Here is a 131,476-nt window from a genome sequence, read left to right on the forward strand (position 1 = left end):
TCCGGAAATGATGTGTGTGATAAGTCCGGGTCCAGAATGCAGGATATGACACAAACCACATGAGCTGGCAACCCCTCCCAAAACTGTCACACTTTACTTCTTAGATATTAATGTCATGTGACTGAGTCTTATATAAGTTTCATATGGGTTTCATATGAGTTTCACTATAACAGTGAGATTTTTAATGCTATATGACTGAGTTTCATATGGGTTTCATATGAGTTTCACATGAGTTTCACTATAGTAATGATACTTTCAATGCTATATGACTGAGTTTCATATGGGTTTCATATGAGTTTCACATGAGTTTCACTATAGTAATGATACTTTCAATGCTATATGACTGAGTTTCATATGAGTTTCACTATAGTAATGATACTTTCAATGCTATATGACTGGGTTTCACGTGAGTTTCACTATAGTAATGATACTTTTAATGCTATATGACTGAGTTTCATATGGGTTTCATATGAGTTTCACTATAGTAATGATACTTTTAATGCTATATGACTGAGTTTCATATGGGTTTCACATGAGTTTCACTATAGTAATGATACTCACACAAAGTGGATCGAAGGAAGTCATAGCATACCCCATAGTGTTTGCATTGTGGTTTAAATGCTATATGACTGAGTTTCATATGGGTTTCATATGGGTTTCACATGAGTTTCACTATAGTAATGATACTTTTAATGCTATATGACTGAGTTTCATATGGGTTTCATATGAGTTTCACTATAGTAATGATACTTTTAATGCTATATGACTGAGTTTCATATGGGTTTCACATGAGTTTCACTATAGTAATGATACTCACACAAAGTGGATCGAAGGAAGTCATAGCATACCCCATAGTGTTTGCATTGTGGTTTAAATGCTATATGACTGAGTTTCATATGGGTTTCATATGGGTTTCACATGAGGTTCACTATAGTAATGATACTTTTAATGCTATACGACTGAGTTTCATATGGGTTTCATATGGGTTTCACATGAGTTTTATATGGGTTTCACTATAGTAATGATACTTTTAATGTCATATGACTGAGTCTTATATAAGTTTCATATAGGTTTCATACAAGTTTTACTATAGCAGTGATATGTCATATGATTGAGTCTTATATGAGTTTCACAATATCATATGACTGAGTCATACAGGTCACTTCTTTTAGTTTCCTGGCCTCAGCTACATCCTAATAAGCATTGCAAAGATATATTGCATCCCTTATGCACATGCAAACCTTGCATCATAGGTGTTAAGACTGTGCACAGAGGATAGGACTAATTCTGAGAGGCTTGGCTTCAGCTCATGCACTGTGCCCCTTACCTGAGTATGTGCCCTTAATTTCAGAATGAAGTCCAGAGAAAGTCCAATGAAGTCCAAAGGACTTCCAGATGAGCATGGAAACTTTGGAAGGACTTTCTGGTCGAGTGTGAGAAACTTCCAAAGGAGTGCAGAAACGTTCTGGAGGAACTTCCAGAAATTTCAATGGAGTTTTGTCCTCTTGATAAGAATATGTATGAAGGCTATTCAGGACAAAATCCTGAGTAAAATAAAACTGAGGAAGGGCTACAGGGACAAGTCCAATTCACATTATGCACAACATCCTCTTGACATTGTTCACTCTGATATATGTGGGAAGGAAATTGAAATCATGTTCTGTGCAATATGAGGAATCGACCAAACTGACATATCTTCAGGTCCAGGTCAATTACACACTAGTGGATTCAATGGTACAAGGTTCTGCACACATGCCTTTTTTCTGTGCTTTCACATTACCTGGTTTTACTTGCAAAAACCATTGCACTTGAGAGTATCTTTTTATTCCCCAACTGTTCATAGTGGCAATACCCTCAGGATAGAAAATTCTTGCTTTAGCAAGTATAGCAGTTTGGCGTAGCACTGACCCAACAATACTTCAATGTACTTGTACTTGTACTTGATCATATATGGTCATACAAATATAGTGATATATGATAATAGTGGCTCCTCCACTTATACTTGATCATATATGGCCATACGAATATAGTAATATATGAGAATAGTGACTCCCCTTGTTGACCTTGACTATCTCCTTAGGAGGTACTCCGTGATACTTACAAATGGGGGGTAATTTTGCAACCAAAAACTGGAGAAATCCATAGGATAACATTGAGAAATGTGGTGAAACTCATATGGTTTGATAATCACAGCACATGTTGTATCCTATGACTTATGTGTAATGCCCTTATAAAATGTTATATAACACCCTGATAAAACCTATGTGAAACCTGTATGACTCAGTGATATGATATGAAAAGTATATGACATGAATCTGACTGCTATAGTGAAATTTAGATATGAAACCCATGTGAAACATATATGAAACTCATATGAAAGTCAGTCGTAAGATATGAGAAATATCACTGCTATAGTGAAACTCATATGAAACCTATATGAAACCTATATGAAACTCATATGAAAGTCAGTCATAAGACATGAGAAATATCACTGCTATAGTGAAACTCATATGAAACTCACGTGAAACCTATATGAAACCTATATGAAACCTAGATGAAACTCATATGAAAGTCAGTCATAAGACATAAGAAATATCACTGCTATAGTGAAACTCATATGAAACTCACGTGAAACCTATATGAAACTCATATGAAACTCAGTCATATGACATGAAAACAGTCACTGGAATACATGAAACCTAGATGAAACCTATGAACTACCCCCCCCCTAGGGTGGGCACGGAGAAACCTATATGAAACTCATATGAAAGTCAGTCATAAGACATGAGAAATATCACTGCTATAGTGAAACTCATATGAAACTCACGTGAAACCTATATGAAACCTATATGAAACCTAGATGAAACTCATATGAAAGTCAGTCATAAGACATAAGAAATATCACTGCTATAGTGAAACTCATATGAAACTCACGTGAAACCTATATGAAACTCATATGAAACTCAGTCATATGACATGAAAACAGTCACTGGAATACATGAAACCTAGATGAAACCTATGAACTACCCCCCCCCTAGGGTGGGCACGGATTCGGGTAAGATGGCAATGGGAGTCCCCTTCATGCATGTTCTGCGAGATAGTCAGTCCACATTGCTTGTGCGATTCCGTCCCTACAAGCATCTGCGCGTCTGCGCTCAGCAGCATCCACCGGTCCCTCTGAATGTGCGCCAGATCCAACACCATCATCCTCTGCATGATCATGCCTGTACTCGAGGGCAAGATCAAATATATCACCGTTGTTTCTTTGCATGAAGTTGTGAATGGCGCAAAGCGCCGCTGGGATCAATTAATAGACAGACAGACTAAAGAAAAAAGGAACTCACGCGAGATTAGCTTGACGCCATTCCTTCAGGTGGTAGCGGACACCTCGATAAGGCATGAGAAGTGTGTCGCAGGTCGCAGATAAACAAGCAGTTCTGCAATAAAAAGCCTTTCCTGTTGCGCAGGACAACATGGTCTTCAAGTGGGCAAAAACGTGGATGTGGGTGCCGTCAACAGCACTGATACAGTGGTCAAAGGATCGGAATCGAGGGTCAGCGTGAATTGCTGCAGAAAGTGGGGTGTTTTGGTCTGGGAAGCAGACGTTCGAGGTATAGAAGGGAGCCAATGAAAAGAACATGAGCAGGTGTTTAAAATATCTGCAGAAATCAGCACAACTTGAACAATAGTTATATCAAAAGTTAGGCACTTACCTTGTAATCGTATCAGGCGAGCACTGGAACCTTTCTCCAACATGGCGAGACAAAAGTCCAGTAACACACGTGTAGAGAAAAATACCGAGTTGCTCTGACACGCTTACCCCATTCCGGGACTGGACAAAGTTGTGTCGGTTAAGAACCACTAACAGCTCATCGAAAATTTGAAGGTTGACTCTGAAATTGTGTCTGATCCTGTCTGGAAGACCACTGATCAGTTCATATACCCATGCTTGCCCGGTAAGTATGGATGTGTGGTAAGGAATTCTTTCAGCGCGGGATAAGAATAAAAGATGGTATAGATGTGTGACCTGGGCGACCACAATGGTAATGATAATAACCACGATTTTGTGTCGTTGATCGTGTTGCATTTGCGCTTTAACATCCATGGCAGTGATGGATATGACACACATATATATGCTGATTATCTATCTATATACTTACATGGCATCTGGACCTATCACGTGCAATCATCATGTGCAGTTTGAATGAGAAATTTTGAACCCAGAGTCATTGTCCAAACTGGACCTAAGAGGATTTCAGTAACAGAGACATCTTTGGGTAGGAATTGACCGGACCTTTGGTGGAATATAGCAATGGGAAATAAAAGGAACTAGCGAGGCAGGAGTAGCGAAGGGAGACAGCTCAGATAGGACTGGGGAATGAGCAGACATAGGGAGGGATGAGAGGTTGAATTTTGTTGTGATATCAGTCACGAATAACTGGCTGATGAAAGTGTTGATAAGCACACAGTGGTACAGAGGAAAAGCAATATATAAAAAATAAACAAAGAACAAGATCCATGCATGTCACCTATGTAATCTGGGTTCTGATGCCAGCGAATAAAAATTATCAATGCAGCATACTAACATCTGCTGGCTGGATACCTTTCTTGTGCGACTTATGTCTCTCCAGCGTCCATCCTGTGGCAAAGATGGATTCAAGACCGACACGGCTATTGGGCATCATATGAGCTGGATGCAATAGTTAGGTGGATGAGTTGATTTGGCTGAGATCTCAGTTAGCACCCAGGCCCTTGAAAGATGACCCTATGGAGTTGAATGAAGAGGAAGATGATGTCCATTTTGGAGACATGTACGACAGTGTTTGGGATGAGATTCGTGTTGAAGAAGAAATGGCTGCTGAGTTCACTGACTACTTTCCAGGCACTGCAAAGACATATGGCATGGACTATACATTCCTGAGCCTGTTCAACACCGACGAAAATAGAGTCTACTGCAAAACAAACATGTACTATTTGTTTAGCTGTAAGCAAGAGTGGGAGATTGCATCATGGTTACTGGGTTCTGGTTTGAGTATGGGGAAGATAGATTTGTTCTTGTCAGTCGAGATGGTGAGGTATGCGAGTCAGCAAGTTTTGATCTCATGGCCTAACCAACATTCAGATTAGGGACCTTCCTTTGTCATTCTGCTGTGCCAAAGAGCTGCGAGGATGAGCAGAAATGTTAGCTAGTGGCCGATGTTGGATGTCATGAGTTCTTGATACATTGCATCCAATGAAATCACGTGTTATTCTGTACTGGTGTAATGCACTTGAGTGTATATCTGCCATTCTCAACCATCCTGTCTTCTATGATGAATTGGACTTCACACCTCGCAAGGTTTATTCTATGGTGCGAAAGCTCTGTTGTGCGTATACCGAATGGATAACAGGCGATGATGCATGGAACATGCATGTATGGCATCTTCAGGTAGTATATCTTTTACTGATTTTAAATAGTCACTGCTCCCCCAAGGGGCTACATTGCTCAGGACAATACTATGTTCAAACCAGACGAATATCTCAGTTCTGATGAGTGATCGCGTTGCACACCCACTCCTCATCAGCCTTGCAAATATTTACATGAACACCCAAGTTAAATCATCATCCAACTCTTTCATGCTCACTGCCCTACTGGCAGTTCGAAAGTTCCTTGATAAGAATAAGGGCTTGCATGGTGTATTGGGGGATTGCGTCATTCATCAATGGCTAGATATTGTGTTAAAAGCGCTTAAGGAGGCCACTGTACATGGCATAATGCTCTTGGATCCCATGAGACAGAGCGACTATTGTTTCACTCAACTTGCAAGTTATATTGTCGATACTCGCGAAGTGATGATGTTAGCCTGCGTTGGTGGAAAGACCTCTGCGGTCACCATGGGCATGTACAAACAATTTGGAGATTGCTTTCACTATGAATGTCGCACAGCATCAACCACTCTTGCACAAATATGTGTTGTTTGCACATGAGCTGATGCATGAGATCTACATGGGTTCTTTTGTGAAGCGCGAAAATTGCACTGGAACGGTGTCTTTGAGGCATTTTTGTGGGACTGGGTGGTTACAGATCCCTCACACCTGTTCAGACCTGAGACACTCCATGTGCTTGATAAGAAAATTTTGGATCACGACACAAAATGGGTAATGTTTGCTGTTGGGGAGTTGGAGATAGATTTACATTTTTCTGTTTTGCAAGCTGTCACGAGCTTTTGGGATTTTGCAGAAGGAATCTCAAAAGTCAAAGAGGTGACTGGTTGCTGTCAGCGAGACATCCAACATTCTATTGTTGCAGTTAGTGCAGATGCAGCACGGCATGGAGTTCTTGTTGAAAGATTGTGAAGGAGGCACTGTGATGGTATGGAGGACATTTTGATGGAGTATGACAAGAAGGAGGGAGAGTGATTGATGGGGCAGGGGTAGAGAGAAAGGTGAGGACTGGGGAAAATTTTTTTAGAGACATTGGGAGATGGAAAGGAGGATGTGGTGATGTGGAGACGAGTAGTTTGTTGTTCACTGGACAGAGTGGTAAGAGGTTGTGAGGAATTGAGGATATATGGGTGTTGTGTGGTTTGATACTGGTTATGAGATTTATGAAGAGAATTTAGTCAGTTTGATGATATATTGGTTTTGAAGTGGGGTGTTGTAATGCTTGCTAGGGTAAATAAAGATCATGATTGGCGATATTAGAAGTGTGTGCTCACTGAATTAGTAGTATATGAGTCTGTTGTGGCAAAGGTATGTATTGAGGTGGAATACAGACTCAGGGTGTGTAACTTGTATGTTTGTAGGTTAAAGGTCATTGGTCACTGTTGCCTCTTGATTGCCAACATTTTGTAAGTGCTGTTATTAACGACACCCTCCTTTCATACACGACATAGTGAACAACGCCTTCTTTGTATGATCCATGAAGATCTTCATCTCTGCTTCAAACATTACATGGACCTGCTACTACCATTGTTTAAAAAGAAATGATGACCTTAGCACCACTGAAACCATCAGGGCAAGATAAGAGTGTGTTATCAGACTTTGAGCCACTGGACATAACAGGGGTTGGTGGTTTAGGGGCTCAAATTGGTAATTGAAATAGTTATTGGAAGGAAAGGTTGAGGGATTTCAGAAAAAGAGTTGAATAGAATGATAAGAGTCCTCCAAAACAGGAGAATGCACCCTAGTATTTGATTTGAATGTGGTGAGGATGGAGGTGAAAACATTAGGAAATGGTCTCAGGTGGGTGAATGAGTACTGTGCTACTATCAGAGAGAGAAGTACTAAGGCAAGACAACAAACAACAACCACAATAACTATCAAAACAGATGGGCATAAGACTAAAGAAGAGAAAAGGAGAAACAAATCTGTGTGCTGATTCGTAGGAAACACCAAAAAGAAAACTTAAAACTTTGTGTATAACAATTTTGCATTAGGTATCAAAACTTTTGGAGAGATTGGAAGTGGCCCTTGAAAGCAGCAACTGTGTGCTCTACCTGCACACAGACCTAAGTATAGATATATATAAATAGATGAGGAAAAATAAAATAATACACATACTTTAGAAAAAGGGGTGTTAAATTCTTCTGGTCACTAGTTCAAGGAGGTTTCTTGAAAGGGGGTAAGCACTATCTGTCTAAATCCAATAGTTATTCCTAAGAAGTGTTATATGATTTTTGAAAATGTGAGTGTATTGGAATGCAAATGCATCATGTGCACTGTCAGTGTGGCCAATAGAATGATCTGCAATAATGAGTGTTAACAATTTTGAGTGGGCCCAAATAGCTGGTACTTTGTATATATGATTAGGCCTGGATCATGTATTTGCATGACCGGGTGGGCCCACATAGTGATCCGCCATGATGTGCGCCGGCAAGGGGATAACTATGAGACTATTTTTGCCAGAGATCATCACAGCTTACCAGGATTCCAACATGTCATGGCCAAATTTTCATTTTACCAGTTTATACCCCTATAAATGATTTACAGCTGAATGTTGATCAAAGTACTTAATAATAGTTGTCCAGCATGATGTGGACCAGCGCGGGCATAGCTATGAGACTACCCTCATCGGAGATCATCACCACCCACCATGATTCCAACATTTCATGGATAATTTGTCATTTTACCCCTATGAACAATGCCTAAGTAAATATTAATGTCTGTACTTAATCACAGGGTCTGGCATGCTGTGGAATGGCAAGGTGATAGCTATGAGACCATCCTCACCAGAGGTCATCACATTCCACCAGGAATCTAACATTTCATGGCTGATTTTGAGACTACCCTCGCCGGAGATCATCACCACCTGCTGGGATTCCAACATTTTATGGTTAATTTTTCATTTTACCCCTATGCACAATTCCGAAGCAAATATTGATGTCTGTACTTAATCACAGCAGTCCGGTGTGATGTGGACCAGCGAGGGCATAGCTATGAGAGTATTCTTGCCAGAGGTCATCACAGCTCGCCGGGATTCCAACATTTCATGGCTAATTTGTCATTTTACCAGTTTTACCATTATGAACAATTCCCAAGTAAATATTAATGTCTGTGCTCAATAACAGTGGTCCAGAGTGATGCGGACCAGCAAGGGGATAGCTATGAGACCATCCCCGCCAGAGGTCATCACATTCCACTGGGATTCTGACATCTCATGGCTGATTTTTCATTTTACTAGTTTTTCCCCCTATTGGTGATTTAGATTTACAGCTGAATATTGATGAATATGTCTCATAATAGTGGTCTGCTGTGATGTGGACCAATGAAGGGATAGCTGTGAGACTACCCTTGCCGGCGATCATCACCTCCCGCCATGATTCCAACATTTCATTGCTGATTGTTCATTTTACCAGTTTTCACCTCTATAAACAGTTACCCTCGCCTCGCCGGAGGTCATTACATTCTGCCGGGATTCTAACATTTCATGGCTGATTTTTCATTTTACCAGTTTTTACCCTTATGAGTGATTTACAGCTGAATGTTGATAAATGTATTTAATCATAGTGGTCCAACACAATGTCATCTGGTGAGAAGATAGCCAGGAGACCATCCACACTGGCGGTCACCACATTCACCTATGAATCCCATATTTCATGACCCTCATGAAGGAGTCCCTAGTCAATATTGATGTCTGTTTCTAGACACCAGGTTTGCTGGCTTGCCCAGAATCCTTACTTTATATATGCATACCTATCACTCATATGGTGTGGTAATTATAACTCTCGCACACATGATCCTTTGCTTCCTTTTTACTGATTATTCAATGTAAAGTACAAGAAATTGAGATATTCTCGGATACAAAGGAATATGTGATAACTAGTGGTGTGTCTGCTGACTCTGCTCTTCGACATAGTCCCTGGTTGGTATAGAACATGTTGAGCCAATATTACTTAGTAGATTCAATCCCATGCACAGTGTCTATCATGCAAGTTCAATGATACTTATTATATACATCAAAGGTTACCTTTGAATCAACCATTTGTATGTGGTCTAAATAGATAAAATGATATATCAGCCATGAAATGGTGGACAACCAGCATAATATGATAACCACTGGTGGGTCCTAGTTTCATAGTGATTCCCACAATATAGCAGTCCAATATGACTTACTGCTTGACTTGATATTCACCTATGGATAAAATATGATGGTAAAATGGAAAACCAGCCATAGAATGTTAGGATCATGACCTCCAGTGAGGATAATCTCCTGGCTATCTGAACAACTATGATCAAGTATAGACATCAATGTTGACTTGGGACTCAGTCATGAGGGTAAAAACTGGTAAAATGAAAATTAGCCATGAAATGTTTGCATTCCGGCAGAATGTGATGATCTCTGGCAAGGGTAGTCTCATAGCTAACCCCTTGCCGGTCCACATCATGCCAGACCACTGTTATTCAGTACAGACATTAATATTTACTTGAGAATCGTTCATAGGGGTAAAAGGAAAAATAAATGTTGAAATCATGGCGGAATGTGATGACCACCAGTGAGGATAGTCTCATAGCTATCCCCTTGCAAGTCCATAGCACACTGGACAACTATTATTAAGTACTTTGATCAACATTCAGCTGTAAATCATTCATAGGGGTATAAACTGGCGAAATGAAAAATTGGCCATGATATGTTGGAATCCCGGCGGAATGTGATGACCACCAGCGAGGGTAGTCACATAGCTATCCCCTTGCTGGTACACATCATGACAGACCACTATAATTAGGCATATTAATCAACATTCAGCTGTAAATCATCAATAGGGGTAAAAACCAGTAAAATAAAAAATCAGCCATGAAATGTTGGAATCCTGGCAGAATGTGATGACCTCCAGCAGGGACGGTCTCATATCTATCCCCTCGCCGGTTCACATCACACCAGATCACTATCATTAAGTACAGACATCAATATTGACGTGGGAATCATTCTTAGGGGTAAAACCGGTAAAATGACAAATTAGCCATAAAATGTTGGAATTCTGGTGAGCTGTGATGATCTCTGGTGAGGATAGTCTCATAGCTATCCCCTCGCTGGTCCACATCACACTAGACCACTATTATCAAGTGCATTCATCAAATTTCAGCTGTACATCACTCATAAGGGTAAAACCCAGTAAAATGACAAATTAGCCATAGAATGTTGGAATCCCGGTGAGCTGTGATGATCTCCGGCAAAACTAGTCTCATATTTATCTTCTTTCTGGCGCACATCATGGCGGATCACTATGTGGGCCCACCCAGTCATGCAAATACATGACCCAGGTCTAATCATATATACAAAGTACCAGCCATTTGGGCCCACTCAAAGTTGTTAACAAATACTTTGTTGCTGTTCCATAGGCCCACCTATACATACATTAGACTTCAACATAAGCTCTCTCCAAAGTTTGGAAGAATGTGTGCTGTGGGCCCACTCATAACCATTAGATACACACTGTATGCAGGCCCACCCAAAGGCATTGATATACAATGATAAAGTGGGCCCATGGTGGGCTGGCCCATGTCACATGGGAAAAATGTCAAGGTGGGGTGACCATGTTTACAGGGTTAGGTCACTGAAGGGGCTCATAATAATCATAAAATCTTGGACCTTGATAAAGTGTAATGGTAAATGTATTGGCCACCTGTTTTGAGAAATGCCAGAAATGTTCAAAACAAGGGGGGTGCATGTGCACATTTTGAGACATGGTGGAAATGTGTGAAACAAGGCAGGTGCATTTGCACATTTTGAGGCATGCCAAAAATATAGACAACAAGAGGGGTTGTCATATCCCATATTCCGGACCTACATCTGACAATATTCCCACGCCTCATCCGTTCCTCCATTCCCTATTCTGCTTCAGACTTTGTCCTTGCAGCCTTTCCTCTGTTTGCTTCTACTCAGGACTTGTCCTGAGTAGCCATTATACATATCTATATCAGGATGAAACCTCATTGTAATTTCTGGAAGTTCCTCCTGAACTTTCCTGCACTCGTCTGGAAGTTACTTGCACTTGTCCAGAAAGTCCTTCCAAAGTTTCCCGCGCTCTTCCGGAAGTCCTTCGGACTTCCTTGGACTTTACTTTCTCCGGACATCATTCTGAAATTAAGGGCACATACTTGGGTAAGGGGCGCAGCGCATAGCTGAAGCCAAGCCCCTTTGAATCAGTCCTACTCTTTGTGCACGGTCTTAACAGGGGTCCATTTTGCACATTTTGAGGAATGCCAGATATGTGCAAAATGGACCCCCTCATTTTGCACATTGTGAGGAATGCCAAAAATGTGCAAAAATGTGCAGAACAAAGGGGGTGCATTTGCGCATTTTGAGGCATGTCAACAATGTGTGAAACAAGGGGGTCCATTTTACGCATATCTGGCATATCTCAAAATGTGCAAAACAAGGGGATGTGTGACATGCACCCTACCAACTGTGCAAATGGACCCTCCTCATTTTGCACATTTTGAGGAATGGCGAAAATGTGCAAAACAAGGAAGGTGTATTGTGCACATTCTGAGGAATGCCAGAAATGTGCAAAATGGACCCCCTCATTTTGCACATTTTGAGAAATGCCAAAAATATGTAAAAATTGACCCCCTTGTTTCGCACATTTTGAGGAATACCAGAAATGTGTAAAATGGACCACCCTTGTGTTGCACATTTTGAGGAATGGCGAAAATGTGCAAAACAAGGGGGATACATTTGCACATTTTGAGGAATGCCAGAAATGTGCAAAATGTACCCTCCTTGTTTTGCACATTTTGAGAAATGCTAAAAATGTGTGAAACCAAGGGGGTCCATTATGTACATTTTGAGGAATGGCGAAAATGTGCAAAACAAGGGGGATACATTTGCACATTTTGAGAATTGCTCACATTGAGCTAGCCATAACCATGGTCTAACCATATCCCATATAACAAAATATGCTTAGAAATTTACTTCACTTGACACAACTTGCCCTTGACTTCTCCTTGACTGATTTCCTTCACTTTACACCACTCCCCCTTCCTTGACTTCTCCTTGACTGTCCTTCCCTTGCCTTCCCTTCACTCGTCCTTGACTTTACTTGACTTTGCCTTGTATCGTATCTTGTCCTTTTCCCCTTTTCTGCCTTTGACTTGTCTTTCTATATCTTTTCCGTCTACTTTGTTTCGCCCTCTATCCCTTGACTTCACTTGACTTGAAGCTTTCATTATCTCATCTATTGCTTCTCCGATCCCTTGACTTCCTGACTTTCGTCTCACCACCCCTTCCATCTTCCCTTGTTTCACTTGTCTTCTTTTCCTTGACTTCCCTTCTCTTGTCCCCCTTCCTTCGCTCTTGACTTTCCTTATCTTTTCCCTATCCGCTTTTCATTTCTTCCTTGTCATCTCTCTTGACTTTGACTTTCCTTCCTCCTCGTATCCTGACTTTTGCCCTTGACCTTTCCCTTCATTATTCAGATCTCTCTTGGATCCGTCCCTTGACTTTTCCTTACACTGTTGTTTCCTTCATTATCGTATGTCTTATGCTGTTGCCTTTGACTTATCTCTCCACTTTTTCCCTCTTTCTCTTGCCCTCGGTTCCTTGATTTGCCTCTCTCTTTCGCCTCTATTGACTTTTCCTCAGACCCTTGGCTTCAATCCTTATCTCCATCCCTTACGGTTGACTTGACTTTTCGCCTCACTGCCCTTTTCCCTCAAACTCGTCCATGATTTTCGCTCATTTCTTCCGTAGCTCCCTCAAATCTCGCATAGGGAGACATTTCCTTGGTACCACCATGATCCCATCATCTTTCTCTATGTTTTTTATTTTTTCCATTTTTGGCAAGATTTTCCCGCCCCCTAGGCAAGCATACGTCGGAGCTTGGCTGGCGCGCCATGACCTTTTGGTGGCGCGCCGTGGCTAAGGCTTAGCACGCTTGGCTGGCTCACCATGACTTAGGCTTAGCCCTTTGGCTGGCGCGCCATGACTTAGGCTTAGCCATTTGGCTGGCGCACCATGACTTTGGCTTAGCCGTGCAGCTTAGTTAAGCCCGTATCTCGACGAAACGAGGTCTTGGAAATGTCCTGAGACCACGGTCGCGATCGCAGAGAAGAGGTCCTTCAGAAAGGTGTTTGCTCCCCTATAAGGAAATTTCCCACGGTCGGGTCGAAGCTGAGTCATGGTCCCGAGTATCCCAGGATCATATTCCTTGGTGGGCGCGCCTTCCGAAAATGTTGTCTTCCTCCTGCGCGCCACGGCTGCGCGCTGCGCGCCATGGCTTTGGCCGGGAGTGGGCCCCATCCTCCGTGGGTCAGAATATTAGGGTCCACACACAGTGGGAGTCCGGGACTCCCACATCTGATGCATGGGGATATCTGGAAAATTGAACCGAAGGGGTCCATATACAGTGGGAGTCCTAGTAGGCCATATCTGATACATGAAATGTTTTGAAAGTGAAGCTGAAATCGACCCTAGGCTGACCCTAGGAACCCCCATAGCACGAATTTGTGCGAACGTGGCTGTGGTCGCGGAATGTCTTTATGTCGTGATCTGACGGAGATATGGGCAAAACAAGCGCAGCAGGGACTCTTTTATGTCATACATTTTCGCACTCAGCAGGGACTCCCTGTAAACCGGAATAGGGGCAGGGATTTCCTTTTTCGAGCAGGGACTCCCCATATATGGTTAGTAGCAGGGACAGGGACGGCTACAGGGGTGTAAACCGGGAAACAGATAGATAGTTTTACAGATGACATGACATTAAAACTCGATTTAAATGTCAAGCTTTGGCAAAACTTCAAGTTTTCTCCAAAGTTTTATGTAAGAATCAAACTTTAAATTGAAGCAGACATGGAAAATCTGATTATATTTATTATATTTGTTGACATATTGTCTGTGGGAATATGGTTGTGAATATTTGATATTTTGGATGACACACAAAACACCACCAAAATTTGAAGTCGTGCACCCATCTTTATGTTAGTTTAAATATCAAATATTGTTTTCACATTTTGTACAACATATAAACCTCTTTTAAATATCGTTCACCCCGATGTGAGGTTGAGTGGAGAAAGGTTTAGTTGGCGCCTTTCGTGTAGACAAATCATTGTGATGTTGGCAAGCGTCAGAAAGTTGTCCTATTCGTGGTCAAGATGTTCCTACTTTTATTGTGAATGCCGTGACTTAGCCTAGTTAGGCCGCTTTGTTGGCTCAGGATTTGAAGTCGTTTGAAAGGAACCGAGTGATAACAGGGTACCAGAAACTGCTGGACGACGAACTGGCACTACAGTAAGCTGAAGCATGGCAATGTCGTTCAATAGCCCACCACCTTCCCTTCGATCTTCTATCTCTGCCTCCAACAATATGCATGTCCACAAATACGTCACGAACAAAGCACCGACCACTTACGTGATCAATTTATCCATGTAGGCCTCAATATCACTGACGGCACAGGGAATCGAAATATGTCTTAATCGGAGAAAGCTGATATTACATGGTGGACTTCGTTGTAGAAGGCTCGCGGCCGCCTGGAGTGTGACGTGTTTCAGGTGTACCACGCTTTCCGAATCGTAGTACCGGTCAATTTGGAACTGTCGGATCAGAAGTCTCACACCGGCAAGCTGCAGATCGTCCTGATCACCGCATGTCGGTAGCGACAAAACTCAGCAGGCGTCAATTCGTGAGAATGGCCTCGTTCATCGGAGCGCCGCATCATCATATCTCATACACTGGTAGACCCTGGTGGTCCGTGGCGGTAGCCTCGTTTACGCCTTGATGTTGTCGACAACGAGACTACTGCATTTGAAGGTGGGGAAAGCAGCCTTGGGCTACTTCAAAAGACCAAACGCCGATACGAATGCAACATTTTCTGTCGTCATTCAATGGACACTGGTGCTTTCGTTCCTGACAAGAGCGTCCGTAGGGCCGCTTACTTTCAGTAGGGTTCACCTGCTTCCACGATGTCGCTACAGCTGATCGAGATACAGAAAATTAAATGACATGCGTTATCCTCAAGCAGCGGATGGCACATATCGACGGTAAGTGTCCACGTTCCGCATACCTGTGACACGTCTGAAATTGAGCATAGAGCTCGAAGTCTATCATCTCAGTCCCTTGCTGCACTGCATGCAAAGTTTACCCCGCCAAGTGCCCAGTCCACGCTCGATAGTGATGCAATTGGACTCTCTGACTCTTCTAGCGATAAGTCATCTGAGTAGTAAGTAGTTTGACCGGAGCTCTCCGGTGCTTGTGCTGAAAACTTGCTTAGATAATTGCAGCAAATCCTCGAAGTTCCAGCATCGTGGAAAAGGGAGCAAATGATGAGCGATCTCGATTCTGAACGGTATACCAAAAGGTCGCATCACGACAACGAGTTTTTGGAGCAATACGATGGTGACATGGATATCGTCTTGATCTTTGTAAGTCGTAAGCTCGTGTGTTAACAACATGGTAATGACTAGTCTTTAGCCTGGCCTATTTTCCGGAGTGAATACGGTGTTCATCGCCACTATGGGGCCTAGTGACGCTACTACCACAGATGCTTTATTGACGCAAATCATCACGTTGATGGTAATGAACAGCCATGGAAACCCTGTCATAGATACTTATCCGCTTCCCGTACCACCTGCATATTCCAGCGGGCAAATATGGTTCCAGACACCAGCTTATGCCAGCCTTTCATTCAGCCTTCTTGCAGCATTCGGCGCCATTTTGGGCAAACAGTGGCTCCGCATCTACAAGCTTAAACGGTTCGGCTGTGGATCCCTCGAGGAGCAGGGCAAAAACAGACAACACAAATTTGACAGCCTCAAAGCGTGGCATTTGGATGCTGTGCTGCAAACCTTTTGGAAATTTCTATTCGGCATCTCTCTCTCGCATGGTCATGACTAATCCTGGCACATGATGGCGTTGGTGGTGAAAAGAAGCTCATCGAGGACATTATGAAAGTCGGCGGTGGTGCCATGTTCATCGATAAGGCCTATCAGCTGGTTAGCGCACAGGGCGGGTCTGGTACCGATGATCTGGAGTTCCTGTTAGCAGAGATGGAGAACCGCGTTGGAAGCCTTATTTTCATCCTTGCCGGCTACAGCGGTCAGAACGAGAAATTCTATGTAAACTCTTCCTCAGGAAGGGTGGCTACAAACGAGTGCGTGATTTTTCATATCCCTTCTTTACACCACCTCATGTCAGTCTCTGAAGCTTGCGGAGCGCACTATTCAGTTCGCTGATACCCTTACATTCCTTGGACGGGCCGGTCAGTGCACGAGTCTACCTTAGATGACGCCGGCTTCGATCAGACCTGGTACTCTACATTTTCTTCGTCTTTTCATGTAACTACCGACGTCGTGCGTAGGTTCTGCTTAATACCACCTAAAATTCTGCCACCCGTGGAATTATTATTCAAGATGGTGGATTTCATATCCATCGCACACCTCAGTGCGTTTTCACCGCCTGGAACTAGATATACATGTCTGGTCAACTAGAGACCAAGACTGATACATAATTGTCTGATACATAGAACACTAAGTTAGTTAATATGATATAAAAAGCAACGAACACTACATTATGAAGCGTAGATTAGTATCCTGAAAAGGCGGTGTTAATCTGAATCCACCACACTACAAACTATAAGTGCTTACGATGTAGTGCGAGCTCGACAGTTGAGGTTTCTGTTGATAATGATGCTTCAAAATGGCCCTAACAGACTTGAGCAGTTCTTGGTAACTTTGTACTGGCTTCGTTGCTGTGCACTAAGTCAGTCTCACGCAACAAGACATAGAACTCCCGACCAACTTAAAGATGTAACGAATGCCTGTCCGTGTCTGTCAGCTACAAAGAGGCGGAGAGATTTGAGTGAAATGTCGCTCACGTAGCTCATAGCCCCAACAGCCATGCCACCCTGCGTTGTGTCAGCACTGGTTTGATCATCACGACAACCAGCAAATGATATCTAGATAGAAACAAGCGGCAGAAGCACACAGCACATAACGGCAGGACGTCACTTACCACGTCAGCCTTTGTGGCCTTCTCTGCTTGAGCCTGACGAGCGATGTGGTTTCCCTTGAGGCGCCCATTCGAATGATACTGCAAGATTGTCAGTCCCAATACTGACTGAAGCAAGTATCGTGCTCACGATGTATGGCAAATCTGGCAGCCATGGACTTTCAGTCAGCTTTTATCATTACGAAATAACGTACTTACCCAGTGCCGTTCCGGAGTGACAAGACTACGGGAATCAATGAGATTTGTCAGATGGGCCGGCACATTATGAAACGACCTCACGTCAAAAACAGCCTGGATGGATGGGGTTCTATTAGTTCCGAACAGCAAGGGTTAGTCATCACTCACAGTCAGACGGCAGCCTGTTGGTAACGATTTGACCTGTGGAATCTATCAGATCAGTGCGTTTCTCCTATCGTGCGACAAGTGTACCATGATGCGGTGCATTTCCTGCATTGGAGTTATAAGCATAAACAGGTTGAAAATATAAAGTCCTCACGTCATCAACAATCATTCCGGCTTTCTTGTAGTCGACAGGGTATATGACTGTGCATGATGAAATCTAACGATGTTCTAAAGAAAAAGGAATGACCCTTTACCTTCATCAAGTCCATCAACTTCGTCCCCATCCTTATCCGGAACCTGTCCTCCGTGACCCGAGTCTAGACGACAATGAGGATATTCGGAAATTATATCCGAAGGTTCGAAAAGATGACCTACAGTGGAAAAATAGCGCATCATGAGGATGAGCGTCATTCACAAGCCAACGCATCGCATCGAGAATGTTTTTCCTTGTTGGCATTTGCCTCGAATTATCGGTGTCATCGACCAACATTACAATATCGCCATCTTTGTAGCCCCAATTGGCTAGGGCAAGGTATGAGCATCGACGCCGCAACGGTCGACGAACAAACGTACATGTTAAAAACCGCTTTACATTGTGTGCATCGTTGATACAGCCCCGGAGCTCGCGTCGTTGACCTTTGTAGTTGATTCCGATCTAAAGAAAGACTCGACTCGGATTTTCAATTAGTACTGTATCTTCACTCACGCACAGTGCTTTCTTCCGCCCGGTACATTTCGAATATTGGAAATGAACATGACCGTTATGATGCACGACCTGTTGGTGAACATGTGGCTGCACCTGCTGCTGAGGATGAATTATAGGCTTATGTGCACTACTTGCCGAGTTTCCGCGCGATCGGTGACCATGGCCTGAAGGACCTGAGTGTGGCGTTGGCGGACGTAGATGTTGTGAAGAACGTGAGCGGTGCAAATTTTGCGTACTACTTGCGGATGAAGGCTGTGTGGGTGGTGCGAAACGGAGCTGCTGCGAGGTGGTGCGACGAATGGTCTGAGTTGCGGTAGAAGTCGGATGAGAATGTTGGTGATGTCCGTGCCTGTGAGATTGACCTTGAGTGTGAGTGTGAGTGCGAGTGTGAATATCAGTGTGGTTATTTCTGGATGACGGTTGGACATTTGATAACTTTGAAACAAATTGCGGAACGGGCATGGGTGGAGGAGGTGTCAAACGACGAGACATTAACGGGTGAGGTGGATGTAAAGACATATAGGGAGACGGGGGCGGTCGCGTTGCATGCGGGATTGGTGGTGGAGGTGGGCGCCCGCGAGAAGGATAGCCCTCATGAATAAGCGAAGGGAGATTCTCACGTGAATACATGCTGTGAACAATGAAGTAATAAAGCGGCAATTTGAAATAAATATGATATGAACAGGAAATCTGATTTGAAGCTTACCGGGGACTGTGGGGGAAAATAATGTGAACTCGTCAACACCGTCACTGCAGAGAAGCTGAAATTTTTTTACTTTGGTGACGCTGATCGCGGAACTTCGGGCAGACCGAGCGGTACGAATGGCTTGGGGAACGGATCATGGGATCGATGAAGTTCTCTGTGATAATCATTCTTTATCAGTAACGACTTGCTGTATCGTGTAGATCGTTGCGTACGTCACTGGCGGAATTCCAGGGCTATAGGATCACCCTTGTCTATTGAGATCGATGGAGAACAAGCGTATGATAACTCACGATGGGATTGGAAATCTAGGATTTGGAGAACGTCGCCGATCTTGGGCGGTGTCGTTGCCGCGCAGATCCCACATCATTGTGTTGACTTGGGTATACGACTTGAAGCGCGGGAAGAAGAGGAATGCAGGACAGCCTGGCATGGCAGAGATCACGGTGAGCACATTGCAGCACTAAGCTTATATAGTCTTCATGAATGCTTGGGGGACTTACGGTGAGGAGGAAACCCAAGAAGACCTGGAGAGGGAGGTTTGACAGGGAAAGGGCCAACTCGGACAAAAGAGCATCTCAGCAAGAATAGTGCCTTTATTTGACCGGACTAGGCCAGCTGCCTAACCCCGCCAAGGACATCTCGTTTTGGAAGTCGCTCGGAGGTGCGCTCAGGGGCTGTGAGACCTGCGCACTGACTCGGATGGGAGTCACTCAGAATGCACTACCAGTCACCGAAATCAACCCAGTGCTGGCACTGCTGAGTAATGCAAGTACTAATGTCCTTGTTTGAAGGGCATTGTCGTTCAACGGCGATCTATATGATGATGAGTCACATGTCAATGAGATGAAATCATCAAACTAACGCTGCTACGCAGGATGCTCAGAAAAGTTAACTGAGTGTGCTCCAGAGTACGCAAGCTCGAGTGTTGTCACGACCTTGACAGATATCTTATAGCTGTCTGCTGCAGATCGGTCAGACTGCGGAAGACTGCGGGATCAGAAAATGCACTCCGGCCCTAAATTATGGTTTCCCAGCGTCTTTCTTCTTTCTGCAATGTTCCGCGACCGGTTACCATAATATTTATCGGGTGTACCTCTGCTCCTACTATGGCATCTGTTTGGGCTGGATATTCCTGCCGTTGTTCGCGTCGACAATTTGTACTCGCAGTCTGCTCAATTGCGCTGTTGAGTCTCTGTGATCGGCATGGCCGGCCATGAATGATTTTTCCACCCTGCAGTAGCCATCGACTTGTGATCTCGTAGTATGCTATACCAACAGCTTCTATTATGCGATGCGGGCTTAGCTAGCCTTTGTTCTATTTTTGGGCCTTCGAGTTACAGACTGGGCTGATGATGCATATCGACGAGTACTGCAAGAACTACACGACGACCATCGTTGGCTGTATATACGACGTGTAGGCAGTACATCTAGCCCACCGAAAAAACTCTTAAATTGACCCAATGTAGCACATGATAATCTGCTGCCGCGGTGCTGCGGCTGATAAATTTAACGGATAGGTTTGCCTTCTTTTGGTTGGTTCGGGCATACATGAACCTTCTAGCTGATTATATGATGAACCACGATTTAGCCAATTTCCTCTTCCTTTCCGACTTCGTCTCCATTCGCCTCGGTTTACTGAGCGCCGGCTTCATTTCCCCCAGAAAATTCTGTTTTACGCATGTCCATAACGCCGAAGGCTGTTCTCCATGCTATCTGTCGCATCGTTCTCGCCGTTATTCGCATTCCTGGTCTTGTCTCGCTCTGCATTCTTATAACCCTTTACACCATAACTGAGCAACGGTTTTCTGACAAGTTTTTTGCAGAAAACTATACATGGCAACCTGCTTTTCCTTCAAGTTGGAGATTCATCCTCCTCCTCATCCTCGTCGTACCCACTTTTGCCTTCATCCAGATACTCCGTCTCTTGGCCTATCGATTTCTACTTCCCCTGTTAATCGGTCGATGGAATAAGACTTTTGGAGCCGGGGACCCTTCCGACGAAGGGTACATTATGTTCTATCGAGATAGCTCTATCGGCGGACGTGAACTTTTTAACCCCGAGGAAGAAATTGCGCTCATGGAAAGCTCGGAAGAAGGTGCTAGTGTGCGCTCATCCTCTAGACCAACGTCTCCTACTCCGCGTCTGGCGCCCCATCCCAAACTGTGGAAGATAAAGCTTTTCGCATATTTCGTCCTGCTTTGTGTGAGCACATGGGTCGGAGTCCATTACGAGCAGCCTGGCGATGTACGCTACAGAGATTCTATTCAGGAGGCTGTTGCACACCCTCGAAAACAAGGCTACGGAAAGCAAGGTGAGCTCCTCCAAACTCATAAAATCGAACGCAGCTTCAAGTTATCCCGCTCCAGAGAAAATCTTCATTGCTGCGATGTTCTACAATAACGAATATGTCATCCCATACTGGCACGATACCCTTATCAAAGTCATTCACTATCTTGGTCCAGATAACGTCTTCGTCTCTATCGTTGAGAGTCACAGTACCGATGAATCTCCGCAGCTCCTTGACGCACTAGATGCGGACCTGGCGCTTTTGGGTGTGTCACGGCGCATACTCACGAGAGATAAAGCAGTACCAAAGCCCGACGATATGCGCGGAAACAACCGCATTGAATTCCTAGCCGCTACACGTAATCGCGTAATCGAGCCCCTGATAGTAGGAGGGTATGATAGGGTTGTATTCTCAAATGACATATTTATCGAGCCCGAGAGCTTCGTCGAGTTGTTGGAAACGAACAGCGGGGATTACGACATGGCATGTGGCCTAGACATGGGACATTTTGGGTAAGTAACATCTCACTGCTACGACACATCCGTAATTCTAATCGTGGTAAAAGTGCATATGATATGTGGGTTCTTCGAGATCGACAGGCAAAACTAGCTAGTGCAATGTGAGTCGCGAATTCTATCTTCACTACGTCTAATTCAGTTTGTTTGACATCTAGCTGGCCATATTTCTTCGACGAAGCTGATTATAAAGCAATGCATACCGAGTCTCCTGTGCCCGTATTCACCTGCTGGAACGGCATCGTTGTCTTCACTGCAGATCCTCTTCTCCCAATAGCCTTGCGGTCCAACCGCACGCTTTCCAATGATCCTCTGCCATACGAATTACCAGCAACACACCCAGCAGCACACAATGCCTCGATGCAGGGTCCGAGTCCTGCTCTGACACCCCCAATACGATTCCGTGCATCTGCGCCAGAGGAATGTTTTTCGTCAGAAAGTTTCCTACTCCCATATGATATGAGACGACAGTTCAATCTGCAGAACATATATCTGAACCCAAGGGTAATCAACGCTTACGACTGGAGGTTTGTCGCATGCTACATTATCAGGATATTGGCTGATGTATCATGTCAGGTTTTATTTCTACTTCAAGTGGCTTATGCGCCACCCCGTGCTCCAATGGTGGATCGAAAAGGTGTATGATGGTGCATGGATGGCAAGATCTGTGCTTGTCGTGGGCGATGCAGATAAGGTTTCCTGGTGGGACGGTGGAGACTGTCATCCATGGTGGTAGGTGGACTCAGTCATGGGATTTTGAGATTTTAGGGCAACAAGTCATGGGACGATATGGGATTGCCCGTTTATGACTTCTATAATACCAAAGTATTCGCTCGTGCATAAATCAGCCAGGCAGGTACTACTACGATTATTTATATCTGTTTGCCCTTTAGATTCACGCATTATGTAATATACACGAGTCTTATATTCGACGACTGGTCTACATGGTTGCCTTGAAGGTCTAATCAAGACGGATCACGGTAACAACGCTGGGTATGTAAATTTTTGCAGCTCTACGCAATGCATCAGCGCTGTAAGTACGTACCATATCTATTGTGATGCGATTGCCAAGTTGACTGATAACTACGTGACAGTTCACAGGATCACTGTCGTTATGCCACCATTGTCAAAGGCTTGTAGTATTCGATAAGCGTCCGTTTCAAGTCCCTGGTCCCTAACTATGGTGGCCACTGGCCCTCGCGCAAATATGATGGCTCTAGTCGTGCACCTTGTACTTTGTATTGTTTACAACGACAAGCTCTTCGCCCACATTGCCGTTAGCCAACTCGTACGAGTGGGACGCTCCGTATCTATCGATCTTGACGTGAGAGCAAAATAGATCGCTTGCATCAAGTTATAAAGCTCGCAATGAAACCATCACTGATCCTGCATCGTCCAGTTACTCTTTTGATTCGTTCCAATTCCGCCATGCCACCCAAGACCGCCGAAACCGCTCCCCATCCCCTCCCTGCCGCGCGCGACCTTCGTCAGGATCACCGTGACCACATAATCACATGCAAACGTCGATGGATGTCTGTTTCATGGGAGCTGCAGAGGATCCAACAAGAAGAAAATACATTGGAGGGCCAGCTCTCGAGGTGCCCTCGATCTTCTGGAGCACCATATTTGAACCAGCACATCTCAGAAGCTTCTTTTTATATTCCGATATACGCACAACCTAGTCCACTATCTCCCGGGAGAAAGCGGGCATTATTGGTGAGTGATACATAGTAGATTTGTAAATCAACGATATCTCTAAAACTGTGTAAGATTGGAATTAATTACAAAGGTCAACGCTGTGAACTAAGAGGGTGCAACAATGACATCCATAATATCTTACCATGCCTTATTAGTACGTGCAGTTGTTGGCAATTCAACGATGACTCTTATGACTCCCTTTCAGATCAATGGGGATACCATCCCAGAGATATTGTACAATTAATTGATGATGGTTATCGCCCCCCACCAACTAGGCAAAATATCTTACTTGAAATGCATCGCTTGGCATCTTATTCAAGGGCCGGTGATTCCATGTTCTTTTATTGTACGTACTGTCCTTGATGGCGTTGTTGGTGAATTCTGAATCACGCGGTTGCTTACACAGTTTCGGGGCATGGAGGCCAAGTCCGCGACCTAGATGGCGACGAAGTTGATGGTTATGATGAATGTAAGATCAAAGCCTGATTATAAAAATTACGTTGACATTCGCAAAGTCATATGTCCAGTCGACTATCAACAGTCGGGTGTGATCAACGACGATGTCAGATGTTTACCCTCTTAATCAAAGGATAACGCTGATTAGCTCTTTAGGAAATACATGAAATCATGGTCAGTATCATGACGCAAAGAACACCTCATATTTCACATGGTATTTCAAATACGTCGCTGATAGAACGCACGCAGGTTAAGCCACTGGCAGCTGGCTCACGGTTGACGGTACGGAGAGTAATCGATGACGCGAAATCACTAAATAACTCAGCTTTACAGGCGCTTTTCGACGTAAGCAGGTTCCTTGATACCGTAACTCGAAGTACTGAGTGACTCCAGTCGTGCCATTCCGGCACGGTGCTTGGTGAGCTCTAGATCAACTTCATCGCTGCCGAATTCTGAATGATAGATAGATTTGCCTTATCTTGTGGGAGAAGCAGTTTCCTCTGTGATTTTGTCTGATCGTCTCCATAGTATGACTCTAGACAATGCACGTTCGTCGATGGCGTCACGCCAGGTGCTCGCATTAGGAAGCACTCCCAGGCACAAGTTGTGAGCATCGGTTTCTGCGAGTCGATCGTGCTTCTCAGGCAACATCGGACAGGTTTGTTTCTCGGGTTGTGAGGATTTCGAAGAGAGTGAAAGCATCACAATGCCTGGTCGACCTATTGGTGGACTCATGACCTTTGTGCGTAAAACTACCAAAACATCAGTTCCTTCTCATCTTCCCTTGAAGGCTTTCATACATGTTTTCTGTCCGTGTCAAACTTCCATTGCTCGCCCAACTGGCTGACATTTGAAATTTGCTCAGCTTGCACGCAGGCTCTTACTTTCCAAAACAGATTTGAACAAATACGCGCGTTCGTCCGTGAAATCTTACCGGACGCTAGACAACACCCTCAGTTTTCCTGCTCGAATCCTCTCGTTTGTCAACGTATTCTTATCCAGACTATAGCCACTGATATTGCACAGGATATAACGTTGCCTTTCTATATCTGAACGCTCGGAAATCGGATTGGGTTGTAATATATGTTAACATGATCGTGCGTATTTGATCTTGTTGACACCGTTCCGTTATGAGCCGCTCGTAAGTACGAAATGATTGGGTCCAATTGCTGAGGACAGTGCTCATCGATCAACAAAGAACCCGGGGTTGGTCTCCCCGAAGCCTGGATGCGGTTCACATGTCCTTCATCTAACATTTACACAGCGATGATTGGCCAGATTGGCACAAGTCACGCTACTTCTGTATCTTATCGCGCCTCTTCGGTCGCGAGAGTGATTATTGTCCGTTATTTCATCGCAAGCCCCATATAATCTCCGTACCGTTTTGCAAAGTCAGCGCTTCGCCTTCCTCCTATCCGTCTTTTTTGCGATGCACCTGTCAAACGAAGCTTGCCGAGACTGGTATATATCACCTAGTGATAGTGTGTTGTAGTCAAATTGACAGAATCATCTAGCGCTATGAGGGCGGGAGCTTGATAATCTTTACTCATAAAACGCAAGGGTAGATTCTCAAGGGTTTCACTAGCTACTTGCCCACGCACTCTGAAGCGTAGATAGTAGTCATAAATTACCCTCATCGATAAGCGCGTATGTCTGTCCCTCCTTCCAAGCTCGCTTCGTATGTTTACCTCCTGATCGTCATGTCCTCGCTAACGTAGTCCCATGGCTTAAACAGTCGCCGAAACAAGGGGTAATGTGACCGTCAATGCATGATGTGCCTGCCTAGTATTGACTCGTTTCAAAAGGCTAGACAGATCAAGGAGTTCATACACTTCGTCCATCCCTGCAGTCGTTCCTGTGAGGCGATCGCCATCTCCGAAGTAAGTAAGCTCATTCAACTTCACGTGATCAAGTCGTGTTAAGTTCACATCGTTTACCAGACCAGCGGCTACCAAAACGCGCCGAGCGCTAATACGCCAATATCCTCTCCCGACGTCCTCCAGTGCACATGCGCCCCTTCCTCCATCAGTGCCTTCCTATGGTTTGAAGTACAACGGGAGGATTACGCCAGATGCTCGGCCAGTACAACATGGTTCTGTGACTTCGCGGCTTCACCGCTCACGGACGCAATCGACTCAATCTCTTCAGCAGCAGACAGGAGAGAGTACAGAGCTATCGAGACAGCATATACACTCACCCTATAGTGCTGCGCGACGACCTGTCGTCGCAAAGTGCAACTGTGACCTGTGTGATCAACTTGAAATGGAGATTCCACAGACAATTAAAGTGTTACCTCCACGTGCGAGGAAGAAGAAGGCGTTATGCGTGAGTCCTTTCAAGTTTGTCCTTGCATGGCTTATCTTCGTGTAGATCGGCATAAACTACAAAAGCCAGGATAGAGAGCTTCGTGGCTGTGTGAATGATGCTTGGAACATTGCAGAGTTTCTAAAATGTCTGTCCATTTCCATTTCCATTTCCTCTTATTCACTCAGTATTGAGCGACACAACCATGTAACAGCCTTCTGGAATTACGCGAAAGAGGACATCATGGTACTCACAGATGAGCCATACAATCTGAAATACATGCCGACGAGACGGAACATCCTTAGCGCGTTGCGATGGTTAGTGAAAGACGCCCAGCCTGGAGATTGCTTATTCTTTCACTGTGAGTCACGTATCCGTAATTTGAACAAGCGATTGATGATGTATCTAGACTCTGGACATGGAGGACGAATCGTCGACTTGGATGGTCGCCGTGTGGATGGTCACCGTGTAGATGGTTTTGAAAAGGGTGACAAGTTGCGATAGTTTCAACTTTGAGAAATGCTGATCCGCAAGCAAGCTATCCACCCAATTGACTGGGAACGCGCTGGTGAGATTGTGAGCGAGGTGCGTTTGTATACTTGTTTACTTTGATTATATGCGATGTCAATCCTCAAACAGGACTTATACGACGTGATGGCAAGTACTGGGAACGCGAACTGTGAGGTTGATACTAACTTTGCACACAGGTCAAACCCCTACCCACTGGCTGCTGCCTTAATGTGAGTCTGTGAACGGCTTTGTGAATGGCTTTGTGTCAACCAATTTCAAAATTTTATCAACAGGCGTTGTTTGATGTAAGTTTAATTGCCAATCTTCAAGTTGAACAGATTGTATCATGATTACTAGTCATGTTATTCTGGATCCGTCCTTGGTATGAAGCTGTTATATTACTATGTTGTGATTCTTTGTTGATCTGTCTCGTGCAAAGATTTGCCATACATCGTCAGTCCAAAGATGCGAATTGATGTATTCGCGACTGTCTAATCAATTTGCTCAGTATCAACCCAGTGATCACCTAAGACAGCACGTTGCGAACTCTCGAGCTCTTACAAAGTACCCCCAAGCTCATGTGGTAAGTAAAATACGCTCCTCAACTCGAAGTCTGTTTGACGATCAGATATTAGGTATTATTTGCAAGCTGTAGCGACTTCCAAGGTAGCGGGGGCGTTATCATAAGGGGTGGAGAGTTTCTTGGAGCCATGTCCTCTGTGCGTAGTAATTAACAATTCGCTCGTATTATTCTGATCAAATAGTGACTATCAGGCCTTCATCTCGTCCCTTAGTGAGTACTATTCTAGTAATGACAGTCATGCGACTTACTGGCATTAGCGACCAACCCATCCCAGACATATCTGCAGGTACTTGCGTCTGTGCAGGTTATTTTACGTCGGACTCAGAGGCAGACGCCGCAGCTGTCGAGTTCGTATCCCATTGTACGTCAATCCCATACTTTCTCACATTCACTAACGCTGTGAAAACTTCATCAGGATTCCAGTCAACAATGCCTCTTCTAATTTAGTTTTTCCTTCTACGATTTGTACATACAACAGGGAAGTTCTGTGAGTAGAAACCTTGCCGTACCCCCATATCGAAGACCGCAACACAATCAGCAGAATTGACACCTTATTCAAATTCTACTGTACAGATGCGATCTATTAGTTGACACCACATAGATGATGTACTCACAGACTTCCTGACATACTGAGTCGCCCCATCCTGGTATGAGAGGATATAGTAGATTGACAGACGACAAATATTTAGAGTCCCGCTACTAGAAGAACTTATATCCGAACTTTATACTGCGAGAGAAGGAAACTTTGTTCCGGTCCACTAATCACAAATATACACATAGTGGTACGCCACGAAGTACCATGATCATCCTATTTGCATTTTCATTTCTTCGTAATCCCCTCAGAATGTGGCAAACATTTGGTTTAAATCTCGAGGTTCTCGCCACATCCTCATTTTTTCCCCAGTGAGTGGAGTAGTATTTGGGTCCCTTTACTCCTGGAAAATTGTACATGTAGTAAGTAACATGTAGCGCGACTCAATCACGATTGGGAAATTCCGTGAAATGAATACACGTATGTGGGCGAAACCACTGAGGACTTGGAGCTAAGACATTAAGACACAGAACAACCCCGGGCCAAATATGATAAATTTAAAGAGCCTTGCAACAAATCAGATTTTAAGACGCAAATGATGATCTAAAAATCTGTTTATGTAGAAATCAGGGTTCAGAACAGGCCCGCGTGGAGTTGTGGTGACTCTGTTTACTTTTCGTGAACGAACGAAGAGCAAGATATCATATAGTTGGAGACGTAGAATTTGGATTTACAAGGACTGCGCTTGTTATTGTTTTAGATGGAACGATCCAGTTAAGGATCGTCCCGGAGACTGCTGGAACAGCTTACCTTGCGCGTCTCAAATAGCAGACGTGTACGCCTGTTTATGATTCTATACTCGTTTGTTGAGATATGGGGATACTAGTTAATTGAATACCTGTGCATCAAGCACAAGAACCGAATGTTTGGTTATGAGTGAGCTGTCTGGTGTTACAAAGACTACATGCGTTGTGTCTGTAGTAGACGCCAGGTCACAGAATAAAATAGTCCAGGAGCAAATAGGGAAATTTGAATTTCCGAATTGCAAAGAGTGGAGCGCTGCGAAGAAATTAACCGAGAGACGGTTCAATTCATGCGACAGAACTCACACAACTCTGCCAGATCGAGAATCGTCCCCATAAGTGTGTGTGCAGGATATAAAAGCTGGTTTTCGTCCTACAGTGTTTCCGCATCCTCCGAAACATCATTTGAGATCTCTCTCAGAAGATTCCATATCATCTCGCACATAGATGCTTTCTCCCTCCTTGCTGTTGTTATCTCTTTGACAACATCTATGTTTGTTAGCGCATGTACGAGCGAGTGGGAACATTGCAAACGGACACCAGATTGCTGCGAGCCCTTGTATTGTGATGTTGGGGTGAGTATGGGCAGGTCACTGTGCAACCAGGATTCAATGACTCACCTGCTCGCCTTAGAGTATCTGCAGGTCAGGGGTGGCGGAGTGAAAATTGAGTCGGTAGCCCGAGCGGCATGTCACGTCAGTGGGTCATTTTCCTGCTTCCGCTTTGGTATCATGCTTGAGGGTGCAATATCTAGTTCGCAGTGACACAGTTAATCAGTACAATTGTTTTTGAACGAATTTTCGTGCTGCTCGAGCAATATTAATGTAGATGATCCAGATGAATTTTACGAACAAAAAATCTCAGAAGTAGGACAGACAGACAAGATGGTGAAAGGAAAGATAGATAGATAGATAGATAGATAGATATACTTACATAAATAATCTGACCACAAGGCAGAGCCTGCAATGGAGAGGAAATTTAAGATGCCCGAATGATGGTGGCATCATGCGTATGAGCTCAGCTTCTCGAACCTCCGCCTGGAACACGACAGCGCATTGCTCCGACACTCGGGGTTGATTATTTTGATGCAACGATTGTACCAGACGAAATTGCAGATGTCTTCGTAGCAGGAGCGAGCGCTGTATGTAGATATCGACATAAGACACATTATACAAGATAAATATACCGTGAATAAGAAAGACGGTATAACTTATGAGATGCAACAGTCCGCGACAAAGACTCGATGGGGCTTACAGAAAACTTCCACTGCGCCCACTACCAAAATGCTCTCCTTTGACATCCCGATCGACGAACAGTCAAACTTTCAAAGGACACGTACTGTGCGCTCCTGTGATGAAAAGAGCAGACCTTCAATATTCAATGTATGATAGTTCCCCGTCTGGTTGTCATGCGCTGAAGGCAAAGTGGCCATGATTTTGACCTACAAGAATTGCACAAAAATATTGTAACTCTATTCCTCCGCTCGTGTCTCGTTATTACGTAATAGAGTAAATTGTACTCGCTTGTACCGGTGCTCTCCGATTGAATCTGCTCGTGTTGGAGGTACCACTCAATCTTATAGCATTTGTTTCACTTGCTGAGTTCCCTCGTATTCTAGCCTATTACATCTTTGTTTCTCGCCTTAGCGAACAACATGCAGACACTCCACTCAGAATTCAATATCTCTGGCTCTGTTTCAGATATCATCGGTGCACTACAAACCAACGTAAGTGCCAAGTTTCTTGAATTAGAATTCATGTCCGCCGAGAATAACAATCATCCATTCCAGCTCGCACGCTCGCAAGTGATTGTACGTCTGCTCCTTGGTCTATTTCGACATATCACATGTCATTTTACTGACGATAACTAGATTCCAGTCTTTGAAACTCCATACTCCAGATTCCCCAATACAGACCACTCTACCGTCAAGCTCGAACGCCAGAGCGTTGTCAACATCATCGCTCAGCGCCAGCAGCAATTGGATACAGTTCTGTACGAGCTCTCGGCGCTGGAGGCCGTGATAGATAGCGTTGTCAGCATCATCGCTGAGCGCCGGCAGAAATTGGATGCAGTTCTGGACGAGATCTCAGCTCTGGAAGCCGTAATGGATAGCTTCAGAAATCTTTATCAGCAAGTCGTCGAAAAGAAGGAGAAGATTATGCAGTCGATGAATTTGCACAAGGGACTCCTATCGGTTCTCTGGCGCCTGCCAACGGAAGTCCTATCCCAAATATTTAACCACTGTCTCCCCGAAACTAAATTGTGGCCCCCATCAAACCTCAGAGCCCCCATGCTGTTAACAAGGATATGCCAACGATGGAGGGAGGTTGCTGTGGGTACACCTGATTTATGGTGCAGGTTGTATATGGAAGCCGACGACAGAGGCTGGGAGCAGGCAGCTTTCTGCTACGACTTGTGGCTCAAGCGTTCACGAGGACGTCCGCTCTCGTTAGAACTCGGGTACCACTACTCGACCAAACTACGAAGTCTTCTTCAGCCCCATATGAGTCGTATAAAATTTCTTCGAGTCTCTATCGATTACTTCCGGGATAGGCGCCCTCAGCTGTTTGCTACTGACCTCCCAGCACTTCAGGAGTTGACCATACTACGGATGACAAATCATGATATTCCAACTACTGCACAATCCATCTCGCGCCTACCGTCCACTATGCGCAGTCTCAAGTTCATTGACATGAGACCGTTTTTCGACATCGAGCCCTTGTCTTCTTTCGGACCCATATGGGCTTGCTTGACGGATGTCCAGATCGCCGTATGTCACCCGAACGCATTCCTCCATTTGCTTCAGCTATGTCCCAACCTCTCTTCCTTAAATGTCCACATAGGATTTGACCAAAGAGAACCCATGGAATCATTCATGCACACAAAATTACAATCCTTATGCATCCTTCATGACCCTTTGTTCACGCGCCCTTTATCTGACCTGTTCGATGCTCTATCACTCCCCAATTTGCGCGCGCTTGAAGCTCGCCGCAATGGCCGCATTGAATCTTATTGGTCTCATGAGGATGTGAAGGCATGGTTGGCACGGTTAAAGTGTCCCCTGGAGACCCTGACTATCGGCGGTCGAGTGACGAATCTGACGATAACAGATGCGCAGCGAGCGGACTATGTTTCCCTCATTCCTTCCCTCAAAGTAGTGAATCACGGTAGTATATACCTTTGATAATCTTGGGTAACCGCATCCATGAAGTACTATATTATTCACTGTGATGCCACTGTAATTCTTACACAAAAACATGTACTATGGTATGTCTTAATCATGAATTATGTCGACCTTGGTGGACGACGTAGACATCTAACATATATAAGCACAGAGTGTTTGATCCTGCAGAACTAATTCGTGTCTACCCTACGTGCGTGCTCTAGCTGAGCGCTACTTGCTTCACAATTGCTCCCAATCTTCGTATCTTCTTCTCCTTTTGAATCCCAGCCGCACATCTCTCTCCTAAGTTTTCTCCTATTCGTCTACCATCATGGCCTCTGTGTGCTCTTTTCACGGCATGGTAGCCTTGTATATGATAAAAAAAATGAATCATGTGCCAGACATACAAGTTAGGTATAATTTTGCACCTCATCTTCTCTTCCGATATTATCAGCAGGTAATGCCGCAGATTTGGATGGGAGAACCACATCCATCTCGCTGGCTTCAACGTAGATTTCTCCTTCAGTGTGTCCTCTCCTCCATTGGACACGACTGAGTTCCGCATGGTTGAGCAACCATGCCGGATCGACATGGTAAGTTGCAGCCAAGCACCGGATGCTTAGCATCGCGCGACAGATAGAGACAACCGTAGCTGCCATTGCTATTCTGGATGATATATGTTGCTCGTGAACTTTAGTAGACGACCATGAACGGAACAATCTTACTCTCCCATATCAGTTGAATCATGGTAAATCTAACAACGGTTACGAGTTTTTCGTGCAGCTTTGACCATAAAACTTACGTATATGTCCTCTGGTGTCATCAGAGAAAGACTGATGATTTCGTACAGTAGCGATCCTGTTATTTGCTTGAGCACCTGCTAAATGAAAGGAATCGAGATATATTCACCGGCTGCAAATGAATACAAGAACATTCCCCTAAGTAAATATTAGTCTTAGTAGTAGAACTTGTGATCGATGAGGGGCTCACTCTTTGACGAATCGGTGGATCATCCCGTGTTGCTGCAAGGTTCTGGGGGTAACGCGAAAGCGATACAGCGTAAGTAAGAACATAGTCGTATGGACGACCAAGGCTGGCACATAGATGATGAATGTAAATGTAAGGCGTGCCGAGCTTGACTTGCTGTTCATGTTCACGACACTCTTGAATGTGTTATACACGACGGCGCCAAATATTGCAGCTCCTACCAAGCAAACGATGAAAATAGTGACCACCAACCATCTGATGAAGCGACTCCGAGGGAATAGATGCCATACTCGCAATGTTATAACACCTGTATACCAGTCGATTCAGTGGGATCGATCAATGTGCAAGGGACAGACATTGGCATAGAATCATGACTGTTGCTTTAACAGCGTATTCAATTATAGCAAACCTACGTCAATCTGTAAGTTGGTCTGTTGCCTTGTCATATGAAACAGCTCACCCCTGTTAAACGATGCATGTAAGACCCCAATGACGATATGCGCAGCTCAAAAACTCACAAAATAGTTGTGAGCCTTGGCTACTTTTGTTTGTGTCAGAGCAGTAAAACTAAACAATATAATCATTTCTAGTGCATTTATTATTATTAAATGGAGTCACACACCAAACTTGCACGAGAGCCAAGTATCGGATCTGTCGAACCTAAAATTAGTCACTAAGAACAATATGATTCGTAACAGCATTACGATGAAATACAGTATTTTTGACGGTGACCATGAACTGGACCAAAAGAAAGTCACCTAAAATAAACGATGGCGGTGAATCAGGGTTAGACTGTCATCGACCGTGAAGACGAAAATACTTCTTGAGCGAATGTGATAGCATGATCGTACACCACAAGAGTGAATGATACAAAGGTAAGAGTCAATTGCTGAACAGCAACGCCCGCTGACTGCACCTGTATGGACATAACAAAGTATGGGCGCCCTCGAGTGTTGACAACGTTGAAATCTGAGGGCTCACAGTATCCTGTGGGTTGGATCAATAAAAGCTTATTAGTGTTATATACTATACATCCACCGTGATGAACAGGAGGCGAAGCTGATGGATGGCACTTACTAGTCACAGCTGTACTAGGGATGATGCATCAAGCCAGTTACAGATAATGGCATCATCAATCCTGTCCATTCATCATATCTCTGGCAGTTCTGTGCCGGAGTTCCTCTCTGCTTCTATTCGGTATGATGGTAGTGCCCTGTTCATCAGAAGGCGCCACTAAATATTGAAGACGAAGACATATTCCAAATAAGCCGAACACAGAGGGAGTAACAACGTCACGTGTGTTCGACGAGTGCAGTTTGAAGAAACGAATAGCCTTAGGCCGAGCGTTAGATAATCAGGACCTCAATTGATGAGGGGCCTACTCTTTTGAGAATCGATAAATAACCCCATATCCCTGCAAGGCTCCTGGGCTGACGTGAAAACGATACAGTTCGAGTAAGAACACGGTCGAATGGACGACCAAGGGTAGCAAGTACATGACGGGTATATATGCAGATGTCTACTTCGAGCTCTCAGCGGTCGCCAGGTCATACATGATGACACTCATGACATCAAGGGAGAGGCTGCCAGCCATCTCAGTTCCTGTCGTGCAAATGACAAGAACATTAATCGTGTGTGACAGCTCACTTCTGAAGAGCCGTGAGTGAGACCCAATCAAACGATCGCGCAGCTTGAGAAGTACGCACAGCAGCACCATGACTGAAAGTATGTCCTGGTATTGTAATTCAATCAGTCACCACAGCACGACAAAAATGTTCGAGCCGACTGACCATAAAAGATGAAACTAATCAGACTTGTTAACTAATGCGGGTTTAAAGAATGACGTCAAAACGCACCAAACTCGTCTCAGAGCGAAGTATCAGATCTATCAACCCCAAGGTGAAACCACTAACAATGTGATTTTATATAACGCAGAATTATAATTACCATAAGATACAAGGACTCTTGAGCTGACATGTCCCAGAAAGACCCTTTGCTGAATTGCATCGAGGAAGGGCGGATTGAAGTTATATACCACATATCCATCATAATGAAGGGGAGGAGAAGCTGATGGCATTGCATCCCAAACACGCCTGGCCTGCTCAGAAAAGAGACAGAAAAGATGACGTGAATCTTACATCGAATCATATATTGGCAGCATCGACTGATGGGTCTTTTGGGGTGCGTTATGTTAATTGCGGGGCCTTTACGTCGTAATGAAAAGTACAGGACATGTTCTGCATATATTGTCATGTAGTGGTACACTATAAGACTATGACTTTCTTACCAGTCCTCTGATGCACTGTGCTGAGTCACCACTGAATGTTCACCGCATCGATATGATCATCAACCAAAGGTCTAAGACAGAGGACCAAGATCTTTGAGAATCACTAATGCAGTAGCTGTGTCAGGAAACACAGGAGTCTGGCATATATGTACTAGTACACTCGCCTTGTCATCAACCATCTACTAATAGAAGCCATCAGTAGAAATCACTCGACATAGCACACTCCCACACTCGAACCGCAAGCTAAAAATGTAGTTAAAACTTCAAGTTGAAACAAGGAGTGAATCACGCACTAGGCCGCATAGCTTATCATGATGGTGATACGGCAACTCGCCGGTACTCATTTAGACCGGCGAAACGGTCTCCATCGCTTGAACTTTGCACGAATCCGGAGTTGCTGTGCAAGCAATAATAATCATGGGTGTTCTGCATTGTTGGCCCGATGTTCTAGCTCGACGCCAGTCCAGCCTTTGCGGCGATTTCCTTTGTTCCATGGGACCGGCTCATGATAACGCTTGCAAGTTAAGCTTCGATATCGTAAATGCATGTCAGCGGCAATCAGGAAGATAGAAAGGCAACGTGTGGACCAGTCCAACACGTATTAATCGATGACGCATGATACATGTCACCTGCCTTAAGTTGAGCCAATTAACACGCATCATGCGTCATCGATTAGTATCAGCTTCAATAACTTGAGCCTGAACCTCATCATGAGTCAGCATGCATGACGGATGCGACAACGCGGTCGACCTCGGTAGAGCGAAGGAATTGTATGTATATTTCATCCAGATTCCAGGTTGAGTATACAGCTGAAAAGTTTTTGAGACCAAGAATTCAAGGAAAAGGAATTTCTTTCGAGGTATTGGTGAAAGGCCGTTGAGACGGATAACACGGCAGTGCGCTGCAACTTGTTGAAATAGGGTTCCGAGACGCGTGCGCGATGGTGATGTTCTCATCTAACCTTGCGGCAGGCTTGACTCGGAACCTTACTGGATTGACACTGGATATAACGCGTGTGACAATCCTTGGGTTAGTCTCTCACACATTGTTGTCTACTACTCTAGCAAAAGTCATTTACTTGAGTCAACGACAATATTTTGTGTGGCGTTATCGTCTTCTGTTTGAGTAATTGCGAGTTACCTTCCAACCACCCATTCTTCAAATCCTTCTGCACCTCAACCCAGTGCAACAAGGGCAAGATAGAGGTACAGCTCATCCTCTGGGCTACTCACGCAAGCATGATTACTCGTCGATCCCGAATGGATATTTCACAAGTACGTCTACCAGCCTTGCTCACACACATCCGCTTCAACACCAGTACAAGTGCTAATCTGTAAATGAACCGTATATATGACGGACACTTGCAGCATGGTTTCATCTCTCATAGAAGTTTTCAAGTATCCGAGTCAATACCTTCCTAAGGCCCCAGTAATATCTATTTGATTTCTTCCTTGTGGAACTTTGCCGAAACCCTCAGGTCTAACTTAGAGTGTCACTGACAACACCTCAACTCCTCTGCAAATATCTTCACCCCGTCACCGCCGCTTTGCTACGCTATACATCTTGTCTGTCTACAGGTCTCTAACCATTGCAATTGTAGATGCCTGCGCTCCTATAAACGGCTGAACAGATAGATAGTGAGTCATCAGCCGTACGAGCCAGTAACAAGCCGACGACATTGGTGAAGAACGCGGCTCTACTGCCCCCTATATTTTAGAATGATGCTGGCCATTTATTGTTATATCAACAACCTCGATAGTGCCGTCGAGGGGACAAGTGACATGCGTATAGAGTTGTAGAGCGAATCTGACAGCCGTTCGGTGAGTGACTGCTTCTTACCATTCTGCCCTCGCGTTTTGTTTTTTATTTATTTTTGCACTCGATTTTTTTCTTCTAGCTACTCCTTGTATCTTCTTATTTCTGCTTGTCCTCTTGAGCTGCCTCGCGCACTTTCTTCTACCTGAGTCGAAATTTGACATCGCTGCTCAAGACTAAATGAAGGGACTGATAAGTAATTGCAGCATATTACATATTATATTCTTTGATATCATGGCGAACTGGCTAATCAAATCCAAGTAGTTCAACATCCAAGCGCGCCGCATCACACCGAATCCTTGTGACTCGCCAGCCAGCCAGCCTGTCAAAAATCATGTTCAGCGAATTGCCAGAATAAAGAACAATACGCTCACGTCAAAGATACTGTTGTGGTGCTGCCAGTCACATAGATGAACAGGACGATTCTTGTCCTCTACGTGCTCAGCAACAGCAGCCGACACCAGAGAAATTTCTATGGGAATAACTGTGCGAGAAGCGGCACAGTGTTGTGGTACCTGAGTCACATCCAGCCCTCCCTCAGCCCCGGCAAGCTCTGAGCCAGTAGCATCCACAAGCCTTCCAACGAACTCCCCCTTGATGTGAGCGAGGGTCTGGTCGAACGAAGATTCTCCACCTCGGTTTGATTTGATGATGCTCTCGATCAATTCGGGAGGAATTGGAATCATCCCGCGAACTACAGATCCCGCCTCACGACGCACAGCACACGCTTTACAAGGAGAATGGTCTGGTCGTGCAAAGACGGAAATGGTACCTACGAGCTGCGGACTCGAATGAGCATTCCCCTTATGGTGAAGTTGGAATGAATAGGAGCGGTTGTATGCATGCTCCAGAAGTTTCACATGTACAGCGAATGTGCGGTAGTGAGGAATAATGGAATGATTGCTTGGCACGGCAGGATCTTCCTTGTTTGGAACAGGTAAGTGTTTCCAAGCGTGCAAGCCCACCTGTTTCGCATTGGTTTGCGGACCAAAGCCATAGTAGGCTTGCACCCTTTTGCGCGCCAAGGCACGCTCTTGAAATGACGTGGCAGCTTGATCCACCTTAATTCCTTCAAACTCGGGAAACGAATAATCTATTCGGAGTAAATTTATGTCATCCAATACATAAGGTTGCTACGTACACTTGGGGTAGCTTTGCTCATGCAGAAATCGGGCCTGAGAAGAGGTCCAGTAGTCTCCTTGTTCCGTTCGGAATGGTTGGAGCGGCCCGTCTGAAAGGAGTTGTTCGTTGTAAACTTGCGCATACGTACCACGTGCCTAAAAGACAACCAATGAATATTTGTGCGTGAGCATCGGCCAACACATACCTGTGTCCAAGGGTACTGTTCCCCATCGCGTTCATATCCGCTTCCCATCCAGTATTCGGGGTAGCACCACTCCCATAGAGCAACTTTTGGAATTCAATATCAGGATAATCCCTTCAACGAAATCACACATACATAGTCTATCCACATTTGAATGGTGAACTGAAGGATGACACGTCAGTAATGCAGAAGGGTAATTTGCACCTGTTCACTCACGGAAAAAGATGGGATCGAAACCGGCCTATATAAAGATGAGCACCGAAATCATTGCAGAGGATCAGAAGGAATTGCTCACGTAGTCTGGGTAACTCTGCCAATTTGGTTAATATAGATCAACAAGCTTCACTCGCACGCAAGTAACTAACCATTTGTCCATTCCCGCCCTGACTCATCGCTGGAGTAAGCATACGTCAAAGTTGGAACAAATGTATTCCACCCACGAGCGATAAATGAACAGTGTCGTGCACACCTTCAAGCGACCCACGGTTGATGAAGTCTATATCTCTCTTCGATTCCGCAGTATGATTAGAGAACTCGTCCCAGCTGTCAGCATATTTATCATTATATATATAATACTAACAGAAACTTAGACGTACGCTATCGCGAAATTTTCGTCATCACTGAACGTAAAGAGTTGGGCGACTCTGCGTCTCAGATCATTTGCTCCGGCTTTGAATGTCCTTACAAATGCAAATTCAGCACCAGCCTCGCGCAACATGTCTCAGTAGATACTCACTTTTGCAACAAGTCTATGCGGCTACCCTCAGGATCTGGTGTACTAGAAGCGTGGCGGTATGTCCCCTGCCACCTGGAGAAATACGCCACTTGTCCTGTCTACAGACCACATTTCAGCAAGATCAGTGGTCCGGAAAGGAAAAGGTAACGTTACCGAGTCATCCTTCTCGTCGCTAAAGTCGAATGGAACTCCGCCGACATAGGAGAAAAATGAGAGCGGATTATTAACGATTTGCTTTTTACCTCCAGCGGCCATGATTTCGACTTTTTCTTCGTACAGAACAGGAGGAAGGCCATTCTCGGGTACATCCTTACCGGCCCAGTCCCAGTATCTAAATGCAATGTAAATGGCTATATCAGCGTCTGGAAGGACTTCGCACGTACGGAAAACGCAGTTCCTTTGCAGCTTTAATCCATATTCCATGTTCATTCGAGTTATCAGCTTCGATGTCGTGGGCCAATTTTTCAGCGATGTTCCCAATCGATTGCTGCAATCCAATATGACTGAATTGAACAACGCATCAGGCATGATCATCTAGTGAACATACCTCAATGAGCATAACATATGGGCGATGCCAGGTGGGAAACACAACAGCGCCATGGCTGAAGAACAGTTTCAAATCAAAGGAGCGAGAGAAATGTATGTCAATTTACTTGCAATAACCTGTCACACAATATCGTCAGGCTATGGGAAACAACGATAGAAACGACCGCCATACCTCCAAATCTGGAAGGAACAGGATTGGTATCTTTCTTGTCAGTGCCGCTATAGTCAGCTGAGATGTCATTGTTGCGGTCGCCAGCCCATTCGACATAGGGCTTGCCGTGAATTGACGCAATTTCCATGAAGGTAGCTGCAGGCTCTTCCACAACTTTGGGAGTATCGGAACGCTGCTGGATCGTATTAAAAGCAAGGATGAATAATGCGAACTGGTAGGGATGGTCCTTTCTCTAGCGTCTGGATAGGTAAGCGATCAAAGTATGCCACCAGTGCCCTTGCGGCCGATCACGGGATAGTGGTATTCAACAGAACTCATTGTTGGAGTAGATGAGAGAGCAGCGAGAGGTCAGGCGTGACCAGCTGCATTTATACATACAGCAGGCGCGCAGACAGTGCCACCTTGTGCGGAGCTGATCAGTGCAGTTGATGCGGAGAGCTACGTAGGCACCGGAAGTGTATGCTAATACCTACATTCCGCAAAGAATGAAGTCCAGTTTAATGTGGTAAGCGATGAAGAATGGATTGAGACCTACCGGTCCGAATCTGCTACGGAGCGCCCATAGAATCAAATTTTGAATAGCACGCATGTCCCGCATGCGGATTGGATAAGTGATCTCATCTATATAGAGGACCAGTGGATGTCGTGGCTAACAGACCTCCGACCCAAAAACCTGCGTACTAACGATCACACGCACGATGAAATAAAGGAACAAACGTCTCCTACTAGGGCAGTCTGCATGATATTGAGGCAATGATGTGATGTCCTTGATATTGGGCGTCAAACTAGAAGGGCATGAAACAACATGATGGACGCTGCCCCTTGACAGTCAACTAGTCACCTGTCATCCGAGTCATGTCGGTGATGTCTCATCCACATAAGTCCGCCTGCGTGCCCCTAGTACTGGTTATAGTATGCAATTAGATGCAAGCTCGAAACGGGCGATAGAACATTATATCATACCTAAACGAACTGGATTTCAAAGATCAACAAAGAATGCTCCTTCATAATAAGTGATGCAGCCGATTTGGTGCCAAAGTTTGTTCGCATAGCTTATATAATCGTGCCGTTGATTAAGAAATTGGCTTAGCTGACAGATTACCGCGGTGTGCGCTTCTTATTGTTTTAGATGAATTGATCCAATTAAGGATCGTCCCGGAGACTGCTGGAACAACTTCCGCGTCTCAAATAGCAGACATGTACGCCTATAACTATGATTTTATCGAGATGTGCGGATACCATTCGAGTACCTGATCATTAAGAACAAGAAACGAGTGTTTGGTTATGAGTGAGCTGTCTGGTGTTACGAAGCGGATGCCAAGTCACAGAACAAAATAGTCGTGGCAGCAAATAGAGAAATTTGATTTCCGAATTGAAGCGTTGCGACGAGATTTAGAGAACTAATCTAATTCTGCCAAATCAAAAATCGTGCCCATGAGTATATAAAAGCTAGTTGTCGTCCTGCAGTATTCTCCCATCCTCAGAGATCTCTTTCAGAAGATTACATATCACCTCACACAGAAAATGCGTCTCTCCCTCCTCGCTGTTGTTGTTGCTTCGACAGCATCTATGTTTGTCAGCGCATGCAATGAACAATTTGGACATTGTGAAACAGATCTAGATTGCTGCGACCCCTGGATATGTTGGTATCGTGGGGTGAGTATGAGCAGGTTGCTGTGCAATCAGAATTCAACCACATGATACACCTGCTCACCTTAGCCTCAGGATGATTTTACCACTAAGCTCTGTGTGGCAGGACTGGCAGAGTGAAACCTGAGCCGGAAGCCCGAGCGGCATATCGCGTCGGTGGGTCATACTTCTGCTTTCGCTTTGGTATCATGCTTGATGGTGCAATACCCAGGTCGCAGTGACACGGTCAATCAGTAGAGTTATTTTTGAACGAATTGTCGTGCTGCTCGAGCAGTATTCATGTAGATGATTCAGATGAATTTTACGAACACGAAATCACAGAAGTAAGACAGACAGACGAGACAGCGAAGGGAAAGACAGATAGATATACTTACATAAATACTCTGACCACAAGGCAGAGCCTGCGATGGAGAGGCAATTTGAGATGCCCGAATGATGGTGGCATCATGCGTCTGAGCTCAGCTTCTCGAACCCTCGTCTTGAACCCAACAGCGCATTGCTCCGACACTCGGGTTGATGATTTTGACGCAACGATTGTACCAGACGAGATTGCAGATGTCTTCATAGGAACAGCGAGCGCTGTATATAGATATCGACATAAGACATATCATACAAGAAGAATATACTGCGAATAAGACAGATGGTAGAACTTACGGTCCGCGACAAAGGCTCAATGGGGTTCCAGCGTCTTTGGCAGTGTCAGAAGCTTGCAGGAAACTTCCACTGCACCCACTAACGAAACGCTCTGCGAGTCTTTTGGCATCTCGAAGCATTTCTGCCTCTGTTTATCGTCCATAGGCCGTCCACCTAGAGACATCATTCCCAGGAAACGGAGGGTTCACTCTGCTTGTGCTTCTCTTCCTCCTTTCTCGCTCTAGATGTGACTCTACAATGGCTGAACTACGAGCCTTGCGCTAGCAAATCACGCGTCAAGTTCCATTTAAAATCGACGAACAGTCAAAAGACACGTACTGTGTGCTCCTCAACTCCTCTGCAAATATCTTCATCCCGTCGCCTTGCTGTGGCACGCGAGTCCTCTTATGGTGGTGTATTTGCTGCACGTCGTTTCCGTCCAGCAACTTCGTAGCAAGACGTTGCTGTCTTTCCGCTGGCGTCTCTGTCCAAAGGGAAGTGTCACACGATGGTGGAGCGCTACGTACGAACTGACGAGGCCTGGTTTTCGTCGGATCAAGTGCTGTATGACTTTGATAAGTATACAAGTTAGAGGACCGCATGTTGAATGAAACGTACATGCCAAATTCCAATAAGTCGCCACTTTTTGGAGGTACAAGGATCTACTCTTCCCGCTGAAGCTTTTCAGCCTCTTCCTGAAGTTTCCTTCTCCTTTCCTTCTATTTGTGAAACATTAGCTGCAGGAAGTGGGTGAGGACCAACATCTCAATCCGAGTCATCATCGTGAGGAGCTTGTGAGAGAGGTAATGATGGTCCTACATAGTGTCGTTTTGGAGACGGTGTATAGGTATTCGATTCGCTCTTTGAGGGCAACGAAGGCCCAGCTGCGTGGGAGGCAGTAAGGCCAGGTGGCAGAGGCGGTGTGTAATATTCGTCTTTGTCAGAATCTCCGGCTGATGCAACACTTGGAAGGAGGTGTGTAGGCCTGTGAATTCTCCTAGCTTATATAATGGTAATTTAAACGTGAACACAAAATTAAGAAAATTGGCCTAGCCGCCGACAGTACGGTACGCCTCTTATTTGTTAGATGGTTGGAGATCGTCCCGCAGACTTTTCGAACAGTATAAGGTCCTTGCACGTCTCAAATAGCAGACGTGTACTCCTATTTATAATTTTATACTCGTGGTTACCAATTGCATATCTGATCATCAAGAGCAAAGAACTGGGTGTTTGGTTATGCATTATGAGTGAGCTGTCTGGTGTCACGCAGCAATAATGAAGTAGCGGATGCCAGGTCACAGGATACAATTGTCTGGCAGCAAATATAACTTCCAAATTACAAAGAGTGGAGCATTACAAAGGGATTTAGAGCGAACTAACACAATTCTGCCAAATCGAAATTCGTGCCCATGAGTATATAAAAGCTGGTTGTCATCCTGCAGTGTTCTCCCACCCCCGGAGATATAATTCGAGATCTCTTTCAAAAGATTCCATATCACCTCACACACAAAATGCGTCTCTCCCTCCTTGCTGCTGCTGTTGCTTTGACAGCATCTATGTTTGTCAGTGCATGCAGTAACGAGTATGAAACTTGCAAAACAGATCAAGATTGCTGCATATTCTTGTATTGTGAGGTGAGTATGAGCAGGTTACTGTGCAACCAGGATTCGACCACATGACACACCTTTGCCTCAGCCTTCGACCAACCTCTGTATAGCAGGGTGACTGGCAGAGTGAAAATTGTGCCGGAAGCCCGAGCGGCATATCGCGTCGGTAGGTCATATCTCTATTTTCGCTTTGGTGACGGTGCAATACCTAATTTGCAGTGGCATAGTCGATCAGTACAGTTTTTGGACAAATATTCTGCTACTCGAGCAATGTAGACGTCTGAACTTATCTAAAAATGATTGACCCTGCCTAGTCTTGCTCATCGCCCACTAAGCCTGAGTTCAAGAGGCTGTCGAGATTAGCGATCCGAGTCATTGCTGTTGATGATCAACATTGGGAGGCCGTAAGAGGATGGAACGCACCGTGCGCGTGAAGCCCAAGGTCATACGGGAAAGCGCGTTGTGATGGAAGTGAAAAAAGGGGCGACAAAGATAAAGAGGATTCATATTACTGCCTGCACGATACTTTCAATCAAAGAGTAGCGTGGGGAACTCGGGAGTGATCCTCCTCATCGAGCAAATGTTGGATGAGGTGCAAGGGACACGGACACGGTGGAAGAGGAACTTTGAAGAACGTTGATACCATTATAGTAGCTTCGTCAACGAGTACTGTTCCTGGTCTCCGAGAGGCGAGGGAGTACAGGGTCGTCTGGGTATGCCACAGATGAACTCGATCGATATCGTCGTGAATGTCAGATGGAGAGCGAAACTTTAAAGAAAGCTGTGGTGGCGGATGATCACGAAGTACTAGGGATTTTGACCACATACTACTACACAAGAATGAGTATCATTTCTGTTGTCCCTGTGCAGCAGTTGCAGGGTCATGGCGAACTGAAGTTTTGAATCATGGAGAGAGATCGGAGTGAAAAACCAGGAGGTTCAAGCGAGCGTTCGAGTTGGAGGTTGTCGAGTCACAGAATGAAACAGTTGTTCTTCATCAACATCGGAAATATCGACGAGATTCACGAGAATGAGCAGCAACTTCTCCACTTGGTCGCTGCGCAGGGCCACTGCAGGTTCAAATGATGAAGCGATGGGTGAAAGATTGGGTTGTGATACAATAGTCATAATCAAGCGAACACATTCTTGCAGGTTCTGCCTACATTTCTGTCATCTGATAGCAATAACACTTCTGCCAAATCGATCAGAATCGTGCTCATAAGTATATGCAGGGTATAAAAGCTGATCATTGCCCTACAGTGTTCTCCTATCCTCAAAGACATCATTCCCCCCTCAGAAGATTCCATATCACCTCGCACAGAAAATGCGTTTCTCCTTCCTCCTCGTCGTCATCGTCGCTTTGGCGTCATCTATGTCTGTCAGTGCATGTGTGACCCAAGGTCAACCTTGCACCCCCGGGCAAGTTGACGAATGCTGCTTTATATTGGTTTGTGTGGATAATGGCGTAAGTATGAGCAGTTTGCTGTGCAACATAACTCACCTACGCACCTTAGTACAATAAAACGGTCTGCATGTCATAGCCGATTTGAAAATTGAGCCGGTAGCCTGGGCGGCACAGTGAGTCGTGTTCCTGGTTTTGCTTGGGTACCATGCTTGATGGTGCAATACATTACTTTTCCAAACTGGTGTAAGCGTCGACCGGTCGGTGTTCACAAACTTGTTCCTTGTTCTTTAGGCATCCCAGCCGTTGGAGGGTTGTGACGTGGATGTTGCCGAAGGAGGGAGCGGGTTCCAGAAGCAGAGTTCAGGCACACTATATATCCTGAGGTCACATGAGAATACTGAAGTGTAGTTTAGGTCAAGTTGAGGTACTCTGAAACCAGTTGTGGATTTCGACTTGTGATCGGCCTCGCGAGACTCGTATGAGCAATAATAATAATTCGAGAAAATTACATCAATCACTGTTCGCTACGTACTGCACAGGACACAATCACTAGGAACCGGCAATTGTGACAGACAAAATATACGAATAACGGTTGCAAGTCATTGTTTTCCATGAGCTTGATTGTATGAGAAAAGAAGAAAGGATATGGCATAGGTCAGTCATAGCATAGTGGAGTTAACGTAGGAGAACGACGACAGGTTTTCTAGCCCTGTCAAATACGGATGGGCCTCACCGAAGCGGGAGTGGGCCTTCCCCTAGGACGGGGTCGATTGAGTCTTAATGTTTCCGATGGCCTATAGAAACAGGTCAGCGGAATGTATATACATAGATGCGATATCATACTCACGTCATGCCCAAGCCTTGCGACATATTACCAGGTACAGCTGCCAGAGAAATGTTACCGATGCTAGCATTCTCCTTATTCTCTGAACCATTGCGGCCAGTGCTCCTCTTCACCCAACCCAAGGCAGCTCTTCGCGCGACCGAGCCCACGCGGGGACGGGGTGGGAGGCCGAACACGCGCTCGAGTTTACCAGGTGACATTGCTGCGTCCTTCATGAGTTCACCTGCCTTGGTGTTTTCGATCGCGGGTGACATAATGTTAGGGTTGACGGAAATTTGTTGCAGCGCCTTCGGTTGACCTTGGGAGCGCATATTGTCATTGGGAGCGTTTTCTGCGACGGCTGCAACAATGGCCGCCCTCACTTGCTCGGTGGCTGGAGAAGATGTGAAAGAGGTCTTGAACGTCCTGGGGTAGGGCGAAGGTCGAGAGTTGACGCGAGAACGCATGCGTCGAGGGCGCAACTCTGAAGGTAAAGGCCCGTAGTTCTGCATTGAATGTTCCAAGAGCGCTTGCATGCCGGAAGGATGACTAGGAGGATCAAATGCTGATAACGACGTTCATTACAGTACAGTGAACAGGTGATAAGTACTCACATTGAACTGCGAAGACGGAAAATGGTGTGTCAAGCCAGAGTCGCTGGCTCTCTGTCACTGTATCTTCAGCTTCGTCGCGAAGCGCATAGTACTTGCGTAGCGCCATGATTCCTCTCTCGTCATCCCACAACGACACCGAATCCATAGACGCAGTCTCAGCGGGATCAGGAATAAATACGGGAGCGCGACCAATTGTCTTTGTCGTTGAATCAGGAAGTTGGACATTATTTATCGCAGAACTTGGAAGCGACTGAAGGGATGAAGTCGGAGCAAGCGATGTTGTGAGTTCCTCCTCGATGGTCTCGTAAATGGACGTGCGTGATGCACGGGCCTGAGAGATACGTCGTTGGTGACCGTGGCCACGAGCGCGTGGTCGGACTCGGTCCAAGGTAGCGTTTGACAGAGGGTGAGTAACGTCAGAAAGCATGTAGTTGACATGTGAGAGGTCAATGCTGGACTGCGAGCCTTCCGAGAATGTGGAGTACCCATCCATTGAAAGTGGAGGTGTCTCAGCACCAGAACTCATAGACGTACAAGTGTTGGAGCGAGAACGACCTGCACAAGAAGGGCGGGTAAAGACAGGGATGCGGACTAAAACCCCAGTGAGCAAGACAAAGACATCCATTGCAAACGACCAACTCACAAGATGTTGACAGATCTTCCTCTCCTTCTGCGATCAACACCGTGTTCTCCAAACTCTGCCTCTCCAAAAGACCGTGCTTTGCTCTAATCATGCGCTCGTCACCGAACTTCACCGAATATGCAGTCGAAGCAATCGACGGCTTGGTCTCAAGAACTCGGCTCTTTGGAGATTCATAGTCATCAACCTTACGAAGGAAATTTGGCTGAGGAGTGTCAGATGCCATGTGTTTCCTTTTTTCAACTTGGCGACAAGGTGAGGCTTCGATCATGGATCCTACGGAGCGGCGTCGAACATGGCCACCACCAAGCATCTGCAAGAGAAAACGTAAATAACCAATTCACAAGCATGATTCCAGGAACTTACGCTGATCATGGTGTCATCTTCCTTCTGCGGACTATGAACACTAGCAATGCTGTAGCTTGATAACCGTTTGAATTGAGGCGGTGCATGCGAGGAGTCCACAGCAAAGAACGCAGAGTCAGACGAAGAAACGGATGTCCTATGGCAAGTTTTCTCAAAGAGCGAGTCTTCCATATTGGGCACTGGTTGATGTTCATGGTCCATGTCCATGATCGAATCATAGGACATGCGATTCACGTATTGGGCACTCCGGAACTGCTCGCTTCCGATGCTCCCGGCAGGGCTTTCAGGCGGCGATGCAGAAATAGCGGTCAGTGGCATTCCACGATCCAAAGCAGAGTCAAGCATCTTGTCTCCCAGTCCTGGCCTCCCCAGGTGAATCTCCGAGAAGTCACTGAGCATGGAATCCACAGAAAAGTCGGGGCGATGCCTAGCCCACGAGGCACGCCCGCCATGAACGTATGGTTGCGAAACGCTACTCGTGCTAGCGCTCGAGTCATTGCGGCGGCGGTATCCATAACTGCTGCGGTTGTGTCCATAGCTGTTGCGGTTATATAAGCTGATAGGTGGACCTAACGAAGAGACGGAGACTCCAGACGAGTGGCGACGATGAGCAGCAATACGATTATATGGGTGCAGCTGTGAGTGCATCGAGGTACGGAAGTAGAAGCTGGAGGTATCGCTATCAACGCGTCTCCTGCGAGGTTGTTTGTGGATGAAGGAGAATGTATCATCAAGAGAAGACATAGTGAAAGAGAACTCGTCCGAGGAAGGACGCTCCCGAAGGCTTGGGAGTGGTGATGCCCCATAATCGAAAGGATCTGTAGACCCGTGATTGATAACCTGTCCATATGACGAGACAGACGCAATGCTGAACATAGACTCGCGTTTGTTGTGGTCGCTACGCGAAGTGGCTCCTGGCGGAGGGTAGAAATTCGGACGATTGTCATGGAACTCGAATCCCCTTCTCACTTCTGCAAATGAGTCAAAGCCTGCAAAGCTCAGTTCTGAAGAGTGTCTGTAGTGACCTGGAACATTTGAAGTGCGACCAGCTGAACGTCCGATGCGCTTCGAGCTAGTGTCTGAATCGAGGCGAACGCGAGACGGAGGTGAGGGGATTTCGACAGCTTTTGCAAATATGGATTTGAGAACAGCCGAGTCATCAGCAGCTAACGAAGTTGCGGAGAGGGACTTGGCAACAGCCAAAGGAGGGATGATATCCGATAGTGTAAGTGGCTCCTCATTCTTTTCAGCAGAGGGTGCAGGCGATGGCTTACCGCCAAACTTGAAGTTCCTATTGAGCTGTCCATCTGATGGTCGTGATTTCATGGACCTCATGGACCTAGCGTTCCTCAAGAGTTGAGGCCGCTCTGCACAAAGGAAGTCCTCCTCCTCCTCCCTCTCCCAGTCGTTTGTCGTGGCAAAACTATCCGTTCCAGGAAGCAGCGACGGTTCAGTGTCCACATCCATCGGGAAGCCCTGAGGTAAGAACTCCTGCGACACATAGTCCATACTGAATGTGCTATCCCCCGCGCGTTCCAGTTCCGCCTGCAATGACGGGATCTTGGGCACAGGAGGTGCATCAAGTGGAAGGTCAAAATCATACCGCAAATCAATCTTGGCAGGTGTGCGAAACGCGTTCTCTAACTGCTCGACAAAGCTAAGCCTGTTAGATCCACCGCACTCGTTCAGCTTCTGCAGCTCGCCCGTGAAGTCAAAGGATTTCTTGGTATCGTCCTCAGATGACATTCCAGCCTCTTCAACATCAGCATGGTGGTCGTCCTCGTCGATGACTTTGGCACGGAACACAGGAGCTTCAGTAACGGAGCCTTTGGGCAAAGGGAGTGGCATCTCGGGCGGCAGCCCAGGCGAGGGCAGTGGTGGATGCGCGACTGCCAGATTGGGATTGAACGACAACGTGTCATCTGCTTCGTGATCCGAGTTGGACAAAATGATCTGCAATTCGTCAGGAATGTCAGAGTCAGGATCACTCGCGTCCAGCTCTTGTGCTCCTACGGAACCGCCCAACGTCCCTGCGAGACCAAGGTTTCGGCGTGCATCAGGGAGAATCAGTAAGCCCGGGCTATCAAGCGGTTTCGGAATATCATCGGTGGTGTCGCAGCGCAATTGCAAATGCGCATGCTCCATAGGCACAAGGGACGATGGTTTCCTCTCATGTCCTCTTGCCTTCTTGAACACAGGGCTTGTACCCAGTGACGCACGAGAGCTGGCCTTTGAATGTGCAGAGCCAAACGTACGTGATGATGGTGAACGATCCGCGTTGCCCGTGAATGGTAAGCTCATAGGTGCTGCAAAGACAGTGCGTCCCGAGACAGGCACCCTACTTTTCGCGGGGCGGAGTGCTTTGAAGACGGGCTCTGGTTCTGCCGCAGGCGCAGGACTCATTGTACGCTTGTGCGTGAACCTAAAGGTTGATGCTGGCGCGTGCGAGTCCCTCTGCGGGGATTTTGCAGGTGATATCCCAGCATTGAGCGTTGCCCACGGTGCGATATGCTGCCCGATGGACGGAACTACAGCGGTGGATATTGTCTTGGCGTATGGGCGGAGTGACGTGACGCTCGCGGCGCTTGCGCGGAGGCGTTTGACAGGGCTTTCTAGAGTCATGCGTTTTGTGGGGCTGCCAGCTTGGGAAGATGCCAACAAGGATGGCGAACGACCACTCAGAGGTGACATATCCGGCGTCGCTTGCAGATCAAGGCGGTTGATGAGCTGCGCGAGATCATTTGTTGCTGCGTCCAGGAGAGACATTACAGCGCAATCTGTGTGTCATAAATGAATCAGTACAACACGAATAGTCGACTGGCTGTACGCATGACTTGACGTACCGTTTTCGTCCTCGTACATAGCCTTGGGCCTGCTACGCCCCAAAGGCTGCTCACTTAGCGGCCTTAGACGTGTTCGCTTAACTGGTGTCTCGAGGTCGCTGTGTCCATCGACAGTTGCTTCTTCGATGGTTACGAGCGGCACAGTAGGTACCTCTTCCTCTTTCATTCCCTCACCTTCGTGGTCAGACAACTCCCCAGGGAAAACTGCCGAGAGTGGCGTCCTCTTCCTGCTATCTGAGCTCTTGCGGGTTCCTTTGGTCTTCTTTTCCTTGGTACTATCCTTCTCCTTCAATGCGCGTTCCTTCCTCCTGACCTCCTTCACGGTTTCTAACCCAACCTCATCCCACCTCACCGAGCAACCCCCAGAAGACCCTCCCGAAGATACAGAAACAGGCCTCACGCTGCCAGCGCTGCTCGCTGTCATGGTGGATCCCGTCCTTGCCCTGGCCAGAACACCACACCCTAACGTGGCAGCTGAATCTACCGACGGTTTATTCGAGCTCTGTGCTTGAGCAGCTACGATCGACGATGCCGTAGACCCACTGCGCATAGAGGGGAGACGCATCGTGGAGGGGAGGCCAAGCCCAAGGATGGACTTCTTCTTGCCAAGAGTCGCTCTGTTGGCGTTCTTTTCAGGGCTAGCGCTGAGCGCGCCTGCTTCGAAGCTGCTACCGGAGTAGCGAACAGTTGCAGCCTTGTCCTTCTCTTTCGCCTTTTCTTTCTCCTTGTTTTGGCTCTTGTCCTTTTTCTTCTTCTTTTTCTTAGGCTCGCTAATGACGGGAGGAGTAGGTTTAGGTGTGTCATCGGGCGCGGGGATGTTCTTGAGTTGTGCCCAAGACCCAATACGTGCGAGAGAGCGCACAGAGCGCATGGCTCGGAGAGCGACGCTATCTTTACCTGAGCCGAGGGGGGCAGTACTTGGTGGAGCAAGTGTAGCACCAGATGCGAACGTCGCAGATGGCGGCGTCGGTACACGCAGGTGCTGGCTCTCTGCAGGTGACTTGGAGTGCTCAGGGAACACTGGGCTGTGGAGTAAAATCCCCGAGTCGAGAGAGTTGAACCGTGCTCGGGACTCGGTTGGTTCACTTGTTGAGGGCGGTGCGGGCGCTATCAGATGAAATATGTTAATCGCGCGCAGGAGTGCGAATCATGAGCTTACATCTCGGTCTGTCTTTCTCCTTCGAATCCTTCTTCCCCTTCCCGATGGTCCACCATCCGGACTTCTCATCCACCTTTACCTTCGATGTATTCTCCTTGTCTTTCTTCTTCTCCTTCTTTTCTTTTTCCTTCACATGTGGAACGTTGGTCACTTCGCCAAGAGCGGGACCCCAACGCATGCCATCCAAAGCCATGCGGCTCTTCTTCTTCTTGACTACGACGATCTCCCCAATCTCGGGATCAAGCATCGGGTCAACATATATTTCGATGCCTGCGCTACCATTCTTATTCGAGTCGCGGGCACCAACTCGGCGCACCACGTCCGATAAATCGGTCTCTCGCGACGAAAGAAGACCAAGCTTTGATTTCTTGGGTACGAGACGCTTACGAGGCGTTACATCTGAGGACGAGGCTTTGGGTGCGAGAGCAAGTGGGGGCTGGGGTTCAGACCATGGAGCAATGCAGGAATCGGCTGATGAGGGCGTTGCAGCGATAAGGCGGATGGTGGGGATAGCAGGCTTGGTTGCAGGTGTTTCGAAGGGTGATGGTGAGCGGGTGCGAATGGTGTCAGTTGGTCGTGAAAGAAGTTGCAAAGGCATGTCGTCGTCTCGTGTGCAAGTAAAATTGATGATATGGAAAAACGGTCCTGAAAAACGTTATATGCAGTCGTAATCGTATTAAAACAAGTCGTCGAAATTCGAAATGATGAAGCAAGCAAAGTGGAAAACGAGAAGGCGTTATGAGTCGTCGTGAATCGTGATCAATATCGTTATGAGATCTATGTTGATTTAACTTGATTGATTGTTTGATGAGATCGTCGTGGTCTTGCGGTCCTGACGGTCGTCTGAGAGCAATTGAACTCGCCAATGCTTTGAATTAGTAGATGGAACGGAATCTCTAGCAGACATTAGCAGTCAGTTAAGCAAAAGGTTCCTTGTCGAGAGAATAGACACATACCCAAGCGACGAAAGATGACTTACGGTGACAAGCTCGCGCACAAGAGAGACAAGAGCCCCTTCTACCTTCACCGCCTTCCTGAAAGTCGAACTTATTTGGTTGTGTAGGTGTATAAAAACAACGCGTAAATAAGACGCGAACAAATAAATAACTCACGTGATCGCATCCGAGCCACTGCTGTCGACTCAGTTCCCGCTATCCATGTCATCACGTACGACGAGGGCCGACGACGCATACTTCCTCAACGTCTTGCAGTGCGCATCAAGTTATATCACCTGACTTCTACTTCCAACTGATATTGAATCCCAATTCAAATACCAAATAGCAGTAGAGAATGCTTGATGGCCCCACGTCTTTTGCCCGTTGTCTTCCTTCCCGGCTATGAAGGATACTGTGACGCCAAAAGATCAGGGAGAAATATATGTGCGGCATAAATGCAGAAGCCATAAATGACAATCTCGACGTACTCACAAGATCATGTTCCGTGGTTGATCTTCACCTCATCCGATTCCAATCGTGTCCCATGATGGCACCAACGTCGTAACCAGTTCCACCGGGGACATGCACAAGCACTTCATTTTGCAAGTGCCTATCACACTTGATCGGATTAGAAACTTATACACTAGAGTTGCAGCGAGAATCATCAAAGCGGCACTGCGGCACCACAACGCCGTTCTGAAACTTCCTATTGCGCTTTGACCGAGTTCAATCGAACGTTCGAACTCCGTACTGCTATGCCCAACCCCTGTCTCAAAAAGCTGCGTGGATGTTACCCGATGCCAGCGTGGGTGTTGGCATCCACTACGGTCTACCAACCATTGATTTTCTTCTTGCCGAGGAAAATACAACAACTTCCCTCCGGTATCCTTTGGTTTATCCGACATGCTGCCGATTTCATCGTCAGTGCGTCTACAGCCTCCCGCAATCACCTCAGCCATCAATACGCGTTCAGCTGATCGCGGGCATGAGGCATGGGGGGAATACCCTCCATAGCAGACCGTTTCAATTTTGTTCGTGCTATTCTTCTCTTTATGTTGCTGTTGATCGTTCTGAATATCCGTTTGGCTAGTTCAAAATTTCCATTTAATAAATAACGGCTGCCTGTATTACATCCTGTGATCCCTTTGTTTCCACAACCGACACAGAAAAAAACCAGGGTGATACTTCCGGTTGCATGCACGAGGCAAACTCGCGCTGTGACATGCACATGTTTGATGGAAAACAGTCGCCCACAAACCATTGATATTTTTTTTGCGTGTTCGATTGAACAGTGGCTCACGTTGCTGAGTTAGCCTATGTGGGGCCCTTGTTGGCCTATTCGCAAGATTCTAGGGTGATTCTTCCGGCTACATGCACGAGGCATCGCCTATCGCATACCTATGCAACTTTTGATTTCTCACAGCTTATCCACAGTTTTCGGAACAGCGGTTCCCTGTTGTCAAAGCTTTTGTTGCAACAAAGATTACCGCTCATGAATGATTGGAACATGTAGCCCCTAGCATTAAACGACGATTATCCTCCATCGGAGTTTGAAACTATTTGAACATCGGGATGCAACGTAATCGCCAGCGATGGCAGGTTTGTCCCTGCCTCGAGGCAGACCTTGTGCTAAAAAGGGCGGGGACGTCGTAAGGCTGTTCAGATTTCCTTACACTTGGCTGACATTGGGCGTGAGACGAAGGACCTACTGAATATATGTAGGCACCCATGACTCTTAGAGAAGCGTAGGCACATGCCATGATGCCATCCTACACGCTGTCTACTCCCGCCATCTTTGGTAAGCACCTGCCATATCCGTACACCGCACATCTTATTTTCAATTTCCGGATATTTACGCCAATCACGGGTAACCGGATTACGAAGCGCTGAACCTTTTAATAAATGGGTTACCTCTCCCCACGTCCAAACAGTTCCGACTGACCGTCAGGTTGACTGTCACATTATTTCGTGCCTCCCTCAAGGTCAGTACAACAATTCTGACATCGTCCACCTCAATCCATGATGACAGACTTTTGTTTCAGATGCCTTCTGTGACGTTGAACAGTGTGTCAGGTGACTCTTTCGTCAATGTTCGCAAATTAAATGCAGGACGCTATCTGCATGAAACCTCGACAATCGCAGCAATTCCGGACGAACTGTTATCTGCCATCTTTCATGTTGCAACACACGATTTTCATGACTGTTATGACGCTATATTTCACGCCACCACAATCTCACATGTTTGCCAACGCTGGAGAAACGTATCTCTTTCAACCTCATCATTATGGACCGTCATTGTTCTTACATTTCCCACTCGTCGCACTCAATTCTTTCGCACCGTCGACTGGCTCGCGCGTTCCCGCTCTCGCCCTTTGCATCTATACATGGATTTCCGAGATCCCGCATGGAATTGGGACGAAGCATCACATTACTTCGGCTGGCAAAATATGGAAAATGTTATGCGACTTATTCTGCCCTATGCGCACCGGTGGCAGAAGGTCGAACTTCTCACCGACACCTGGGCTCCTATTTTTACCTTCCTCTCTTATACCTCCCGCATAAAATCAGCTCCTATGTTACAGGATGTCCTTCTTTCCCGCTGTAACGCCTTCTTTGCTGCAAAGGGCGAGCTCTTCCGTCCTTCTGCAATGAGGCATCCAGTCTCCTGGTTCGGGGGAGGCTCTGCATTCCACAGCCTTCGTCGGGTCTCCCTTGCCGGTGTACACGTGAACTGGATAAACTCGGGATTGTCGGGTCTCTTGGAACTTGAACTCAAGTACCACGCGAGCGAGGTGATGCCGACATTGCACGAGTTCTGTGACATCATATCTGCATGTCCTGAACTCGAGCGATTGAGCATCTTGGGATGGGGTCCTCAGATAGACGTAAACGTTGCGCCCAAGCAGCGCACTCTATACCTTCCACATTTACGAGATTTCGCCTTCGGATTCATCGACGTCGAATATGCTATTGATCTCTTGTCGCTCTTTTACCTCCCCGCACTTGAAACGCTCTCGCTGGAAAACATTTCTTCTTCACTAGATCCGTCGCACCCTTGCGATTCGTCCCGTCTTTTGGAATACCTCACAGCAGCTCACCACTCGTGCACAACTTCGTTTCATCCATTCCCATGCGCAACGTGCGGACCATATCCCTTATCTTCACTTCGTTCTTTGGAACTTCACGGCCTTACATCATGCGGAGTTTCCTTGCGCTGCTTTTTGCAGGAAACCGCGACTCTCGACCATCTCGTACTATCCGGTCTGGACAAACTGAACTTACAAGCAATCATTCCAGACCTAATCGCCGCGGCGCTTTGTCCGAGTCTTCTTGACTTGAAATTCAACGATACAGGCCCGACGATCGCTGCGTTGTTAGCTTCTCTTCCAGTCGGTATCGTTCGCAATTCCAATTCTCCATCGATGCGTGTCATCGTAGTCGCGAATGCTGCCGACAGTGATGACGCAACGCACGAGCTCGTGCACCTATTGAGGGCCGCTGGTGTCGAGGCCATGATCTTAGGGAACGCCACTTGTTAAGAGGCTTGGCGAAGGAAGCCGCAGCATCATTTATCAATTTCACGCGGCGCTCATCAGTCACCCGTTCTTCCCTCCACGTTCCCCATTATCACCAACAATTTAACGCCCATCCTCCCTGCCTTGTACGTATGTAATGTCCTTCACGTCACACTATATAGTGTATCTTTATGCCCACGCATTCCCTCATTTCCGTCAAGATCGCATGTTAGTATATCCGTACGATAGAGCTGAATCACCTGTAGCATACACAATGTATAATAAACACTCGTTTTCATCGGACATAGATTAGCAAAATCATTATGAATCGGACTCGGATGTATTATGATCAAGCACTTTGTGGCGATAATCAAAGAACTTCCGGCTTCGACCATTTCTGTTACAAGGGCAACCTGTCGCATGGTTATAATTAACGTCGTAGATAATCAATACTGCAAAGTGCCGCGACCTATTCGCATCATGTGCCGACAAAGTACTCACAGGGCAACCCTCAAGGCCTCAGGACCAATCATGCAGTGGTAGATATGAAGGGTGTCAATGTATGAAATCGTGATATCAGTATTTGTTGCTCCAGACCATGATTGCAAAACGATAACGTGGAAGTTCATGTGTTAAAAATACAGCCTCCATCGAGCATCTGAACTGGGCTCATATTCCTTCTCCGATAAGTCGTTCAGGTGCCTCGACATATGCCCTCCAAGACTCCACAAATGCAGCCAACTCTGCACCTTCTAGCACACGATGATCCGCACTCCAGCTCACGCCAACCTTGAGCCTCCTCTCCCCACGGTCACTCTTACTGACGTCCCACACCCATCTTGCTCTGCCTATGGCCACGATCGCGACACCACCCCCAGGTACTAAAACAGGGTGTGCATACTCTCCGTCGCCGATTGCACCTATATTTGATATCGTGACCGTTGCACCACGTTTCGGCATCTCGTTCATCGTAAGTGCGCATGGTACTTGACGGCCGAGGAAAGAAAGATGCTTGAGTTGTGAAGATAGGCTGTAGATGCTGTGCGTATCTGCATGGGATATGACAGGTGTGTATAGACCCGTCGGGGTGCTCAGAGCAACAGCGATGTCCGCGTGCGGACGGATGGTAAGGGTAGGCTTGCCTCCCCCGTTTACGCTACCTGGCGTTATGGAGGAACGGAGCACGGGCCATGCCATCATGGCCTTTGCAAGCGTCTTTATGAGTATGGGGAGGTATGTGATACGGGTGAATTGGGCGCTTTCTGGCACGAGAGGAGGGGATGGTGCGGGATGCAGAGCGGAAGGGTTAATTGGGAGTGATGATGATTTGGAGGGATCAAAATGTTCAGGTATATGCGAATTGAGTGTTGGGAGAAGAGAATGGAGAGACGTGAGATCGAGGGAAGTCGAGTAGCTGATACAGATGATGAGTGATAGTGAATGATAATTGAACGGACGAAATCATACCCAAAGTGTGGAACCTCAAGACTCTGAGTCATAGCTTTCCACATGCCATAACGTGTCCGACCAAGCTCAACAATCACGTCTTGTTCGGTTTGTGCTCGTGGTGCAACTGAACTGAGGTCTACTGAGACAGAAGAGGCTTGCTGTGATATGAATGCATCAATATCCTTCTTCTCGATGCGTCCGTCACGTCCGCTGCCCGAGAGAAGTGCAAGGTCAACCTTGGACTGGCGAGCGTAATGACGGACTGAAGGCTTTGCGAGTACGTTCTCACGGTTAACATCGGGAGTAGAGGAAGGCAAGTAGTTTGGGTCCATGGGGTGTAGTCTTCTGGGTGCAGACGGTTCCTCGCGGATCTGTTCGGCCCGAGAGACAGCATCTTCCACAAACTTGGAGTTTGGAATTATTGGCGACGGCGCTGCTGCAGCCGATAAGGCAGGTTCTATCTGCTCTGCACTTGCGCTATCCGACAATTCCTCATCAACCTCGATCACACAGAGTCCTTGGCCAACCTTTGCAACTTCACCTTCCTTCACCAGAATCTCTTTCACTATACCATCGAACGGGCTTGTGATTTCGACGCTAGCTTTGTCGCTCTGGACCTCGCATAAAGGATCAAAGCTTTGTATGGCGCCAAGTTCCTTGACATTCCTGAGTTATGAGCTCAGTGGGGAGCATGATATTTGCAAGGTCCGGCCGACGCACCATTTGATGACTTCACACTCTGTGATACCCTCGCCAATATCAGCCAGCTTGAAATTCTGTAGAATTTTCCTCGAAGATAAGCATGGTGGAAATGTATGGAAGTGTGAGACTGCAGTTGGACGAGTGAGAAGGCGGCGGAGAGGGCGGATGAACATGGTAACTGTGCGGGGAAGATAGATGAACAAGCTCTGCTAGATCCGATCGGGCTAAAAATGGAATATATGTGATTACATAATCACGAGATAGCGTTGTCTGGTTCACTTTCTTTTCTGCAGAAGTTCCGGATGAGTCCCAAGTTGAATTTTTGTCAGGTGTATAGCCATGCGGCGCTTTGCCACACACAGGAAGTATTCGGTTACAACAGCACTGCGTTTCAGATGACAGCCTACCGTCACTACGTCCTACTACCGTGGCACAATGCTATAGGACCACTTAATTAATCTTGTTCCGTGCGTCATTTTCCATCATATTTGAGCTCAAGTTATCGTGATTCGCCCTCCAGATCCAAGTCCGCGACGTGATTGCGTTATGCACGGAGGTTGTCAACACAGGACGAGTTTCGACCTGTTACCATTTCATACCGATGTTGCAAGAGACCTGGCTGTCTGCGTTGGTTTGCTGCGGCACAGTTGCAGCTGCCATCAAGCTACAAGTCCCGCAATATGATCTTTGCGCATTGAACGTGCAACTAAGGTTTCGAATAGTTAAGCTTCACGCCAAGGTTGGATGCGCTGCCACATAATTATTTAGGACAAGACTCTTACTGTACTCAGGTACAAGGCCGTGACGTTTTTCTTTGACGGTCGGCAGAGCAGAATCGGTCTTCTCACATCTCGAGGAACGTGATTCATCAGTCAATGGCATCATGTTGTGGGTATGCTGTGACTTTGTTGCCATTGACCTAGACCGAGACCCGCCGTGATCTCAATCATTATGTATCCGAGTTTTGCGGCCCTGTCGAATGTAGTCTTTCAGGAATGCTGCTTTCTTTCTGCTCAGTTGACTGAGTCAGACTCTCGTACAGGCCTGGCCAGGGACAGCCTCTAAGCTTTGGTTAAAAAATAGCCTCTCATTGGCGCTTATTACATTGGATCCGCACGTCCATGTTTCGAGCACTTTATCTCCCCACCCCACATACTACATAGTCCTCAAGGATACGTTCTCGAAGCATGCCTCCAAATGGCTTCTTCAACATGAGTACAAGCATGGAAGTGAGTTTCTATAGGCATATGCAAATGAAATCTCTCTCATGGTTAGAAGGTCATCACAGCCATCGCCACCTCCGGCCATGATATCAACGCTGTCCGACAGGCAGTGATCATGTACATTGTGGCCAAAAAGAAAAAAGGTTATTCTGAACAATACATACACGAAAAATTAGAAAAGTTAGAGCTCAAGGTTTGTCTGTCTTGTGCTCGGCGTGTTGACAGACGTTGACAGCGAGTGTCAGTTCATGCACATAGAGGCATTACATCCCGCTTGGAGAGACGCTCGAGCGTTATTCCAGCTTCGCAAATCTGATTACATCCCCATGCCCATGTCCATTGTTCGCGAGCGTGAAAACGAGGAGCGTCGCCAATTGGAGAGGGAGTCGTCTTCAATGGCACTATCGAGTCCAGTTGCTTCTTCCGCATCAACTTACACGTCGTCTTCAGCATCCATGTACACGTCGTCTTCGGCATCCACTTATACATCGTCTTCGGCATCCACTTACACATCGTCTTCGGCATCCACTCACACGTTGTCTTCAGCATCAACTCGTCCTTCATCAGTGCCGTCTATTGCATCAGTAATATCGACTCCCAGCTCGCCACCACCTCTAAGCTGGGATGGTACAAGCAAACAAGATGAACCAGGACATCACTCCCCATCTCATGCTCATCCATCCCGCCGTGACACAGCATTGTCCTTACTCTCCGAGTATAGTGATGACTCAGAGCCCGACGAACAAGTGTTCATTCTGCCATCAGGTAACCCGCAGAATTAGCATGGGGTGTGTGGCACTGACGGCCTCTTTAACTTATCCCGTTGCGCGTGAAATCTGAATCTCCCGTATCCCTCTTCCTTTCGAAACCATACGATGTACTTCTATGTGTCCCAGAGCCTCATCATATACTCTTATCAGCCTCACTCTTCATCCTTATTCAGCGGCGCGAAGACGTCGTGATGTGGAATTCTTTGTTCGCGGAGCTGCGAACGTAACTTGACTGCGTGTACAGTCAACCGGTTTCGATAATCGATTTGTGACAACACTGCTTTAGACTCGTTTTGCGGGGTTCTAATATCAAAGGTGAAGAGACTCGGACTAGAGAAACTAAGGGCGAGAACAGAACTCAGTCTTGGTTCAAAAAGACTGTAGGGTAACTATGGACCATACCTAAGGGCGAGAACAGAACTAGTAGAGTAGTAGTTAGTAAGAGTAGAGTAGGGATGTCAATAAGATAGCTCACCTCAGTCTTGGTTCAAAAAGACTGAGGGAGATTGTTCGACGAGAGGAGGAATTAATACGTTTGATTGGGACGGAGAGTCAATAGGAAACGTGTATGACGCATGGTAGGAGGAGTGTTCGTGTATGTAAAATGAAAAGGCTAAGTACGTGTAAGGGTCATATCTTGATACTCCCACTCGAACGCAAAACGCTAGAGACGCGGGCGTGCTCATTCAACTGGGTCTTCGTTTGACGATGAACGAAGAGCAAGCGAGTGTCGATGGTTGCGGAAAAGTTTTCGTGGTAGGGATTTCGTGAAGATGTCGGCAATCATATCATGTGTGGGTACATAGGGAATGATGATGGTGCCGTCGCTGACCAGATCTCGAACGAAGTGATAGCGGACGCGAATGTGCTTGGCCCGGTCGTGGAATTGAGGGTTTTTCGTTAGTGCGCGACTTCCATTGTTATCACCATATAACGTGGTGGGGGTGATCAGCGAGAGGTCAAGACCAAAATCGCATAGCAGCTGGCTGAGATGGATCTGTTCGCGGGCCGCGTTAGAGAGTGAGATGTATTCAGCTTCAGTAGACGAAGTCGCAACGACGGATTGCTTTTGGGAACGCCAACTGATGGGGGAACCGAAAAGAAAGTAGACATAGCCCCCAATTGAGCGACTGTCGTCTTTATCAGACGCGAAGTCAGAATCCGAATAACCGATGAGTCCTTGGTTGGACAAACCAAACGTTAGGGAATGATGTGTGGATCCACGAAGGTAACGAAGGAGATGGTGAAGCTGGCGGTAGTGGTCTATGCCAGGGTTACTCAGATATTTTGACAGCGCCGATACTGCATATGCAATATCGGGACGACTAACGCGCATGGCGAAGTTGAGTTCCCCAACGACACGCGCGTATGGCATGTGCGCAAATTGTTGGATTTCGGCTTGAGTGAGGGGTGCAGATGACTTCGTCAAGGAGATCCCTGGAACCATGGGGGTAGATACTGGTCGACAATCTGACATCCGAGTTTCACTGAGAATCTGTTCGAGAAAGGAGGATTGGTTGACGGTAAGGTGCTTCTTAGAGCGATCTCGTGTAATGTGCATTCCTAAGAAATGACGCGCTTCACCAAGGTCCTTCATTTCAAAACGTTTGCTCATCTCCGATTTGAAACCGTTAAGGAAATCCCGACAGTTCGATGCGAGCAACATGTCATCGACGTAAACAAGGAGCCAGATGGTCTTGTCATCTTTTCGTAAAACATACAGACTATAGTCTGCTTCGCTACGAACAAAATTAAAACCTTCTTTTCGCAGGAAATCATCGAGTGTCTTGTTCCATTGACGACCGGCTTGCTTGAGTCCGTAGATGGCCTTGAGGAGTTTCCAGACCCAATCTGGATGCTCAGGGTCTTCGAAGCCTGGAGGTTGACGCATGTAGATTTCTTCGTCAAGCTCGCCATTGAGAAAGGCGGTCTTCACGTCCATTTGATCAAGTTCAAGATCAAACTTAGCGACCATGGAGAGTAGTGCACGTACGGTGTCGTATTTTGCAACAGGAGCAAAGGTGTCGGTGTAATCTAGTCCTTCGATCTGTGTGAAACCCTGCGCAACAAGGCGGGCCTTGTGGCGGGCAATCTGGCCATTTTCGTCATACTTGTGCGAGTACACCCACCGTGAGCCGACTGCTTTTCTCCCTGATGGGAGTGGTGTTAAGACACCCACTCCTTTTTCTCCCAACGAAGCTAACTCTTCATTCATTGCGCTTTCCCAATGACCCGAATCCATTGACAAGCGAGCGGCAGCTATCGTTTTGGGGGGAAGCTTCCGTCCATCAATCTTGTTGCTGTCCGCCAAGGATACATGCTTCGCGGAGTGCTCAATGGTGACATCGGGGGTAGCACTAATACTAAGATTTTCTTCTTCAACAACCTCCTCCTCAACAGTGACCGGTACATAAGTCCAACGCCGCTGTACTGGGACATGTTTTGTTGGGATGGCAACAGTTTTCGGGACTGCTGGTCGCGCGTCAATGCGTTGACGTGTCGAACGTCGTGGCTCAGGAGATGGTACCGTTTCTACCGGAACTTCAGCAGGGACAGGGAGAACATTGTCGTTCGACTGCGGGAATGGCTGTGGAGGTTCGGGGATGAGAGGAGCAGAAGTCGGAAGTACTCCCACTGAAACGGTACTGGGTCCTGGTAGTGTAATACCGGAATCATCTTCTCCAGGTCGTGTGGTTCTGAAGCCGTCTTCTGATATCGGCAAATCATGTGGCAATGCGAGGGTGGGCTGCTGCATTGCAATGCGCTGGTTGTGTAATTCAACGAGGGGCGAGAGAACTGAGTTGGGTGTGCCGTAGAAGAATTTTTCATCAAAAAGGACATTTCGAGAGCGCACCGTCTGTCGTGTCGCTGGATCCCATAGAAGATATCCCGCATCTTTGACGTGCCCCAGTAGGAAGCACCGTCTCGAAACAAAGTCGTACTTGTGGCGATTGTCGTCTGGGATGTGAGCATATGCGAGGCAGCCAAACGGACGTAGGTGCGAGACATTTGGTAGTTCACCATAGAAGAGTTCAAACGGCGTTCTGTTGTCAGTAGCTGACGACGGGAGGAAGTTCTTGATGTATACTGAGTTGAGGATGGCGTGGCCCCAGAACGAACGAGGAAAACCACTCTGGTGATGGGCACTTAATGCTCGGGTGGCAATGGTCTGGTGTCCACGTTCGGCAACACCATTCTGTTCGGCTGTATGAGGCATCGTAAGTTCGTGCTCAATTCCTTTACTACGCAGGAATTCAATAGTAGCGTGAGAGACGTATTCGCCACCGTTGTCACTGCGGAGGCGTTTAACTCGTTGCCCTGACTGGTTTTCAATCCAGGCGATATATCGCAGAAGGTGCGAGTGTACCTCACTCTTGTGCTTAATGAGGTAGATAGTGGAATAACGCGAAAAATCATCAGTGAAGGCAACAAAGTATGTTTCGCCGGACGGGGTTGCAGTGTTGACGGGTCCCCAAACGTCAGTGTGAACAAGTTCAGCGACGTGCGTTGCACGGTGTCGAGCATGAGACGGGAACGGCAATCGTTTTTGTTTGCCCATTAGGCACGACGGACAGTCAATGTGGTCACCAGGTCCTGTAGACTCGTCTAACAGGTTAAGTGACAGTCCTAATACAACCTTCTCAGCTTTGCGCAAGGTGGAGTTTGCGGCATGGCCCATGCGTGCATGCCATACAGCTAGTGGTAATGGCGTAGCCGAGGTGGACCTGGTGGCAAAGGCCGTATGGGTGTGCTTGGCTCGAAGGTAGTATAGACCGGCAGAGCATTCCACACGTGCGATCACAGTCTTATCAGCACGACGCATTTGTCCTCCTTCAGCATCCGTTTCGAAGAAAATTCCCTCCGACGCTAGAGCAGACACTGATATCAGTGTGCACCGTAGGTCTGGTACGTGGAGGAAAGGGAGTTCGATAGACTCATGTCTTCCGTCGAGCACTAGCGTGATGAATCCCCAACCTGGGGCAAGAACAGTATCGTCATTCGCAAGTTTCACGATTAATGGAGGGTTGTAAGTTCTGTAGCGAGTGAAGAGGGAGTGATTGGATTCCATATGTGCGGTGGCGGCAGAGTCTACGTGGAATTGAAAAGAAATAGTGCTCGTATTAGAGAAACTAGCAGAGTGTGTAGGAAGACGAAGAAACGATGGAATGCCGTCAGGTTGTCCTGGTAGGGGAACTGATATGTCAGTACCTTGTGAAGGTGAGGGGGGAATGCACGCTGACGTGTTTGATGAGTCGGATTTTGCTAGACGAGCACGGCAGTTGTTCCAGATATGGCCTGTGCGCTTGCAAGATCCGCACGTCGAGCGCCACGACAACTCCCATTTATCTCCCTTGGAGGCGTCAAAATCCTTCGGTTTGGCACGCTCAGTAGGTTTACCTGCTTTCGCCACCCTAGCAGCCATGGCTGTGTGGTGCGCATGTGGGTTTGCAGAGCCGAAACTTGCATAATATTGTTCCGAGTTCCTGATCTGGCTGATGACTCCTTCCAGCGTTAGCTTCCCGGTATTGGCGTCAGCACTATGGAGTATGAGCTGGGAAAGCGGCGCATAGAAGTCGGGAAGGGCACGCAGTAGCGCTTGGACAAGGGTATATTCGTTGCACTTCCATTCGATGGATTCAATGACCTTGAATTGGGCCTTGATGTCCGTGATCTCCTTAATGGTCTTGGTAAGAGAGTCGCTATCAGATGCTTTGGGAAGGTCAAAGATACGGCCCATGAGGCTCGTAAAGCGGATGCCAACAGACGCCTGATACTTGTCTTCTAGCGCTTTCCAGATGACGGCTGGATCAGTGACACCCATGAAGTGGATGAGGTCACTTGAGTGTACCGTCATACCAAGGAGTCCTTTGGTTATGCTTTGGCGTTCTCGGAAAGAAATGACGTCCGCGCTCGCATCATGTGCCGCGAGGCGTTTGTTGAAGTCAGCCTCAGTCTCAGTGGTGCTTCTGGTTGGGCGCGGAGGACCCTTCTCATCTCCTGAAAGGAGGTGCCAAAGGTTGAAGAGCGAGAGCCAAAGGTCCATGGTCGTTACCCACGAGGTGTAGTTGGAGCCATTGGCGTCCAGAGGAGGGTGAGGAAAAGATGTTGGAATCCGGATGTTGGACGACGATATGGTGGACATGACAGGTGTCGAACGATGTGTCGGCGATGGCGACAATAGAATGGGAAGATTCAATGGGTGTGGTAACGAGCGAGTTGGTACGACAGGCGTTAATGGCGGCGATGGCGGCAAGGGAATGGATAAGATCCGCAGGTCAAGCGGGGATAGAGGGCGACCTTGTTCCAGTTCGGAAAAGGTCGGAGAGGCTCAGATAAGGCGAGTGGAAGCGAGAAACGAATGTATGCCTAGTCTGAGCCAGGGCTCATAACCTATCAAAGGTGAAGAGACTCGGACTAGAGAAACTAAGGGCGAGAACAGAACTCAGTCTTGGTTCAAAAAGACTGTAGGGTAACTATGGACCATACCTAAGGGCGAGAACAGAACTAGTAGAGTAGTAGTTAGTAAGAGTAGAGTAGGGATGTCAATAAGATAGCTCACCTCAGTCTTGGTTCAAAAAGACTGAGGGAGATTGTTCGACGAGAGGAGGAATTAATACGTTTGATTGGGACGGAGAGTCAATAGGAAACGTGTATGACGCATGGTAGGAGGAGTGTTCGTGTATGTAAAATGAAAAGGCTAAGTACGTGTAAGGGTCATATCTTGATATCTAATTCACCTTCGACCAATCGTACAGATATGCCTTATTCTCCAATAACCATATTTCTCCCCCGCGTCACACGGAACGTTACGATCCTTATAGAAAACAGTACGTAGTTGAATTTGCCCAGCTTGGACGTCCAGGCCTCGGGTTTCGTTATTACTAATTTATCAGGCAGCTGTATTAATATTCCAAATTGCTCCTACGTTCTGTGCAGGGAAGCAAATAATACTCATCATTTAGTATTCGGTCTCGCCCTCCAGTGAAAGCGTCCATTCCCCCGCAGCGGATAAAACCGGGCGTTCTCCTGACTGACGAACGTGCGTTATACGTACAAATTCGTATCAAAGGACATCTTCTCGGTCAGAGGATTCCGTGGGCCGTGGCTTTATGGCCCTTGATGCGATCAACTACTCAGGGACACTGTGACACACGCCAGGCTCAGAGTTGGGTATGCAAAGGTGTATGTATATCTTGCAAGCTTGATATATAATTTCCCCACTTACCTATACAGCGTCTACCTCTATCGTGGACTGTTTAACGGTCGACTCAAATCTTGCACCATCTCAATCCATTGAAGAGGCTAGTAACGTATTTAGGACCGAAGGATGAACTCAGCCGGCTTCTTCAAAGGGGATACAATGATGGAAGTACGTATTCGTCACTCTGAATCATTGAAAACACCCTCATAAGCCATAGGTCCTCACAATTCTGGCCAATTCTGGAACAGACGTCAAGACAGTCCGGGACGCAGTGATATTATACATTGCGCGGAAAAAGCAAAAGGGTCGGTCTGAACGACATATTTAAGATAAATTGCTGCAACTAGAGGACAAGGTCACCTATATTTTTTATCCAACTCTTCAACGATTAACACCAGGTATTCCAGTTCAAGCATATCGAGATGTGGCATCCAGCATTCCGAGATGCGCGAGCATTATTCCAGCTTCCCAAGTCCAAACATATCCCACTTTCTAAGTCCGTTATCCGTAAACAACATGAATCCAAGCTGCATCCAATAGACATGGGATCGGTCCTTCTCTCTCAAGTCACCTGCGTCACCATCTCATGGCTCGCCGACCCCTAGTAGCTGGGATGGATCGCTGCCGAGATTACAAGACCTACCATGCGTATTACCTGCCTTTTGTTGAGAAGATGAGAGTCTGGAATCTCGTGTGCATATTCCTCCATCGTCCTCTGAGAAAATAATTTCGTCCGACGTGCTTTCATTGCTCTTCCAATATGGCGACTCCGAAGGAGACGACGAGATCACGGCGTTCCTATCCAAGGTTGAACAGAGCTAGTCAAAGTCATAGAATCGTATTGTGCTCGACTTTAGGCACGTCGCACCGCATGCTTCCTCCTGCCCCTTGTGCTTTCAGCCTCATACATACTCACCTACCTCTTGACAATCAATGACTTTTTGCAACGTTGGGGGATTGTTGTGCTTGTTCTGCGTGTCACGGTGTCACTGGCGGCTTGTTTGTCCACAATCCTCACATCATGTTGCTCTATCACGAATCATTTTACGGTTGCCTTGCGAATCACCGATAGAGGCGTCTTATGAATCATTACATATCGATGGAGTCGGTCGCTAGGCTCGAACACTTTGCGTTAATCGAGCCACCACTTACTGGTATTCTGACTTAAACCCGACGACATTCGCTGTATATCTACGCAAACACCGGTGGGAACCTCTTTTAAGTCACACAGCGATAGTTCAAGCGGGAGTAAGCCCCCCGCGAACAGGGCTATGTCCTACATAGGGTCTTCGACCCCGAAGGATAATAAAATTGATTTTTTAAAAATTAAAATAAAGTAACACAGCAAATGTGCAGATCTCCGGTGAAATTTTGCAGCAAAAATATCGGTTGTCGTTTACAGCAATTGCGCCCTGTTGTTGGACAGGCGATACCTTGAAACAAAGTAGGAATATCTATGACATTTGTTATACTAGTACTCTTTCAGACTCTATCTCCATAACATTAACCGCTCAGCAGCTAACCTTCATTCCAAACACCCCGTCACACCCTCAATCCCACCATGAACATATACTCGTAAGCATAAACTTTCACCGCCGCCCATTATTCGGGAGCCTACATTTCCAATATAAATGAATAACAATATCACAAAACGGACGGCGGGCATATGCTGGAAATATTAATATTCATGGGCAGCAGCCCAACTCGTAGGGACAAGAAGATGCCCTTCAGGTCCGTGAACGATCTCAGCGGACGCCAATTGGCACAATTCCGAGGATCTGATATGTGCACGGAGGACATAATGACGGCACTTCACGACTCCGCACACGGAGCAGCACACCTTTACTCCGAGATGAGTGAGGATGTGCCTGGCCATGCTCCCCTTCTTGAGCACTTTGGAACAGCCGCCCCATGAGCAACGTTTACTGGCACTGGCCGGACCCGTGATATCGTGTAGTCGGATGTGAGCAGAAATTGCACGGGTTGTTCCTTCCACAGACATGCCACAGAGGGCTCCCTGTAATTTGCACTCGTACACCACATCTGGTTGGCCACTTTGTTCGACTCGAAATAAGGTTTCGGGATCCACGTCAACAGGCATGTATCAGACAGTGGATCGTCACAGGACGGAAACTGTTAGATGAGCTTGCGAGAATGATCGATCGATATAAGTTATGCTGCTGATCAGCATCAATTATCGATTCACTCTTTGGAAACATGTACCCAACGCACCAGAGAAGTTTAGATCGCTTAAGAAGAGTGCTATCAGAGAACTCTAGAATGCTGCAAGTAGGGGGAGCTGGATCCTTTGAAACTTGAAAGTGAAGTGCTCATCCTCCAGTTATAAAGTTCCTCTGTCACAGCCTATTGTGAAATATGTACGCCAAGCGAAATCAGACATCTTAAAGTGAATATCGCTGACTTGCCACCTTGCGCAGGGTAGGGCCGGGTCCACCACTTGCGGTGCTCATAGCATAAGCGACTATCGGGCCGCTTACCCATCGTAACGTTGTCGATTACTGTGGTCCGATGAAAATGGATCAGGCGAAAACCTGCCTCGAAACAAAATTCTGAATCAGACTAGATTCATATCAGAATCATGGTCTTTTGGACGAACCGCCTTGCCTGAGAAATGAATGTGTGAGAAGGCATTCCCTTCTCACTGATCCACGAGACTACTAGAATCATGAGCGCTGGAAGATAAAGTTCGGGTTTCTTCCAGAGAATCCGCCAGTTTCCATAGGGTGCTTTACGTTGATTCTAGTGCTTCTCATCGGAATTCGACTTTATCGGCACATAAAAGAATATCAGCAGCCAGTCTGCCAGGGTGTATTTCCGACTACGACCAGATCGAGTACTGAGCACTTAACGCGACACTTTCGAGATTTATCAAGCTGCAACAGATAACTAAGTATCCACGTGAAGAGTCCATCAGAAACGCACAGCAAGACCGACCTAGCAATCCCGGACCCAAGACTTCGGGGACCTGAGCACCTCCATCATCTTTCCTTCGGCCGAACCACTTTCTTCAAACATATCTGACATATACTCCCATCTTGCCATTTCTGGCATTCCCATCAGCACGTTCTCCACATTGACTCCGGGTGCAGCTAATCCAAATTTAATTCCCCTCTCACAAACGAGGTTAAATTCAACATATCGCCCACGTCGGAGAAGCTGCCAACGGCGCATGCGTTCATCTGAAGGCATGATTTTCCGGCGATTGAGAATGCTCATATAGGAGGAGGTGAATACATCTCCAAGAGCACGTACGAATGCGAATATGTCATCTGCTGTGCGGGGGCGGGCTTCCCCGTCTACGGTGCCTAGAATAGTGTTCATCTCGTCGTTTAGGTCATCAAATCTGATCCCTCCAATACCACGATACTCCTTGCGATGGGGAATGAAGAAATGATCGTCGCAAGACTGTTTGAACTTGGGATACAGGGCTGTCCCATAGGCGTCGCAAACCGCCTTCAGCGTCTCATGGAACTCCTTCGCATCCTCCTCGAACAGGTATGATGGCGTGAGATCTGTGATGCCACCGAACCACCACCCAACAACCTTTGCATCCTTCTCTGTGGAATCCATTACCTCAAAGTACCTGTAGTTTGCGTGCGCACTTGGTGCGTTCGGATTGCGCGGATGTACGATTAAGCTGATGCCACCAGCAAAGAAGGGAAGGGCAGTCGTAGTATTGACATCCAGGGATGAATGTTCGCTGCTCATTTGCTTGATTGCAGCTGGGGGGAGTGTGCCGTGGATCATAGAGATATTGACGCCGGCTTTTTCGTAGGTGGCATCATCTCCGGAAGAGGCATATGTGCGCGAGATGCCACCACCGCCTTGCGGACGTGACCAGGCATCGCATTTGAACTGACACGGAGAGACTGAGGCCTCCTCAAGAGCACTGACGATGTCGTTCTGGAGTTGGGTGATGTAGTCGATGACGCGCTGCCGCATTGTGGTTGGGATAGACAACGACTCGGAATTCGACATCTTTTCTTTGCGTAGGTAACGATCAGTGTTTGTGTAGGAATCAAACTCGTGCATACCTTGCAGGTGGCCTACTAGTTATTCCCTAGTATGAAACCGCGGAAATAACTCACGTTTGGGATCTCTGAGCCTTGGGGTGCTCAAGGAGATACTTGATACCGTAGAGTGTTAGTATATGATAAGATTGAAAGACTGACTTAGTACATAATAGTACCAACGGCCGGGTCTGCAGTTGATCAAGTCCCCACGCGGGGCTGGAGCGCTTAGCGCTGGCCAGATGTAAAACTTCGTTGTCAAGTTGCGAGGGTTGGATTTACATAACCGATAGTTACATAAACCGAAATTTATCTCCAAATAAAGAATCTATGTATAAACTTTAATATTTAATATTAAAACACAAACACATGTAAAATTTGATATCCAATACCATTGCAGTACGAATGCTGCAGATATAACGCCAATCTGTCTGGCAGACCCTACCTCAATAAATAGTGACCACTGGACGATACAACGTGCAGTGAGGCTCGATTGTCATCGCATTGGAGCGGCGTTTAAGTTTACATTGTAGTAAACGGTGGGATTCTTCAGGTGACGAGTTCCCCGCCTCAGATCGCTCAGATTCGGCTTCGCAGTGGAGACATTCACGAACTTCTTTCTTCATGATCACACGAACTCCGAGTTAACACGAACTTTATATAATAGTTCTACCTTTTGAAGGCTGGTCGTGTCCAGGTATCAGTAAGTCTTTCACCACGGTGTTACGTTTCTGCTCATCCTCCAGTGAGGTTTACAACCGGCGTACTAGTTTTGCATGCTGCAACTTTCTCGTGCTCGGATTTATGCGATGTACGAGGATTTGAGACTATTTGAATTCTGCAGTCGTCATGGGCGGGCTCCGCTCTTCCATCAAAAATTCCTCAAGGAAACACACAACAGTTTTGGATTGCTTCCCCAGGCCTGCCCTCGCAGCCGGCCGCGGGCATATGGCTTGGGTGCGAGATTAACTTTTTTCCAAGTTCCCACTTACAAAATCTTTTTGATATGTTACTCAATTTAGTTTGGCAGTGTCCTTGGTGCCTGGGTCCCCTTATAAGCGAAGGGACTCACCAGATGTCACAGTCAGATGTCTATCATGTCAAGCAATACAACCACGACTTCCCCAGCTGTCATAGTGCCTCCGTCGCCTCCGCCTGGGACCAATTATATTGCAATAATACAGCCATCTCTGAACTCGATCATGATTGGACACACCTTCACTGTCATTCTGATTCCCCTGATTTTTGCGCTCTTTTATTTCTCCACTCCACTTTCTCGAAGAAGACCCATATTCATTCTCAATGTCATAGCCATCATTCTGGCATTCACTGCTGGGATCATGATCGACAGCCTTGCGGTCAGTATCACTATTGTCTCTTACATATGCATAACATTGATTCGATCGCAGATTCATTCAATGCTGTCCCCATTGGATGCATGGCCGCCATCAGTGCGACTTTCTCTCTCTTTCTCTGCCGCTTCTTACATTCTCATCCAGGTTAACATCGCTATTGGAATTATAGGCGCATTTCAATCGATCCTTGTTGACCTTATCCTTCTGCTACGTCTTGCACTGATATACCCTTACACCATTGTGGGTCCGAAACGTTTCGCCCTTATCACCACACTTCCTGTACTCTTGAAACTTGCGCGCCTCGTCAACATGTTCGTGTTCATTAAAGTTCTTGCGGATGCTGCGCGTGGCCCAATGGGAAGCGAAAACATCGCAGTGGTGTGGGCCACTACACCCTACCTCAAGATTGAGTGGTCAGCGCAGCTCGTCGATAATGCGTGGGTGTTTCAGCTTTGAGAGTAGGTCAGATGGTTGAAAGATTGCAGCTATGCCTCCATAGCCTTCCTCTGGGCAATCCGTCTTCGAAGAAAATATAGATCAAGTGTTGAGAGTGAAATTAGCCCACGGAGAAGTATGTTGCCAATTTTTGTATGGGTCAAGTTTGCGTTGACACGGATACCTAGCGACGTTTGGGCAACGCATGCGCACTCTTTTCTACATATCGGTCTCTAACTTCGTCTTTCCTTCTCTCTTGTCCCTCGCACAGCTGGTTGTCGTATACAAAAACGTATATGTCCTCACAGTCAACGAGATCGTGCTCGTCAACACCATGGTTGCTGTCATTGGGGTCGTGTTCGCGACCGTATGGGCCGGCTCTGTAAATTACCAAGACGAGAAAACGGAGCCTGACGGCGTGTTTGAAAAAGCGCAAGCTGCGTCGTTTGATGGACCAGGAACGTGGAAAGTCGCCACAGTCCAGCCTAGTTTGACAATGGGATCGACTGCTATTACTGAACGGATGCGCACCACAGGTGGGGAGGCGATCAGGCTCGTTGACACGAATCACACTTCAGGTGAGTAATTAGCAAGTCCTTCCGGAATGATTAGTTTTAACCCTATATTTTTAGATATCTTTTCGAAATCCTCTGCAGGAGATTTACGAGGACAAGGCGCTTTCTAATTAGCTTTAGTCCACAGGCGTCTACATACATTGTATGCGATCGTGGCAAGCGAAGTGGGTGTTATGCTATACAGATAATTTATTGGTCAAAGCGTCAACGCCTTTTATGGTGCGCGAACACGCGAAACGATACAAGAAACAATAAAAATTGATGGAATGAGAGGGAGAATTAGGTTACAGTATCACATCTACTTGATTTCGGTGCCTATTAAATTGAAGCATGAGGACTTGGACGACATACCATCTCGTAGGCGAGGATACTGTTTAACCTATCATGGTGCAATGAGACCATCTTATTAGGTCCTTGGAATTGCAGGAAGGGTGGAAAGCCACTCTGAGCTGGGCAGGTAAGCTCGAGCTATCATTTTTACCAACCCAAGACGAGCCACAGCACCAAGGATGAGCTGTGCGTGATCAAAAACGGGTCTGCAGGGGAAACCTAGTTATGGTTTTCAAATACTCGCATACTTTTTACTATTTCGCAGTCTTCTACTGTCTTCATATAAGAAGATATCACCCTACAGCGTGAAAGACGATTATTTACAGTACACATAGGGCGGATACTCGGCGGTGATATGCACATGCCACACGCAATCATTCGTCGATGTTCACCGAGTACTGGGTAGCGGTTACCATCAGATAAGTTTGAACGGCCGCTTAGGCATCATGCATCATGCATCACCCCTGAAGGCAACCTCCGCTCTGGACGGTGTTTCACATCGGAGGCAAAAGCATGAGCGAAGCAAGACACTGCCCTATAGGTTAGGTTAGAGTTGATATACCAATTTAAGCCATCTTCGTGTCGCTGTGTGCCGCTTTAGCTATTCAGCCATCTATCGCGGGTGTATGTGTCCGAAACTCAAACTCCTTTAAGCTTTCGGATTAGCATTACACAACCGAACAAATACGTACTCATCACCAGACCGGTCGTGCGCGTGATCTACCCTTTCTCAACCACTGTACTGTATTCCAGGGTCCTTATGTGTCCTTGCGCTCGGCTTCGTTCTCGTTTGTTTTACCTTCGATTTGAAACCCTGCCTGAAACCGAGATTTAGGTAGCACGTGGTCGGCAACGTGCTGAGGTCTGTGGGCACCGAGGAATCACGCGAAGGGGTATGAACACCGTTCTACAGCAGTCAAAATGATCTCGGAAGGTCATGTGCATAGAAGCAAGCCTCTATCTGCGAGTAACGTGTTGATTAGAGCATATACTTGAAACAACAAGTCACTCGAAAAAGTAAGTGTCTAGAACGACAATGACGGTTATTTACAGACGACCAAACCCGAAGATAAAGAGTTCAAGATCGTCCCTAGAGCTGAGGCTTGAATTGGGCTTGAACGCATGGGTCTTGAGAACAGTCCTTATTTCTGTCCGTTGAGAGATAGACTGAAACAATGGTTTCTCTGACAGATCAGCAGTGGTCATTCTAATAATCAGTAGGTCAGAAAGTACTTGCCAAATAACCTTCTTGCTGGTAGTCATTCAGGGAACCAATCCTGCTGTGTGAATGTTACCAGTCTGATGTACATAAAAATTGGAAGTCGCAATGGCAATTGCAAGCAAAATCATGGCGAACTGGATTCCGGTGTCATATGTCGACTGCACTTTTCAAAGCACATCGATATGAATATCGTTGACAAAATACATCGATGATGGATGTGATTTGAGCGAGATGCAGGACTCCGAGTCCACGTGCCACAATGCCCGATATGAAGAGTTGCAGCTTTCCTTGCACCAAATGTAGGTGGCCATGCCTTGACACTTGCACTTATGGGCCCGGGGTTTTATTCATTGGCTTGGGTTACAGTGATGTTCCATTGCACCATAATTCAAGCAGAAGACGGTACATGCAGCGTGGCATGACTTGGTTGGCTCGAAAATTTATCGTTCCTATGAGGTCTATATATAACCTCCACCGCCACATTTATGTGAGGATATTCATGTTGTGAATATAACACATGGTACAGTCCACTATTAATATGTTCATTAGTTCGTTACGCTGTACTTGAAGGCTGAAAGATATTGAAACGGTCAGTACTGGTCAATGCCTGGCCCACTGACTGGAACACACCTGCTAGTGGACGAGTTTGGGACGAACTTCTACCCATAAGATACGATCTGCTCGCACAATTTGAGTCAGGAGCCTGATACACACCGTCTAGAAGCCAACACGTTCGGAGTTGCAACGTTGGAGATCAAAATCCTCGGACCCGTATTGGGTAGATGCGCAAGGCTGCAGCTCCATCGAGTAAAGAGTTCCAATCTGTATGAACACCGCGACTATTTTTGCCTGAAAACGAGACGGTTCAACCGATTAAATAAATGCAATGCAAGGACAAGCTCTCCGTCGAGAGAGAAAACGCGGAGATGAAGGTGTTCTCAGCGTCCTCGTTGTAGACTCGGTCAACTGACCGAAAAAGAAGCGTTCTCGTAAGTAATTTTGTATAGCCACATGCAAACAGCTGCTCAGTAACCATTTTGCTTTTCTACCACTTAACCACCGCTCCGTTCATTCGTTTACTCCCTCCCTCTCCTTTTACAATGCCAGGTTCAATGGCCTTCTCTCTTTTTTTCTCGTTCTTTCTTGGTATTTTTTCGGTTATTGGAGTTGGTGCAGAGACACATACCATAAAGTTTATCAACCAGTATGTCACATATGAAGGAATTACGCCGCAATTCTGACACAAATCACAGATGTGGTTACGGAACCGTGAGCTCCACCGGTGGCCTCAATCTGTCTGGGAAATAATTAGCTCATACTTTCTCTAGCCGTGCTTGGTTGAGAATGGTCGCAACGTATCTACTGGACAGGACTATGTCGTCGATAGCATGTTTTCCGGAATTGCGTGAGTTCTACTCCTTTATTTTTTTGTGGTGTTCGCTCAGCCGTATGTCATCAGATACTTACAGACCGGTAAGTAAAGCGCTCGTGTACAAATTGTACCAAATGAAACATCTATCTACACAGGACAATGTGACACAAATGGCGAAGGTTGCACGTTGCTCGAGATGAATTTGGTCAACCCCACCTGTCCGGGGTGTGGTTCCAGCGTCGATATCTCACTCATTGACCCGTGAGTTTCTTGCTTGTGAATATAGATCTACCCTCACCACGTCTGCTCAGTCATCGTTTCAATGTGGAAGCTTCTTTTGCGTGAGTATGCATATTTCCACATATGTCATCATCCTGACGACCAGATAGGTATTACAACGGATGCGACGGATTTGGAGCCGATTGTGAGTATTGTCTGGTATGGAATCCATGTTTACGCTTACAATTTGCTTCAAGGCAACAGCCCCAACTGCGCCGTAGCTTTCTATGCCCCAGAAGACTGGTATGCCCAACGTCAATGTGAAACTAATGATGTATGTAGTTTTGAAATATTGGTTTCACCGACTAATCAGTCGTGACACAGGTGGACCTCCTCATTGCATTTTGTGCCAACGCATCCGAGCTTGTACCGGGCGCGAGTGTTCCTTCTTCAGCCCCTTCGAGCTCCACCGTCCTGAGCACTTATTTGCCACAAACCACTGCGACATCGACAGGGACATCTCTATCAATCCCTGCTACGTCGCAGAAGGATTTACCTACCTCCATCAAAGTTATCAGTACACCATCTTCCACTGGTAGCAGCGACCCAGCATCCACACCGAAAAAATGTCGGAGGAAGTCAAGTAGCGCTGCCACTGTTGCAAAGCGCGAACCCACAGGACTCGTGTCGAGGATACACCGCCAGCGTCGGTCCTTCTGAGGATGAACTCTGTTCATCCTCTAGTTTTTTTTACAGTTATTGATTAACTACAAGCGGGATTGCTGTTTTTGCTATGTGCTTTTTGCAGAATGCCTTGACATTCTGATATTTTGTATATCCAGTCTTACTCCGCATTCACGCATGCGTGAATCATATTCATAGGGTGGACGCCCAGGTGGCATTCCAGATGTTGCTTTATTCTCGATCATGCAGCCGGTCTTAGCTTCCCCAGTACCATAGATGTATTGTCCTCACGTTTTCTTGCTGACCTGACGCAAAGTCGGCAGAGCCTTGCTGTCTTTTATTGAAATGTTATGATACGATGTATCAACATGCGTCTTACACGTTCCCTGAATGCGATTCGTATTTGATCAATCCAACAACGCCTCTCGGACATACACCCGCCCCTCATACTCCCTTAGAGTAACCTTCTCCTCAAGTCCGATCGCCTCATTCTCATAGTTGCCCAAGACAAACGTGTATCCCGCTACTCCGACGACCTCCCCAAGGTCAATCTCAACCTTCCCTTCCTTGAAATTAAGCAACACCAACGCAGACGTAGACCCATAGTTCCTCGTGTACGCGAAGACCTGTTCATGTGCTTCAAGAAGCATCACAAAGTCGCCGTAGATCTTGGCATGGGCATGCGTCAGTATTAGAGGAATGGAAGGGGTAGATGCGGAAATACAGATGGAAATGAAAGGCGGTAGTGTAAGTCCAGTTAAAACGAAATGCGTGTAGGAGAACATATCTCGAACGACTTACGAGAACATCGTGCGTCTTCTGCACCTTCAGCGCGCGCCTCCAGAATGCGTGCACGCTGGTGCCATCGCCGATCTGTTGTTCAGCGTTCCACTCTCGGTAATCGTCATTCACGCGCATCCACGGTGTTCCTGTCGTGAAGCCTGCATGTGGACTCGCATTCCACTTTAACTATAAATGAGATGATGGAAGGAAGTGATAAATTTGTTCTTACCTGCATCGGGGTTCTTGCGTGATCGCGCGCCTTTTGTGCGAAACTGTTGAGAAGATCAGACATTTCAACATCCTCCTTCCCTTGCGCTTTCTGTCTGCTCTTTAATCCTATCGTATCCTTAGCACTTATTCCCACGATATAGACAAAGAATAGAAAAATGCAACGCACAGATTCCAATAATTCTGACTTGCTACGTCTTTGTATTCCTCGATCCCCCATGTCTGCGGGAAGTTCTTGATGCCAAGTTCCTGCCCCTGATACACGTATAGTGTTCCCGCCTGCGTGACCTCAAAGATGGCGAGTATTTTGGCGGAGACTGCGCGCCACTGCGCCGAGTCATTCCCAAAGCGCGACACTGACCGCGCCTGGTCATGGTTCTCAATGTAAATCCTTTGATGGCGCCAAACAACATAAAACATCAGTATTTCATTGATTCATCTTCGGCCCGATATCACTCAGAACTCACGCATTCCAGAACCCATCACCGTGCATGAACCGTTGCCAGCGACCAACGATTGCCTTGAGCTCCCTGAGCGTCCAAGGTTTCCTGAGGAGCGGGGATTCGGAGGGAGAGTCGATGTCCATGAGCTCGAATTGAAAGACCATGTTGAGCTCGCGGTTCTGCGGAAGGACATACGCGGCGAGCTCGGATGACTCATGTGTGAAAGGCGTTTCGCCAACCGTGATGAGGTCGTGGGCTGTGGGAGTTCCGTTAGTTAATCAGAGAAGCGGGGAAAAGGAGGGGGCACACAAGAGAGGACCTCAGTGTGCATTTGTTTCATGTATTTGTGGACCTGCGGACTGGGAAGGTCAAGTAATTCTCGAGTCGAGATGAATGAACTTACCCGTTCGCGTAGTACATGCTGGCAGGCTGGTAATACTGCGTGTGGTCTACCAGAGGCGCATCGGGGAGACCATCCGTCTTCGAGATGCAATTGATCACGTCCATCTAAGGTAATGCCCGTTGTTTGTTTGTAAAAGAAGTAGGGGAAGAGATGTACGTACACGGAACCCATCACACCCTCTGCGCACCCAGAATCGCATGACGTCCCAGACGGCGGAACGCACAACAGGGTTGTCCCAGTTCAGGTCTGGCTGCTTAGATACGAACAGGTGGAGATAGTACTCCCCAGTTGCGGAGTCGCGTTCCCAGGCGGAACCTGTCGCACAGTTAGAAATATGAATCGACGACGAAACAATCAGTGATCCGAAGCGACGAGAATGATAAGACGGCCGCTATGATCCAAAGAAAACAGGATCACCTACCCTGAAACACGCTCTTCCAGTTGTTCGGCGGAAGTTCTTCCCCATCGACAACTTTACCAGGACGCCAGATGTACCAATCACGCTTTGGGTCATTTTTACTTGATTTTGAAGCAGTGAACCAGGCGTGCTGGCGATATGTATGTGATCAGTCACGGCAGTCGTCGTAAGTAATCGGTAGAAACAGGAACCATAAGATGAGCTAGAAGATTAAGGGACTTGCCTCGTCAGATGTATGATTCACCACCAGATCCATCCTGTCGAAAAGACCCAGGTTGACACTGGAAAACAGTCTGAGGTTCAAATAATACATACATGAGCTTCATCCCCCGTGCGTGCGCGCCCTCGAGAAGGCGGTCCCAGTCTTCAAGTGTGCCATAGCGCGAGTCAATGTCCTCATAATCAGAGCTGTGGTGGTTAGAGCATCAAGTACCAGAACCGAAAAGCGACGATTGGCGCTCACATGTCATAGCCCATATCAGCCAATGGGCTACGATAGATCGGGCTAAGCCATATAACGTCCACACCAAGATCCTTTAGATAGTCGAGTTTGGCGATGATGCCTGCGAGATCGCCAGTCCCATCGCCATTCGCGTCAAGGAATGATGCTGGATAGATCTGATAGACGGTTGCAGATTTCCACCAGGGATGTGGTGGTTTGGACATCACGAACAAGAATTAGTGAAAATGCAATGGGCTGGAGCAGGGTATAAGAAGGATGCGTGATATGAGATATGAGATATAATACATAAGCATGACCCGAACACGAGGCTATGCATCTGCCAGGGTGAATCAAATTATGAGCTTCGGCGGGCCCAGCCGTGCATGAATATGTAAACCCCACACACGGTGGCATTTATCAGCTTCTGATAATCACTCCACCAGTGCCTGTCTAAGAACAACTCCGGGGTGCGAGAAGATACATTGGGTCAAGCGACAGATTGCGTTGACACATCAAAATAACCAATAGATAGTCACTATGAGCACGCCGTATCGATCGTTTAGTCATGAAATTGGAAGTGAACTAGTCGTACTCACAATACTGATGATCCAACTTCGTCGCATGTGTCCGACATGAGTTATCTTCTACTGCACATCCTTGAGACCTTTAGCCATCTAGTCCAAACTCTCGTTGTCAGACTTTTAAAAAGCTGCCCCTTCTTGCCATCTGGTCCTTGGGATGTAAAATGGTCAAATGTCGCATGATAAGGTGCATCATTTGATTCAATGATTGGCAGGCTGAACTGAATAGGAGGCTCCTTGAAACTGGGAGGTGAGTCCAAAGTCACTTCTGCGTTCTACACATCAAGCTAATCAATCTGTATACGTTATATGTGTGAGTCAATGAAAGTTGCGAGTGATAGAATATGGATGCAACAATCGTCAGTTGTCGCATCGATGACTCGACTGTTCCCAGCTTTCGTAGGCGGGAGGACTGGTCAAGTCAGATCGAACATCAATGCAGTTCAGTGTGAACTGATCACAGTGGAGTGGGGTACCCCTCCAGCGGGAGGTGTCAGATGCCGAAAAGTTGCCACCCCACAAGTACCAATCGGCCTCAAAAGCAATGATGAGGTGTCTGTTACACATTTTGGTCAGTCTGGAAGCCCACATGATAAAGTAACGTTATAATATGGACGTCCAAACCGACGAAAAGTATACATCTCAGGAGGCATATAGCGGTCGAACGTTCCGTGCTTTCCAATCTGATGGATGGGGTAAGGTGTATAGTTAGCTTGTGCACCGGTGATAGAAAGATAAACGATACCAGAGATGCGATGACAGAGATCGAAGACACCAGCTACAAGTCCATGACGATAGGAAACGCCATCCCTGCACCGAAGAACAAGGATGACTTTGAAAGCGATTATGTGAGAAATTGTGTGCTCCTTCGGTGGAGGACGATCGATGATCGAAGTATTGCCGGTGCCGGATGCATCTATCACAGAATTGCGCCGAGATATCAAACCGATAATTGACCTGCGGGAGAGGAATATCTATACAGGTGGCACTGTATGAATGGACAGGTCAGCCATTCAACCGTCGAGGGAAGGCTTGAAGGTGAAGAGAACATTGATGATATTTTGGCGGAGGACATGGCCATTAGCGCTGGTGTGAATTGAGACTGAAAACATCTGAATGCCCAAATAATGTGGGCCGCGACGAGGGAAAGCGATTAGGAGGTAGGGGAAATCATCAGCAAAAGGCCTTGAAATTTCGCTTGTCAAAAAGAAGTTTGATGCTTACGGTGAGCTTACGACCTGGTGATCGGAGCAACGTGATTGGTGGAACAGATTTTTCTGTAGTTACACTGTAAATATCTCGATGCTGAACTACTAGTCTAGGGTTTGTGCTATTCACAAACCCTAGACTTGGGCCACTCATAATTAGCTGCTAGTGACGCTCATAAAGCTTCGCAGAGATTAATGCACGAATTCAAAACTATATGTGCTGCTATTGTGAGCTACTGATACTATGCGAACTCCGTACTCAATGTGTGATAACTGTCCTTATCCGCGAAATTGTTCAGAAAAAAGCGGTCATAACTTTCCAAACAAATGGCTGAAGAAATCTTTTCGTCCACCTTTTGGCCATATTCTGGGATCAACTCGACAGTGTGTGTTACACTTGTCAATGGAACCACACCACCACATCTGTGTTTGCCGTGTTGGTCTTCCACATATGAGCGTTCTACTGTCCACATCGCGAGTTCAGGCCGGTCATTGGGACTGGCGACAAAGTCGTAGTACTGAATATAGAGCAGCGGATGGGATAGATATGATGGCAAAACTAGGTCAGAAGCACGTGGAAGAGTCGGTTGAAAAATAAGTCGAACTTGTGCGATACGACTTACTGAACATAATCTCGTTAGTGCTGGAACATAAAAACAAAAATGACATACTGGTTTGGCCATCGTCGCCTGTGACGTCGACGAGGACATTATCACAGTTTCCGAGGGGAAATCCGCTATCTGGTGGATACGCCTGGATCACTCTGCTGGGCATGATCAGCTGTGGCCGGAAGGCCGAATGAAGCTGTAATCGAAATTTTTTCCATGCATGAAAGCGTCCATATTTGTGGTCCCAGCGGGTATGCTCGCCGGTGGAAAGAGAAAAACATTTGATGAACTGAGAGAGTGCATGATCAAAATCAATGAGCGAATATATGGTATGAATGTCGGTGGGCGACAAAGATTTGAAATCTGGTGTCGACGTCAGATGGAAGGCAGTGAGTGCATCTCCGGAAAGAATGCCCTTGAGGAAATGGTTACGAACTGGCCGAGGTCCGTGAACAGAGTGCGATTCATCAGGGAGAACACGAGAAACCCAGGAGAGCGCTGGATTGACGGTTGTCACCGCCTCATCCTCAGTGCATATCACATTGACAAGTGATGCATGATGAGAACGGAACAGTGCGTACAAATTAAACAGCTCTATTGACTCCTGGCGGTTGAGAATCCGTACAGACTGTTCCACGAAGTCGTTGACTCGTCGATTTGTTCGTACAAAGAGATCCTTGCAGTGAGTAATGAGCAAGCGCTCCGTCATATCCGCCGAAAACTGCATCAAAGTGCCCAGTCTCTCGACTGTGCCTCTGAAGCTTTGGAGCAACTCGAGTTTAGGAATAAAGAAATCTTCCTTAACACCTTTCTTCCCCCTCCGAGCCTGGGCCTCGATGACAGCGTGCTTGAATGTATGAAAGTCTGAAAGGGACTGCATCATTGACGACAAGGTTTCTGCAGAATGAATCGGATTTTGGGCAAGATAAATGAAGTCAACGAGGGCACGGATTGCGCGAATGAAGTTAGGTGGAGCAACACCTGCAATCGAAGCAACAATGGTGCGTTGAATATCTCGATGCTCACGACCTGTCATCTGGTTGACGTGCGTGATACCTTTGGTGAAGTGGCGTGTTCCCACCCGCTTATGCTGATTCATGTAGCGAGCATCGAGTTCGGATTTTCCTACTACCTCCTTGATCCAGGTGAGCGGATGGTCAGCAAAAAATTTGATGCAGGTGTGCAAGATCTCGCCAGCGAGAAAGACAGACGGACATGCGTAGATCCAGTCACGCCAATATGGCATGTGGACTCCAGATAGATGGACAGCTTTGGCTGCCTTCTGGAATTTGTCGAGATCCCAAACATCGATTGTTTGGGAGATCTCACAGATAAGTTGTAGCGTGTGTTGCCCAGTACGAGGAGGGTAGAGAACCCCATCACCAAAATTTTCTTGTGACGCCATTGTTAAAGGAGATGCACTTTTACTAACCGCAGCGATCATGCAAGCCTCTGGCAGGTCACATACGTGAGCGACGAGTGGCGTATAGACATAACGAATAAATCTGGAAGGATCAGGCATAAAGCAGCCTGTCTTGGCTGCCTGTTTAAGGTTGGCGCAGACAAGGTCAACGCACTTATGCCACAGCCGCGCCTGAAGAATGGTTTGATAATCGGGATGCACGCGAAACTTAGCGACGGGCATGTAAGCGATACAGCGCCAAGCTCGGAGTGTGGCCTTGGAGCGAACTTCTGAATCAAGGTTACCGATGGTGATGAAGATGGGGTGCATCTCGAGTCCCCCAGTGGTCCTCGTCACGGGAGTTTTGTCGGACCCTAAAATGATCGGTACTTGTGTAGCACCTAATGGGAGACAGTCCTACACGGAATCAATCTTTGAGTAGTCGACTAAGCAGGGCAAACTTACCTGAATTTTCCATGCTAAATCAGCGCTCATATAATCTCCATACTCGCGCTGATTCCCAACATGAACTACGTGGGGCTGAAAGGTAATATTATTGGTGAAAACTGGGTCACTGAAAAGTTGTTTGACGACTTCCAGAGCATCGCGCCAAATGAGCTGAATGGGATGGACAGTCTTGTAGCCTGTAAACTCTAGTTTTGAAACTTTCCACTCTGCAAGACAGGGTAGTGCGTCCATCCAATCTAGAAGTTGATCTTTTGAGGTGAAAGATGGTTTTGGGCGAGTGCTAAACTGTGAAAGAGTCAGACTTGTCGAATAGTGCTTAGAGTCTCCTACCCATTTCAACTTCAAGAACTTGTCAATTTGAGTCTGATTCAGGTTTTGAATCAAGAAACTAGCTAATTCCCACTCCCCCTCGTCATGGAAAGGATAATAAGTGTTTATCTCCCGCCGATAATTATATTGATCGTCCTGCAACCTGTCATATAGGTTTTTACCGATACCAAAGACGTATCCAGAGCGAGGATGACAATGGCCAGTGGTATTAGATGGCGGACCTCGCAACCCAGGGGGAACGGCTGATTGTTGTGAACGTGCTTTGTGCGGCCAGCAGGTAGACTGTGAATTGAGATGCAGAACGACTGCTTCGATCGAAGGGAACTCCCTATTGCAATTGGGACACAGCCTGGTAAAGGTATGCATACTAAAGCTAAAGTCAAAGCAACTTAATGGATAATACGCACATTTACTTGGGCAATGGGTCAGCGTTGGAGTCTAGTCTTTCAAACTCCGCTGTGTTGCTTGCTGACATTGCCAGTGTATTCACAGGGTATTGGTGTATTCACTGTACTATTATCAGCCTGCATTGAAGGCTAGAGAGACACTGTCTTGCCGACATTGATATTTGTTCATGTCACCCTCACTTCCACCTTCATCTCCGACTCGACCCAGCAGTCCCGGCAACTGCCTCCCTCCATCAAGCAGTCCCCCATCCTCTCCTCTATCGGGATCTTCTTCAGCTCCTGGGTCGCCTCTTTTTGATTCTTTCCATCTCTCAGAGAGTTCTCCTGATACCAGACATTCTGACCTATGTGCTTCCCTCAAAGGTATCTCCTCAGCGGAGAAGACACCTCCGCCCGTGACTCCGGCTTCTGCTACTGAGGGATCAAACAGCTTATTTTATAATCCACCCGCATCTCCAGATCTTTCTCGCAGTGCTCGACGTCAGTTTATACGTGACAGAATGAGCAGGAAGTTTGTACCATACCCCCCGGACCCAGCTCCACTCGAGGTTCGTTTTGCAGCGCGTCTTATGGGGCGGGAACGCAGACCTTATGTATCCAGCGAATCTCTTCTCAAGGTATTATTATTCTATCCAGTTCCATCCAAACAACTCATTTATATTTTATAAAGCATGCTGGATACTTAGAGAATGGCCTTGCGCAAATGCATCCTTCAACTCTGTACAAAGGATACCAGGCACAGCTTGCAGCTCGTGAGACTGCGCGTCAGCGCATGCTGGCGACTGCGTGGGAAATCGAGGAAACTGAACGCTTCATCATATTCCTCAATGCCATACATGCCGACAATGAAGACCGGCTCAAACTCACAGACGACCAGTTACACGCCTTTAGGAACCTCTTTTCTGAGCGTGACTGCGTAGATGCCGATGATGACCGAGACTATCTTCAAGCGGTCTATGAAGATGAATGCGAAATTCTTAAGATTGTCGCATCCCAAGCTGAGCATGTGGCAAAGGTCTTAGGCTCACGTGTCAGCAAGGCTTTCCAACATGGGGTTGGAGCATCCAGATCGTCTTCGTTGCAACCTGGGTTTGTTGGTGATGACAGTGTCGATAAGGCATCTGTAGAATCCGGGGCCGATGGTTCCGGATCCCCCACTGCCGGCGGGGTTCCTGATGACGACGACAACCCTATATATCTGGGAACCCCTGATAACCTTGGAATTCGTCCCAAAGCGTCTTGCGTGGCCACCGCAATGTGACTTCTTATCGTGGTAAGTCGATTCATGTGTCTGATTATTACTCCACACTGATTGATTGATAAGGAATGTTGTAATACACGCGACACCCTTTCATCATAGCCTTCTTCCAGACCGTGTTAGTTTGTCATATGCACACCGTTTTTTACCTCCTCGCCCCTTCTTTCCCCACTTCTTTGACCTCACGGTCACAAGTACATCAAGTCACAAGCTGTATAGTTTGTTTGCATTCGCGTATCTCCGTTTGTATTAGAATTGTAATTGATATGCCCTTTGCCCTCCCCCAAGTGATTCTACCTTGATGAGTACCCAACGTCGTGCGCCGCGCAAAGGTAAAACCACAATTCCAAAACCTCCTCGAGGATCTGGTCTCAACCCTTCCCATGCGCCTGCGGACACGCAGATCAATATTCCCGACGAACAACCGCGGCCTCCGGAAATGTCTAACTTCGATCCACATCAGCGACAGCACGCCTTTGGTACATATAATCAGTGAGTCTTCCCATCTCTTTTGTCGCGGACTCAGACTCAAAATAACAATAGGCCGAGTCCCGGCTACTCAAATCCTGGAGATAGTAGCTCAGGTGCCGGGTACACCAACTCGCTCTTAGGCGCCGGGTACACCAACTCGCTCTCTAATGCCGGGTACACCAACTCGCTCTCTAACGCCGGGTACACCAACTCTCTCTCTAGCGCCGGGTACACCAACTCTCTCTCTAGCGCCGGCTACACCAACTCTCTCTCTAGTGCCGGCTACACTAACTCTCTCTCTAGCGCCGGCTACACCAACTCTCTCTCTGCTGCCGGCTATAGCGCCCAGTCCTCCTCCCAGTCCTTGTCTGGCGCTCAATCCCCAAGGGCTGGTCCCTCAAACATCAACTACAATGTTCCATCACTCGCGTCACGTACGTATTGTTTCTTTTCATCGTAAATCATTTTCTAACAAACACACCATGTTCAGCACCGAGCTCCCACCTTATCGGGCCCATACCTCATTGGTTGGGCGGTGATGCCGACGCCGCACGCGCACTGACACACAATCCCATACTGGACGAAATACCGGTATCCAACGTGATACATGTGAGTACTTAATGTTATATATCTTACTACACGTTTTAATGATAACAGACTTTGGGTCCGGTGCGCTCTATCGAAAGACGCCGACGCTCCCGACGTATGCCCTCAACGCCGTCGTTGGCGCCTTATTCGGCGCCCCCATGCCCGACGCGTACCCCAAATCCCAGCCCGCCTCCATCCCCAACGCGCACTCCAAATCCTGGCCCGTCCTCGGCTACAACGTCGAGTGACGTTGTCATCCAGGTCAAGGTCAGTGCGGCGGACCGCGAGCAAGTCTACAGCCGCTCGCGAGACCTTATCAAGGGCACCATCTTCACGCCTGATGCAATCGCATCAAAATCTGAGGACCAGAGTCGCCTCGTCAGGGATATGATCAAAGCATCAGCGCCTTCCATTCCGAGCCTTCGCGGTAAGTTCAATGAAGACTCTTTTAGCTTATACTGAATGAATAGTAGGGCTAAATCGATGGCCATCGACGCCGAAAGATGTGCCGACGATTTGGCGGGGAGTGGTCCTAGTGCGTTCGACGATGATGACGATTGCGCGACAAAACGTGGTGATGGCATATGACCTGCTCCCCGAACACGATTCCAACATCCCGCCAGATCAATTTCGTGTCGATCGAGTAGCTAGTCTTGTGCGAGACAAGGCCTATATGCACAAACATTCATTTTCTCAAGTATGTTTATTTTTTGTTTCGAAATCAAGATCTAACTAAGGCTTAGGACGGGACGGTGATCATTCACAACAAATGCCAGAATAAATTCATATTCACCCTGCTCATCAAACTCATCTGGCTCTCGAATCACGGACTTCACGCGCTACTCGGCAACCACCAATCACCTCGTGAGGCACTGCATCATGCGTACTGCCTTGCATGTTCAATAACGGAGCATGCATTATTGGAACAAGGCCAACTAATATTCACGAAGCAGAAGTTCTCGCCGACTGAGAACAAGACGATATTCGATAGCGTTAATTTTTTTCTAAATTCTCTCAGTGAGGAGGAGAAGGCAAGTCTTGATAGATGGAAAGACCATCTGATTGTTTGTGGGAGGTCGCAACAGGGGTCTACTGCCATTCTTTCCGATTTCGACTTGACTATTGAAACGTAGAATTTGGACTATAGTTTGCAGTTTTAGCATAGTTCATAGTTTTTGTGTTAGATTCCCACAAATTTCGTGATTCTACCTACAATAAATTATTAAAATGCATACCGGAGTGCTTCAAACAGTCAGATATTAGTATTACGAACGCCAAACGTATACCGGAGTACTTAAAACAGTCATTACGGATGCCTGACCTGACTATACCATATCCGAGAAGTTTCAGACATGTTTTAAACTCGGTTCGAACACGGACCCTCTCTTAGATGATGGAACAGGGTGCAAAGTGATTGTCGAGTCATGTCGATTGTGAAAGAAACAGGGTGAAAAGACATTCATCAACAATCAACACGTACGGTGATGAATTGACGTACTTTGTGTCTCTCGTAAAGAAAACTCATTTTGAATGATGAATCATGGACCAAACTTCCAAACAGCCTGTGTCTCCCGCAGAATCTGGTGCACAGAAAGGGCGAGTGGACATGATGCTGGCAATACAGCAGAGACTGGGAGATCTGGGATGTGCGGTGAAGGCTGTAGTAAGATGGTTTCCTACGCCAGCCGAGGCACGAGGCTAGCGTAGAATTTAGTCTACACGCAAATTAAGCGAGGTGGCGCAGAAAGCTTCTTGCGTCTCACCACCTCGTAGTCGTCTAACAGTCTCAGTACAACGTCTAGTTTCTACGTCTTTTTGCTTCTCCAAACCTCTACATAGCCAGTATGGACCCTAACAACGCGGTTAGACCAGACTATACGTTACCAGAGTTCCATGGAGAACGACAACAATTAATTGACGAAGGCTTATCCGAACAACAGGCCGTTCGATCCTTGACAGCGTTATGGAATTTTAACAATAACGCTGAGAAGGTACGTTGGACAGCTAGGCTAGAGCGCCTAGAAGAGGCTCGTCAGCGAGCCGAAGAAGACGAAGCCCAGAGGCAACAAGACCTTAAGGATGAAGAAGAAGCAACTCGGTTAGAAGATAGGAAGAAAAATAAGAACAAGTACGCGCCTATCAAGCGCGGAAAAGTTCCTTCTGACCCTACTATCCTCCCGGCGCAGTACGCGACCAGGAGATTGAAAGCAGGGGACTACTGCGAGTTGCACTATTTCACCAACAAAGGCCTCGACGAGGCCAAGGTTTCAGCTTTAATTGCCAAACCCGATGCGCTGGTAATGCTCCCAGCATCAGATGGGATCCACTCATGGGTTCTGGCTGCAGCAGTCAAAGATCCCAAGGCGGCCCCAGTCACCAAAGATGAAAATCTTACCTGGGAAGAATTTAACGAAGCGGCCCCATGCATAATCTCATTTATGAAAGTACACGACTGGCCAGACGACAGAGTCAGCATGCACATCCAGTTCTGGACGGCTCTTCAAGCACACCGCTGGCGTCACGCACCGGACGTCCTCAAGCAAAAAGCTCTACTACTTTACCAGTCGCAACAGCGACGACGCTGGCACCTTACGGTGGGAACCGCGCAAGGTTGGAGTTTAGAGGAAATAAACCAGGACCTGCTAATCGAAGCGAGAGAGGAATTATTCAATGAGAAACGGGACAAAGACACAGCATTGGCGGTCCAGGTCAGTTATAGACTCTTTTCAAATGTTCCAGCGCTCATCACACGCCTGTGCATCGCACCGCTTCCACCCCTTTTCTTCCACCCCGCTGTGTTATTTAATTAAAATTTTCAATTGTCGGCCAATCGCGCGCTGACAACCCCCCCCTTTTTCACTCGTGCATCGCGCATGATTTCAGCTCGGTTATCACAACCGTTGGCTATGGCCAATCACGCGCCGATAAACGAAATCACTTCGTTAAATCTTGGTTATCGCAACCAACCCCCCCCCCCTTTTTTCATTGGCTCGAACCTGCGCTCACTCGTTTTCGCATCACGCGATGTGACACATCCACCATCATCCAGCAAGCAGCAGCGGCTTACACAGCCAAAAGCTCAGACTCCCTGCGTCAGCAATACCCAGCATCGGCGCAGCAAGGACATGTATCCCAGAAGCGCACTCAACCTCCCTACGAAGAACCAATAGGCAGTAACAAAAAGGTACGCACTGATCGTGCTCCGTTTACCTCCGGGCCCCTCCCATGCTGCGCAGTGTGCCTGGGACGCAACCCGCACAAAACAATTGAGTGCGTGGCCACCCACACTTGGGACAAGATGCACGAAACATTCGCAGAACGTATACACAAAGGCCTATGGACAAAAGACGGAAAGCAACTCTGTACCGCCTGGCAGCGCAAAGAAGGCTGCACGGTACCCAGACACGACGCGCGACACATCTGTTCAGGATGTGGAGCCTCGTCCCACGGAGCCCAAAGATGCGCTCGAGCTCAGAAGGCGGAACCCGCTAACGCCATATAAAGTAGAAGCTTGGACACATGAGCTCGAGCAGCTCGGACTCTTTGGACGCTTCCCTAAGATACTTGAAGGTCTTAGAACCGGTTTCAAAATAGATTTCCCGCCTGTCACTCGTGTACAAACCCCACCTAATAAAGCCTCAATTGTCGAATTCGAAGCCGAGTTTAATTCTATAATCCAGAAAGAGATCGACAAAGGGAGATATGTTGGCCCATTCGAGGCAAATGTCTTAGAACATCTAATCGGACCTTTTCAGTCATCGCCTCTAGCCATTATTCCGAAACCCGGAAAACCAGGGAAGTTTCGGATCATACAAAACTTCTCGTTCCCTCATTCTCCGAGCACGCTCTTCCCTAACCCGTCGGTTAACTCATGCATAGACGCCAACGATTTCCCAACGACCTGGGGAAAATTTTCGATTATACATATACCATTTAATATCCACCCTTCCCCCAGGCTCCGAAGCCGCTACCAGGGACATAGCAGAAGCTTACTGAACAGTTCCACTCCATCCCTCGCAGTGGCCAGCAGGCGTGATCCGAATATCGGATACTCAGTTTTGTGTCGACACATGCACAGCGTTCGGCGCCACTCCATCAGCGGGAGTGTATGGGCATGTAGCCGATGCCGGAACTGAAATATTTTGACATCGAGGAATCGGGCCGTTGGACAAATGGGTTGACGACCACATATTTTTCAGGATAAGGCGTGAGTACCTCGAAAGTTACAACGACAGCAGGGCATCATGGCACAAAGAATTCGCAGAAGCCGGTCTGAGACAATCGGGCAGTAGACTATGGTTTGGAGAATTCTGCCCGGTCAAGGGGCGAATGGAAGAATCTAGCGAAGACCGAGCAAAACCATTAATAGATTTGTCGCGCCGCTCACAACGTTCAGCACACGACGCATTATTCACCTTTTGTTTTCAAGACTTGGACGATCTATCCAACTTCTTAGGTATCATTTGGGAGCGCCTGAAAGATCAAATGTTCGGTACCTCAACGGTGTACATAGGTTTCACCTGGGATTTGAAACGGATGGTAGTAGCCTTAAGTCCCGCTAAAGCGGACAAATATCTCTTAGCCATTCACAAATGGAGGAAGAGACGAACACACGTTCTCAAGGACGTACAAGAGTTGTATGGCAAGCTACTCCACGCGTGTTCGGCAGCACCTCGAGGTTGAGCCTACCTCACGAGCCTCGAAGACATGCTCTCGACTAATGGAGCTAAACTGTTCCTGCCACACAGAGCGGGAAAAACCGTAAGCGAAGACCTGGATTGGTGGACGGACCTACTTCAATCTGGAGGAGTATCACGAAACATCTATCCAACTTCCGAGCGCCAGGATCCTCTCGCTTTCTCGGACGCGATGTAGAAACAACAATACTGCCAGGAACAAAGATAGCTCCTAGCTGTATCTATAAATGTTGTAGGTCGTGCGTTGCCTAGTCTGCGATACTTGAGATGGCAAGTGCGTTCGACCCTATAGGGGAAGCGAGTGCAGTGAAGATCTACAGGTACGCGCTGAAGCGAAGCGCGAGAAAGCGCAGGTGCGCGCAAGGCGCGGGAACACGCGCGCATATTAGCGCGAAGCACGGGAAAGCGCGCGTGCGTATGCAGAAACAACAGAGAGGTTAGACTTAAGTGATGATATGATACTAGATAAGAGAAGAGAGATGCGAGGTGTAAACAGATAGAGTTCTACTATGTTCTGCTAAGTAGTAAGTAAGTAATAATAAGTAAATGGGAGGTAAAGTAAGGTAAAGTGTAGTATGTACTGCTGGCGCTTATATAGCGCGCCTAAGCGTGGTCATGCGGAGCCGAAGCGCTACCGAGTAGGTATGTAAAAATATATATGAGTGAGAAACTATGATAAAAATAAAGGTGGAACTATGCTAATAAAGGAAATGGAAATATACGTACTAGGGAGCTTGGTGGACAGTGGATGGATGCATCTGAATGGCTGGCGCTATAGGGCGCGCAAGCGCGGGAACGCGCGCGCGCGCCTACATCGTGAAGCGCGGGAATGGTGCGCGCATGGCGCGCGTTGCGTGGGAAAGCTGCGCCTCATATAGAGATAGCTGCGGGTAGCGCACAGAGTGACACTACAAGTTCATGCTATGTACTTCCTAGTGTAAAGCTGTCATATCAGACCATGAGACACACGAGTCTCTACAGCGAGTTCAGGCATAGGGATAGGTATTGTTATAGGCAAACACTGGAGAGCTTGGAGGTTAATACTGGGCTGGAAAACACTCAATGGAACACGAGACATTGGTTGGGCCGAAGCCATCGGCTTCGAGTTGCTTATCTATGCCCTCACCTCTCTCCCAAACCTTAGCGACAATGTTCTCATCTACGGAGACAACACCGGCATCGTGGAAGGTTGGTGGAAACACAGACACCGCAACAAAGCTGTCAACGGAGTTTTTCGGAGGATACACAACTTCCTACACCATCTACCCAACCGTCTCGACATTGCAACTGCCTATGTCCCAAGTGAATTCAATCCCGCAGACGACCCTTCTAGAGGCATACTCGGACCCGCCCACCTTCTTCTCCCTCCCATCAGCCTTCCCACCAAGCTTAATCAGTTTGTCATCGACGCCACTCTACCACTCTCCCCCATCGAGTTACGAATGTTGCGAGACGGGAAGTACTCCGTTCCCGCAGCTAAACTCATCAATCGCACCCTCATCAGACAACAAGCAGTGGAGCGGAACAAAACCTACTGGGCGGAAGAAGATGACCTTATCAGCCGAGCACTCAGAGACGAGTGACTACATGGGTCGCAACCGTTTTGGAGCTCCCTTACCCGAGTCACCAACAGTATCCATACCCACCCCCCAAAACTACAAACCGAACCTTACTCCTCGTCAATCCAACCTCCGACCTCATTGCCTTGCGCACGAACATTTGAGACTCTGGGTTCCTGCGGGAAGCAGCACCAGACAGTTAGCGTCCACAGCAGGAAGCCCCAATACTCACGAAGTATCCGACGAACAGCTGAACCGTATCCTGGAAGTAATGGGCTCCGCATGGGCCCAGTCCACGAAGGAAACCTATGGAGCAGGTCTATTAGTTTTTCATGTTTACTGCGACCTCAATGGTATAGAAGAGAGCAAATGCTGCCCGGTCAGCCCAAGTCTCCTCCTCAAATTCTTATCCAGTTGTGCAGGCGCATACTCCGGTTCAGCGCTAGCCAACTATACAGCTGGTATCAAAGCGTGGCACCTGCTCCATGGCAGACTTTGGCTGGTGCGACCAGCTGAACTCAAAGCTATGCTGGATGAAGCTACCGTGCTAGCTCCCTCGTCCTCCAAAAGGCCTAAAAGACAGCCCATTACCCCAGAGTTCATTTCCTCCATCCGCGAACACCTAAACCTAAATGAGCCGCTTGATGCGGCAGTTTTCGCTTGTATGACCACGACATTCTATTGTATAGCAAGATTAGGAGAGTTCACTGTTAGAACGGTCAAAGGTTTCGACCCGAAAAGACATATATCAAGAGCAGGAATGGTAGAATCGACTGACCGCAACGGCCTACCAATCACCAAATTCGCACTTCCCAGCATGAAATCATCCCCAACAACAGGCAAAGAAGCTTATTGGGCAGCTCAATCCGGGCCAACAGACCCTAAAACGGCCATGGAGAACCACATTAGAATCAATGCAGCTGAGTCCGGAGCGCACCTATTCGCGTGGAAACACGAGAAGGGCTTATGGCCACTCTCGAAGACGGAATTTACGAAGAGGATGACACTGGCTGCTACCGCAGCAGGTCTTTCCGACCTCAAGGGTCATGGTTTGCGGATTGGGGGAACTTTAGAGTACCTCATGCACGGAGTACCTTTCGATGTCGTCAAGACAATGGGAAGCTGGTCAAGCGAGGCATTTACCTTATATCTTCGAGACCACGCAAAAATCATGGCACCGTACATCCAATCCTCACCCGCGTTAGAACCATTCACGCGTTACACCATGCCACCAGTGCGCTAACCACATCTCGAAGTGAGTACAACTCCTTTTCTCTCCAAGGGCATCAAGCTTCGCTGCATGTGTCGCAGTCCTCCTAATTTTCGGGAACACAGCTCACCATTGATACCTAGGCCCAGTACCTGTTTCAGCCCGGAAAAGCCCTGCGGGCTTTCGCCCAAACAGTCAATAACCTTCGCCTTGTTCCTTTTCATGTCGATCCCTAGTATCATTCCATTATCACTATCGTTCTTCTCGTAGTGTTAACGAAACAATAACTACCGCTCTCAATTACTCTCACATGTATCTCACTTAGTCCCTGAACACATCGCATTGCAGCGCATAGATTTAGTTATTTGCTTTCAGTTATTGCCGGAGTGCCTCCCCATCCGCTCCTTTCAGAACTCAATTTTATCATAGAAATTCAAAGATCTGAGTCACTCACCCATTCCCATCGATCCTGTCCTCAGATCATCATTGTTACTTCGTCCATATATATTGAAGACTCCATGTTTGGCGCCTTGACGATACTGCTACCCCCTCGATCCATCGTTCATCCGTGCCGCTCGTCATGATCAGTGTGTCATTGTGCAATTTGTGTTGTTGTAGCCTACAGAGTTGGGTCAACTAGCATCTGATCTCGTCATCCACTTGGTGAAATTCACGTTCTATGATCGCACCAAAAATCTTAAAATCTACCGCAGGAACATCTCTGTCCGTCAAGCTTGAATCAAGGAGATACTGGCAGGCAAGACGGTCCCACAATTCGACATATCTATACCATAGATGATAGTATAGTCCGTCAACCCGTCGGATATCTCTTTTACTCGGATTTCTCGTGCTGTTGTAACTCACACTTTTCCGGTTTGAGCTTGACGATAATTAATTAGGTCTTCTTTTTGAGAAGAATTTAGAGTGGCACATAAATGATCGACATTGCCGCCATAGACTTTTTATTTCACCACAGCCTTGAACTGATATGTGTGTCTCATTTCTCTCGTCATATTTCAAATCTCATACGTCCATGTATAGAGGTACGCTACAGCAGGTGCTCTTGGCGATGCTAATTTTTTTTTTTTTTAAATCCAATTTTTGTCCATGTGGGGTACAATACCCTATGTAGGACAATACTAACTAGGAATGGGGGACACCTGTGTCCCCCGCCGCGTCTCCGACTTCGCAAATGCCCTGGTGGAGGCCACCTCCACCAGTCCGCCGTTCCCGCTGGCCGTTTTAGATGCGCAAGTCTTCCAATCCGCAGGGCCGTTGCAGTGCAGTTCGTGGTATGATTGTCCCTGTCGTTTGTTGTGGATGATGCAAATACTCGGGTGTGAAACCGGGTACGAGAGGAATAATGGAGAGCGGAGTCTAAAGGAATGAGGGAGGGATTGATTATCGTGCTACTGGTGTGTTGATGATCTGATGTGAGCGTTGGGTTGTCGGTAGTATGTATAGTTTCCCTCGTTGAACTCTCCCCCACTTCTAAATGAAAGCTGTGAACCACTTCCGTTCTTATGACCCCTTGCTAAGTTCTCCATCCGGACCGCTGGTAGGGTCCTGCATTCCGTCGTCTTCGAGTAGTAAAGATTCGTGAACAGGCGGCCTGCGCCTGTTAACGAGGGTGAACATTGTGCTAGCATTATCTGCTCGAAGAAACCTAATCATCACTTGTCTCTTCTACTTTGGAGGAGGTACGTCACCGAATGTAGCCTTCAGACGGCCTGTGCTATTAACATAGCGGATGAGTGGTGCGCTGGCTTTTTGGTTAGACAGTAAGAATGGTAGGGAGGAGGCGTTCCGACGGAGGATTGAAGTAAGTATGTGGCGCGCTCGCGCGTAATGGGGGCAGGAGAGTAGGTAGTGAAGCACCGTTTCTTCCGTGTTCTCACAGTGCGGGCAATTAGGTGTGGGGCTCTTGCCGATATGGAATAGGTGCTGATTGAGTGAGATATGTCTGGTGCGGAGCCAGATGAGCATGCTGACGTGTCGTTTAGGAAGATATTGGGCAAGAGAGATGAAGGAGCCACGGATGACTTTAGGATCGATTTTGGTGGTGCGTTCGTACCGGGGTGACTTTCGCCAGAATCTTGCCCAACGGTCAGACGATTCGCGTTTTTGCGCTTGTTTCAGCGCCGAGATACTGCTTGGGAGGACACCTTTACGAAGGTATGGTGGTAGGGAACCCCTGGGGCTAGATTCCGCCCGCGCCTTAGCTGCCTTCTTGGCCTCCTGGTCTGCCAACTCATTTCCCAATACTCCGTCGTGCCCAGAGATCCATCTCACTGTTACTTTGAATCGGCGGTCTCGACTGACTTTCTTCACGTCTGTTATTATACTGCGGAAATGATCTATCAAATAGTGTCCTGACTTCATCGAAAATACATCACCGGATCTGATAGTTGCTTGATTGTCTACGAAGATAGACACTGGGTATGTGACATCTTCTTCCCTGGAGAGGAGTTGAGCTGCTAGGGTGAGACCAACGACTTCCGCTTCGTAGACTGTATGTTCATCCGCCGTGCCCAGGTGATATCTTAGTACCTTCGGCTGTAACTGGCCGATTCGAAACAATACTACGGCCGCACCGATGTGGTCGTCGATCCCCGAGCCATTGGTGTATATTCGGATCTCATCACTGTTGCCATCATGGTCTTCAATGGCCTGCTCTCTGGTGGCTGCAATGGCTGTCCGGTAGGGGGTCGAGGAGTGCGGAGGGTGCCTGTTATGTGTGATGGTCTCTATAGAAGCCACATTGAGTTCAGTAGTACGGTACAAATGATGAAGTGAGGATCTGTGGTGCCTAACGAATTTGCTTGCAGCTCTGCGTACGGGCTTAAACAATGGATGGGAAGGAGGATGTGCCGCTAGGCGAATGGCGGCTTGATAACTCAAGTTTTGTAGGCGGTGTTCAAGGGGGAGCAGCTTCGCGTGGACCTCCAGGACGTCCGTTGCCGTGGTGTACATGGCACCTGTTATGCTCAAGGCCGCTATACGCTGCACTCTGCGCAGTTGTCTCACTACTCCGATCGACCCGTGCTGAAAAGTGTCAGTAACTCCCACAAAGAGAGGATGGTACCAAAGATCTACTGCATAGAGCATTTTGGGTAATGCGACTGCTAAATATAATTGACGCATTAGTGATAATGGGATCCCTGTAGAGGTGGAGGAGAGATGGCGCAGCTGGAAAACGTATGCGGTTCCTTTAGCCAGCGCGTAGGCTATGTGCGCGTTCCAACGAAGTGCTTGGTCTAGGATTACACCGAGGAAACGGTGCATAGCCGTTGGTGTGATCGTGGTGCCACGTGTCACAAGGGGAGGGCGTTCTTTCGTCGCATTCATCGAGAAGTCTACCAGAGTGAATTTCGAAGTTTCAAATTTTGAGTTATGGGCTCCTGCCCAGTCGTATCCCCCTCCAGGCCTTTCCAACATATGCTTGAGGGTGGCGTGAGTATCATGGAATGAGTCTCCTATAGTAATGAATGCGGTGTCATCCACGAAAGCCAGGGTCCGCTCCTTTTTGCCACATCCGATCGCTATGTCAACAAGGTCAGAATCGTATATTATGTAGAGAATCATTGATAAAGGGTCCCCCTGCCCTATGCCATTCCGGATAGGGATCCAGTCGGAAAGATGCCCGTCGAATTTGAGCTGGGTACGTCGGCCTGTAAGTAAACGTTCAGTGAATCCTACCAGTGACTCTGGTAGGCGCCGGCATCTCATATTGTGCAGCAGACGGTCAGTGACTGCATTGGGGAAGGCACCCTCAATGTCTAAAAACAAGGCTGAAACTACTTTCCCTTGACGCCAAGCGTCCTTGATAGTTGATTCAAGGAGATGTAGCGAATCTGTTGTAGATCTTCCAGGGCATCCTCCGAAGTGGGTGTCGGGGAGTAGGTTGTGATGTTCGAGGAGATACGTCATCTGGTCGGCCACTACCGCTGTCAAGAGCTTGCACATTGTGTTGAGGAGAGCAATTGGATGGTATGCTTTTGTTGCCGTGTAATCTGGTTTGCCAGGCTTTCGCAGAACAACTGTGGTGAAATCGCGCCAAGGAGAGTAGTACATTTTGAGTGTGAAAATGGCGCTAAAAAGATGAATCAGAAACGGTTTGAGTAATGTGGCGCACCGAGTGAATACAACATTGCATATCCCGTCCGGACCGGGGGCCTTATAAGGGCTCAGCTTTGCAATGCTCCGTGATAGCTGTGGATCAGTGATGGGGGCTGGAGTTGCCACTGGAGTAGGGTAGATAGCGTCCTCTGGGACCGATGACGTGGCCGGGGGTGGTGGGAAAAAGGTTTGCGCTAGGGCCGCACTTTTTTCCTCGTTGGTGTCAGCAAAGGTACCGTCGGGACGTCTCAGTGTTGGTATTCTTGATAGGCCCCCGCCGCCCGCCGCAGCTGTAAGGTAATTGTTAGCTATCCATATGTCGTTACCGTTGATCTTTTCAAGCCAGTTGACCCAATGCTCCTTCTTTGTCCGCTTGATCTCCTCTGAATATTGATTTCGCTTAGTACGGTATTCCTCATGGCAAGTGTGGTCAGTGTCATCTCGTAGCTTATAGGAGCGGTGACTTAGTTTCGCGACCTCACGCCGTAGGATGGTCAAATCCTTCGTCCACCAGCGTTTGGAATGGGGATTGGGCTTTGACTTCGGTACCTTCTGCTCTACTGTACGCTGGATTGCGTTCGTGAGGTTCCGCGCTGCTTGTTGAAATTCTTCGTCAGTAACTAGTGGTTGAGCAGAGGGAATCTTGTCCAATTCAACAGCGAGGACAACGTTGAACTCATCCCAGTCCGTCTCTCGATAGTTGTGCTTTTCTTCTGTCGTGGCTCTGGGAATTTCGAGGTCCAAGGTGCTAAGAATGGGAAGGTGGTCAGTGGCCGGTCCGCGCAGAGCTGGATTGGTTGAACAGCTGATGAAGGAGTCACTGGTATGGTCAGTACAGAATACATTATCGGGGCACGTCCAATTTTTTGAACTTGAGGATTGGAGTGTGGGAAGTCCCTTTGGCAGGGCCATGACCATTCCGTAGTCCGCCAGTAGGTCGAGTAGGGGTTGGGCTGCGTTAAGATAGTGGTTAGTGAATAGCTGCGTATTACGGTCTTCATCCCACAGAGGATGGTGTCGATTGAAATCACCCAACCAAATCATGTGGTCATCGGCAGAGGGGCGGATGTTGGCCATCTCGCGTTCTAGGAAGGACGCTAGGGATTCTTGAGTTCTCGTTAGTATACAGTCATTATAAATATTGAAAATAGTGCAGCGTCCGAACAGGCCACGGAGTTGAATTACCACGACATCCGGCGAGGGGAAGGCGATTTGCTGCCAGGAGTTGGTGTCAAAGGACTTGGATATGAGTGTGACGGCGCGCGATGTGAGTTCAGGTGCAGAGAAGCGGGTGGTTGGGTATACAGCGTGGAAGTAAGGAGAGGAGATGGTGTTTTTCATGGAGTTGATATGAGGTTCTTGGAGTGCGATGACATCCCAATTTCGGGCAATCGGGCTGTTAAGGAGGGAGTGCTGTGCCAGGAGTGAGGTATTGAGGTTTTGTTGCCAGACACGTATTCGAATCGGTGCTTCTTCATAGTGTTCAGACATTGAGAGGAGAGGGGGGCCGTGGTGTTGCGTAAATTGAGGACGAGGTGAGTGGGGAGTCCGGGATAGGTGAGAGTGCCGTAGTTGGGGGGACTTGCGATTGTTGGTCTCTGCTGGGACTCATATCAGGGTTCCACGTGCCGGCAATGGGGATTGAGTTCGGGCCTGTGGGGGTGAAGGCGCAGGATCCTCGTTGACCATAATGACGAGGTGCTCCTCGTGAGTGGTAACCTCTGGTTGGACGTCTTGATTCATAAGGGAGGCTCGTTTGAAAGAGGGATGGACGAGTAGGGGCAGAGGCTGGTACTGGTGCTACTGCCGGTTTGCGGTAAGGGGCCGGTTGAGAGGGTAGCATGACCTGCGTCCATGGATCGTCAGTGGGGAAGTATGGCATGGAATTTTCAGGGTGCTTAGCGTCTATCCCAGCACATTTGGACTCAAACTCTGGGCATTTCCTATCCCAACTAGCATGCTCCGGGGAGTTGCAACTAACGCAGTGGAAAGTGCGGTATGCGTTGCACTCATTGGTGCGATGGTTTTTCCCACAGGTTCCGCATACGTCCTTGGGTGCTTTGCAATCCTTTGCGATGTGCCCCCACAGCTGGCATCTCACACACCGTACCGGTTCCCGTTTGTCCTTTCGGGGGTGTAGTTTCTCTTGACCGATGTAGATACCATCCCGGAGGGTGCTGTTGGCTGAGTGTGGGTCTGCGAAGTGGAAGATTGCATGGGCGACACGCTGTGTTGGGGCCCGGCGTTGACGAGGTTTGATCCAGTTGGCTGAATCGATTGCGCCCGCTGTCATGTTATTTTCCTCTTCCACCGTATGTAACCATGCCGTGTCTTCAACGTTAGATGCGATGGGTAGGAATGGAACTATTACAGAGAAACGTCGTTCCTTGATGGTCGCTGGAAGGTCAAGGGCGTTGGTGATTTTCAGCCTATTCTCTGGAGTTCTGATCCATTTGGCCGCCTCTGTAGTAGTTAGTTCCGTTATAAACCCACCGTTACGAAGGCGGGTGATTGCTTTGATTTGAATATCTGGAGTGTCGTCCGACTGGGATGCCGTGAACGCTTGTTTCATTTTGGTTGCGATCTCGGCCGACGTTACTTCGGTTGCGAATAGGACGCTGCCTGGCACCGGGTCAAATAGGATTTGACGGTCCCTCGTAGCTGCACAGGCGAGGGCTGCCGAGATTGGGGCTGGGGTCTGTGCGTTCTGTTGAACCACGGCACTGTATGATCTTGGTGTCCCTGGTTTGGCTGATTGGCTCGCGTTGTCAATGATATCCTTGATGTCTTTCGAGTTTTCTTCTAGAGTTGTTTTGAATTTGGTGATTTCGTCGATGTTCGTCTTGAGATTTTCCAAGGCAGTGAGGATGGACGCTACTTGAGGTGAAATAGCCGCCACGACATGTGCTGAAAGTGAGGAGGTGAGGTTTGCTATGACATGGGCTGAGAGCGAGGTTGAAAGCGAGTCCGTTATTTGCTGGATGTTGAGCTCTGTCGCGGTTGTGGGAGTGTTGCTGGTGCCGTCCTCTAGAAGCAGCGCAACAGCTCAAAGGCCTTCTATCACTATGCGGGGAATTCCTGTATATTGTGTGATGTGGAGGATTGTCAGTATTAGGCTTTCGTTCGTTATGGGTTCTCCAGTCCGGTAGAAGGGAGACTTCTCTAGGAAGGCAGCACCGCTTTCTCTATCTTTGACATCGTATTCCTGCTGCATAATTTCGTCTCTTGGAAGCAACAGAGAGACTGTATTACGATGAGAAGCCCTGATTCTATTGGTGGGAGTGGGGGCGCGGATGTTTGTACTACCGGTCCCCACAGGCATTGATCGCGTTTTCCCGGTTGCCATTGGCTCTGGATTCAACAGTGCGGACCGTTGGGCCTAGCCTGGCGGGTATTAAAGTAGTAAGCTAAGAGGGTTTTAGGCGTTGATGATGCCTGGGGCGCTGTTGGGCGCAGTGCTGGGATCCGAAGTTTCGGGGTCCTAGTCGGGGTGCCACTTGGTAATAGGCCAAGAGGCGATGGGCGATGCTAATGACCTCGTACACGACGGGAAATATGTTTCCTCCTCCTCCTGCCCCCAATCCCGGCTCACGCCCTTGCCCACGCCAGACAGCATGGAATCAGCCAGGTTTGTTTTTACTTCTAGCTTATTTTGATCTTGTATCGGATATCCATACTCATCAGATCACGGGCTTTATCATGATGGATGTTTCTCACAAAGGCCTAGTAAAGACGAATGTTCAGCACATCTCAGTTGGCAAGATCTGCTGGCATTTGACTGGATTATTCGCAGATATGCCTCTGTGTGAAGGGCCGCACAACCATGTACGCAAAAATTTCAAAGAACATTCAACACATAAAAGCCAGCCGTCTTCCTACTATTTCCTTCAGAATCATCTGATCCTATCACATCAGTCACAAACAATGCGTTTCTCCTCTGCAATTGTCCTCGTTGTCGTCGCTATTTTAGTATCATCAATCTCTGCCGTGCCCCTTGACGAAGTCGATTGTGAGGTTGGCACATATTGCAGGATTGACGCAGATTGCATCTGCCGTTGGCTTACTTGCGTGAGTATTAGTAGTCTTCCTAGACATAATGATATGACTCACCTGCATGGCAGTACGAAAATCAATGCGGACCAGCAAACCTAACCCACTGACCTACACGGAATCACCTGTAAAAGAAGCGGTATCAGCCGAACCAGTCCCAATGACAGCCGAACAGTACATCGGCCACCATAACCTAGACTGTAATGTCCGCCACCCGTCACTGACTTACGATAGTGAAGGAGTGCTGTAACAGTTTCTATGTGGTCGTGCTCCTCTTAGCGTTTCAAAGTCCATTATCTCACTTCGAAGTCTCATTCTCAACATCTCTGTCTTATTTTCATCTAGATCTATTAGATCATGATGCTCAAGTGTGTGGTAAAGACAAGTCAAAAGATTTACTCAGTCCTCGTGTCATCGACAATCAGTACTGGGTTTAAGCGCTGGCCAGACTTCTGCGTTCTACACAACAAGCTAATCATTCTGTATACGTTATATGTGTAAGTCAATCAAAGTTGCGAGTGATAGAGTATGGCTGCAACAATCGTCGGTTGCCACAAACGTACTCGATAACTCGACGCAGGCAAGAGGAGCGGTTAAGTAGTTCAAGTCAGATCGGACAGCAATGCAATTCAGTGTGAACTGAGTACAGGTGTCAAATGCCGAAAAGTTGCCACCCCCGCAAATACCAATCAGCCTCAAAGCAATGATGAGGTGTCTGTTGCACATTGTGGTCAGTCTGGAAGCCCACAATAAAGCAACGTTATAATACGGACGTCCAAACTGACAAAAAGGATACATCTCAGGAGGCACGCAGCGTCCAAACGGTCGGCGCTTTCCAATCTGATGGATGGCGTGAGGTATATAGTTAGCTTTGTACCAGGGCGGTCTGGCGCAGGTCGTCGGGAGTGCCAGGGTCCTGGTGCAGTAGCAGGAGTCCTGCACTTGTGTAGTAGTCAGTCCTGGATAGAGAGTGCCGTGGCCTCCCGCTATAGAGGTCTGGCCTTGGTTCCCCTTGCAGTCCTTGCCCGTTCCAGCTTGTGCACCAGTGATAGAAGGATAGACGATATCAGAGATGTGATGATAGAAGATTGGAGACACCGGCTACAAGTCCATGACGATAGGAAATGCCCGTGTCATCCCTGCATCGAAGAACAAGAATGACTTTGAAAGTGACGATGCTTCTTCGGCGGAGGATGATCGACGATCGAAGTATTGCCGTTGCCGGATGCACCCATGACAGAATTATGCCAAGATGATTGACCTGTGGGAGAGGAATATCTATTACAGACGGAATTGTATGAACTGAATGGACAGGTCAGCAATTCAACCGTCGAGAGAAGACTTGAAGGTGATGAGAACGTTGATGATGAATCGTCGACCAAACTTCCAAACAGCCTCTGTCTCTCGCAGAATCTAGTGCACAGAAAGCTTGACGAGTGGACTTGATGCTGGCATTAAGAAGAGCCATGTGACAATACAGCAGAGACTGGAATATCTGGTATGTGCGTTAACTGCAAGATTCAGGTATTTGCTTCTCGGTTATTGCCGGAGTTCCTCCCCGCATCTTTTATTTCGCTACGCCCGCTCCCGGACCTGAACTCAATTTCATCATAGAAATTCAAAGATGAGTCACTCATCCATTCTCATCGATCCTGTCCTCATTGTTACATCGTACATATATATTCAAGATTCCATGCTCAGTGCCTCGACTTAATACTACTACCGCCTCGATTCATCGTTCATCCGTGCCGCTCGTCATGATGTGTGTCATTGTGTTGTTGTAGCTTACAGGGTTGACATAGCTTGGTCAATTAGCATCTAGCTTCGCTATTCCCTTGGTGAAATTCACGTTCCATTTCCGCACCAAAAATCTCAAAGTGTATTGCAGGAAAATCCCTGTCCGTCAAACTTGAATCAAAGAGATACTGGCAGGCAAGTCCCACAATTCGAAGTGTCTATACCATAGTATAGTCCATCAACCCCTCGGATATCTCTTTTACTCAGATTTCTCGTCTTGTTGTAACTCACATTCTTGCGGTTTGAGCTTTGACGATAACTGATTAGGTCTTCTTTTTGGCAGAGAATAATTTATATCTGGGTCATTTCTCTCGTAATGTTTCAAATCTCATCCATCCGTGTATAGAGGTGCGCTACAGCAGGTGCTCTTGGCGATGCTAATGACCTCATACGCGACGGGAAATATGTTTCTCCTCCTTGTTCCCCCAATCCCAGCTCACGCCCTTGCCCGCGCCAGACAGCATGGAATCAGCCAGTCTTGTTTATGCGTCTAGCTGATTTCGATCTTGTATCGGATATCTATACCATCGGATATCCATACTCATCAGATCACGGGCTTTATCATGGTGGGTACTTGTCACAAAGGCCTAAAGACGAATGTTCAGTAGTTCCGCACTAAATTGCTAATACATCTCAGCTGAAATTTGGCTGGATTAATCGCAGATATGCCTCTGTGAGAAGGCACAAACATGTACGCAAGAATTTCAAAGAACATTCAGCACATAAAACCCAGCCGTCCTCCTATTTCCCTCAGAATCATCTGATCCTATCACATCAGTCACAAACAATGCGTTTCTTCTCTGCAATTGTCCTTGTTGTCGTCGCTACTTTAGTATTATCAAGCTCTGCCATGCCCCTTGACGAAAGCGATTGTCCCAGTGGCAAACATTGCCAGACCGACTCAGATTGCATCTGCCCTTGGATTAATTGCGTGAGTATCAGTAGTCTTCCTAGATATAACCATGGCTGACCTGCATGGCAGTTAGACAATAAATGCCAAGTGTAAGAATATTCGTGCCAACCACGACAGGCACAACTTGTCCTCGTGTTTCATCGATGCGAAGGGCTTTACTCTTCGTATCCAAAACATGCGGATATCTAAATCACTCTTTTTCCTTTATACTTATAGTTCAATATCTCTTATCATGAGAACATACGAGATACTCAAGCCACTCGTTACTGACTTACGATAGTTAAGGAGTGCTGTAACAGTTTCTATGTGGTCGTGCTCCTTAACGTTTCAACAGTCCATTATCTCACTCCGAAGTCTCATTCTCAAATATATCTGTCTTATTTTCATCATTGCCCTCGGACTTGCATATTGCGTCAAGTTCTTATTCTGCAGTCGCAACTAGACTTACAGAAGTGAGTCGTGTTTCTGCTTTCATATCGGTGCGGTATGACCGTTGGCATTGATGTGTTGGTTACTATTGCAGTGAAGAATGTTACTAGAACTCTTTCGAAAGCGCTGTAATTTCCTGCAGTCGTTTGACACTGCTGGATTCTGCCGTGAATTATGTCCATGTGCAGTTGCTGCCATCGTAATGAGAAAAAGTGGGATTCGATTTTCGCATTAGCTTGTATCAGATTGATTCAGAAACAATGATTGGTTGACAGAATACCTGCGCAGCATCGAAACATTAACGAAGAACAGGTTCTAGGGTCAATTGGGCAAGGCAGTCAGCGCGTTTCTTGCTGACCTTGTGCAAAATCGTCCGATCCTTGATATGATATCGATGTATCAACATGCGTATTACACGTTCCCTGGATACAACTCTTATTTCATCAATTCAACAATGCCTCCCGGACATACACCCGCCCCTCATACTCCCTTAGAGTAACCTTCTCCTCAAGTCCGATCGCCTCATTCTCGTAATTGCCCAATACTAACGTGTACCCCGTTACTCCTCCGATGGCCTCCCCTAGGTCAACCTCAACCTTCCCTTCCTTGAAATTAAGTAACACCAACGCAGACGTAGACCCATAGTTCCTCGTGTACGCGAACACCTGTTCATGTGCTTCAAGAAGCATCACGAAGGCGCCGTAGATCTTGGCGTGGGCATGTGTCAGTATAAGAGGAATGGAAGGGGTAGACGCGGATATACAGATGGAAATGAAAGGCGGGAGTGTAAGTTGAGTTAAAACGAAATGCGTGCAGGGAACATAGCTAGAACGACTTACGAGAACATCGTGCGCCTTCCGCACCTTCAGCGCGCGCTTCCAGAATGCGTGCACGCTGGTGCCATCGCCGATCTGTTGTTCAGCGTTCCACTCTCGGTAATCGTCATTCACGCGCATCCACGGTGTTCCTGTCGTGAAGCCTGCATGTGGACTCGCATTCCACTATAACATTAAATGAGATGATGGAAGGAAGTGATGTATTTGTCCTTACCTGCATCGGTGTCCTTGCGTGATCACGCGCCTTTTGTGCGAAACTGTCGAGAAGATCAGACATTTCAACATCTTCCTTCCCTTGTGCTTTCTGTCTTTGTTCTTTAATCCTATTTTGTCCTTAGCACTTACGCACACCGCGTGAACAAAGAATAAAAATACAACGCACAGATTCCAGTAATTCTGAGTTGCGACGTCATTGTATTCCTCGATCCCCCATGTCCGCGGGAAGTTCTTGAGGCCAAGTTCCTGTCCCTGGTACACGTATAGTGTCCCTGTCTGCGTGATCTGTAAGATAGCGAGCATCTTGGCGGAGGCTGCGCGCCACTGCGCCGAGTCATTCCCAAAGCGCGACACCGACCGCGCATGGTCATGATTCTCAATGAACACCCTTTGATCGCGCCAACAAGATGAAAAATCAGTATTCCCCCTTCAGCTTGATACTAGGCTGAACTCACGCATTCCAGAACCCATCATCACGCATGAACCGCTGCCAGCGACCAACGATTGCCTTGAGCTCCCTGAGCGTCCAAGGTTTCCTGAGGAGCGGGGATTCGGAGGGAGAGTCGATGTCCATGAGCTCGAAGTGGAAGACCATGTTGAGCTCACGGTTCTGCGGAAGGACATACGCGGCGAGCTCGGATGACTCATGTGTGAAGGGCGTTTCGCCGACCGTGATGAGGTCGTGGTCTGTGGGAGTTCCGTTAGTTAATCAGAGAAGACGGGGAAAAGGAAGGGGCGCACGGGAGAGGACCTCGGCGTGCATTTGTTTGATGTATTTGTGGACCTGCGGACTGGGAAGGTCAGGTGATTCTCGAGTAAAGATGAATGAACTCACCCGTTCGCAAAGTACATGCTGGCCGGCTGGTAATACTGCGTGTGGTCTACCAGAGGCGCATCGGGGAGACCATCCGTCTTCGAGATGCAATTGATCACGTCCATCTATGGTAATGCCCATTGTTTTGTTAAAAAAAAAATAGGGAGGGAGAGATATACGTACGCGGAACCCATCACACCCTCTGCGCACCCAGAATCGCATGACGTCCCAGACAGCAGACCGTACAACAGGGTTGTCCCAGTTCAAGTCTGGCTGCTTAGGTACGTACAGGTGAAGATAGTACTCCCCACTTGCAGAGTCGCGTTCCCATGCGGAGCCTGTCGCACAGTTAGAAGTACGAAGCGACAAGAGAGATGGTACGACGGCTGTCACCATGCAAGGAAGCCAAGGAAAACAAGTGCACATACCCTGGAACACGCTCTTCCAGTTGTTTGGCGGAAGTTCTTCCCCGGAGACAACTTTACCAGGACGCCAGATGTACCAATCGCGCTTTGGGTCGTTTTTGCTTGATTTTGAAGCAGTGAACCAGGCGTGCTGGTGATATGTATGTGACCAGTGCACGGAAGTGGTAAGTAATTGATGGAAACAGGAACCATAAGGTAAGCCAGAAAGATAGAAGACTTGCCTCGTCGGATGTATGATTCACCACCAGATCCATCCTGTCAAAAAGACCCGGGTTGACACTGGAAAAAAGTTTCGAATCCGGATGATACATACATGAGCTTCATCCCCCGTGCGTGCGCGCCCTCGAGAAGGCGGTCCCAGTCTTCAAGCGTGCCATAGCGCGAGTCAATGTCCTCATAATCAGAGCTGTGGTGGTTAGAGCATCAAGTACCAGAACCGAAAAGCGACGATTGGCGCTCACATGTCATAGCCCATATCAGCCAATGGGCTACGATAGATCGGGCTAAGCCATATAACGTCCACACCAAGATCCTTTAGATAGTCGAGTTTGGCGATGATGCCTGCGAGATCGCCAGTCCCATCGCCATTCGCGTCAAGGAATGATGCTGGATAGATCTGATAGACGGTTGCAGATTTCCACCAGGGATGTGGTGGTTTGGACATCGCGAACAAGAATTAGTGAAAATGTAATGGGCTGGAGCATGGTATAAGAAGGATGCGTGATATGAGATATGAGATATAATACATAAGCGTGACCCGAACACGAGGCTATGCATCTGCCAGGGTGAATCAAATTATGAGCTTCGGCGGGCCCAGCCGTGCATGAATATGTAAACCCCACACACGGTGGCATTTATCAGCTTCTGATAATCACTCCACCAGTGCCTGTCTAGGAACAACTTCGGGGTGCGAGAAGATACACTGGGTGAAGTGATAGATTGCACTGACGCATCAAAATAGCCAATAGATAGTAACTGTAAGCACACCGTATCGATCGTTTAGTCATGAAATTGGAAGTGGACTAGTCGTACTTACAATATGAATCTTCGTCACATGCGTTCGACGTGAGTAATCTTTTACTGCCCATCCTCGACACCTTTAGCCGTATGGACCTAACCTCCCATTGTCAGACCTTGTAAAAAAAAGTCGTCCCTTCTTGCCATCTGTCCTTGCGATCGTCAAATGTCGCATGGTAAGGTACACCATTTGATTCAATGGCCAGTGGACTGGACCAAATCGGAGGCTCCTTGCAACTGGAAGGTGGGGCGAAATGAATTCTGCGTTCTACATAACAAACTAATCAATCTGTATACATCAGATGTGTGAGCCGATGAAATCGCGAGTGATGTAGCAGCTCGTATAATCATCATACAGCTGATGCAGCATATCTGAGACGTCAAGATCTAGGGGCCATTCGACCTGCGGAACAAGGCTGGCAGCGGCAAGAAATACCTCGGGATCCGTAGAGGTCTCGAGCAGCCACTTGACACTAGGTGCTTCCAGCTTGCTGGTAGGCATGTTAGGGAGGGCGAGGATGTGGTCATTGCCCGACGAAACATCTAAATTCGGTTCAAGCAATTGTGCTTCCGAGTCCACGACCTTTGTGGAAAAGCGCAGGACAAAATGCAGCCAATGATGAAGACTAGTGATTAACTGCTGAAGAGATCACTCTGCGAATGCGCCAATCGCATGTACTGGGCCTGAGGAGTGAAATGAGCCCCCAGTATTTTTGTGATAGTAGATAAGATTGTCACCTCTAAATACTGCAGTGACAATGCCAAGCAATCGTTTCAGCACGCCTGACATGGAACGGTCAAAACCTCTGCACATGGAACAAGACATAACTAACTCACCGTGCAGCGACTTCGTGAGCTGCTGTGAATAACTGGAGGCTCGTTTAAACATCAGGCGTAGAACCCCTGCCATGTTGATTCAGACGGAGTACGACCACTAGAATTTAGCAGAATGATCTTACTGTTGATGCGCAACATGCGTAACATCGTCAATGTTGGTGTCTGAAATGGACAAGCAGGAGATATCAAACATGGCATCACCGTCAGGGAATCGAACAGAAATCCGAAGACCGTCGTTGCGATGATGACCCAGGCAATGCTCAGCTGGTCGTACCACATATCGGCGCCGAGAGCGATTCCAAAGAGAAGAAGTGAGATCTGAAGTATGACAGGAAAAGATTGCACGACAGCATCAAAATACCATGTGACGATGCCGTCGAACTTCTCTTGCCTGCGCTTCCCTCGTTCCTCCTCCGAGCCGCGGCCATATCTGTTAGACTTGTAGTACCCGAGCCACTGCTTGCCCAGTACGGCCCCAAATGCAGCGAGTAAGCTCATCAACAAGCTTGCGTATGCGACCAATTGGATCCTCACAGCCGACGCAGATGGCGACCACGTAGATGCTGGGTCTGCGGGAGCGGTACCCACCTTAGCGAGGTTGCCGAGTCCGATCTGCACGAGTTGCTTCAAAAGGACATTCGTCGTGTCACTGGGGTCGGAATTGAGATTAGACTCCATCGCGACGATGAAACCCGTGCTGACAGCCGATAAAAGACCAGACTGATCAAATATCACCCCAATGTGCCGAAGATAAGAACGCTAAACTTACAAAGATCAAGACAATGTCCATGTCAGTGGTGTATCGCTCAAGGGACTCGCCATCATGTTCCTCTGCGACTCGTTTGTACACCCCCCAGAAACGAGACCGTTTGTCCTTTCCAATCTTCAACGCAATCGTGGAGTCTTGAGGAATGTCCAATACTTGCTTCATGACATTTGCTCTGAGTGTACGGTATCTTCAGTTGCGATCGCTTGACCTATTTTTCGCTTACAATTCGCTTAGAGTTGGCTGGTCCTTCTCGGACACGACCTTTCCCCCCTCGCTGAGACAATTCAGGAGCATGTTTGACGTCATTATCGACAATAACTCACGGAGCTGAGTCGCCAACTGGTGGAACATTAGGTGCGCTTCCTTGTATGTGAGGTCCTGACGGCTGTGAAGGCCCAACATTCGAGCTGCAGTTCTGGTAAGGAGTGGCGCAGAGTCGCAGACGCCCATCAGGGAAGAGAGACACTTACATCCCTGGTGGCAGCTCCGCCAAAGGTTCAATATTTAACTTCTCCCTGTCTTGCTATTAGACGGGTGACAGATCCCAGGAAGCTGCAACTTACTCTTCGATGGGTCCTACGGCGTCAATTTGCGGGGGAGGTTGCTCAGCGTTGTGAGTGAGCTGATCCTCGGCGGCGTCGGTGCCTGATGCTTGTGACATGAAGAGGCTATATCTATATTAGATCCCAAGTAAAGCTAGCGAAGTTGGGAAGGGTCTGAGGTGAGCCGACAGAGCAGAGTGGTGGTACACAGCAAATCGGTTAGGCAGCTACGAACATGATGTTGAACTTTAATTAACACGTGCTTACGAGCGTTGACGCCGAGAGTGTTCACTGTGACTTGTGAGCGCTCCCGAACTGCGACTAGTCTCCCTTACCATGATGGTCACATAGATCGCGCTAAGATATAATGTTTGTTGCGTTGATCAAGCTGTGCCCACGTGCAACTTGTTTATGATATAAGTAACTGCAGATACTTGATGGTGTGTTGTAGGGCCCAAATATTGCTAATTGAGCGCTGAGCATCCGATTCCTAAAATATGGTTATAGGCAGAGTATTTTAGAAAAGGCAAGTTCGGAGTACGAAGTTGCATTTTCAGAATGTGTCCCACTTTACTTCCGCTGAGCCGCTCCATTACAAATTTACAACATTAATGTTTTGTAAACCTAATGGTCGACGGTCCTCTGCGCAGCACGACCAATCCAATGGGTCATCGAGAACGACATGAAGATCTACCTTAATTTTCAGGTGGAGTCAAGCGTCTTGGAACACGCGCGTCCACTACTAGCTTATCACCCGGGTGGTCATCCGAGGTTCTTAACTTCTTATACTATAGGAAGACCTCAATACGGGTCTGATTGATCCGTGCCGCAAGGTGTTTAACTTGTATAACTCAGTGTAATTACACACTGTAATCTCAGCGCACCCGTTGCTCATCACGGCAAGTCACTACCCTCTGTTCTGGAGTATTTAACGTGTTGCAAAGTAGCGGGGTGTCTGAATCTTGACTATCAGCAAGCCGGACCATTTCAATGGCGATTATCATTGCATGCACCCTTATCATTATCTTCGCCAGCGTCTGGATAGTGAAACAACGATATCAGGCCATGAGGCGGTTGCCATTACCGCCTGGACCACCTGGACGTTGGCTATTGGGAAATACAATGCCAAAGTCGTAGTAAGTCTCTGTCGATGGACACCAACATGATCTCTATCTAACCCCTCACGCAGTGTACCGTTCCAATTCGCGAGATGGACAGAACAATACGGACCTGTGTTCTCGCTCAAACAAGGCCGTAGGATTTTCGTGATTATAGGACGTCATCAGGTCAGCTTAAAATAATTCATTGTCTAGCCAGGCATGAATTAGATTACGTCGTAGGCTGCAGTGGATATCATGGAAAAAGAGGGAGCAAATCTGGCCGACCGCCCGCGTTCTATTTCGGTGCACGAGACGTTGTCTGGCGGGTTGAGAATGGTCCTTGAGGGCAGTGGTGAGAGATTGCGCCGACTGCGCAGGTATGCATCTTGTCTCTATCATGTGCGATCAGTCAGACTAAATGTAAAGCAGGGTGCTGCACGCAGGCTTGCAACCCAAGGTTGCCGAGACCTACGAGCCCATCCAGACCAGGCATGCAAAGAATTTAGTTCTAGATATCTTAAATGATCCAAAGAACCACCAGAGTCATGCCATGCGGTACGAACATTAGCTCTTGCTTGCGCGGTACAAGTGGTAATCCGCGCATATTAGTTATGCAGCTTCTGTGGTCATGTCCTTCACCTATGGAAAAATCACTCCGACTTCATATACAGATCCTGAAGTCGTTGCCGTCAATAAGGCTCTTGCGCGTTTTGGTCAGGCTTTGAAACCGGGAGCATACCTTGTGGATACGTATCCAATCCTGCGGTTCGTCCCAGGCTACCTGAGTCAGCTGAAGGCGTGGCACAAAGAAGAACATGCTCTTTATGAAGGGCAGTTGGATGCGGTGCGAAGACAGATGGTTCGTGATTTTCTTGTGATGACATGTCCTCGCTCACCACTGTGAAGCGTGAGGGGACTGCAAGGCCATCCTTTGCCAGATTCATTTTAGAGCACCAGAAACAGTACCAGCTCGAAGACAAGGAACTGGGATTCATTGCGGGAGGGATGTTTGCAGCCGGTTCTGATACAGTAAGCTCTTGCATTACATCGCGTCTTCACTTGACAACTGTTGTAGACTTCGTCCGCAATCACAATTATGACGATGGCTGCTGCCACTCACACAGATGCGCAGGCTCGCGTACAAGAAGAACTCGATAACGTCGTGGGGCGTACGCGGCGTAGGTTATGCCTTTTCTTTGTCCAGCTACTGACTCAAATAGCTCCTGATTAGTGCCGACTTTTGATGATCAGGAAATGCTGCCGCAGGTTACCGCGTTCATGCTCGAGAGTCTGAGGTGGAGACCTGTCAGTCTTGGAGGTACGTCTTATTTGAGTTGTGATGACGCGATAAAGAACGACCACCTTTCACTACAGGCTTTGCGCATCGCGCGACTAAGGACATCATTTGGAAGAACTACCTCATTCCGGCAGGTACGACTGTTATTGGCAATCATTGGTCAGTAAGCAATCATTTTCGTCCTCTGACCTTTGGGTCTGATGCTCGTGTTTCAGGGCTATCGCAAACGATCCTGAGGTCTTCCCGGAACCACACACGTTTAACCCTCAGCGTTGGATTGACGATGCAGGTCGTGTGCGCGGTGATCTCCGATTTTTCACTTTTGGCTTTGGCCGCCGGTGAGTGATATCGTTCATCTCTCGACCATTTCTTATGCTTGACTTGAAAATGTCAGAGTGTGTCCTGGTCAACATGTCGCGAATCGGTCGGTGTTCATCAACACGGCTCTTATTCTCTGGGCTTTCCGCCTTTCGGAGAATCCTGCAGCAAAGATTAATACGCTTGCATTCTCGGACACTGCAAACATACATGCTGCTCCGTTTGAGATATGTTTGGAGAAGAGGATCGATGAGAATGTGGTCAGAGAACTATGCGCACCGGGGAAGTAAACTTCTCTGTGAACTTGAAAGTCCTGATGCAGGGTGACGTAGCGACTGAATTCTTGTGTCTTTTGTTCTTTTTTCCACGTCCCAGATTCGCAGGGGTTTATTTTTTGAAGCAGTGACGATCCATCGACTATCTTAGGAGAAGGCGAGCGTCGTCGCTGTTTTCGTGTGTACTTGTATCATGTGTGTTGGGGCCGGCGTCTCTCGCCTTCTCACCATAAGAAATACTTCTTTTACCACATCACGATGATCATGCAATCCTGACGTCACTGAACATTGAACAGAGACCGTCAATAGTGTATTATTATGATACTGTTTATTCCATCTATCTTGCTTTGCCTCTCCCAAAAAGCTTTTGTCCTTGGCTGGCACGAGTTCTTGTTGAACATAGCTGTATTTATGGTTCGTGCAACACGCCATTTGTGGGATGCGTCTCGTTCGATAGCGACTGTGACCCATTACCAAGTGTCGGTGGATCTCTAATTCGCACAATTGAAACCTCCGTTTATGCCCACCGTGCTGTGTTGTGTCGATAAACCAACCAAATTCTCCTTTTGGGAGTCGAGGATTGTAACAACCGATGAAGTGAACAAAGTTCCTTGAAAAATCGCAAGACTACAAGGTCACAAAGGGTGGAAACAGACTGAACAGAGCGGTAGCGCTACGATCATTATCTATGATACACAGGAACATGCCCTACATCGCTTTTCACTTTACTACAATCGTACAGTCATGATCCGAGTTGTATTGAATTATCATGCATCTTGTGCTTCCCACTGCAAGTTGCGTAGCCTGGCAGTACTTCCAAATTCGACGAGGGCTTCGAGAGTGGTTTGGGATGGTACTTCCTTCTGCCGAGAGTCAAGCTCACGCAGCTCACGCGCCACACCGGGATGTTCGCTTAAGAATGGAAATGTGGTTTCGCTTATTCCAGAAGCGTAGATCCGCAGACATCGGTTCATTTCAACGTGGTTTGGCTCATTCTCCGAGAATGTAACGTTAAGCTTTGGTTCCACATCGAGGTCGAGGAGAAGAGCGATGTAGGGGAGATTCGATAGGCACTGGATCGAATCATGCGTGCGAGTGACCAACCCTAAGTCATGCTCATGGCAATTCTCCCCGCTTTGTCGGAAATAAACATCTGTGAGACGCGATTGAGATCTTCGGAGTCGAGGTCAGGATCGTCGAAATAGATGGGAATCATCTTGTCGACGAGCGGCTGCAGATGACAGCGTTGGACCGCGCTTGTGCGATGCCAGTGGCGCAAAGTCCACTCTTCGGCGCTACATCTAGCACTATACAGAGATGATAATCTTAAATATAATATCGCAATGCCTGGAGGCTTACTTACCTCAAAGAATCAGCCTCAGTTTGATCGGGAACTAGCGGTGAGATGAACTCTGTCATAGACACCCAATGTAAGAAATTGATGTAAGCATGCTGAAAAGCTGCCTTGGCTTCCTCGATTGTCCTCGACCAGAATGTCTGGCCAAATAGGTATCGATGACGGAGACCTTCCGGCAGTCGATCAGTTCCGCATCCCCACTTCCCCCATAGAGTAAACCCCGGATCACGCCATTGGGGGGGTCCTTGCGGACAAAGAGATCCTTAGCGAGAAGCAGCAAAAGCCTGCTGGCCAACTCCCCGCTCTGTCCTATCTCGACCATCCCACCATCAATCTTTTTTTTCAAGATCCCCAAAACAAAATCCACATTGCTAGGCGTCTTATGGAGTATAATTGCTGCAACGCAAGACAGGATGGGCTCCGATGGATAACCGGTGAAGGACCACATCCTATCTTCGGTCGTTGAGAAGAGTATGCGCAGATGACTAGCCACTGCTTTTGAGAGATGAGACGCAGCATCGGGGTGACCAAGGCAAAAGTTGAGATCGAATCTCTGGGACAGGACAGCAAGAGCCTGTTTCGCGTCATTCGCATCAAATGTTATCGATTTGCAGAGTTTCTGGGCAGCCAATATCAAAATATCAGCGACAGAACGTCTTTCTGCGAGGGACTTCCATCTATTCATGGTGGTCAACGAAATTGGAAACAAAGATAGAAACGTAGGGACAAACAGCGGACGACCGAATCCAACGATGTGATTGAACCTTGCGACATCATTCGCCGATATATAAGGCATAGGAACGCATCCTGGTCCCAACCAAGACATGTGTAGGGCAGGTAGACAGGTCCACCGTATACTATTAGGCCTGTAGAATCTTCTGGCAGATTATGTGAAGGCTGGAAACAGGCGACGTAGAGCATGTACTTACGGGTTTCCTGAGGGGCTGAAAAGTCTACTTGCAAAGTCGTAGATACAAAAACGACCCAGACCGATGCGTTGCTCTGCCGGGAGTAGCAGTTGATCGTCCTGCCAATGATATCTGATGGACGAAAACCCCTTCCACTCATGTTGCTCAAAGTGTAAGCCTCGTCAAATGCTATTACGAGTTTTGGATCATCGTTCGAAACCTTGCCTTCCTCAGTAAATAAATGTTGCAGAACCCGTAACATATTGTTATAAGATGTCGTGACGAATGATTTGCCTCTCGATTTTGCCGACCTGATCTTATCTGTTTACGCACAGTGTGAGCTTAGGTGGTCGCATTGTGCGAAATACAACAAGTGACATACTCCCTGGCTTTGCGGCGGTCTCCACATCGGTTTGCTCTTCGAGCTTCGGCATTTTGATATTGTCCAGTGTCTGTTGCAAACTTCATCAGTCCATCTGTCAAGAAACTATATTTCCCTGCTCACATCCTGATATCGAGATTGAACTTTCTGAAAGAAATCGGTACGAGCTTTCGAGCGCATGTCACACATTTCGTTATTCCATGATTTTATTACGAGATCAGGACTTCCAGAGTGCAGCTCAAGTAGCTTACTGCTCAGAACCTGCTGAAGCGTCTGGAATATGGCCGTGAAGAAGGCGCAACAATGAGCGGTATACTCGGCTGCAGTGCAGCCTGTATTTTCCGTCAATATACGCGCGGGCACTAGGTCTCGCACAGGGTAGCCCAGATCACTTGGCTCGCGGAGGTTCATGTACAAGACAATAACACCTTTTTTCCGGAGCTCATTCGATGCTTTAGCTACCTAATACGAACACGGACTATAAAACACTGACCTCGATCATTAGTCTTGATTTTCCCGTACCAGAACTTTGGACGATTGAACAGAACTTAGCATAGTATGGCCCACGCGGACCCCTGAACTCCATGTTATTATTTTTCAGGTACTCGTAGAAACCGTCCACAGCCTTGCCAACGTAAGGTCTGACGAATAAATCGTAAATAAAGTCTGACCGGTCCTCAACTAGGATACAACTGACCTCAGATGCGACTGTAGGTGTTGCAAGATAAAAGTCTCTCACCTTGGGGCGACCGCACGGGATCGCTAGCTTGGGGTATTTGAAATATTGCTGCGTTTCCAGCGACTGTCAACAGAGGAACATTCATGTCGCTTACACGAACACTCACTGAGGTCAGCGATGTGGGAGAACGAGCGCGTCTGACAGGCGTGGCGAATAATTTCCCGTAGTTGAGGGTGTTTCTGCAGTGTTTCCTCCTGTGCCATGTCCAGGTCAAGTGTTTCCTTCAAGTGTGTTCACGTTTGAGCAATCTACTGGCTGCCAAAAGAGTTCGTAACATGATCGAGACAAGCATGTAGTCCAAGAGATCCGATGTGGCGTCCTCTTCATTGAGGATCTTCAGGAAGGAACCATTGGCCTTAAGAAAGTCTCGATCGAGCTCATCACGTTGTTGCGATGTGAGCGGCAGGAGTGTTATGGGAAGATCCTGTGATGTTGATGTTGAACCTGACATGGCGAAGCGTGTCGATGCAAAGTGATTAAAACGCTGAAGTTGTCCTGGATTGAAAAAACGATTCAAGCGGCGCGTCTGAGACCACTGCCTACATCAATATTAATGGTCCGCGCTTCTGTGCCACATCCTAGGAGTATCATTCGAAGGGAGAGCACAAGCCGAGTCGGACGCGATTGCCACAAGGTTACATAATGGCAATTACTAAGCGCCCACCGGTTCAACGAATCACAGCATACATGAGCTTCAACACGAGCTTTGCATACAACATATAACCATAGCAACGAAGACAAGCCCGACCGGCGACAGCACTAGCTTTCAAGTCAAGTCTCATCAGTGCATGCGGCGGCGTGCGCCCTCCACCACACCAAACTCTACTTGTCCATCGCTGCCTTTGTCTTTCTTCGGTGATTGAGGGCGCACTTTTAGCGCCAACGCTCTCATATGGCCAGCATTGTTCTCTGCGAAAGCCTGCTTTACCTTCACCAAACTCATCCATGCTGCCGACACACTGTCACCGAGTTATTCAACATCGATGTTTCCGGCCTCAACCACATCTTCCCCAGGTATGGAGCATTGTACTGCTCGTATTGGCATCATTTTCGCCAGGTGCTCCAAAACACGAACCTGCGCCGGTACACCAACCCTATCAGCCACCATTATCCTAACACTCGCTGTCCGTTTCGAAATCCTTCGTTGAAGTTGGATGAGCTTTAAAAACATAGGGACGTGTCTCCTTGTCTTGTGTGTTGTCTTTCTTAGTTAGGGAGTGTTCGCTAAATCACATTCCGTCCAGTGCTACCCATCAAGTAAATTCAGGCCACATAAGCACTCCGTCATTTCCCTCGTGCGACTGGCTAAAGCAGGAAGTGGCAGGAGGGCTTCGGGAGGTCACGTTCTGGTACGGGGATCGGAGTCAGCGTGAGTCCTCGAAGCTTCGATGCAGCGCCGGGTTTCATGAAGTTGGGTTGGAGGTTAGGTGTGGCTGCCTGGTAGGCAGCGAGAGACCGTGACTGCAGGCCAGGCGTGGTGGGCAGTAATAGACGCGCGACTCCTGGGCGCGATGAAAAGGTATTTGACCTTATACACGAGCAGAAAATACCTTACTGAGCGATGCTAGAGGCCTTGACCTCTGATTAAAGTGAGGTAACGCACGGGAGCTTTGGGCTGAAGTACTTCGAAGTTCGAAAGGGTAACAGGGAACGTAGTACGACTCCAAAGCTGTCGTTGAGTTGGCCTAGTCAAATAACGAGATAGGTATGGTACGGATAAAGTATGCTTTGAAGTGTTGATGTAGACTAATTTCAAATATGGCTGATGCTTGGCTTCATGCACATGCGCTGGCAGCTACCTCGTGGTACACAGCTATGATATCAATAGCCACTGTCCACTGATTCTAGATAGGCTTCGGGTTGGGCATTTGCCGGGTTCACACACTGCAATCGATTATAAGCTACACCAACGCTTCTCCGTGAGTCATATTCAAGTTCACCTTCCTCCATGGATACTTCAGAGATAAGAGAGAAAATCGGTCGCTTCCGTATCCTCGTTGTAGGAAGAGCGAATGCAGGAAAAACTACCATCCTGCAGAGAGTCTGCAACACACGGGACAACCCAGAGATATACAACGGCGCCGGGAAAAAGGTGGGCCATCACATTGCTACTAGGCAGGAAGATGGTACTGACACATCCACATCAGATCGATCTTGCAGTCATAGCGGCATCCAGAGAGGTGAGTTGTGCTCTTAGTCGACGACAGGAACTGACGTGTTCTCAGCGCGGACTGCACGACATCGAAAATGAAATGGTGTTTCGAAGCAACCCGGGCTTCATTTTTCACGATTCACGCGGGTTTGAGTCAGGCGGCGAATCGGAATTTATCAAGGTAAAGACATTTATTGCTGACCGTTCCAAGGAAGGCAAAATAACAAATCGACTCCACGCTATATGGTAATTGTAACCGATCAGTCACAACATGCGCTATCTCACGGTTTCAATATAGGTATTGCATTCCAATGGACGAAGCACACAGGTCGTTCACTGCAGGTGAACAGAAATTCTTTTCTCAGTGTGACACAGGAAGCGGTAAGCTTTTGCATCCCACCCTCGTCAACGTTCGACTGATGCGCAGAGTCACAATCCTCAGTTCCAGTAATCGTAGTATTCACCAAGTTTGATGCCCTGTACGATGTCGCATACTCACAACTGAGAAGGGAAGGAAAATCTCTTAAAGACACTCGAGAACTGGCTCAGAAACGCGCCGAAGAAACATTTCCTGATGGACCACAATTGAAGTTTCTCAAGGGCGTTCGATGGCCTCCAAAAGGTCATGTATGCCTTCCTAGTAAGTCGGTTTATGGTTCAATCGCGATACATGATGACTGTTTATCCATCAGATATGAACGAGGATAACGCAGATTGTGGGGCGCTGATCGAACGCACGGCTGGAACTTTGAACGATGAAATGCTGGAGCAATTATTCGTCTCAACCCAGCAGACCAACTTGGAGATCTGCATGAGATATGCAATTGAGAGGTAACTATTCATGGTCTCATTCGCCTGCCGCAGATGTTAGCGACTGATATTGTGCAGAACGCTCCCAAAATATCTTGACTCTGCAAAGAAAACAACGATTGAAGGCCACAAGATAGTAGGGATCTTAGGCTGTTGGTTTCCTCATATTCGGGTAAGATTATTGGAAAGTTCAAAGGTTGCTCTCATTTACGTCGAGTGTTTACTTGCAGGTAGTACGTCTGTTAATCCTCGTTGGAGCTGGAGCCATGCTGATCCAAGTCGTTGCCCACCGTTCGCAGGATGTGAGTCTGTCGATCCTCGTTGGAGCTGGAGCCATGCTGATCCAAGTCGCTGCCCACCGTTCGCAGTTCGTGAGTCTGTCGATCCTCGTTGGAGCTGGAGCCATGCTGATCCAAGTCGCTGCCCACCGTTCACAGGAAGTGAGTCTGTCGATCCTCGTTGGAGCTGGAGCCATGCTGATCCAAGTCGCTGCCCACCGTTCGCAGAGAGTGAGTCTGTCGATCCTCGTTGGAGCTGGAGCCATGCTGATCCAAGTCGCTGCCCACCGTTCGCAGGAAGTGAGTCTGTCGATCCTCGTTGGAGCTGGAGCCATGCTGATCCAAGTCGCTGCCCACCGTTCGCAGTTCGTGAGTCTGTCGATCCTCGTTGGAGCTGGAGCCATGCTGATCCAAGTCGCTGCCCACCGTTCGCAGTTCGTGAGTCTGTCGATCCTCGTTGGAGCTGGAGCCATGCTGATCCAAGTCGCTGCCCACCGTTCGCAGAGAGTGAGTCTGTCGATCCTCGTTGGAGCTGGAGCCATGCTGATCCAAGTCGCTTCCCACCGTTCGCAGGTCGTGAGTCTGTCGATCCTCGTTGGAGCTGGAGCCATGCTGATCCAAGTCGCTGCCCACCGTTCGCAGAGAGTGAGTCTGTCGATCCTCGTTGGAACTGGAGCCATGCTGATCCAAGTCGCTTCCCACCGTTCGCAGGATGTGAGTCTGTCGATCCTCGTTGGAGCTGGAGCCATGCTGATCCAAGTCGCTGCCCACCGTTCGCAGGTCGTGAGTCTGTCGATCCTCGTTGGAGCTGGAGCCATGCTGATCCAAGTCGCTGCCCACCGTTCGCAGAGAGTGAGTCTGTCGATCCTCGTTGGAGCTGGAGCCATGCTGATCCAAGTCGCTGCCCACCGTTCGCAGGTCGTGAGTCTGTCGATCCTCGTTGTAGCTGGAGCCATGCTGATCCAAGTCGCTGCCCACCGTTCGCAGAGAGTGAGTCTGTCGATCCTCGTTGGAGCTGGAGCCATGCTGATCCAAGTCGCTGCCCACCGTTCGCAGTTGGTGAGTCTGTCGATCCTCGTTGGAGCTGGAGCCATGCTGATCCAAGTCGCTGCCCACCGTTCGCAGGTCGTGAGTCTGTCGATCCTCGTTGTAGCTGGAGCCATGCTGATCCAAGTCGCTGCCCACCGTTCGCAGGATGTGAGTCTGTCGATCCTCGTTGGAGCTGGAGCCATGCTGATCCAAGTCGCTTCCCACCGTTCGCAGGGAGTGAGTCTGTCGATCTTCGTTGGAGCTGGAGCCATGCTGATCCAAGTCGCTGCCCACCGTTCGCAGAGAGTGAGTCTGTCGATCCTCGTTGGAGCTGGAGCCATGCTGATCCAAGTCGCTGCCCACCGTTCGCAGGATGTGAGTCTGTCGATCCTCGTTGGAGCTGGAGCCATGCTGATCCAAGTCGCTGCCCACCGTTCGCAGTTGGTGAGTCTGTCGATCCTCGTTGGAGCTGGAGCCATGCTGATCCAAGTCGTTGCCCACCGTTCGCAGGATGTGAGTCTGTCGATCCTCGTTGGAGCTGGAGCCATGCTGATCCAAGTCGCTGCCCACCGTTCGCAGTTCGTGAGTCTGTCGATCCTCGTTGTAGCTGGAGCCATGCTGATCCAAGTCGCTGCCCACCGTTCGCAGGATGTGAGTCTGTCGATCCTCGTTGGAGCTGGAGCCATGCTGATCCAAGTCGCTTCCCACCGTTCGCAGGGAGTGAGTCTGTCGATCTTCGTTGGAGCTGGAGCCATGCTGATCCAAGTCGCTGCCCACCGTTCGCAGAGAGTGAGTCTGTCGATCCTCGTTGGAGCTGGAGCCATGCTGATCCAAGTCGCTGCCCACCGTTCGCAGGATGTGAGTCTGTCGATCCTCGTTGGAGCTGGAGCCATGCTGATCCAAGTCGCTGCCCACCGTTCGCAGTTCGTGAGTCTGTCGATCCTCGTTGGAGCTGGAGCCATGCTGATCCAAGTCGCTGCCCACCGTTCGCAGAGAGTGAGTCTGTCGATCCTCGTTGGAGCTGGAGCCATGCTGATCCAAGTCGCTTCCCACCGTTCGCAGGTCGTGAGTCTGTCGATCCTCGTTGGAGCTGGAGCCATGCTGATCCAAGTCGCTGCCCACCGTTCGCAGAGAGTGAGTCTGTCGATCCTCGTTGGAACTGGAGCCATGCTGATCCAAGTCGCTTCCCACCGTTCGCAGGATGTGAGTCTGTCGATCCTCGTTGGAGCTGGAGCCATGCTGATCCAAGTCGCTGCCCACCGTTCGCAGGTCGTGAGTCTGTCGATCCTCGTTGGAGCTGGAGCCATGCTGATCCAAGTCGCTGCCCACCGTTCGCAGAGAGTGAGTCTGTCGATCCTCGTTGGAGCTGGAGCCATGCTGATCCAAGTCGCTGCCCACCGTTCGCAGGTCGTGAGTCTGTCGATCCTCGTTGTAGCTGGAGCCATGCTGATCCAAGTCGCTGCCCACCGTTCGCAGAGAGTGAGTCTGTCGATCCTCGTTGGAGCTGGAGCCATGCTGATCCAAGTCGCTGCCCACCGTTCGCAGTTGGTGAGTCTGTCGATCCTCGTTGGAGCTGGAGCCATGCTGATCCAAGTCGCTGCCCACCGTTCGCAGGTCGTGAGTCTGTCGATCCTCGTTGTAGCTGGAGCCATGCTGATCCAAGTCGCTGCCCACCGTTCGCAGGATGTGAGTCTGTCGATCCTCGTTGGAGCTGGAGCCATGCTGATCCAAGTCGCTTCCCACCGTTCGCAGGGAGTGAGTCTGTCGATCTTCGTTGGAGCTGGAGCCATGCTGATCCAAGTCGCTGCCCACCGTTCGCAGAGAGTGAGTCTGTCGATCCTCGTTGGAGCTGGAGCCATGCTGATCCAAGTCGCTGCCCACCGTTCGCAGGATGTGAGTCTGTCGATCCTCGTTGGAGCTGGAGCCATGCTGATCCAAGTCGCTGCCCACCGTTCGCAGTTGGTGAGTCTGTCGATCCTCGTTGGAGCTGGAGCCATGCTGATCCAAGTCGTTGCCCACCGTTCGCAGGATGTGAGTCTGTCGATCCTCGTTGGAGCTGGAGCCATGCTGATCCAAGTCGCTGCCCACCGTTCGCAGTTCGTGAGTCTGTCGATCCTCGTTGTAGCTGGAGCCATGCTGATCCAAGTCGCTGCCCACCGTTCGCAGGATGTGAGTCTGTCGATCCTCGTTGGAGCTGGAGCCATGCTGATCCAAGTCGCTTCCCACCGTTCGCAGGGAGTGAGTCTGTCGATCTTCGTTGGAGCTGGAGCCATGCTGATCCAAGTCGCTGCCCACCGTTCGCAGAGAGTGAGTCTGTCGATCCTCGTTGGAGCTGGAGCCATGCTGATCCAAGTCGCTGCCCACCGTTCGCAGGATGTGAGTCTGTCGATCCTCGTTGGAGCTGGAGCCATGCTGATCCAAGTCGCTGCCCACCGTTCGCAGGGTGTGAGTCTGTCGATCCTCGTTGGAGCTGGAGCCATGCTGATCCAAGTCGCTGCCCACCGTTCGTAGCTCGTGAGTCTGTCGATCCTCATTGGAGCAAGAGCCATGCTGACCCATCAATAGGACAAGCTTGACAACGACCACTGTGTAGTGATACAGTCCAGGTTACTTTCTGTCGTATGTCCAATCGGTGGCAGATTGTACACATTTCTCATGTTGCGAATCTGCCAGACCTCTGGCTCATCACCATTGGAGAATATTGTTCAACTCATTTCTGGTGAATTTTGAGGCCATGTTGTGATGAATCTGCTTACTGGTGACTGTTTAGCTGCTGTCATTATCTTCGAACACTCTTTCTATATTTGCAACAAGCGGCGCTATCTTCAGGACAAGCAGAAGTCTGATCCCTCTTTCTATGTCGCTCTAGAGCAGTACATGCCATCTCCGCAAGCAGCTGCTATCAGGGAGGGTGTGAGCGTCGTTGTCCACACATTCCAAGGACGCCTGTCTACTTGGAAAGTGAAGCCATTGTTTGGACGCTTCCAGATAGGAAAACAATCGATCCGTGACTCCCCAAAGACGGAGTTGGTCAAGACGATTGTTAATATCGCTTTAGAGCATCGCCTGCGTATGTTTAGATGTCATTTTATGACAGCAATTCCGCTGATCCGTCGTCTTCAGCAAGACCTCAATATCAAGCAGTGGAACACAACACAGATGGTGTTCCGACGGGGAGCTAACGTGTCTTAGTAGTGATGTACGTTTCTTGAGTGGTCTGCTGAGGTAGTTTCAGGAGGTGGAAATGTACAAAGTGGTTGCATGATCACGAAATATAGCGCTTTCTCTGGTATGGTGTACGGGTATTTGAAGCATGTGAGTCGCCCTCAGCTGGGACGCTTGATAATTTTCTTGATTCGATTCAAGTGCATTGAGGTCGGGTATGCTCTACGTACCATTCTGCTCCAGTCTGTCTCAACTTGCGTCGTTCTTTGTTAACAAAAGATCCAATTCATTGTCATTTCAGCATTATATGATATAAAAACGCATGGAACATCCCTGTTAGCGTCAGTGACCCCAGTTGGTAGCTAAGACTGGATATTGTACAGACAATAGCCTTCGAAATAAAGCAGCAGACGCACGTTGAAAGTTTTCATTCTTTGAAAGACAGTGTGCAGGTTACTATGGCTCTGAATTATAAGCCAAGGGTGGATATCGTGATCTATCATCCGTGCGGTTAGAACTGCATCATTCTCATTTTCACTAAACAATACGTTCATCGACCGCATGCATTATCCTCTGGAATCTAAATGCATCTTTTCGAGGGACTGAGATGACGCCATTGTGGAACAAAGGAGAAATCGACTTACAAGATGTCTGTATTAGGTCCAAGGAGAAATCTGCAGCATTGGATGTCGCTTATGCCATGGTCTTCAGTGTAACCTGTAGCCTTTTTATACGTATCTTATCAACGTACGAGAGAGAGTCTAAAGAGGACCATGAGAAAACGCTCGTATTTCTGATCAGTCTAACGAGCTGAATCCCGTGTGAGATCTGAGCTTGCTGCGACCGACGGACATTATGATAGTAACGTCCGACGTAGCCAAATGTCAGCATCCCCGTGTACAAATCAAGACATGAACAAAATTCCTGATCTTTCCATGGGGTCGAGTTATGATACTGACACAAGAACTTGAAGTAGAACAGCTGTTGGCGATCAGCGTATCGATTTGCAGTCGGGCTACGCTGAAATATCCTGTGACTGCCTTCATAAGCCGGAAGAAGGGACGGTTGAGTCCACCTTACCAGATGAATATAGGAAAAGGTGCGTGGCAAAAGACATATCGGCTGTGGGCACCATCCGAAATGATACTCCCCGGAATCCACGCTATATTCTTTCCCTCTGCTGCTCTCTTCTGCGTATCATGCTATAACAGCGGATGCAGCAGATAAGTATAACCCTCCCCTCTGCCTGGCATGCGAGACTCTCAGCCACGGGGGCTGGCACATCTGCTGAGGAAGACAAACTTGAAAACGAAGATGCCAGTCGTCGAGCTGATGGCGACTGGTGTTGGCTGGTGACACGAACTTTACAGGCCCCATGTTTACTAACTCTTGCTATGAAGTTGGGTCCGTTCCACGCGGATGCAGGCATTAGCGCGGACCGCTCGTGGTGAAGTCCTGTGGGTGGATGCTGGGAAGGCAAATATAGGGTGCTTGTACCCTCCTGGCCATGGATGCGGAGGTTTATGTGGACTGTTGCTGCCGTGGGTAGGCTTGTTCCTTGGAGGAGCTGAGATACGATTTGTTCAAAGGGGCCAGAGGCAAGGGCCTTGGGACTGGGATTGCGTGGCCAAATGGTCGATAGTTGCTTACCCCGGAATTCGGGTTATTGATGGATAAACTGAATTGATTGGATAGGTATGTAGCGTGCGGATGATGAATAGGATTATAAATTTGTGAGTGGAGGCAAACGATGATGGTGCGGGAGATAATTCAAAGTTGGGCGCCGCCCCTTCGCTGATATGATATCCCTAGATTATCAAATAACGAGTCATATATCGCTGCTACTTACTACTATGTATTGAACCTTGCGCCAAACAGTACTACAAACGGTGTCGTGAGTTCTCCGACTCGAGTCAAGTCAGGCTGTAGCTATTAGTAAACATGTTAAAGGTATTGAGAAATCACCACGAGTTTCGAAATAGGCGTACGCGTCTGCTATTCGAGCGCGCAGGGACCTTATGCTGTATGAGAAGTCTCTGGGATGCTCCCCAACTAGATCATTCCATCTAAAAAATAAGAGGCGCACACACACGGTGTGACACACCATTAGTAATCTGTGAGCCAATGAGTTTGCGTTGCGCTGTTACGATTACATAAGCTACTAGAGAGTTACAAACTCACCAAGTGCTTCATCGCTACTCCCAAATGTCTTCCATATATTAGGCCCACAAATTTCTGCACACCTTCCTTCCAACTGTTGCGTTATCAGGAAATTCTGACGAAGACGAGGATTACACATCGGCTTTGCCACCTGACCTTACTGCCTCCCGCGCAGCTAGGCCTTCGTTGCCCTCAAAGAGCGAATCGAATACACCACTCCCAAAACGACACTATGTAGGACCGTCATTGCCTCACTCACAAGCTCTTTACGATGATGGCTCGTATTTAGATGTTGGGCCTCAACCACTTCCTACAGCTTATGCTTCACAAATAGAAGAAAAGTCAGGCGTGGAAGAGTTCTTGGAGAGGGATGAAAGGAGACGGCAACTTCAGGAAGAGACGAGCAAGATGAAAAAGCTTCAGCGGGAAGAGTGGATGCTTGTGCCTCCACAAAGTGGCGACTTATTGGCATGTACGTTCCATTCAACACGCAGTTCTCTAACTTGTGTACTTATCAGAGTCATAGCACTTGACCCGACGAAAGCCAGGCCTCGTCAGTTCGCACGTAGCGCTGCGAGTGTCGTTGCTGTTTTCGTGTGTACTCGTATCATGTGTGTCGGGGCCGGCGTCCCTCGCCTTCTCACCATAAGAAACGCTTCTTTTACCAAACCGCGATGCAATCCTGACATCACTGAATAGGGAGATGGACGGTCAATAGCGTACCACTATGATGCTGCTCATTACCCGCAATTTTATCTATCCTGCTTTGCCTCTCCCCAAAAGCTTTTGTCCTTGGCTACCACGAATTCTTGTCGAACATGGCTGTATTTATGGTTCGTGCCAAAAAAATTCCGCCATTTGTGGGATGCGTCTCGTTCGATACCGACTCAGTTGTAATGACCCAACACCAAGTTTTGGTGGATGTCTAATTAGCACAATTGAAGCCTCCATTTATGCCCACCGTAGAAGTGAAAATGTGAAATCAAAACAATGGCCGACAAAGTTCCTTGAAAAATCGTAAAACTACAAGGTTACAAAGGGTGAAAACAGATCGAACAGAGCGGTAGCGCTACGATCATTATCTATCATACACAGGAACATGCACTACATCGCTTTTCACTCTACTACAATCGTACAGTCATGATCCGAGTTGTATTGAATTATCATGCATCTTGTAATTCCCACTGCAAGTTGCGTAGCCTAGCCGTACTCCCAAATTTGACCAGGGCTTCGAGAATGGTTTGGGATGGTGCCTCCTTCTGCCGAGAGACAAGCCCACGCAGCTGGCTCGCAACACCGGAATGTTTGCTCAAGAATGGGAATGTGGTCTCGCTTATTCCAGAAGCGTAGATCCGCAGACATCGGTCTGTTTCAGTGTGTTTTGGCTCCTTCTCCGGGAACGTAACGTTAAGCTTTGGTTCCACATTCAGGTCGAGGAGAAGAGCGATGTAGGGGAGATTCGATAGGCACTGGATTGAATCATGCGTGCGAGTGACCCACCCTAAGTCATACTCATGGCGATTCTTCCCCGCTTTGTCGGAAATAAATATCTGTGAGACGCGATTGAGATCTTCGGGGCCGAGGTCAGGATCGTCGAAATAGATGGGAATCATCTTGTCGACGAGCGGCTGCAGATGACAGCATTGGACCGCGCTTGTGCGATGCCAGTGGCGCAAAGTCCACTCTTCGGAGCTGCATCTAGCACTATACAGAGGTGATAATCTCAGATATAATATCGCAATGCCTCGAAGCTTGCTTACCTCAACGAATCAGCGTCAGTTTGATCGGGAACTGGCGGTGAGATGAACTCTGTCATGGACACCCAGTGCGAGAAATTGATGTAAGCATGCTGAAAAGCTGCCTTGGCCTCCACAACTGTCCTCGACCAGAATGTCTCGCCAAATAGGTACTCCAGGAAATCGATGACGGAGACCTTCCGGCAGTCGATCAGTTCCGCATCCCCACTTCCGTAATAGAGTAAATCCTGGATCACGCCATTGGGGGGGTCCTTGCGGACAAAGAGATCCTTAGCGAGAAGTAGCAAAAGCCTGCTGGCCAACTCCCCGCTCTGTCCTATCTCGACCATCCCACCATCAATCTTTTTTTTCAAGATCGACAAAACATCATCCACATCGCCAGGCGTCCTATGGAGTATCATTGCTGCAACGCAAGACAGAATGGGCTCCGATGGATAACCGGTGAAGGACCACATCCTATCTTCGGTCGTCGAAAAGCATATGCGCAGGTAACTAGCTACTGCCTTTTCGAGATAAGACACAGCATCGGGGTGACCCAAGCAAATGTCGAGACCGAATCTCTGGGACAGGATAGCAAGAGCCTGGTTCGCATCATTCGCATTAAATGTGATCGATTTGCAGAGTTTCTGGGCAGCCAGTTCCAAAACTTCAGAGATAGGACGTTTCCCTACGAGTGACTTCCATCTATTCATGGTGGTCAACGAGATTGAAAACGAGAATAAAAACATAGGGACAAACAGTGGACGACCGAATCCAACGATGTGATCAAAGCTCGCAACATTATTCGCCGATGTACTAGACAAAGAATCTGCATTCTGGTCCCAACCAAGACGTGTATAGGGCGGATAGAGGAGTTGGCCTGCTACCGCTACGCGCAGAGAATCATCTGCTAGATTGTTCAAGATTGGAAACAGGCAGCGTATAGCAGGTACTTACGGATCGACTTCGGCGCTGAAAAATGTGCCACTTGCGAGGTCGTGGATGCAAAGACGACCCAGACCGGTGCATTGTTGTTCCTGGAGTAGCAGTTGATCGTCCTGCCAATGATATGTGATGGACGAAAACCCTTTGCACTCATGTTGCTCAGAGGATGGGCCTCGTCAAATGCTATCACGAGTTTGGGATCATGATTCGAGACCTGGTCCTTGTTCTCGGTCAATATACCCAGAGCCATCAGCATGTTGTTATAAGATGTCGTGACGAATGATTCGCCTTCCAATTTCGGCGCCCTGATCTTTTCGTCTGTTTACGCAGTGTGAGCTCGGATGGCTGCATTGCGCAAATTACAACAATTACCTGTGAGAGACATACTCCCTAACTTTGCGGTGGTCTCCTCTGCTGTTGGCGCAGCGGGGTTCACGTCGGTTTTCTCTCCGGGGTTTGGTATTTTAATCTTGGTAAGGGTCTGTTGCAAACTTATTTAGCCCATCTGTCAAGAGACTACGACTTTCCCTGCTCACCTCCTCATATCGAGAATGAACCTTCTGAAAGAACTCGTCACGAGCGTTCGAACGCATGTTGCACATCTGGTCATTCCATGATTTGATTACAGGATTAGGATTGCCGGAGCGTAGCCGAGGTAATATGCCGCTCAGATCCTCCTGAAGCGTCTGAAATATGGCAGTAAAGAACGCGCAGCAACGAGCGGTATACTCGGCTGCAGTGCAGTCCGTATCTTCCGTCAATATACGCGCGGGCACTAGGTCTCGCATAGGGAAGCCCGGATCATTTCGATCACGAAGGTTCATGTACAAGACAATAACACCTTTGTTCCGGAGCTAAATTCGATGCTTTAGCCACCTGATACGAACATGGACTGTAGAACGCTGACCTCGATCATTAGTCTTGATTTTCCCGTACCAGAACTTTGGACGATCGAACAGAACTTAGCATAGTATGGCCCACGCGGGCCCCTGAACTCCATGTTGTTATTTTTCAGGTACTCATAGAAACCGTCCACCGCCTTGCCAACGTAAGGTCTGACGAATGAATCGTAAAGAAAGTCTGACCGGTCCTCATCTAGGATACAACTGACCTGAGATGTGACTGTAGATGTTACAAGATAGAAGTCTCTCACCTTGAGACGACCGCACGGGATCGCTAGCTTGGGGTATTTGAAATATTGCTGCATTTCCAGCGACTGTCAACAGAGGGGCATTCATGTCGCTGACACGAACACTCACTGAGGTCAGCGATGTGGGAGAACGAGCGCGTCCGACAGGCGTGGCGGACGATTTCCCGTAGTTGAGGGTGTTTCTGCAGTGTTTCCTCTTGTGCCATGTCCGGGTCAAGTTTTTCCTTCAAGTGTTCGCGTTTGAGCAATCTATTGGCTGCCAAAAGAGTTCGTTCCATGATCGAGACAAACGCGTAGTCCAAGAGATCCGAGTCCGATGTGGCGTCTTCTTTATCTTCACTGATACTCTTCAGGATGCGGCCACTGGCCTTCAGTAAGACTCGATCGATCTCATCACGTTGTTGTAATGTGAGCGGCAGGGGTGTTATGGAAAGATCCTGCGATGTTGATGTTGAACCTGACATGGCGGAGCGTGTCGATGCAAAGTGATCGAAACGCTGAAGTTGTCCTGTTCGGAGAGATTGAAAACCGATTCAAGCGGCGCGTCTGAGACCTACATCAATATTACTAATAGTCCGCGCTTCTGTGCCACATCCTAGGAGTATCATTCGAAGGGAGAGCCCAATGGCATCGGTAAACGATTAAACTGACGCGATTGCTAGACTCGTGACCAGTCTGACGTGCGTCACATGTCAAGAGTGGGGAATTTTTATATAAGCCAGGCTAGTCCCGAGCGTACGCGATTGCCACAAG

General features: G+C 47.7%; 32 protein-coding genes across 32 annotated transcripts; 18 read left to right on the top strand and 14 right to left on the bottom strand.

Annotated features, from left to right (window-relative positions):
- Positions 1-5,529: 5,529 nt before the first annotated feature.
- On the top strand, positions 5,530-6,336 carry F5891DRAFT_961159 (uncharacterized protein; the record flags this gene model as incomplete). The annotated part of the gene is made up of 2 exons (XM_041375794.1): positions 5,530-5,950; positions 5,981-6,336. The coding sequence occupies 2 exons, from the start codon at positions 5,530-5,532 to the stop codon at positions 6,334-6,336; spliced, it is 777 nt and encodes a 258-aa protein (XP_041220298.1).
- Positions 6,337-15,738: 9,402 nt separating this feature from the next.
- F5891DRAFT_1254640 (uncharacterized protein) lies at positions 15,739-16,567 on the top strand (the record flags this gene model as incomplete). The annotated part of the gene is made up of 2 exons (XM_041369960.1): positions 15,739-15,837; positions 15,887-16,567. The coding sequence occupies 2 exons, from the start codon at positions 15,739-15,741 to the stop codon at positions 16,307-16,309; spliced, it is 522 nt and encodes a 173-aa protein (XP_041220299.1). The 3' UTR covers positions 16,310-16,567.
- Positions 16,304-16,789, top strand: F5891DRAFT_706372 (uncharacterized protein). The gene is made up of 2 exons (XM_041372889.1): positions 16,304-16,565; positions 16,619-16,789. Exons 1-2 carry the CDS (start codon positions 16,360-16,362, stop codon positions 16,698-16,700), a joined length of 288 nt encoding a protein of 95 aa, XP_041220300.1. The 5' UTR covers positions 16,304-16,359; the 3' UTR covers positions 16,701-16,789.
- A 23-nt stretch (positions 16,790-16,812) lies between these two features.
- On the bottom strand, positions 16,813-19,884 carry F5891DRAFT_706430 (caspase domain-containing protein). The gene is made up of 22 exons (XM_041372890.1): positions 19,677-19,884; positions 19,467-19,599; positions 19,389-19,409; positions 19,247-19,330; positions 19,177-19,182; positions 18,707-18,819; positions 18,471-18,643; positions 18,338-18,419; positions 18,140-18,286; positions 18,019-18,081; positions 17,919-17,965; positions 17,852-17,869; positions 17,768-17,809; positions 17,702-17,713; positions 17,621-17,645; positions 17,553-17,566; positions 17,426-17,503; positions 17,289-17,369; positions 17,213-17,231; positions 17,059-17,162; positions 16,982-17,004; positions 16,813-16,926 (listed from the first exon to the last, which is right to left on the bottom strand). Exons 2-22 carry the CDS (start codon positions 19,541-19,543, stop codon positions 16,899-16,901), a joined length of 1,257 nt encoding a protein of 418 aa, XP_041220301.1. The 5' UTR covers positions 19,544-19,599; positions 19,677-19,884; the 3' UTR covers positions 16,813-16,898.
- Positions 19,885-20,733: 849 nt separating this feature from the next.
- F5891DRAFT_1061121 (cryptococcal mannosyltransferase 1-domain-containing protein) lies at positions 20,734-22,931 on the top strand. The gene is made up of 5 exons (XM_041362918.1): positions 20,734-21,488; positions 21,544-21,976; positions 22,030-22,083; positions 22,138-22,506; positions 22,556-22,931. Exons 1-5 carry the CDS (start codon positions 20,855-20,857, stop codon positions 22,713-22,715), a joined length of 1,650 nt encoding a protein of 549 aa, XP_041220302.1. The 5' UTR covers positions 20,734-20,854; the 3' UTR covers positions 22,716-22,931.
- Positions 22,929-25,511, top strand: F5891DRAFT_706830 (caspase domain-containing protein). The gene is made up of 17 exons (XM_041372892.1): positions 22,929-23,016; positions 23,074-23,695; positions 23,750-23,831; positions 23,883-24,023; positions 24,084-24,146; positions 24,193-24,239; positions 24,290-24,307; positions 24,383-24,415; positions 24,467-24,478; positions 24,527-24,551; positions 24,601-24,614; positions 24,662-24,739; positions 24,792-24,875; positions 24,924-24,942; positions 24,999-25,111; positions 25,160-25,278; positions 25,332-25,511. Exons 2-16 carry the CDS (start codon positions 23,348-23,350, stop codon positions 25,184-25,186), a joined length of 1,104 nt encoding a protein of 367 aa, XP_041220303.1. The 5' UTR covers positions 22,929-23,016; positions 23,074-23,347; the 3' UTR covers positions 25,187-25,278; positions 25,332-25,511.
- Positions 25,512-25,721: 210 nt separating this feature from the next.
- Positions 25,722-28,336, top strand: F5891DRAFT_1061146 (caspase domain-containing protein). The gene is made up of 18 exons (XM_041362919.1): positions 25,722-25,811; positions 25,869-25,883; positions 25,939-26,013; positions 26,074-26,458; positions 26,504-26,585; positions 26,652-26,798; positions 26,847-26,924; positions 26,976-27,022; positions 27,077-27,094; positions 27,145-27,177; positions 27,241-27,252; positions 27,305-27,329; positions 27,387-27,400; positions 27,456-27,530; positions 27,583-27,666; positions 27,722-27,740; positions 27,788-27,891; positions 27,946-28,336. The coding sequence occupies exons 1-18, from the start codon at positions 25,783-25,785 to the stop codon at positions 27,970-27,972; spliced, it is 1,269 nt and encodes a 422-aa protein (XP_041220304.1). The 5' UTR covers positions 25,722-25,782; the 3' UTR covers positions 27,973-28,336.
- A 2,073-nt stretch (positions 28,337-30,409) lies between these two features.
- F5891DRAFT_706895 (uncharacterized protein) lies at positions 30,410-32,207 on the top strand. Its single transcript, XM_041372894.1, has 3 exons — positions 30,410-30,428; positions 30,484-30,591; positions 30,736-32,207. Exons 2-3 carry the CDS (start codon positions 30,520-30,522, stop codon positions 32,047-32,049), a joined length of 1,386 nt encoding a protein of 461 aa, XP_041220305.1. The 5' UTR covers positions 30,410-30,428; positions 30,484-30,519; the 3' UTR covers positions 32,050-32,207.
- A 1-nt stretch (position 32,208) lies between these two features.
- F5891DRAFT_706891 (uncharacterized protein) lies at positions 32,209-33,662 on the bottom strand. Its single transcript, XM_041372893.1, has 7 exons — positions 33,476-33,662; positions 33,372-33,424; positions 33,019-33,322; positions 32,938-32,966; positions 32,831-32,886; positions 32,754-32,782; positions 32,209-32,694 (listed from the first exon to the last, which is right to left on the bottom strand). Exons 2-7 carry the CDS (start codon positions 33,385-33,387, stop codon positions 32,439-32,441), a joined length of 690 nt encoding a protein of 229 aa, XP_041220306.1. The 5' UTR covers positions 33,388-33,424; positions 33,476-33,662; the 3' UTR covers positions 32,209-32,438.
- A 3,741-nt stretch (positions 33,663-37,403) lies between these two features.
- Positions 37,404-40,213, bottom strand: F5891DRAFT_1166081 (common central domain of tyrosinase-domain-containing protein; the record flags this gene model as incomplete). The annotated part of the gene is made up of 16 exons (XM_041365414.1): positions 37,404-37,439; positions 37,492-38,210; positions 38,259-38,394; positions 38,445-38,527; positions 38,577-38,603; positions 38,658-38,682; positions 38,737-38,751; positions 38,807-38,824; positions 38,882-38,984; positions 39,038-39,121; positions 39,178-39,275; positions 39,331-39,508; positions 39,561-39,664; positions 39,725-39,779; positions 39,850-40,127; positions 40,187-40,213. 16 exons carry the CDS (start codon positions 40,211-40,213, stop codon positions 37,404-37,406), a joined length of 1,986 nt encoding a protein of 661 aa, XP_041220307.1.
- A 2,057-nt stretch (positions 40,214-42,270) lies between these two features.
- Positions 42,271-43,158, bottom strand: F5891DRAFT_707225 (uncharacterized protein). The gene is made up of 4 exons (XM_041372895.1): positions 42,941-43,158; positions 42,797-42,894; positions 42,518-42,740; positions 42,271-42,459 (listed from the first exon to the last, which is right to left on the bottom strand). The coding sequence occupies exons 1-4, from the start codon at positions 42,958-42,960 to the stop codon at positions 42,432-42,434; spliced, it is 369 nt and encodes a 122-aa protein (XP_041220308.1). The 5' UTR covers positions 42,961-43,158; the 3' UTR covers positions 42,271-42,431.
- Positions 43,159-44,800: 1,642 nt separating this feature from the next.
- F5891DRAFT_1061221 (uncharacterized protein) lies at positions 44,801-45,441 on the top strand. Its single transcript, XM_041362920.1, has 2 exons — positions 44,801-44,977; positions 45,044-45,441. The coding sequence occupies exons 1-2, from the start codon at positions 44,816-44,818 to the stop codon at positions 45,305-45,307; spliced, it is 426 nt and encodes a 141-aa protein (XP_041220309.1). The 5' UTR covers positions 44,801-44,815; the 3' UTR covers positions 45,308-45,441.
- A 381-nt stretch (positions 45,442-45,822) lies between these two features.
- Positions 45,823-52,653, bottom strand: F5891DRAFT_707392 (uncharacterized protein). The gene is made up of 8 exons (XM_041372898.1): positions 52,592-52,653; positions 51,636-52,531; positions 50,477-51,583; positions 47,634-50,410; positions 47,271-47,580; positions 46,628-47,218; positions 46,038-46,578; positions 45,823-45,984 (listed from the first exon to the last, which is right to left on the bottom strand). Exons 2-8 carry the CDS (start codon positions 52,231-52,233, stop codon positions 45,903-45,905), a joined length of 6,006 nt encoding a protein of 2,001 aa, XP_041220310.1. The 5' UTR covers positions 52,234-52,531; positions 52,592-52,653; the 3' UTR covers positions 45,823-45,902.
- A 1,460-nt stretch (positions 52,654-54,113) lies between these two features.
- F5891DRAFT_707549 (uncharacterized protein) lies at positions 54,114-56,270 on the top strand. The gene is made up of 2 exons (XM_041372899.1): positions 54,114-54,552; positions 54,613-56,270. Exon 2 carries the CDS (start codon positions 54,613-54,615, stop codon positions 56,107-56,109), a length of 1,497 nt encoding a protein of 498 aa, XP_041220311.1. The 5' UTR covers positions 54,114-54,552; the 3' UTR covers positions 56,110-56,270.
- Positions 56,271-56,373: 103 nt separating this feature from the next.
- On the bottom strand, positions 56,374-58,514 carry F5891DRAFT_1281458 (CoA-dependent acyltransferase). The gene is made up of 3 exons (XM_041370471.1): positions 58,255-58,514; positions 57,553-58,200; positions 56,374-57,499 (listed from the first exon to the last, which is right to left on the bottom strand). Exons 1-3 carry the CDS (start codon positions 58,407-58,409, stop codon positions 56,755-56,757), a joined length of 1,548 nt encoding a protein of 515 aa, XP_041220312.1. The 5' UTR covers positions 58,410-58,514; the 3' UTR covers positions 56,374-56,754.
- A 909-nt stretch (positions 58,515-59,423) lies between these two features.
- On the top strand, positions 59,424-60,241 carry F5891DRAFT_1194889 (uncharacterized protein; the record flags this gene model as incomplete). Its single annotated transcript, XM_041368011.1, has 3 exons — positions 59,424-59,465; positions 59,515-59,652; positions 59,705-60,241. 3 exons carry the CDS (start codon positions 59,424-59,426, stop codon positions 60,239-60,241), a joined length of 717 nt encoding a protein of 238 aa, XP_041220313.1.
- An 8,744-nt stretch (positions 60,242-68,985) lies between these two features.
- F5891DRAFT_707616 (coproporphyrinogen III oxidase) lies at positions 68,986-70,724 on the bottom strand. The gene is made up of 3 exons (XM_041372900.1): positions 70,487-70,724; positions 69,387-70,435; positions 68,986-69,325 (listed from the first exon to the last, which is right to left on the bottom strand). The coding sequence occupies exon 2, from the start codon at positions 70,428-70,430 to the stop codon at positions 69,387-69,389; it is 1,044 nt and encodes a 347-aa protein (XP_041220314.1). The 5' UTR covers positions 70,431-70,435; positions 70,487-70,724; the 3' UTR covers positions 68,986-69,325.
- Positions 70,725-71,353: 629 nt separating this feature from the next.
- Positions 71,354-73,085, top strand: F5891DRAFT_707678 (uncharacterized protein). The gene is made up of 5 exons (XM_041372901.1): positions 71,354-71,820; positions 71,872-72,254; positions 72,303-72,388; positions 72,441-72,830; positions 72,885-73,085. Exons 1-5 carry the CDS (start codon positions 71,551-71,553, stop codon positions 72,935-72,937), a joined length of 1,182 nt encoding a protein of 393 aa, XP_041220315.1. The 5' UTR covers positions 71,354-71,550; the 3' UTR covers positions 72,938-73,085.
- Positions 73,086-75,385: 2,300 nt separating this feature from the next.
- F5891DRAFT_1061286 (uncharacterized protein) lies at positions 75,386-76,987 on the top strand. Its single transcript, XM_041362921.1, has 9 exons — positions 75,386-75,583; positions 75,633-75,648; positions 75,708-75,784; positions 75,839-75,852; positions 75,907-76,012; positions 76,063-76,092; positions 76,141-76,175; positions 76,228-76,304; positions 76,355-76,987. The coding sequence occupies exons 1-9, from the start codon at positions 75,480-75,482 to the stop codon at positions 76,688-76,690; spliced, it is 795 nt and encodes a 264-aa protein (XP_041220316.1). The 5' UTR covers positions 75,386-75,479; the 3' UTR covers positions 76,691-76,987.
- Positions 76,988-77,061: 74 nt separating this feature from the next.
- F5891DRAFT_984765 (glycoside hydrolase family 13 protein) lies at positions 77,062-79,595 on the bottom strand (the record flags this gene model as incomplete). The annotated part of the gene is made up of 12 exons (XM_041377489.1): positions 77,062-77,322; positions 77,456-77,623; positions 77,667-77,790; positions 77,835-78,056; positions 78,133-78,364; positions 78,418-78,467; positions 78,512-78,615; positions 78,672-78,826; positions 78,933-79,059; positions 79,174-79,210; positions 79,245-79,337; positions 79,393-79,595. 12 exons carry the CDS (start codon positions 79,593-79,595, stop codon positions 77,062-77,064), a joined length of 1,776 nt encoding a protein of 591 aa, XP_041220317.1.
- Positions 79,596-81,402: 1,807 nt separating this feature from the next.
- Positions 81,403-84,334, bottom strand: F5891DRAFT_961154 (uncharacterized protein; the record flags this gene model as incomplete). Its single annotated transcript, XM_041375793.1, has 5 exons — positions 81,403-81,782; positions 81,832-83,092; positions 83,201-83,587; positions 83,636-83,923; positions 83,969-84,334. The coding sequence occupies 5 exons, from the start codon at positions 84,332-84,334 to the stop codon at positions 81,403-81,405; spliced, it is 2,682 nt and encodes an 893-aa protein (XP_041220318.1).
- A 744-nt stretch (positions 84,335-85,078) lies between these two features.
- Positions 85,079-87,825, top strand: F5891DRAFT_984768 (uncharacterized protein; the record flags this gene model as incomplete). The annotated part of the gene is made up of 7 exons (XM_041377490.1): positions 85,079-85,632; positions 85,922-86,125; positions 86,177-86,538; positions 86,595-86,713; positions 86,762-87,119; positions 87,166-87,389; positions 87,436-87,825. The coding sequence occupies 7 exons, from the start codon at positions 85,079-85,081 to the stop codon at positions 87,823-87,825; spliced, it is 2,211 nt and encodes a 736-aa protein (XP_041220319.1).
- Positions 87,826-88,536: 711 nt separating this feature from the next.
- F5891DRAFT_1254698 (uncharacterized protein) lies at positions 88,537-89,502 on the top strand (the record flags this gene model as incomplete). The annotated part of the gene is made up of 1 exon (XM_041369961.1): positions 88,537-89,502. The coding sequence occupies one exon, from the start codon at positions 88,537-88,539 to the stop codon at positions 89,500-89,502; it is 966 nt and encodes a 321-aa protein (XP_041220320.1).
- A 16,336-nt stretch (positions 89,503-105,838) lies between these two features.
- F5891DRAFT_1166085 (glycoside hydrolase family 13 protein) lies at positions 105,839-108,421 on the bottom strand (the record flags this gene model as incomplete). The annotated part of the gene is made up of 12 exons (XM_041365415.1): positions 105,839-106,173; positions 106,306-106,467; positions 106,517-106,625; positions 106,685-106,906; positions 106,974-107,205; positions 107,260-107,309; positions 107,354-107,457; positions 107,516-107,670; positions 107,761-107,887; positions 107,979-108,012; positions 108,071-108,163; positions 108,219-108,421. 12 exons carry the CDS (start codon positions 108,419-108,421, stop codon positions 105,910-105,912), a joined length of 1,755 nt encoding a protein of 584 aa, XP_041220321.1. The 3' UTR covers positions 105,839-105,909.
- A 714-nt stretch (positions 108,422-109,135) lies between these two features.
- On the bottom strand, positions 109,136-111,415 carry F5891DRAFT_1175915 (uncharacterized protein). The gene is made up of 9 exons (XM_041365740.1): positions 110,944-111,415; positions 110,851-110,895; positions 110,704-110,787; positions 110,604-110,654; positions 110,381-110,552; positions 109,734-110,331; positions 109,612-109,677; positions 109,513-109,557; positions 109,136-109,458 (listed from the first exon to the last, which is right to left on the bottom strand). Exons 1-9 carry the CDS (start codon positions 111,039-111,041, stop codon positions 109,424-109,426), a joined length of 1,194 nt encoding a protein of 397 aa, XP_041220322.1. The 5' UTR covers positions 111,042-111,415; the 3' UTR covers positions 109,136-109,423.
- A 95-nt stretch (positions 111,416-111,510) lies between these two features.
- F5891DRAFT_708118 (cytochrome P450) lies at positions 111,511-113,993 on the top strand. The gene is made up of 11 exons (XM_041372903.1): positions 111,511-112,058; positions 112,112-112,208; positions 112,263-112,399; positions 112,452-112,577; positions 112,632-112,881; positions 112,929-113,051; positions 113,098-113,200; positions 113,254-113,340; positions 113,397-113,478; positions 113,535-113,657; positions 113,714-113,993. The coding sequence occupies exons 1-11, from the start codon at positions 111,913-111,915 to the stop codon at positions 113,925-113,927; spliced, it is 1,488 nt and encodes a 495-aa protein (XP_041220323.1). The 5' UTR covers positions 111,511-111,912; the 3' UTR covers positions 113,928-113,993.
- Positions 113,994-114,617: 624 nt separating this feature from the next.
- Positions 114,618-117,906, bottom strand: F5891DRAFT_1061388 (uncharacterized protein). The gene is made up of 12 exons (XM_041362922.1): positions 117,585-117,906; positions 117,405-117,519; positions 117,053-117,267; positions 116,683-117,000; positions 116,560-116,629; positions 116,199-116,498; positions 116,072-116,147; positions 115,433-116,033; positions 115,276-115,409; positions 115,075-115,219; positions 114,877-115,039; positions 114,618-114,744 (listed from the first exon to the last, which is right to left on the bottom strand). Exons 1-12 carry the CDS (start codon positions 117,747-117,749, stop codon positions 114,680-114,682), a joined length of 2,367 nt encoding a protein of 788 aa, XP_041220324.1. The 5' UTR covers positions 117,750-117,906; the 3' UTR covers positions 114,618-114,679.
- Positions 117,907-119,246: 1,340 nt separating this feature from the next.
- Positions 119,247-120,285, top strand: F5891DRAFT_1194905 (uncharacterized protein; the record flags this gene model as incomplete). Its single annotated transcript, XM_041368012.1, has 6 exons — positions 119,247-119,390; positions 119,446-119,478; positions 119,524-119,696; positions 119,749-119,831; positions 119,878-120,090; positions 120,143-120,285. 6 exons carry the CDS (start codon positions 119,247-119,249, stop codon positions 120,283-120,285), a joined length of 789 nt encoding a protein of 262 aa, XP_041220325.1.
- A 406-nt stretch (positions 120,286-120,691) lies between these two features.
- F5891DRAFT_1194906 (uncharacterized protein) lies at positions 120,692-124,126 on the bottom strand (the record flags this gene model as incomplete). The annotated part of the gene is made up of 1 exon (XM_041368013.1): positions 120,692-124,126. One exon carries the CDS (start codon positions 124,124-124,126, stop codon positions 120,692-120,694), a length of 3,435 nt encoding a protein of 1,144 aa, XP_041220326.1.
- A 96-nt stretch (positions 124,127-124,222) lies between these two features.
- On the top strand, positions 124,223-124,749 carry F5891DRAFT_1194907 (uncharacterized protein; the record flags this gene model as incomplete). The annotated part of the gene is made up of 3 exons (XM_041368014.1): positions 124,223-124,286; positions 124,338-124,637; positions 124,691-124,749. 3 exons carry the CDS (start codon positions 124,223-124,225, stop codon positions 124,747-124,749), a joined length of 423 nt encoding a protein of 140 aa, XP_041220327.1.
- Positions 124,750-126,151: 1,402 nt separating this feature from the next.
- On the top strand, positions 126,152-127,591 carry F5891DRAFT_984775 (uncharacterized protein; the record flags this gene model as incomplete). Its single annotated transcript, XM_041377491.1, has 5 exons — positions 126,152-126,394; positions 126,428-126,465; positions 126,545-126,626; positions 126,956-127,364; positions 127,419-127,591. The coding sequence occupies 5 exons, from the start codon at positions 126,152-126,154 to the stop codon at positions 127,589-127,591; spliced, it is 945 nt and encodes a 314-aa protein (XP_041220328.1).
- Positions 127,592-127,963: 372 nt separating this feature from the next.
- F5891DRAFT_1175920 (uncharacterized protein) lies at positions 127,964-131,422 on the bottom strand. The gene is made up of 8 exons (XM_041365741.1): positions 130,833-131,422; positions 130,727-130,789; positions 130,481-130,668; positions 130,110-130,427; positions 129,946-130,054; positions 129,586-129,891; positions 128,653-129,535; positions 127,964-128,596 (listed from the first exon to the last, which is right to left on the bottom strand). The coding sequence occupies exons 1-8, from the start codon at positions 131,185-131,187 to the stop codon at positions 128,056-128,058; spliced, it is 2,763 nt and encodes a 920-aa protein (XP_041220329.1). The 5' UTR covers positions 131,188-131,422; the 3' UTR covers positions 127,964-128,055.
- Between the last annotated feature and the right edge of the window lie 54 nt (positions 131,423-131,476).

This window comes from Suillus fuscotomentosus (assembly GCF_016647785.1).
Source record: "Suillus fuscotomentosus strain FC203 chromosome Unknown F5891scaffold_75, whole genome shotgun sequence".
In the NCBI taxonomy this organism is placed as follows: Eukaryota; Fungi; Basidiomycota; class Agaricomycetes; order Boletales; family Suillaceae; genus Suillus; species Suillus fuscotomentosus.

Coding starts and splice junctions, on each gene's coding strand:
- F5891DRAFT_706372 (XM_041372889.1), top strand. CDS start 16,360: ATGAAAGTCGGCGGTGGTGCCATGTTCATCGATAAGGCCTATCAGCTG. Junction 16,566..16,618: donor GGAAGGGTGGCTACAAACGA/GTGCGTGATTTT, acceptor CAGTCTCTGAAG/CTTGCGGAGCGCACTATTCA.
- F5891DRAFT_706430 (XM_041372890.1), bottom strand. CDS start 19,543: ATGATGTGGGATCTGCGCGGCAACGACACCGCCCAAGATCGGCGACGT. Junction 18,644..18,706: donor ACAGCCTTCATCCGCAAGTA/GTACGCAAAATT, acceptor CGCCACACTCAG/GTCCTTCAGGCCATGGTCAC. Junction 17,966..18,018: donor AGTTGATGGACTTGATGAAG/GTAAAGGGTCAT, acceptor CATCATGCACAG/TCATATACCCTGTCGACTAC.
- F5891DRAFT_1061121 (XM_041362918.1), top strand. CDS start 20,855: ATGTCCATAACGCCGAAGGCTGTTCTCCATGCTATCTGTCGCATCGTT. Junction 21,489..21,543: donor ACAAGGCTACGGAAAGCAAG/GTGAGCTCCTCC, acceptor ATCCCGCTCCAG/AGAAAATCTTCATTGCTGCG. Junction 22,084..22,137: donor GCAAAACTAGCTAGTGCAAT/GTGAGTCGCGAA, acceptor TTTGACATCTAG/CTGGCCATATTTCTTCGACG.
- F5891DRAFT_706830 (XM_041372892.1), top strand. CDS start 23,348: ATGAAACCATCACTGATCCTGCATCGTCCAGTTACTCTTTTGATTCGT. Junction 23,696..23,749: donor GGAGAAAGCGGGCATTATTG/GTGAGTGATACA, acceptor AAACTGTGTAAG/ATTGGAATTAATTACAAAGG. Junction 24,740..24,791: donor AGCACTCCCAGGCACAAGTT/GTGAGCATCGGT, acceptor AACATCGGACAG/GTTTGTTTCTCGGGTTGTGA.
- F5891DRAFT_1061146 (XM_041362919.1), top strand. CDS start 25,783: ATGTCTGTCCCTCCTTCCAAGCTCGCTTC. Junction 26,014..26,073: donor AGGCGATCGCCATCTCCGAA/GTAAGTAAGCTC, acceptor ATCGTTTACCAG/ACCAGCGGCTACCAAAACGC. Junction 27,531..27,582: donor AGTACCCCCAAGCTCATGTG/GTAAGTAAAATA, acceptor ATCAGATATTAG/GTATTATTTGCAAGCTGTAG.
- F5891DRAFT_706895 (XM_041372894.1), top strand. CDS start 30,520: ATGCAGACACTCCACTCAGAATTCAATATCTCTGGCTCTGTTTCAGAT. Junction 30,592..30,735: donor TCGGTGCACTACAAACCAAC/GTAAGTGCCAAG, acceptor GACGATAACTAG/ATTCCAGTCTTTGAAACTCC.
- F5891DRAFT_706891 (XM_041372893.1), bottom strand. Junction 32,783..32,830: donor TGACACCAGAGGACATATAC/GTAAGTTTTATG, acceptor AACCGTTGTTAG/ATTTACCATGATTCAACTGA. Junction 32,695..32,753: donor GATTCAACTGATATGGGAGA/GTAAGATTGTTC, acceptor TATATCATCCAG/AATAGCAATGGCAGCTACGG.
- F5891DRAFT_707225 (XM_041372895.1), bottom strand. CDS start 42,960: ATGATGACTCGGATTGAGAT. Junction 42,895..42,940: donor ATGATGACTCGGATTGAGAT/GTTGGTCCTCAC, acceptor CACAAATAGAAG/GAAAGGAGAAGGAAACTTCA. Junction 42,460..42,517: donor GAGGAGTTGAGGAGCACACA/GTACGTGTCTTT, acceptor GTGATTTGCTAG/CGCAAGGCTCGTAGTTCAGC.
- F5891DRAFT_1061221 (XM_041362920.1), top strand. CDS start 44,816: ATGAGCAGCAACTTCTCCACTTGGTCGCTGCGCAGGGCCACTGCAGGT. Junction 44,978..45,043: donor ATCTGATAGCAATAACACTT/CTGCCAAATCGA, acceptor TCATTGCCCTAC/AGTGTTCTCCTATCCTCAAA.
- F5891DRAFT_707392 (XM_041372898.1), bottom strand. CDS start 52,233: ATGCCTTTGCAACTTCTTTCACGACCAACTGACACCATTCGCACCCGC. Junction 50,411..50,476: donor TATGTACGAGGACGAAAACG/GTACGTCAAGTC, acceptor TATGACACACAG/ATTGCGCTGTAATGTCTCTC. Junction 45,985..46,037: donor TCGCAAGGCTTGGGCATGAC/GTGAGTATGATA, acceptor CTGTTTCTATAG/GCCATCGGAAACATTAAGAC.
- F5891DRAFT_707549 (XM_041372899.1), top strand. CDS start 54,613: ATGCCTTCTGTGACGTTGAACAGTGTGTCAGGTGACTCTTTCGTCAAT.
- F5891DRAFT_1281458 (XM_041370471.1), bottom strand. CDS start 58,409: ATGTTCATCCGCCCTCTCCGCCGCCTTCTCACTCGTCCAACTGCAGTC. Junction 58,201..58,254: donor GAGTGTGAAGTCATCAAATG/GTGCGTCGGCCG, acceptor CTCATAACTCAG/GAATGTCAAGGAACTTGGCG. Junction 57,500..57,552: donor CTTGAGGTTCCACACTTTGG/GTATGATTTCGT, acceptor CATCTGTATCAG/CTACTCGACTTCCCTCGATC.
- F5891DRAFT_707616 (XM_041372900.1), bottom strand. CDS start 70,430: ATGTCGAATTCCGAGTCGTTGTCTATCCCAACCACAATGCGGCAGCGC.
- F5891DRAFT_707678 (XM_041372901.1), top strand. CDS start 71,551: ATGTCTATCATGTCAAGCAATACAACCACGACTTCCCCAGCTGTCATA. Junction 71,821..71,871: donor TCATGATCGACAGCCTTGCG/GTCAGTATCACT, acceptor ATTCGATCGCAG/ATTCATTCAATGCTGTCCCC. Junction 72,255..72,302: donor GCGCAGCTCGTCGATAATGC/GTGGGTGTTTCA, acceptor GAAAGATTGCAG/CTATGCCTCCATAGCCTTCC.
- F5891DRAFT_1061286 (XM_041362921.1), top strand. CDS start 75,480: ATGCCAGGTTCAATGGCCTTCTCTCTTTTTTTCTCGTTCTTTCTTGGT. Junction 76,013..76,062: donor GATATCTCACTCATTGACCC/GTGAGTTTCTTG, acceptor ACGTCTGCTCAG/TCATCGTTTCAATGTGGAAG. Junction 76,305..76,354: donor GTCAATGTGAAACTAATGAT/GTATGTAGTTTT, acceptor GTCGTGACACAG/GTGGACCTCCTCATTGCATT.
- F5891DRAFT_1175915 (XM_041365740.1), bottom strand. CDS start 111,041: ATGTCACAAGCATCAGGCACCGACGCCGCCGAGGATCAGCTCACTCAC. Junction 110,788..110,850: donor GCGGAGCTGCCACCAGGGAT/GTAAGTGTCTCT, acceptor CCAGAACTGCAG/CTCGAATGTTGGGCCTTCAC. Junction 109,678..109,733: donor ACGCATGTTGCGCATCAACA/GTAAGATCATTC, acceptor TCAACATGGCAG/GGGTTCTACGCCTGATGTTT.
- F5891DRAFT_708118 (XM_041372903.1), top strand. CDS start 111,913: ATGGCGATTATCATTGCATGCACCCTTATCATTATCTTCGCCAGCGTC. Junction 112,209..112,262: donor TGATTATAGGACGTCATCAG/GTCAGCTTAAAA, acceptor ATTACGTCGTAG/GCTGCAGTGGATATCATGGA. Junction 112,882..112,928: donor ATGCGGTGCGAAGACAGATG/GTTCGTGATTTT, acceptor ACCACTGTGAAG/CGTGAGGGGACTGCAAGGCC.
- F5891DRAFT_1061388 (XM_041362922.1), bottom strand. CDS start 117,749: ATGTCAGGTTCAACATCAACATCACAGGATCTTCCCATAACACTCCTG. Junction 117,001..117,052: donor AATCAAGACTAATGATCGAG/GTCAGTGTTTTA, acceptor GCATCGAATGAG/CTCCGGAAAAAAGGTGTTAT. Junction 116,499..116,559: donor GACCGCCGCAAAGCCAGGGA/GTATGTCACTTG, acceptor GTGCGTAAACAG/ATAAGATCAGGTCGGCAAAA.
- F5891DRAFT_1175920 (XM_041365741.1), bottom strand. CDS start 131,187: ATGTCAGGTTCAACATCAACATCGCAGGATCTTTCCATAACACCCCTG. Junction 130,055..130,109: donor TTCATTCTCGATATGAGGAG/GTGAGCAGGGAA, acceptor AGTTTGCAACAG/ACCCTTACCAAGATTAAAAT. Junction 129,892..129,945: donor AGGGAGTATGTCTCTCACAG/GTAATTGTTGTA, acceptor CTGCGTAAACAG/ACGAAAAGATCAGGGCGCCG.